The sequence below is a fragment of the Copadichromis virginalis genome, linkage group LG7, assembly GCF_057382275.1.
Source record: "Copadichromis virginalis isolate Kocher_CV1m ecotype Utaka linkage group LG7, C_Virginalis_male_GT1.1, whole genome shotgun sequence".
NCBI classification, from domain to species: domain Eukaryota; kingdom Metazoa; phylum Chordata; class Actinopteri; order Cichliformes; family Cichlidae; genus Copadichromis; species Copadichromis virginalis.
Genome location: NC_140624.1, coordinates 5,560,668 through 5,704,846, shown reverse-complemented (window position 1 = coordinate 5,704,846; position 144,179 = coordinate 5,560,668). Strand labels below are relative to the sequence as shown.

Below are 144,179 nucleotides of genomic sequence, written 5' to 3'. Positions count from 1 at the left end.
GGCAGCAAGTAAAAATGAAATATAAAAATATAGTCCAAACAGGTGAGGTGTAATTGTATTATGAGCCACAGTGCTTGGTCTGTTTGTCCCATGTAAATCAATTGCAGTTAGAGGCTACATTAATTTTCTTTCTGTAAGCACTTATTGAAATTATCTGAGCACATACAAGTACATATTTGCGTACTCTGTATGCTCAAATGTGGCCTGTTATAGCCAACAGAAAAAAAGCGGAGGCCCGAAAAACAGGTGGGGGTCCTCCACCACCACCACTCACAGAGGCTGAGCAGTTGGCCCTCAGCCAAAACAGTGGGCGCCCTGTGGCCGAAGGCATCTCTGCGGGGACATCCTCTGAGTCAATAACCCCGCAAGACACAAGTGCCTACATAGGGGGTAAATCCAAAATAATACATGATGTGCATACATCCTTTCTTCACAGTCACCTTTGCAGTGCTGCTCATTCATTTGATAAACTCTTTACCATAATGGATTATTTTGTAGTGAAGTTATTTTCCTACTGATTTTGCCTTCCCTCAGTCTTGGTTGTCTTTGAGAGCATAATGACAATGAAGTGTAAGGTGATTGGTATGTTTGTTAATTGCCATTTGGTCCCTTGTAAGTTATAAGTGACCTGTATGAACCTCATATTCTATCAGTTGATGGTGGTGGTGTACTGCATCTGGTGCAGCCTCCTGTTGAGCCAGACCAACATGCAGTTGTGAGTAATACTCCACAGATTATATGAGTTTACAGTAGAACAGCAATGTTGTTTATTTCTTTACTACAGGAAAATAATGAAGAAACATTGACAGCTGTTACAGAGGAGGAAGCAACAGAGACACTTTATGAGGTTTACATCTTTTAATACTTTGTGTACAGGAAATACAGGCGACCAATAAAGCCAGTTGAACAAAAAATCTGTTTATTCTTCTTTCAACATGTTGAGGTGATGGGTCAAAAGAAATGATTGTGACATATGGTGTCTCTGACTGCGCTTCCATCTTGTATGTCCGTGGGAGGGTCAGGATGTTCATGGTTTGGATCACTGCTGATGTTTGGTTCAGAAGGACAGTGTTCTCCTCTAATTGTGGCAATGTTGTGTAGAATCACACATGCCACAATAATGTCACATGCCCTTTCTGGGGTGACCCTGAGTCTTTGCAGGCACTGGAACCGGGCCTTAAGCATTCCGATAGTCATTTCAATTCTGGCTCTTGTCCTGCAATTAGCCAGATTATATCGCTGCTGTGGGCCCGGTTCAGGGTCAGGGTAAGGGGTAAGCAAATAGGGTAAACATGGATACCCCCTATCACCAAGCAAGTAGCCAGTGAACTCTCCTAAGACAGAAGGATACACTTCAGTTCAAATGTCCCTGAAGCAATTGGTCTTTATATATTTTAAAGTATTCTCAACTCACCATGTCCAAATTTTGTGCTCAGTGTACATTCACGGAATATTTGTGAGTCATGGACAGAGCCTGGCCACTTGGCTTCCACATTTGTGATAATGTTGGCAGCATCACATATGATCTTCACAGTGCAGAGAACACAAATTAGCATCCATTACTATGATGAAATAATTTGTTAGTTTGAAATGCTACAGGGAACTATGTACCTGTACATTACTGCTGTGGAAAGACTTCCTGTTCACATAGTCTCCTTCATTTACTGAAGGAGCAATGATTGGAGTGTGAGTGCCATCTATACAGCCAATCACGCCTGGGAACCCTGAAAATAAATGTGAAATTTAAGTAGTAGTCCAAGTATCACCACATCATAAATTAAGTTTTGGTCATCCTGATACCTGCAATTTTGTGGCATCTCTCTTTGATAAATCTTGTGGGTCTATGACCGGGGAACACCACAAACGAGTACAGGAGACGTTTCAGTGCAACTGTAACATTCCTGACTGCCCGACAGACGGTAGCCTTGGAAACGTGCTCAGCATCACCAATATTATACAGAAAGCTCCCGTTTGCAAAAAACCGAAGTGCAATACAAATAATATGTAATGAACTGAGAGCATGTCCGCGATGTGTCACATGCGTAATATATGGCCTGAGGATGTTATCCAAATAACTTATAGATTGTGCTGAGAAACGGTGACGTTCGCACAGAAAATCATCAGGAAATGATAAAATGTCCAAACGCGCTCTAATCACTCTCTCCCGGCGGAGAGCTCTGCGGAGAATTTGGGCTTCACGATCTACTGGCTCTTCAAGGAAGAGGCACGCCATGTCCGACACTTCCTACAGTCAGGTTTCCGACAAAGAGGCGGGGACAGTCAGGGTTAGTTGTAGTAAACCTGCTAGGGGGCAGGTTAGCTTCACGGAGTGTGTCGTCATAGTGACTCACTGAGGCTTCATCTGAACTCTCTTTGTGAAACCGAAAACCCAGAGTTTTCGTTAACTCAGGGTATACTTACTCAGTTTTTCCACTAAACCGGCTTCCTGAAACAGGGCCCTGATGTGAGGAACATTGAGTTAGGGTTCCTATCAATCCGGTTTTCACTACAGTCTACTGATGGCACTGTCTGCACCTGTAAACTCCAGGACCAGAGATACATTTGGAAATATTTCTAAGCCTTTTCAGAGTCACTGTGCACAGGCTCCAACATGCTTCCACAAAAACGCCAACAAACACAAAAAGACTATGCTGCCTGTCCTTTGTGTTCTGGCCGGCCAATCTCTCCAGGAGAAATGACCACGGATGGTGTCTTATCAGTCCAAAGAGCATTACATGAAAGTCAGAAGGAAAAATCTGACCTACATTACAAAATTAAACAAATTGAAGAAGAGAAGCTTCAACTAGAGGAAAAGTGCAGACAACTGGAAGCACGAAATAAAGACCTGGAAGAAAAACAGCAACGCCAGCCTGATATAGAAATGATCAATGAGGGCTCGGGAGTGAAGTTTGATGAAGGACGAGAGAAGATCTTTTCTCGTTTTCTTTCATCAGGAACACAGAGTGCTGAATTAAAAGAAACATCTGCCCAGCTTCAACGAAAGAAAGCTAATATTGAGGAGATACAGTGGGATCTCCAAAACATTGAGAAACAGAATCAGGTGCTTCGAGGAAAGCTCAATGAAGCGGAGAAAACAATTGAAAAAATCCACCAACAGAAGACTGAACAGGAAATACAAATGCAGGACGAACTCAAAGCCATGCAGAACTTGTACAACGATCTGATAGTCAGGTTTGGTGTAACAAAGTGCAAAAATGAAGAGCTTCTTGAAGAAAAAAAGCAACAGGAAGAAGAAAAACGTATTATCCAGGACTTTGAGAGAAGGCATCTAGAATTGGAAGAATTTTATAATAAAGAATATGACGAAACACTTAAACTGCAAAGAGAAAAGGAAATACAAATGCAGGACAAACTCAAAGCCACACAGAAATTGTACAACGATCTGATAGTCAGGTTTGGTAAAACAAAGTGCAAAAAGAAAAAGCTTCTTGAAGAAAAAAAGCAACAGAACAAAGAAAAACGTATTCTCCGGGACCTTGAGAGAAGGAATCTAGAATTGCTAGAATTTTGTAATGAAACACCTGAACTGCAAAGAGAAAAGGAAATACTGGAAAAACGATGTTCAAAGATGCAGCGTAGGATTGATGGAATGAAGAGGAAACACTCAGCGGTCATTAAGGAGATGTTGTTGAAGTCCAATGACTTGAAGAGCCAAATAATTGAAATGCAGGCACAAAAGCAACAACAAGAGAAAATACATGAAGACCTGACAGAAAAGCTTAGAAAAAAACAAGAAACTTTAAAAGAAATGGAGCAAAGATGCCAGCAACTCGAGCAGCAGAATGCAGAAACAAATGATCAATTGAGAACCCTTATCCTGGAGAACGAGCTCATGGAAAAATACCTGAAAAAGAAGAAAAAAGGCTGGTTCTGCCGCTTATTCAGATGATTTAGCCTCGTCCTCCTCCACCTGTGATCCATCTTACTTTTCACCTCTCCTGTCCCCCCTAACACATATTCTCCACCTTCTTCATCTTTTTTCTTTTTTCACCCTCCCCCCCAACCAGTCCCAGCAGTTGACTGTCCCCTCCTGAGCCTGGTTCTGCTGGAGGTTTCCCTGCCTCGGAACCACCTCCTGATGTGGTCCCGACACAGGAGAATCTTGGTCTTCAACCTGAAGAGCTTGATTGTCCTGTCTCAGAACCGTCTCCTGACGTGGCTCCGACTAGTGGTTCATGGCGTCATGGTGCCAAACGCCTACTTAAAATAGGTTTAGGTGTTGCCGCAGTAGGCCTTATTATACCTGCAGCTTACTGGGGCTTTTCAATGCTTAACAGTGATTGCCTATTTAACTCTGTCTATGGCCTCCTTGAGCCATATTGCCACCTTGGTGATGGATTAGTTCCCTTTTAAAGACTAGTAATGATGGACTGCTTTTCATCCACAGTCCAGAAAACCATACGTTGTTCATGTTAGACAACGTGCGCAACATTTAGCTAACTTGTGCTCTCATTTTTCTTTTCTTTTGCCTCTCACCCCCCAACCAGTCGCGACAGATGGCTGCCCCTTCCTGAGCCTGGTTCTGTCAAAGGTTTCTTCCTGTTTAAAGGGAGTTTTTCCTTTCCACTGTGCCTAGTGCTTGCTCACAGGGGATCATTTGATTGTTGGGGTTTAATTTGTTAAAAAACACAACAAATTAGGTGAGGGGTTCACATAATAGAGAGCACGACAAAAACTACAAATTTTTAAAAAATTTGTTAGTTGCAAATCAAAATAAAGACAACAATTTCTGAAAAACATCTCTTACGGCTCTGTTTATTTGCTTAAATGAACACTTGTATTTTTTGTCATAGAAGAATATATACATTGTCTTAAATATCTAATAATTTTAAATTTAGCCCTGCACTCCATGAGATAAACTGAGATGAGATAAACTGTGGCACAGACGGCTGTCGGCCTGGCGAGGGAGAGTTCCTCTTCAACCTCCAGACGGAACCCAGTTTGTTACTCGCAGCATCGCAAAATTAGACACAGCAATTTCTTAGAGTCTGGTTTAAGTCCTGAAATGACATCTCCTTACCTGTCACGGTTCTGGGTCAGTTTGAGCCAGTATTTTGAGTTGTTATGTTTTGGTGTGTTTTTGCATTATGGATTGTTTTCTTATTCTCTTGTGGTGCTTTTGTTGGTTATGATGATGATGATGATTATTAATCTATGTTTTAGTTATTCTTGTTTAGGGATTAGTTCTTAGGTTTTGTGTTCTCATGTTTTTTGCTGGTTTAGTTCAGTGTCTAGTCTGTCTCTCTCTGTCCAGTCCGTGTCTTAGTTTAGTGTTAGTTTAGTGTGTATTGTTTTCCTGTTTCCTGTTTTCCATTCCCTGATTACTTCCCTGTGTATATTAGCCCTGTGTTTGCCCTTGCTCAGTGCCGCATCGTACCATCGGATGTGTGTTTTATACTGTGGTCAATATTTTCGTGTTCACTACCCTTGTTCAGTTCATGTTTTAATTTCTCCAGCAATAAAGCTGAGGTTTTGAGTTACAATTCTGTGTTTGAGTCCTGCATTTGGATCCTCATCTCTGCCTGCCCGCACACAGAGCCCTCTATTTAAAATCCAACTCTTACCTGAACTCTCCTGCCTTTCTGTCTCTCTTGCTGCCTTGTAACGCACCATCCCCCTTTTGACATTAGATAATGGTAAATCAAACCTGCACTGCAGAGAGGTTGGCATGACAGGAAGTCGAGATGATAACGATAGACCAGCCTTCAAACTAAGACGCGTGATGTATAAAAGTCTTTCTACTGAGTAAAGGACAGTTTGAGTGTCCTGCTGGCACCATGCACTGTCTTCACAAGTTTCTTCTTTGTTTTCTACCATGTCTACAAGGCATCAGTGTGAACATCAAATATACCTGATTTATCTTACGGCTGTAAACGGCACACTAACTTTATCATCTTCTTTTTTTTTTATTTACCAGAGTTTTCAACAGGAATTTTTCATGGAACAAAAGCTCTGGACAACTCGATACCCTACATGGGATCAGTTCAGAATAACAAGGGTCAACATGTCTGTGGAGAATTCCTCATCACTGAAGACTTTGTGCTCACTGCTGCACACTGTGACCGGTTGTGAGTTAGATTTCCTGTTCATGAAGTTCATCCAAAAACAAACTTTTTCAAACTTGTGTTTATTGATCAGATCACTCTAAGTTATTGATAAGGCAGATGTTATTTCGAGGGAAAATAAAACACAATTAAGTGCAATAGCATCAAATAAAAATGACCTTTGACTTCTGACAGCCGTTGGTTACAGCAATGCTGACATTAACCTGCTTGTGACGATTGCCTAATGAGAAATAAAGATATCAGTTTAAAATTGTTGACATTTTTAATTCCCTCTCAATGATTACTCACACAGTGACCGCACACACTGATCATCCCAAAGTAAAGATTGAGAGAAAATGAAATCCATGAAGGATACAAAAACACTGAACATGCTAATGACATCATTGAAAGCAGCATCAGTTTCATGTGATGTATTTGTAGAATAATTATATTTTTAAAAGAGTTTTTACATGAAAATGTGTTTCTATTTTTTACTTCATGTTGTGTCTCCAGTTGTGTGTGAACGTTCGATTAGTTCACAGAGTACAAACAATTCAGCCTCCACGTGCTGAAATAAACCTAAAAGAAAATCAAGTGTGTCAGGTGGCTGGATGGGGAAAAACTGAAACTGATGGCGAACCTGTTGATGAGCCGACGGTGGTGGACGTGTCTGCCATTGAACCAAAGGTCTGTAAGAAACACTGGCCTGGTCTTCCTGCCGGTGTTTCCTGTGCAGGTGGATATGGAACAACCAAAGGATTCTGTCAGGTATGTTTTCTGTGATTTCAGTGGAAACTTGTGTTCTGTTGACAAATGTATAAAAAAAAAAAAAAGAATATAATCTGACATATTAAAATCCTCACAGGGTGAGGTAATACCAGGATGCTCTGTAGAATCTTGACCACTTTGTCATGGGAATTGATCCGCTGCTGACCGCAAGGCACTGCAGTGGAGACGTTTGACTTCAGATGTTTGGTGTAAAACCAAAGCTCTCAGGAGAATTCTCGTATACTGTAACTCTACATGAGTACAGTAATGGAGTATTTTTACTTTGTCGCATCATTGATTAACATAATTCAACGTTTTAACATAATTTATTTTAAAAGAATTTTGTCTGTGTGCGTGATGCTGTGCGAAGCGTCCTGCATTAGAAACAATGGAAAACTATCCACGTCTCTCATTTTCAGCGTCTCGTTTGATTTTTGATGCAGTACGCTCATTTGGCCACACAGCGGCGCTGCTGACTTGTTAAATAGCTCAGCAGAAACATTTCAAATTTTATTCAGCATTCGTTTCGTGTCTTATTATGAAAACGCCTCATGCGTGACCTCATCAGAAGCTCAAATGCTATTACGGCAGCCATAAGTGACGCCCATATCAGGAGCGACCAGTTTCTGGTCAGGCTCTGGTGTGCTGGATTCAAAAGCCAGCCAGCCCTCATAGAACCCCATGTTAAAAAGTTCAGTTTCTCAGCATCAAGCTAAAGTAAGGGTTTTGTTCTGAATCAACATTAACGTTTAAGAGATGGATGGACTAAAAAATATGGACCATGGAAGAAAATTGAGAACAGTTAAAACATTTATTTTATCTTAAAATATCTGAATAACTGGAGCTGCTTTTATTTGCACTCATTTATCAAAAAAGAGGAAACACATTAGCAGAGGAAAAGTCATTTTCAAAGCATTTTAAACAATGAAAAGTCCTTGTGAAATCTGAGGTAACATACAACTAAACCATCGGAAAATTAAATTGATGACTGCTCACTATACGGCTGAATGTATGAAATGCTTCAATGATAAATAAAAAAAAAGACAGAATTTATGAACTCAAGGATAATCATACATATAACAATTACAGCTGTAACCATTAGTACACACAAGTTCAAATGATGTCCATTTCAAAGTAATTGCTGGAAAGGACATTGTCGAACCCGGTACAAAATTCAGGATAAGAACTGTAAGTAAATGGCACTTCAAGGGTAGCTCCACAGGTATGAGCAACAGGCCTTCTGTTGAGCCCAGTTTCAGCATTAAAGCACACACAAATTTTGTCAACACAGATCACAGAAGATCCTGTGCAGAAGTGCAGGATTTTTTCAGCTTTGGTTCATCAGTGTTTTTGACATAACGCTGAAGATGGTTAAAGGTTGTCTGTTCTCCCTGAGACAGTATCAATTTTGTTGTTTCAAATAGCTGCACTACTCTTTTGCCTGTGGCCTTCTTTGTCTCATACAGAGACAACACACTTTCCTTGTCTGACAGTTTCAGCTGCAGACGTGCCATGGGTGTGGAGAAGCAATCCATTATATACTTTGGCTCTTGGAGAATGGCCTTATGAGCCATTGTTTCAATGGCAGGATGCATGTTGTTCTTAGGTGATGGGAAGTGGGAACCCATCCTTGTAGAAAAGGTGAAGCAGGTCCTCTTCATCATTTTCATCCAATGTGCCTTTTAGAACTTTCTCAACAGCTGATCTCTCAACAGGAGGGAGATAGTTGAGAAACGATGTACGGTAATCAGAATGTCTACATCAACTGATGCCTTTTGACAGCCTCACAGGAAAGACACCATGATCTAGTAAGCCTTTTCACCCATATCTGCCCAACTGCTTGCCTTTTAGCCTCACAAAAGTCTGGCCTCAGCCTTGGAACTCGTTCAGTTTCACCTTCACACTGTTCCAAAAATTGCTCCCAAAATGCAGTGTAAACCTCCCTTGACACCCCAGCGTCATCAACAGCATTTTCATTTACAAAGTTCAACTTTAAAGTCACATTCATTATGCTACTGTCCATAAATACAGTCAAAAGATCATCAACAACCTTTATCCTGCCAATTGATACACGTAGGGGGCTCTGTGGATCTCCTGAATTTGATGGGGAAAGTTGGTTGCTTGAATCTAAAGGCAAACCTTGTGCGATGATATTCAGTCCATGGTCCTGGGTACAAGAAAAAACATGCACTTTCCATAAGAAATGTAAATGAATTATACAGATTCTAAAATATCAATGTTCTGAATATGTTTGAAATTTATTTGTGCAAGTACTGCAGTAATTGACAGCAGACACATTAACCCTTCAAGTTCATGAGACTCTTCTTCAATCTTTTACCTTAGCCTATTAAAAATCATGAATGTTCTTAAAAAGTCTACAAAATATGTCAATAGATTTTAAGACATTGAAAAAAGATACACCTCTTTATTTTCAGCCTACATGTCTCACTTACAAGAGTAAAAGGATGTATTACAGTGGCGTCCACGTTACCATGGTAACGGCACAGCCAGATAACTTTATGAAATTTCAAAACATATGTGCACTTAACCAGTTATGTTAATTAACCTGAACATATTTACAAGAGTTAACATTAAAGGCTTGCATATACAACAAGTGTTTTTCAACAAGTTACTCGCCTTCTCAACCCCGGTGTTTTATGCTGTCTTGTTCTTTGACTTACGGAATTTTATACGTACTTTGTCTTGATGCATGTGTATGATGTCCTCTTGTGGGACCTCTCTTGACCGCAGGAAATGTTCTAAATCCTCCTCCATTTCTGCTCCGTACCGTACCGCACCCTTCAACAGAACCGCCATCAAAAAGTAGCAGGATCTTTTGCGGACGCTCGCAAAACTTTTGCAAGATCCCGAGTAACTTTTGCGAGCGCTCGCAAAAGTTCTTCTCATTTTTTTCTCCCATGTCCCTTGCGGGGCTCCGTACTGTACCATACGAATAATATGACCGACCATACAGAAAACATTTGCTTGGCCTGCTAATGTGACGCCTCGACCAAAAATCCTGGCCACGCCCCCTGCTGTGACATCACGTTCCAAAGAATCAAAGGATCAAAGGCTCAAAGAGCGCTGACGTCAAATTCGCAGCCACGAAAGTCTATAAATACCCCCTCTTCACCGTTGCAAACACAGTTTTACTTGGAACATTTTCAGAAACAGCGAGTTGTGTTTAGCAAACCAGAAACCTTTCAGAAAGGGACTATTTTAAAGTTAAATAATTAAGCACACGTATTTTTCTTTCGACACGTTGCATTAAGCTTTTAAAGAAATGTCACGAGAAATAGTCAATAATTCACAGTCTGACAGAGCGATTCCAGCGGAATCAATCGAACTATGTGGGTTAGTGGAGAGAGAAATGTCGGAGCCTAGGGACCTTCAAATGAAAATACAAGAACTCCAGTTGGAGTTAAGCACCCTAAAGCGCGAAAAGAAATATTACAAAAAGAATTACTATCGCTTTAAAAATGAGCGTGAACAAATGAGTACAGATGTGCATGACAGGAATGTCCACTTTAGGGAAAGCATGGTTGAGCTTGAAGAAGTGACTCAACAGTCAGATAACATCCAAGCTCTAATTGTTGCAGAGAATAAAAATTTGCAAGCAGAGGTTAGAACCTTTCGGATGATGCTCCATGAATTTCAGGAAAAGGAAGCATCTCTGCTTGAGCAGAACAGCAACATTGTTGCTGAGTTGTCTCAGATTGAAAGGGAGAGAAATGAACAGAAGAAAGAGAACGCACATCTCAAGGAAGCGTTAGTGAGACTTGAGCACCAAGTGGGAGAAGCTCACCATAAAATATCAAAAAAAGAAGAGATAATAGAAAAACAGAATAGAGAAATAGATCACAAGACTGAACAGATAGTTGAGCTGAAAAAAGAAATCTGTACTCTTCAGCGTGGGGTGAGACAGGCTCTGGATGACAAACAGTCACAGGTGGAATCTCTGGAGGCTAAATTGCAGGAACAGGTTAAAGCCGTTCAAATGATGCACTGTGACTTTCAGGAAAAGGAAGAATATCTCCTTAAGGAGAACAGCAGCATTGCTGCTGAGATAAACAAATTAAAAACAGCGAACACAAATCTCAAGAAACGTTTACAAAATCTTGAGTATCAAGAAAAGACAACAGAAAGTCTGACACTGCAAATATTTTGGCTGAAAGAAAAAGTCAAAGAGCAAAATTTCAAGATTGTTCATAACGAAGATCTCATAGATGAACTTTATGAACATCTTAAAATGAAAAGAGAAATAATTAATAATCTTCAGGATGAGCTGAGAAGGGAGGAGGAAGAAGAAATATTAGCTGCTGTTCACAACATCACTGGTGAACCTCTGCAGCTGGAGAATCTTGCTCCTGAACCTGTGAGGCTAAAAAAGCAACAGAACAAAGAAAAACGTATTCTCCGGGACCTTGAGAGAAGGAATCTAGAATTGCTAGAATTTTGTAATGAAACACCTGAACTGCAAAGAGAAAAGGAAATACTGGAAAAACGATGTTCAAAGATGCAGCGTAGGATTGATGGAATGAAGAGGAAACACTCAGCGGTCATTAAGGAGATGTTGTTGAAGTCCAATGACTTGAAGAGCCAAATAATTGAAATGCAGGCACAAAAGCAACAACAACAAGAGAAAATACATGAAGACCTGACAGAAAAGCTTAGAAAAAAACAAGAAACTTTAAAAGAAATGGAGCAAAGATGCCAGCAACTCGAGCAGCAGAATGCAGAAACAAATGATCAATTGAGAACCCTTATCCTGGAGAACGAGCTCATGGAAAAATACCTGAAAAAGAAGAAAAAAGGCTGGTTCTGCCGCTTATTCAGATGATTTAGCCTCGTCCTCCTCCACCTGTGATCCATCTTACTTTTCACCTCTCCTGTCCCCCCTAACACATATTCTCCACCTTCTTCATCTTTTTTCTTTTTTCACCCTCCCCCCCCAACCAGTCCCAGCAGTTGACTGTCCCCTCCTGAGCCTGGTTCTGCTGGAGGTTTCCCTGCCTCGGAACCACCTCCTGATGTGGTCCCGACACAGGAGAATCTTGGTCTTCAACCTGAAGAGCTTGATTGTCCTGTCTCAGAACCATCTCCTGACGTGGCTCCGACTAGTGGTTCATGGCGTCATGGTGCCAAACGCCTACTTAAAATAGGTTTAGGTGTTGCCGCAGTAGGCCTTATTATACCTGCAGCTTACTGGGGCTTTTCAATGCTTAACAGTGATTGCCTGTTTAACTCTGTCTATGGCCTCCTTGAGCCATATTGCCACCTTGGTGATGGATTAGGTCCCTTTTAAAGACTAGTAATGATGGACTGCTTTTCATCCACAGTCCAGAAAACCATACGTTGTTCATGTTAGACAACGTGCGCAACATTTAGCTAACTTGTGCTCTCATTTTTCTTTTCTTTTGCCTCTCACCCCCCAACCAGTCGCGACAGATGGCTGCCCCTTCCTGAGCCTGGTTCTGTCAAAGGTTTCTTCCTGTTTAAAGGGAGTTTTTCCTTTCCACTGTGCCTAGTGCTTGCTCACAGGGGATCATTTGATTGTTGGGGTTTAATTTGTTAAAAAACACAACAAATTAGGTGAGGGGTTCACATAATAGAGAGCACGACAAAAACTACAAATTTTTAAAAAATTTGTTAGTTGCAAATCAAAATAAAGACAACAATTTCTGAAAAACATCTCTTACGGCTCTGTTTATTTGCTTAAATGAACACTTGTATTTTTTGTCATAGAAGAATATATACATTGTCTTAAATATCTAATAATTTTAAATTTAGCCCTGCACTCCATGAGATAAACTGAGATGAGATAAACTGAGATGAGATAAACTGTGGCACAGACGGCTGTCGGCCTGGCGAGGGAGAGTTCCTCTTCAACCTCCAGACGGAACCCAGTTTGTTACTCGCAGCATCGCAAAATTAGACACAGCAATTTCTTAGAGTCTGGTTTAAGTCCTGAAATGACATCTCCTTACCTGTCACGGTTCTGGGTCAGTTTGAGCCAGTATTTTGAGTTGTTATGTTTTGGTGTGTTTTTGCATTATGGATTGTTTTCTTATTCTCTTGTGGTGCTTTTGTTGGTCTCTCAATATTGCTCTCCCTGAGAACCCTGTGCAGCCCACAGCTAGGTTTAAGGTATTCCCAGGTATTAGAATACTACATATTTAAGTATAGTGACATAGGTAAGTTGATTAGGGTGACCAACCGTCCTCTTTTCCCCGGACATGTCCACTTTTCACGTTCCATCCGGAGCGTCTGGGGTGATTTTTGAGATTGATAAAAATGTCCGGGTTTTCCTATCCGGTCTTTAAGTCTGACGTCATTGCCCATGTCTGGGCCCAAACTCCGCTGCAAGTCCCTTAGTCAAATGATCACTGCAGCATTACTGAGAGTTAGAAACTGTCTAAATTCTCTCATCTGTAATAAAATGATCAGTGTGGCTGTTCTACCAGGTGTAACAATTAAGTTTAACATCCAGACATCCATGAAAACACAATTTATGATATTTAACGGAGTTAGAAGTTAGCAGGGAGTTAGCTCGCTAGCGGCCATCTAAATATAATATACCATGTTCTGACTGAGCAATTTATGAAACAAATTAAAACGTACAGCTCTGCTATCACTTCCAACATAAATGAAGACAGAAAACTAAACAGCAGCGACATTTGTAGGGCTACTGAGGTTGGGCTAGCTGGTATATAATGATGTGCTACGTTATCGCTAGCGCAACAAAGCTATATTAACATAACATAAACAGTAAAGCTGGAGGAGGAACGCTAACGAACGGAAACCTTTTTTCCCACTCGATAAAAGTTAATGTGAGGGTTCCCAATGATTAGGGGCAAATGCAATCCCATGGCAGGATGCTGTAAATGGACCAAACAGGAAAACCACTGAGATAATCCATCCACAATACGAGGTTAGTCATTAATATACTGCTGCATGGGCTGGGCTGTAGTTACATCTTAAGGGTTTAAAAACTGAGCTTTAAAATGATTAGTAGTAGCCTAATAAAAACTGAGAGAAGCCAACAGTGATCATTGACTGTTTTAGAGGCTTGTTGAGATTAAATAGAACAAGATAGAAAGCATTAAAACATGATAAAAACACATCAGCTTTATTAAATGCAGACCACTTTGGGCCCAGAAACTATGGAACGCCAGGACTGCCATAATGAATTAATTAAATACACCATTAAATAATTAATTAAATGTGGCAATAATTAATTAAAATTGGAATTAATTAATTAAATAAATAGTTATGATATATGTAATTAATTAATTATTGACACATTTAATTAATTATTTATGTATTTCACGTTTTAATTAATTATTGACACATTTAATTAATTAATTATTGACATATTTAATTAATTATTTATGTGTTTCACATTTTAATTAATTATTGACACATTTAATTAATTATTGACACATTTAATTAATTATTTAATGATATATTTATTTATTTCATTTTGGCAGTCCTGACGCCTGGCTCTCATCATGAAATAATTTTATCTGTCAGCCTCACCCATCAAACTCAGGGGGCGGGGTTAACGCTGATCGAGTCAAAACCATTGCTTTGGCCTGGTGGCCATTGTTTCTAGCACACAACAACCGGCATGTGGAAGCTAACAGAACTGAGCTTTGAAAAACCCTGTTTGTGTGTTACCAAATACCGTTTTAATATTTTTTTAGCCGAGAATGTAGTGGTTTAATCTTCATGTGTCTGGTCGGTTTGTCAAGATACAGCCTCTTTGCAAAAGTGTTTCGATGATTTCGGAGATGTCGTCCCAGTCTCACGGCAAAGCGTGGGATAGACCCGCTCGCCTCGCAAGCAATCCCACCGACAAAGCGCAGGCCCCGGTACACAGCTGTAGTAACCCCCGCTGACTTCTTTTACTGAGGTTATATTTATCGGTGTTTTATTTCCTGATGTTCTTATGTGTCCTACGTGTTTCAGTCGCCAATTCTGAATTATAACTAACATTAAAAACATGTTTAAGGAGGAGAGAGAGCAAATAAATCTGTTTAACATCTGATCTTTGGGTTTTTGTTCAGTAATCAGCGTGACCTGTGTATAAACGCATAAAAGAGATAACGTTGGTGTTTCCGTCATGTAGTAACTGCTGGCTTTAACTGTACAAAGGTTGTTCGACACTATGAAACACATACAGACTTCATGATGTTCGGCTAATATTTTTATTGTGAATATTAATCATGCTGACCTCGCTCTGTACACCACGCAGCGAGGTCAGCATATCCACGATATCCTCAGCTCCATGAGTTAACACAAAGTTTCCCAGCTGACTATCTAACTGCCAACTATTCCAGAGACGTGAAAATATACAGCATAAAGAAAAGTGTAAGAGACTCAGCAGCAGATTAGAATAACAGTTATACATTTAATAAATCACCAAATGAATCCAAGAAACGAGCAAACCTGTTCCGACAATTTGAATTTGTATTCCCTCAGCTGCAGACTCGCTGCTGTTTAAATGTTTGAAAAGGAAGATTAGATATAAAAAACGTCAAACATAGACTCAGTCTGCCTTCACATTTGATATGAGGCCAGCACGTATAGTGGCCTCAGCAGGCTATTACTGAAATACACGTGCTATATCATAAACTATGATATAAATAGGGAGGTCCTATTAACATTTTTAGTTTTAAAGGACACCTTCCTGCCTTTAGTCTCATTCATGAGCAGTATTCGTTTTCTTCTAACATCCAGAAGTCTGCACAATGTGTTTCATAGTTTGTAACAAGCCTTTGACAGGTAAACATAACATGACCGAAAAAGCAAAAAAAAAAAAAAAAAAAAAAAAAGAGAGAGAGAGAGAGAGAGAGTTGACATAAGAAGAGAAAATGCTCTCAATTATGGAGACAGGCAAATGGTTCATTTATGTTTGATGTGTGTTTATTCCTCCCTAAATATCGTCGGTGAAGTTCGCCATGCACGTCAGATTTTCCTGCGCATTTTTATACCTCTGCCAACAGAGAGAGAAAAAAATCACATTCTAACAGACAGCTGGTGCTTAGAATACAGTTGAATAACTATTAAAAAACAGATGATATTTAGATGATAGTTCAGTCTAACACATGTGCCAGTGAACCATTAAACGTCTGTGAAACTATGCAGTTTCGGGGAAAATACTATATTTACTTATCTTGTGCAGAAAAATGCGCTGACATTGCGTTATATCGAGCACCGGCTGCCCAGTTAAACGGTGACTATCACCAGGTAACTAGGCGTGTTTCTTGAATTAGCAGCAGGTGTTAAACAGCTGACAGATGAGGAGGAGGATGCATGCAGGTAAACTGAGGGTCTGCTGAGCTGATCGCTGGTTTCGTGAGAAAAATGTCAGCTCGTTCTTTATGTTACAGAAGCACAGAGACACAAGACCAGGCGGAAAGAGACGATCGTTCGGTGAAAATGAGAATCTGCGAATGCAACATGTGGAACACGGAGAGTGGAATATGTAAACAAACCGGTTAACGTACCCCCTCGGTGCACTCTGCATGCTAACTGTTAGCAGAGCTAGTGAAATCTCTGAAAACATCTGAGCACTTTTGCAAGCATGTTCTATGTTGACAACCTGACCAGACATACGGCGCGACATTCGCGGCTAAAACACTGTTAAAAGTGTAGCTGGTGACAGAAAAACGGGGTATTTTAAAACTACACCACCACCATTGCTGCCTGTGATTTGATCTGCATTCTGGGATAACTGGCTGCCCCAAGTCTACACAAGCAATCGATTATCTAGGATCGACCTGTTTTGACTTACTTTGCACGGCAACCAATCAAATGTTAGAGAAGCTGCATGGGCAGCGTTAACCCCGCCCCCTGAGTTTGATGGGTGAGGCTGACAGATAAAATTATTTCATGACGAGAGCCAGGCGTCAGGACTGCCAAAATGAAATAAATAAATATATCATTAAATAATTAATTAAATGTGTCAATAATTAATTAAATGTGTCAATAATTAATTAAAATGTGAAATACATAAATAATTAATTAAATGTGTCAATAATTAATTAATTAAATGTGTCAATAATTAATTAAAATGTGAAATACATAAATAATTAATTAAATGTGTCAATAATTAATTAATTACATGTGTCATAACTATTTATTTAATTAATTAATTCCAATTTTAATTAATTATTGACACATTTAATTAATTATTTAATGGTGTATTTAATTAATTCATTATGGCAGTCCTGGCGTTCCATAAGAAACAGGATTCATCACGTCATCACTCAAAGACTGGATAGTCCGACAGCATTTATCTGCATCCCCTCATTTCAGTACACAGAAAAGGCAACAGCCAATGTACTAGACCACCTTGTGGCCTTGGGAATGTTGATCAGTTGAGAGAAGAGCTTCTTACATCCAGCGTAGCAGGCCAAGTACAACCCTCCAAAGTCAAAGGTTGTAATTTGTCACTATATAAAAAAATGGAATTGAAAATTTCATCAAAGCAGTTCATTAAAGAAAACAGGAGAGCGATAGAGAGATAGAGTAAATATGAAGTTAGGTGAAATAAGATCTGGATTAGGCAGCTGGTTCAGAAATAACTCCAATAAGGAAGAAAGAAAACATTGTAAAGGTGTGCAGGCTGTTCGCTTACAGAGAGTTGCAGAGTGAAGGGGAACGTGCTGTCCCAGTTTGTCATTTCTGACATATTGTTTTTTCTAGTGTTCAATTTGGAGACCGTGCATAAACATGCACCCAGTGCAAATAGTTTTCCATGATTTATGAATAAAAACAAACTTGCTGTTTATTTGTTTGTTTTCCCTTTTTAACTGGAAAAATGGAAGTTGTTGCCCTCCTGAAGGTAACAGAACACACCAGCCCTTACACACTCTGATAAATTTTAATGCTTCTTGATTAAAATGTGTTTCAAGTATGGGAGAAACTAATGGGTATACAGTAACGGTGTGCTGAACTCACTGTCATGTTTAACCCTAGAACACTGTCACTATAAAGAGTAACACCATCACTAACATCAGAAATATATCAAATTATGACAAAAAATTAGAGTGGTCTTCTTTTGTTTTCAACTGTGGTATTTTCAACATGTCTAACAAAACAAATGTCATGGGGGGACCCTAAAGAAATGCTCCAAAGTTAATGAAAAATTAGGAATATGAGAATAAAAAATTCCTAAACAAAAAATAATGACACTGGAAAGTTGGGGTTTGACCTGCCCTTCCAGGGACATTTGAGACTTCCCTGGTGAAGGCACAGCTGTTCTACATGCGAACAGCTGCAGGAGAGAGAAACAAGAAATGGCATTTTTGAGTGGGTGAAAATGATCAATTGACTAAAATATTTTCTTCACCCTATGAATTCCCCTGGTAATCACCACTTTGTGATATTTATCCATAAGCACTGCCCTAAATAAGGATAACATGCAAATTCTAGGACCACTCTTACTTAGCCATTCCTTACATGCTGTCAGTACACGCAGGGTAATAATGGCATGGACACACTTCCTGTCCAAGCCTGCGGGGCAGTCAGCACACCTCACTAAGGGAATACTACTTTCTTCTACTGCTGGTCCTGCCTTACCTGCAAGAGTGACAAGGGTAGGGATGTCGAGGATGCTACAGATCAGGACTGTGAGTTGACGTGTCAGATTTGAAGAGGGAAGCCTCTGCCAATGGTTTGATAAGTGCCGGTGCCAAAGCCTGCATATAATGCCTCCTCTGCATTTGGTTGTCACCTCTCTTCACTGCATTCTTATTGTGAATGATCCACGAGTTCACACCAACAATGATCATGCCATAGAAGACGCAAAGGGGCCATTTCTTGTTTTTTCTTCCACAGCCATATGAGTGCACATCTGGTTAAAAGTATCAACACCACCTTTGCTTGGTTTTAAAATCCAATAATTTCAGGTTTTCAGTGGGTCCTATGCTTGGTTGTATGTGCATGGATGACAGGAGCAGGACAACCTTCTTTTTTGAAGCCTCATCAGGGAGGAAGGACACATGATTTTCTTTACTTTTCATCACTTGCGGGATCTCGCTTTTGTTCGCTTTTACTGTCCCCACAAGGGTCATGCCACAGTTCTATGTTCTATATATATTACATTGAATAAATGTAAATGCCTAGAAAGACTTGTTTTCTAAAAAAAAAAAAACCTGTGCAAAATAAAAATGTTGAACTCCAAAGTAACATTTTATTGAAAGCTACTGAGGTCACAGTGATCTTGAAATACATGTAAATGTCCTTTGCAGTACATTAGGCAGGTCAGTTCCTTATCAATGAGGCCACGTATTGCTGAACAAAGATTAGTTTTTATCAGAAGTGAATAAAATGATGGATCACATCAGTGCGCGTGCTGCCTGACATGTCTGCCGTTGCTGCTGAGCAGTTTGGGGTACGCCGTCCCGAGTGAGCGCCCGTGTCTGATCACCACCAGCTCCATCTGACACTGGTCAATGTTGACCACAACTGTGGTGCTTCTCTCCGTGTTCATGAGGAAGACGATGGTGAAGACGGCCATCTCAAACTCGGGGCTGGTGCCGATGAAGGCACTGCCAACGGGCTTCACCACACCGTGCCAGCTGAACTGGAGGTTGAGAACGTGGTCATCTTGATCAGGCTGTGACAAAAGCATGAACATTAATGGTTATGTTACCAGCGAAGGAAATGAATCTCTTCTGTCTGGTGAACTGTTATTCTTACCAAATCATGCTCCCTGGCTTTATATCCTTTGTAGTCCAAGTGTTGGTTTTTCTCTTGCAGGTAGAACTGGACCCAGTTGTGAAAACCAATGATTTCTGTTCCTGATTTTGTCTCGCCAACAAACACATGTTCAAATCCACTGGAGTCCAGGCTGGTGATGATCAATTTAAGAACAGAAACACACATACTTCTTACCAAAGAAATGCATATTAAATTATAGTGTTGCAGAATCTCATGGATGAATTTAACAACTGGACACAGTTAAAGCGGGATGGTTGGCAGGAGGAGATCTCACCCTGTGTTTCTCTGCCTGTGGTAGAGGTGGAACCAGATCAAGTTGAGCTGTTTCTTGAAAAGCCTCAAGTCAGAGCTGGATTGACCTTTTCTCACCAGGTATTGATGAGCCCGCTGTGGAGAAACATCATTGATGATATTTATGAATCCAAACTTGACTTGCCATAATAATAATAATATTATTGTGATAATAACATGAACAGATTATTTATGTCATTATTTTGAGCTTTTACACCTAAAATAATTATAAAAACGTAAAAGGTGTTAAAACCTCCTCTATTCACCCTGCTCACTCCCCCCCACCCCCAACAACAGCATCCAATACACACTCAACACAAGGCTCCAGCCTGTCTCTCTCAACCACCCAGGTTAGGAGGGAACTGAGGAGGATTAATGGCAAGAAGGCAGTGGGTCCAGATGGCATCAGCTCGAGGGTCGTCAGGTCCTGCGCGGACCAACTGTGTGGGGTGATGGAGCACCTCTTCAACCTGAGCCTGAGGTTGGGAAGAGTCCCACAGCTCTGGAAAACCTCCTGTGTTGTACCAGTGCCAAAGACTTCACGCCCCAAGGGCCTCAACAGCTACAGGCCAGTGGCTCTGACATCCCACCTGATGAAGACCCTGGAGCGGTTGGTCCTGGCTCAGCTTCGGCGCCTAATAAGCTCATCACTGGACCCACTTCAGTTTGCCTACCAGCCTGGCATTGGAGCGGATGATGCCGTCATTCACCTCCTACATCGTTCCCTCGCTCACCTGGAGACCGCTGGAAGCACTGTGAGAATCATGTTCTTTGATTTCTCCAGTGCCTTCAACACCATTCTTCCCTCGGTTCTAAAGGACAAGCTGGTGAACTCTGGAGTGGACCATCACCTCACTACCTGGATCCTGGACTACCTCACCGACCGACCACAGTATGTGAGGACTCAGGGCTGTGTGTCGGACAGGGTCGTCTGCAGTACGGGGGCCCCACAGGGAACGGTTCTGGCTCCGTTCCTCTTCACCATCTACATTGCAGACTTCTCCCACAATTCCACCCAGTGCTTCCTGCAGAAGTTCTCTGATGACTCTGCAATAGTCGGCCTCATCACTGATGGGGACGACAAGGAGTACAGAGGTCTGACCCAAGACTTTGTGGACTGGTGCCAGCTGAACTACCTCCAGATCAACGCCAGTAAAACCAAGGAGCTGGTGGTAGACTTCCGCAGGCACAAGCATTCTCCACTGCAACCACTGAACATCCAGGGTATGGACATTGAGGCTGTGGACAGCTACAGGTACCTTGGTGTTCATCTGAACAATAGACTGGACTGGACTCATAACTCAGACGCCCTCTACAGGAAAGGGCAGAGCAGGCTGTACCTGCTGCGGAGACTCAGGTCGTTTGGAGTGGAGGGCCCACTCCTGAAGACCTTCTATGACTCTGTGGTGGCTTCTGCTATCTTTTATGGCGTGGTCTGCTGGGGCGGCAGCATCTCTGCTGGGGACAGGAAGAGACTGAACAGGGTGATCCGAAGGGCCAGCTCTGTTCTAGGATGCCCTCTGGACCCAGTGGAGGTGGTGAGTGACAGGAGAACGGCGGCTAAGCTGTCATCCCTGTTGGACAACGTCTCCCACCCCATGCAGCAGACTGTGACAGCACTGAGCAGCTCCTTCAGTGGGAGACTGCGGCACCCACGGTGTGGGACGGAGAGATTTCGCAGGTCTTTCCTCCCCACTGCTGTCAGACTCCACAACAAAGACTTTAACTGAACAAACACACACATCCACACATGTGCAATAACACTAAGTGCAATAATCTTTTCTGGCATCGTTGTATTTTTACTCAGTTGTATATAGTATTTGTATTCTATTTTTATCTTATTGTATATTTATTTTATTTTATTCTACTGTATATAGTATTTTATTTTATTCTATTCTGTACAGTTGTGTACTGTATTTATTCTTATTGTATTCTAATTTTTGCCTCATAACTTTTGCACTGTCCACTTCCTGCTGTGACAAAACAAATTTCCCACGTGTGGGACTAATAAAGGTTATCTTATCTTATCTTAACCCTGATGCCATCTTGGAAATAAAGCACTTTTGTTCATGTAATTACAACATTTAACTCTTTAAAAAAACAAATCATACCTCTAGATGTTATGTCAACACTATATTTAATCTACTTTATAAGAGTGTCTTTTGGATGAATATGTCTTTAATTGTTAAATTAACTTATTAAATATTTAATTTAACTAAGCCCTAAAGATGGAGTCATGAGACTTTTTGTCCAAATGTTACCTGCAGTCATCTGGTTCATCCAGTGGTGCAAGTTTCATGTGTTTAAGAACAGGGTGCAGGGAGGGTGGAGTTGAGTGTCAGGGTGATTTGTGACAGCAGCAAGAGAGAAAGGGAAGGTTTACAAGATGGCAGCGAGACCTGCTGTGATGTATGATTTGGAGATGGTGGCACTGCCACCATGGATGGAGAAGATTACAAATGAGTACATCAGGGGGGACAACTCAGGTTGAGCAGGTTGAGATGATTTGGACATGTCCAGAGGAGGAATACTATAGGATAGGATATGTTGGAAAAACTGATGCTGAAGATTTAGAGAAGGCAGAAAAAGTTCACTGATGTAGTGAAGGAGGACATGCAGAGGGTTGGTGTGACAGAAGAAGATTTTAGAGATTGGGTGAGATGGAAGCGGCCCCTAAAGTGAGCAAGATTCGATTCAAATACATTTTTATAGCACTAAATCACAACACCAGTCACCTGAAGAGGTTGAATATTGTAAGGTAAAGACCCTGTCTTGGTTGACATGCCTCTACCATGTTGCGTGGAGGTCAGGGACAGTACCCCTGGATTGGCAGACCGGGGTAGTGGTTCCCATCTTTAAGAAATTGGCTACTCGCTGCTCAGAGTAGAGCCACTGCTCCTTCACATTGAAAGTAGCCAGTTTAGGTGGTTCGGGCATCTGACAAGGATGCCTGGGCGCCTCCTGGGTGAGGCGTTCCGGGCATGTCCCACTGGGAGGAGGCCCCATGGCAGACCCAGGACACGCTGGAGAGATTATATCTCTCAGCTGGCCTGGGAACACCTTGATGTTCCCCCGAACAAGCTGGAGGAGGTGGCTGGGAAGAGGGAGGTCTGCTTGGACTTGACTCTGCTTGGGCTGCTGCCCCCATGACCCGGCCCTGGATAAGCAAAAGAAGATGGAAGGCTGGAAAGACCCTACAGAACAATACCACTGTAAGCAATCACTTGGCTACAGGGAAAAAAGCCCTTTAAGTGGGAAGAAACCTCCCAAGGAACCAGGCTCTGGGCGGGGAAGCCACAACTGGCTGGGGATGATAATAAACTTTGTGCACCTCACCTATCTGTGTTCTGTTCTGTGAGGATTCTGTGAATCATATTGTCTTTAGCTGTGTTATTAAAGATTCTTTTTTTTTTGTTTTCTCATTTAAACTTTGTGAAAAGAAATCCTCTAATATCTGACATCCTCCTCCATTTTCTTTCTGGCTTCTTCATGGTTGCAAACCTGAGTGTGCCCAGAGTCAGAGGAGAGGAGGAGATGCTGTGCTATTTCTGAAGAGAAAAGCAGAGCATCTCCGCTGTTGGAGGGGTTATTGTGAGGAATTTGTCTCATGTGTCCCCGCTGAGATCACTGAAAAGCGTGGGGTTTCTTCCACCTACAAAAAGTACATCATGTCCACATTCCTGCAGTGATCCCCTTCTGGGAGACTGCTGAGGCCAGAGCGACATTCCACAGCTGCACACAGATGTTATTTTGCCTCTGTAATGTCTTGAAGTAATGTGTGCAGAGCAGCAGTGCAACAGGAAGAACATAAAACTCCCTCTAGAGTTCAGCTGCAGCCTCAAAACCATGAACTGTAGGAAACAATAGAAAGTTGTGCAATACCAAAAACAATTCTCTTGTTGCTGTGAGGAGACATTCAGACTGAAACTACCAGGTTTCTCCAACAGAATGGAGTAACTAAAGTGCTCAAATGTAAACTTTCTGCTCGACAGAGCTTGTTGTGACGCATACCTTCATGACTTTTGTCTCTAAGACGGCGTCCAAGAAGAGATCCATCTCTGTGAGCTCCTCTGTGGTGACTTGTTCCGTCACGCCAGTAGACCGCTCATAGTTGTCCAGCAGTGTCATAAAGCCTGCGAGCCCAGAAATCCCATTTATTACAGTGATGACTGCAAACACGATCTGAATGTTTAAGCTCAGAGTGCTCACAACTACACACTTACTAGAGAAAGTGGTTATATTTCTCAGTTTGCTCTCATTAACGTTGGAGAAGAGCGGCTGCGAGGCGTGATCCTGCACCGTGTGGCTGCCCTGACTTACAAAGCTTGCTCTACCCTAGGCAATTCAAACACAGAACACGTCTTTGTACAAACACAAGACATAGCAGGCGCTAAATAAACTAGAAAAGATTTCTCACCTGAACAGAGATCATGTAGTCTATCCCAGGTGTCATGCGATTCACATCCAAACTCCACAGCTCATTGAAAATAGTGGAGAGCTCCTGGTTTACAGCTGGTCTGTTATAGAAAGTGTCAGACAGGCTATGCAAACATCTGACGCATGCACACGCAAATAGAGGAAACATCAGCAGAGTTTGGTTTATACCACTGTACCTTGATCCATTCAGTCCACTGAGGAACACTGCAAGGAGCAGAAATCCACAGAACAACCTGCACATAACAGATGTGAAAACATTTTTTACAGATGGGAAAAGCAGCAAAGTTCTGACCTGTATTCAGCTGCCTGTGCAACAACGTAAACAAACTAATCTTCAGTCAGTAAATAAAAATACAAACCTCGCAGACATGACAAATGAAAGTGTCCACTGTTTCAGCCTGGACTGCAGCAGAGGACTCACACACAGCCTGTCTGTCTAAAGGTCCAGCCTCCACCCAGAATCTTGCAGGGGCCTTTCTGAGACTGAGACCCACTTTTAACCACCAGATGGCGCCTCGTTTCAGGGCACAGCCTCTCTCTATGGTTTTGCATGAACTTTTACTAAAGAAGTGATACAGCGATGCAGCTTCAGGTGGTTTTAATTTTTATTTTTTATACAACTTAGCTTATAAACCATCACACACATGATGCAATTTCACAAAAGTCCTATCCAGAGTCTCAGTGAAAGGTTTTTCATGTATTGTTTCAGTGTAAACGGGGATAAGAGAAGGGTAGACTCATTATTCAATGAGTAGGTAAAGTAGGCTGTGCAAATGTAAGGTGAAATGTAAATCTGGGGAAAGGCAGTGGTCTGTGACTTGAACACAAGGGGGGTGTACTGAGCTGTCAAACAGCAGAAAATGTTTTCTCAGAAACGAAAGCCTCTGTGCTTTAAAATTCACCAAGATGCTAACATTAAAAGTTAACGGCCTAGATTAAATCTAGCTTTATGGAAAAATATAGCTGCCCTGGTTTACCTCTGAGCAGGAGCACACATATGTGTTAACTATGTCAGCATGTCCTGTAGAGTGACCACATGTCAACAGCATTATTATAGTAGGTTACATTGTAGTGGTGTGATGTATATCACCAGTACAGAGGTGTCAGCAGGGGCCGATGGGTGCATCTCACCACTGAACACAGACTTTTGTGCAGAACTGTAGAAAGGCTTTACTGTGCATGTATGAACGTGTGGAGACATGACAAGAAGAAATGAGAGGAGAGCCAGACAGACTAGACAAAAGAAATAAATCTGAGAAAGACTGAAAAAAAGAAGCAGAAATAAAAGAGAGTTCGAGACTTCGAGCTCTCGATTACACACAGAAGACACATCTCATAAGTTTAGTGAGTGTTCTGTCATTTAGCGCCACAGCAGTTCACACATCTAAACTCAGCAGCATTCAGATTTTGTGCCACCTCACAGCGGTAAACAATTAATGTCAGGCCTGGATGCTGTAAAGGGTAAACTCCAGAACCGAGTGCTAAAGGGGAACAACCATTCTCCGTCTCTTTGTGACAATAAAATTGAGGCTCTATAAATAAAAGTCTTTGTGGAGGATTTAATTGTTGAACAAAACACAGAAATTCTGATTACAGAGCAGTTGTGTAGAGCAGATTTTGTCATCTCCAATTATCTGTCAACATTATCGACCAACATTAGAGAGTTCTTGCGTCCCCTTATTAATTCCATAAGTGTACAAAAAAGACATCTTTTCAGGGAAGGTGGAGAGCTGCAGAGGGCATTGTTAAGGGTTCAAATATTGAGGAGGAGAGTAAAAACAACCATGGTCCAGAAGAGCTTCGTCAAACAGTTGATTTTAATGAACACACGCGTGGGAAGATCACCACCGTACGCAGACAGCAATTGATCTTTGACTAATCAAAGCATAAGCAGATATTTTATACCATCAGGGTTTGAATTTAATGACGCCCCTTCAACGTCAAACAGATACATACATACATATGTATCTGGAACAACCCTGACATATTACAAAACAATATGATTAATTTTCCAGATTGGAGTTGTGAAGGAATTAAATACTTGAAACATATATGTAGAATGACCACTCGGTTGCTTTCTTGTGACGCTGCTTTATTGAACGTGCATCCAGCAGGGGTTATAACAGCTCAACAACGTGTGTGTCAGCTAAGACATAGAACAGGATATAGACAGCCCCCTGCCGCAGAGCAGGTCCTAGTGGCGTAAAGCCGTAAAGCCCAGTACATGACATCTCCCCCCTTTTCATGTTATGTCCAATAACAAACCCCAAATAGAACAGCAATGACACAATGATAACATGCGACACTATAATAGCCTCTGGGCGGTTCTCTTATGGTCGAGCACAAATGGCGTACTGTCAGCCTGAAGGGCAGTGTCCACAAAACAGGACCCATGAAACATGGCAAACTTTTAAGGTAATTAACTCAACCAGGTAACAGCAGTATTGGTTGCAGCTGAAAACATAAGTGCAAAACAGCAACAATACAACATTCCCACTCCCCAGTCCTTCCTTCTGTCCCATCACCCCAATGTCTATAGATCCAGCCTGCTGACTGGCTTACGTACCCGGCCGCACCTCGTGCGTAGCAGAGTCGGTACGTCAGCGTGAGTGGGTGCGAGCGTTGGGGCAAGACTAGGGGCCAAATGTGAGGTCTCTGGAGTGGACGCACCAGTGCACTGAGGTGGCGGCTCCTCAGCGTCCACAGTGGGTGTTGGAAGGGGTTGTGGCATAGCCCGTGGAGAAGGTTCGAGGCGGAGATGGCGGCGGTTCCGTCGCAGCATCGCACCTTGGGGTGTGGCAACGAGATAGGACCTCGGAGTGACGCTCTCCTTGGAGATGATGGCCGGTGTTGTCCAAGCCTTCTCCTGGTCCAGCTTAGTTAGGACAGCATCCCCTGGATGAAGTGGAGGTAGGGGCCTAGCACCATGGCGGCGGTCGAAGTAGAACGCCTGCTTGGCCTTCTGACCAGCATCCCTTCGTTTAACTTCTCTTTTGTTTGGCCATTTAGGTCGAAGATTCTTCTCCAAGGTAGGCAGGGTCGTCCTGATCCTCCTCCCCATAAGAAGTTCCGCTGGGCTGAAGCCTGTAGTGGCACAGGGAGTAGACCTAAAGCACATTAGCGCCATCAGTGGGTCGTCGTGCCGGAGGATTTTCTTTGCAGTCTGTACTGCCCTCTCCGCGTGACCATTTCCCTGTGGGTGGTGGGGACTAGACGTTATGTGGGCGAAATCCATCTCTCTCGCTAAGGCCTGGAACTCAGAGCTGGAGAACTGAGGGCCATTGTCACTCACCACCACGTCAGGGATCCCAAACCTAGCAAAGGTCGACTTCAGTTTCTGAACAACTTGGCCGCTGGTCGTGGATGGTAGGTGAAGTATTTCCAGAAAACGTGAGTAGTAGTCCGACACAACGAGGTAATTATTCCGGTTGTGTTCACAGAGATCCAGGGCTATCCTTTGCCATGGACGATCTGGCAAAGGTGTGGGGATGAGCGGCTCCTTTGTCTGTGTTGGCCTCTGGGCCAGACATGTGTGGCACTGCAGCACTACATTCTTTAACTCAGTGGAGAGCCCCGGCCACCACACAGATGAATTAGCCCTATCCCTGCACTTGGTGAGGCCTTGGTGCCCTTCATGTAGTTTGTGTAGAATGGCTGTTCTCTGCGACTTTGGAATGGCAATTCTGCAGCCTCGTATAACCAGGCCGTCAGCCTCTGATAGCTCGTTTTTCACTTTCATGTACGCTTTAATGTTCAATGGCACACTAGCTCCGTGTGCAGGCCAACCCCTGCGAATGTACGTAATGACGGTCTGTAGTTCAACGTCCGTTGCAGTGGCTGCTTTAATGCTTTCCATTCGGCTTGGGGACGCTGGAATGCCCTGTAACACGGTGGCTATGTAGCAGTCCACTTCACTGTGAGTGCTAGTGTCATCCTCAGCCCAAGTCTGTGGACTCCGTGACAGTGTGTCGGCGATGACAAGCGTTTTGCCAGGGACATAGACAGCCTCCGGCTTGTACCTCATGAGCCTCATCAGGAGGCGTTGACACCTCAATGGAACATTGTCAAGGTCCCGGCTATTGACCAGGGGTACCAAAGGTCTATGGTCGGTCTCAAGCCTGAAGCGATCTAAGCCACATAGATACTTATCAAACTTCTCGCAGGCCCAAACACTTGCCAAACACTCCTTTTCGATTTGTGCGTAGCGTGTTTCAGCCTCCGTGAGGCGTCTAGAGCAGTAGGCAACAGGTTTCCACTCTGCGCCATGAAGCTGAAGCAGCACAGCCCCAAGCCCGTAGCTACTGGCGTCGGCAGATACGGCTGTGAGTCTGTTGACATCATAGAAGGCGAGAACGGGTGCTGATGTAAGCGCTCTCTTTATGTTCTCGAAGGCTGCCTGCTGTGGGTGATCCCAGGTCCAACTGTTTTTGCTTTTAAGCAACTCGTACAGTGGCTGGCATATTGTGGCAAGAGCAGGAATATATCTGCCCAGGTAATTAACCATTCCTAGGATCCGTTTAAGCTCTTGCACATTTTCTGGTGATGGCAGCTGAAGAATGGCGCTCACTTTCTCAGGGTCTGGCCTGACCCCAGAATGGTCGATCAGGTGCCCTAGGAAGCGAAGCTGGCTCTGTCTGAAGGAGCACTTCTCTCGGTTGAGCTTCAATCCTGCTAGCTCAATGCGCTGCAGCACCTTCTCAAGTCGGGTGTCGTGTTGTTCCATGGTGGCCCCATAGACCAGGATGTCATCCATAAAGACCTCCACACCTTCGAGCCCCTCTAAGGTCTCCAACATCTTTCGCTGAAAGATCTCTGGTGCACTCGTTATCCCAAAGGGCAGCCTCTTAAAGCAATACCTGCCAAATGGCGTGATGAATGTCGTTAGTTTGCAACTCTCGTGATGCAATGGGATCTGCCAAAATCCACTGGCTGCATCCAGCGAGGAGAAGACCGTTGCCCCACTCAACCTGGACATCGTTTCCTCAGTGGTAGGCAAGATATAGCGCTCTCTTTTGACAGACTTATTCAGTTTTGTCAGATCAACGCAGATCCTGGCCTTTGCTGTGGTCTTCTTCAAGACAGGCACCATTGGGGCACACCATTCGGTAGGTTGGGTCACCCTCTCAATGACACCATGGTTCTCCATTCTTTGTAGTTCCTCCTTCACTTTCTGCAGCATGGGGAAAGGCACACGGCGTGCCGTACGCACCGCGTATGGCACAGCATCGTCCCTTAACTGAATTTTGACTGGCTCAGTTTTTAGTGTTCCGTGTTCACCGTAAAGTGGTTGGTTCCTGGTGGGTGTGATCGTTGCTTCATCAATTCTTCTCACCAGGTTCATCTGCACTGACAAGGAGCGGCTGAGAAGGTTGCTGACTCTGTGTCCATGAACCACATACACCTTGGACAGGTAGTCTTTGCCTTTATAACTTATTGTGGCCTTTAAGTAACCGAGACATAGCAGCTCTCCTCCTGGGCTATCTAGAGGGCGATCTGAAGGCTCTAGCGTTCTCTTATGAGCAAGAGTGTGCAACGTGTCCTCATTTATGATAGTGACATCTGCTCCTGTGTCAATCTTAAATTCTATTGGGGCAGAGTCTAGCAGTAGCTGCACAGTCCATGCTTCACTATTTCCGTTTGCATTACACACTGAGCCTAGAAAATATGAGGCCTGCTCTCTTTTCTCTGTCTCTGTAACCTCATTCACTGATCTGGTGTTACGACACACCCTGGCCCAGTGTCCAATTTTTTGGCATCCATGGCAAACAGATTTTGCTGCCGGGCACCTTTCATCCCTGGCATGCTGTGTCTTCCCACATTTACCGCATTTTTTGTCACGCCCCGCCCATTTTGTTTTCGCGGGTAGCCTACCTCGCTGTTGTTGTGATTTCCAGTCCTGGCTTTTCCGTTTATCCCGTACCTCCTGTACTGAGCCTCCTGCATCTCCCTGCAAGCTGACCTGCGCTGCGACCTCCTCTGACTGTCTGACGATCTGGGTCGTTTGTGCCAACGTGAGGTCCTTCATCAGCTGTAGCCTGCGGGAGAGGTCCTTGTCTCGTATCCCGACCACAATACGATCGCGGATATTTTCCTCTTTACATGCACCAAACTCACAGTGCTCTGAGAGGTCATACAGGGCTCGGATAAAACTCTCCGCCGTTTCGCCTGGCCGCTGGACTCGCTGGTGAAAACATGCTCTTTCATGTATCGTGTTCCGCTGCGGGAAAAAATACTCGTCGAACTTCCTCATTACGACGGCGAAGTCGTCACGACTTTCATCGGCGGAGAAGGTGAGTGACTTGTAAATGTTCTCTGCTTCATTTCCCATCGCATAGATTAGGCAGCTCACCTGTACCTGTCCTTCGTCTTTGTGGAGTTTCGTTGCGATCCGGTAGCGCTCGAAACGCTGTTTCCAGTCGGGCCATTCCGTCGGCTTATCGAAGGGGAAGCCCGTCGGGGGATTAAACTTAGCCATTCTGCTGTTTTCTCCCCTATGGCGTTATTCGGCGATGGTCCGGGCCACTTCTGACACCATGTAGAATGACCACTCGGTTGCTTTCTTGTGACGCTGCTTTATTGAACGTGCATCCAGCAGGGGTTATAACAGCTCAACAACGTGTGTGTCAGCTAAGACATAGAACAGGATATAGACAGCCCCCTGCCGCAGAGCAGGTCCTAGTGGCGTAAAGCCGTAAAGCCCAGTACATGACAATATATTAGAAGGAACAGACTTTATTCCGTTTAACAGACTAGTTATACAATATGGGATCAACAAGAAAAGATTTTTAGAATATCAACAAATTAAATCCATAATAAAAAACAAATTTAACCTCAGTCAAGTTGAATTAAATTATTGTCTAAAATATACAGAACACTTTCTAAAATAGATTAATCAATATCCCTTCCTATTGCAAAGTGGGAAGCAGATTTGTCAGTCAGCTTAGACCAAAACTTCTGGTCTCAGGTATGCTTAAAAATCTTTAAATTGATTAGAAATCCCAGTCTGCAATTAATACAATGCAAAATACTACATAGAGTGCACTATACAGGTCATCGGATGTTCCAGATGGGCTTCCAACAACTGCTCACACTGTCAAGGCAAAACACCAGACAATTACATTCACACTCTTTGGTTCTGTCCACCAGTTCAGAGGTTTTGGCACGAGATATGTGAAGACGTCAAAGTGTCTGAAATGTAAAATTCCAACCTTCCCTTTAGTGTGCTTGCTGGGCAAATTGGATGATGTCACTACAGAAACTAATACAGTCCACATGGTTTTTACTGCCCTACGCATTGCCAAGAAAACGGTCCTCTTGAACTGGAAAAATAAAAATAATCTTAATTCTAGCCAATATAGAAACCATCTAATAGATCACATTAGTCTCGATACAGCCTCTGCCACCACATTAGATCAATCCCTCTGGGCTCCTTTGATCGGCTCCATCACCTAGGTGAGGGGGTCGTGGTTTCGTCCCGCCTTCGCTATTGTTTTTGATGTGGAGGTTGGGACGGGCTTAGGGCATCTGGGAAAACCCTAGGGATGTTATCCCTGGAGGGCTTAACCTGGGGATTGTGGTCATAACCTGGTTAGTGGCCCTGATTGCTCTTAGAAGGTGTTTTCCTCATGGCCGCGTGAAGCAGGGCTGGGAGAGGGTCTGTGCTGGCGGACGTAGGTTACTGGCCTGGTAGCCTGGCTGAGTGGATCCGGGGCAGGTGCTTGGGGTTCGGGGGTGCGTCGCCTCCGTGCTAGGGCTCTGGCTGGGCCTTGGGGGCTTCGGTCCTCATTGGTGTGTCGCTGAGGTTGTGGGCGGGTGGGTGCACTGGTGCTCAGCCCTGGCGCAGGGGGCCTCTGGTGCAGTGGCCTAACTGGGGGGCTCTTTAACTGGCAGGGAGGTTGTTCCATCCTTGCAGGAGTCCACTCTGCAGATGGGGGACAGTCATAGCAGAGGTGGAGAATAAACTTAACCTGGGTGTCTATTGTCCTGTGTAGTCTGGGAGATTATTGAATGTTGGGGTGGGTACAGTTTCCTTTGCGGTGGGGTTGGGTGGGCTGCCCCGGGTCCTGTGGGGCTTGGCGGTGCTGCTGCCATAGACCCCGGTCTGGATGGGCCTGGGCCCCCTTCCCTTGGTGGGTGCCGGAGGACGGGGGTGCTTACTGGGGTCAGTGGGGGAGCTGGCCCCAGGGAGGGGCTTGTTGCCCCTCAATTCTTTTCCTCCCCATCCCCAACTGCCTCCCTCTTCCCGCTCCACCACACCCACCCACACAAGTAGGGCCCTGGGATGCAGGTGTGTCACCAGGGTGCAGGGGAGGCATCCCCCCCCCCCCCCCCCCGCTTCCTCTGTCCCCTTCTGGCCACCTGTGCCTCAATTTTATTCCACAACTTAGACATCCATGGCTCCCTACACCCTCTAGCAGACCGCTACATGGGGAAACCTTTTGAATACAAGCACGCTGATCCACACAGGTGTGCACATGGGTGTTCACTGTTCATAGACATAAACTACACCTTTCTTAGCTGCTACCTCAAAACACATTGTGCGCTGTCGGTCCTGTGTGCTGCACAACAACATTCAATATTTAGTATTTAATGCGTGGTGCTGTGTTTATTATGTTGCTTGTTTCCTTTTCTTTTTCTCTCAACAGGTGATCGAGGAGATTTTTTTTCTTTCTCTTTTTAAGTGCCCTTTCTCACGGTCCCTCTTCCCCACTGTTTTTCTTTTCCTTCATCTTCCTTTCTCCCTTTCCTTTCCCCCAGTCATGTCTGTCCCGTCTGTAACAACTGAAAATAAAATAAAATAAAATGAATAATAACAAGTTCAATCAAATGCACCAATACCGCAAGGCCGTGATGATCCACTTGGTAAAGTAAATCCATTGGGTATCCTTGTTGGCCTTCAGACAACAATTCTGACGGCTAAAGAACCAAATGGGACAGGCAAAGAAAAAAAGTACAGGTTGCCGGCAGGATGGGGCCAGGATGTGCCTTGTCATCAGCAGCGGAGAACTAACGGGAGAGGTCGTCAGGCTTGACGTTCTGGGAACCGGGTCTGATTGAGAAGTGAAAGCGAGTGAAAAATAGAGCCCACCTGGCTTGTCGAGCATTGAGACGTTTCGCTGATTGGAGGTAGGCCAAGTTTTTGTGATCTGTCCAGACAACGAAGGGTTGAGTGGTGCCCTCCAGCCAATGCCGCCACTCTTCTAAGATGAGCTTGATCGCCAACAGCTCTCGGCCAACATCGTAGTTATGTTCTGCAGGGGTGAGACGACGGGAGAAAAAGGCATGGGGTGCAGCTTACCTTCCTTCTGTTGGGAGACGACGGCCCCCACCCCCGAATCAGATGCGTCGACCTCTACCACAAACCGAAGAGTAGTGTCAGGCTGGAACAGGATGGGTGCTGAGGCAAACCATTTCTTGCACTCCTGAAAGGCTGATTGGGCGGCGTCATTCCACTGGAAAACAATCTTGGGAGAGGATAACTGGGTTAATGGTAAGGCAATTCTGCTGAAGTCCCGTATAAACCTCCTGTAGAAGTTGGCGAAGCCTAGGAAGCGTTGCAACTAGAGATGGACCGATCCGATATTACGTATCGGTATCGGTCCGATACTGACCTAAATTACTGGAACGGATATCGGAGAAAAATAAAAAATGTAATCCGATCCATTAAATATCACGAAAGCACCTCACAAAACTTGCAACACACCGTAACTCACCTCAGAACGTTAGCACTTGGAGCAGTATGCATCACGTGATAGAGCGGCTGTGGCATGCGGGACCTGTCGGTGGTCTGGATAGCATGTAGAGCTTCGCTAGCAACCCGGCATTTCATCTCCGACAAAGTTATCCCGAGAGAAGTAAAGCAAGCGTGTAAGTCCATCTCTGAATGTTTGTAAAGCATTCCTGCGTTAAGCTTAACAAGCGACTGCCTCTTCTCGCTGCTACTTCAATCATGAAAATGCTTAATGATCAGCTGATCGGCTTTTCTGTCGGGACTCCGTCTCTCTTCTTTGTTTTTGGCCCACTTTGCACCAGAAAGAGGAAACCAGCGGCTGAACAACAGCAGCACGTTTAAGCTTGATCAGCTGTTGTTAGAATGTATTTAATATTACTTTCTACTCCAGGATCTTTTTCTACGTAGCTGACGGCTGGTAACTGTGCAGGGGCGGATCTAGCAAAGTTTAGCCAGGGGGGCCGATAGGGCATGAACAGGGAAAAGGGGGCACAAAGACATACTTTTCTTTCTTATTCTCATTTAAAATGTCTAGCTTTTAATAAATAATTATCTGACACCCAAAGTTTTAATTTGATGTAAAATGAATAGAAGTCAATTACTGTACATAGTGACTATTAAGTCTAATATATATACCCTAGTAAGCTATAGTACTTTTTCCTTTGGGAAGGTACCATCTGTGCAGTCTGCAATTTTGTTGAAGAAAGATGTTGAATCTATTTAATATTTCTTGAAAAATAATTGATTTCTGTGCATTTTTTTTTTCACACTGCATCAAATTAAGGTTGATTACATCGATTAAGCATCATGAGGTGGAGCGTGAGGGGTGGTTCCCTATTTTTTATTTATTTATTTTTGTTGTTGCTGGGAGTTGGAACCCTATTAGTTAGGTTGCTTAATATTTACGCTAAGTACTCTTTAAAATACCAGAATAGGGAGGATGGTGTAGGTTTAAGTTTATTAGATTGATCAGTATTGCTGAACTATGAAATTTTTTTTTTTTTTTTTGCATACAGGTATAACAGAATAGCTTTAGTGTAGTTGTTGTTTTAAACTTGAGTATGAACTTATACAAAATGCAGCAAGATATTTAAAAAACAGTTTTGTTGATTAAAAAACACTATATCGGATTCATATCGGTATCGGCAGATATCCAAATTTATGATATCGGTATCGGACATAAAAAAGTGGTATCGTGCCATCTCTAGTTGCAACTGGCGACGGTTGTTTGGCTCCGGCCAGTCCACTACAGCTTTTACCTTCACAGGATTGGGTCGGAGATTTCCTTGTTCTATGATGTACCCTAAGAAGGAGACAGTGGATACATGGAACTCACATTTCTCGCCTTTGACAAACAGCCGGTTCTCGAGAAGGCGTTGCAGCACCAGCCGGACCTGGGCCTCGTGTTCAGTTTGGGAAGAGGAGAAGATCAGAATGTCGTCTAGGTAGACAAACACAAATCGGTTAATAAAGTCTCTTAGTACATCATTGACCAGAGCCTGGAAGACTACAGGTGCATTGGTGAGGCCAAAAGGCATACCAAGGTACTCGAAATGTCCGAGGTGGGTATTGAATTCTGTCTTCCATTCTTAAGTCCAGTTTACTGAATACAGTTGCTCCCTGGATAAGTTCAAAAGCGGATGTGAGCAGAGGCAGTGGATATTTATTTTTGACCGTGATGTTATTGAGGCCCCGATAATCAATACAGGGTCGAAGGGTCTTATCCTTCTTTTCTACACGATGGGTGATGAAGAGGCCCGGATTATGCCGGCAGCGAGGGATTCAGTTATGTATTTCTCCATAGCTTCCCGTTTCGGCAGCAAGAGGCTATAGAGGCGACTGGTGGGTAAAGGAGCTCCTGGTAGCAGGTCTATGGCAGAGTCGTAGGGCCGATGGGGTGGCAAAGACTGGGCCCGGTCCTTCTGAAAAACCTCTGCGAGATCGTGGTAAACAGGTACATTAGTTAAATTGGAAGACTGTGGTGGCTCTGGACCAGAGACTGTTGTGCTAGGAGGTGAGGCAGCCTTAAGGCATGGTAAATGGCTGTATTTATATAGCGCTTTACTAGTCCCTAAGGACCCCAAAGCGCTTTACATATCCAGTCATCCACCCATTCACACACTGGCGATGGCAAGCTACATTGTAGCCACAGCCACCCTGGGGCGCACTGACAGAGGCGAGGCTGCCGGACACTGGCGCCACCGGGCCCTCTGACCACCACCAGTAGGCAACGGGTGAAGTGTCTTGCCCAAGGACACAACGACCGAGACTGTCCAAGCCGGGGCTCGAACCGGCAACCTTCCGATTACAAGGCGAACTCCCAACTCTTGAGCCACGATCGCCCATCAGGGCATATGACACTCTTCCCCCCAGCCAGTGATGCACCCTTTCTGCCAATTAATAAGGGAGTTGTGTTGCTGGAGCCAGGGATGCCCGAGAACTAGCGGTGTGTGGGTGGCGTGAAAAACAAATCTCCTCAGAATGATAGCCAGACAGGGTGAGGGTGAGCGGTTCAGTAACATGCGTGATGTCGGGGAGGCGCTGTTCAGATAAGACCGTGACGCGTAAGGCAATGGTTCCACGGCAATACAGTTGTTTTACTAACTCAGAGTCAATAATGACTTACTGTCTGGAGATATGGGGTAATGCATATAAAACAAACACTCTTCCTATTTTCAAGTTACAAAAAAGAGCTATAAGAATTATAAACCAATCAAACTATATAGAACCAACTAACGTTTTGTTTATTAATCTGAATACCCTGAAATTTTATGATTTAGTTGAATATAAAAGGGCACAGATAATGTATAAAGCACAAAATAACTTGCTTTGCCCCAGTACTCAGAAGCTGTTCAAAGTCAGAGAGAGTCAATATGACTTAAGGGGAACAGATTTCTTTAAAAAAAACAAGATAAGGACAAATATAAAGCAGAGGTGTGTTTCTGTTAGAGGAGTTAACCTGTGAAATAGTTATGACAGTGATTTAAAAAGGTGTAGTTCATTTTCCTTGTTTAAAAACATGTTTAAAAATAGAGTATTAGAAAAATATATAAATCAAGAATGAAAAGAGCAAAAAAAAAACAACTCTTGATTCTTTTGCTTTGATGTAGTTACTTATCTAAGGTGGAAAGTTTTTTTTTCTTGTTTGTTTGTTTGTTTTGTTTTTGCTTTGTTTTATTATTTGCTTCAAGCCCTGTGTACAGGAGCTGCATGCAAAAAGATCTTTTGTTAAAAGGGTTGGCGTAATAAGCAAATGCTTCAGCCAATACCTTTTGATTAGCCTTGTCTCATGCTTTCTTGCTTTGTGGTAGATCTTTGTTCTGTCTTCACTGAGATATTTGAATGCTAATCAATAAAATAAAATAAAATAAAGTGCTATTCTGTTCCAGAATCAATGAGTGCTGATAGTGAATGACACTTGATGTGGACTGGAAGTTTAGCCGTTAGTGCTTCCCCGCTGTTTTTCTTTCCCTCCCTCTCTTTCTTTCTCCCTTTCCATTCCCTCAGTCATGTCTGTCCTGTTTGTAACAACTGAAAATAAAATAAAATAAACAATAAAAACAAAGGTCAATCAAATGGACCAATACGGCAAGGCCGGGATGGTCCATTTGTTAAAGTAAATCCGTTGGGCATCTTTCTTGGCCTCTAGACAATAATTCTGATGGCAAAAGATCAAAACGGGACAGGCTAATATGATTGCCACTGATTTCCCGCCTTTTTCCATTGTGGAGGACAAAGGTTTCAAAAGTTTTCTCAAAGCCTTAAATCCCACGTACACTCTATCTAGTAGAAAAACTCCTGTACAATGATCCCGAAACTATATGACACAGAACGTGCATAATGGGAAGTGTCATGAAATTAATATCCTTAGTATCCTTATTTTCTTATTATATTGTTTTATGTACTTTAATAATGAAGGCTTGTAGAGCAAGGCCACTTTTGACTCACAAACTAAGTGCTCAGCCAGACTGAAAAACAGGAAGTGTTAGTGCACAGGCATATTAATAGATGTAGGTCCCCGAGCTTGAGCTGGTCGCGCTCCTCTTTTTCCCCGAAGTCGTGCGTCCTTCACCTCCACAGCTTGTACTGCAGCAGTCTGGACCGTGGGCGCAGCAGACAGGAGTGTAGCATTCTTGACCGCAGCCTCCACCTGACACGCAATTGACTATGTGCACGTTAGCATATGCTACTTCCGGTGCGGAAACTCCTATGGGGAGCTTTGTTTCCGGTGTCCTATTCACGCCCTGTTTACGGTCCAAAAAAAGTTAAGCAAATGAATGAATGAAGCGGCGATTGACATTTCTATAGATGTCTTGGGCATTTACCCAATATATTTGTAAATGATGTTCATCGACTTGTCGATATTTTTTCCCCGCGCCTCAGAGCAAAAGCGAAAAGGGATTCAAATGTTATATTTCTCAGCTGTCCCTCGTTTATCGTGGGTCTTATGTTCTAAAAAATAACCAGCGATAGGTGAAATCAAGTAGCCAATTTTATTTTTTGACGGTGCAAAATGTTTGGTGGACATCGTGGACATACAGTACTGCACTTCAGAGTCACACTGCTAGCGATCGATGCAGCGATTCTGTACTATACAGGAGAGACGTCACGGAGGGAAAATAAGCATGCAAACTTGCACTAAAAAATCTGCGAAACAGCGAGGTGAAATGTGAACCGTGTTATAGTGAGGGACCGCTGTAATTTTGAAGGTAAGTCACAACATACCCTTCATAAATACTAATGTATAGAAACCCTTACCAGCAATCATTAATTTTTTTGTGTGGCTTTTTTCATGGTTTGTTAACATGCTGTGTAGGTGTGTACTTGACTAGCTGATATCAACATAACGGGGGAAACATCTGGTTTGACTATAGTTCACCTGTAGTTTGAATGCTGAACATTTGCCTGTTTAAATCATAAGACCAGTCACTATACAGAGATGTGCTTCTGAATGTCTTCTGCATGCAGTAATGCAGTTCTGCTTGTGTTGAGTGATGTAAACAACTGATTGATCTAAACTCTTTAAACGTCAAAATTGATCATTAGATTTTTTATGACACAACAGTGGTGAGTGTTCCCACCTTCTGTTCTTTGTAACTTAACGCGATCTTTCCGTTTTCAAGTTTTGGACATGATTTTGAAGTATATCTTCGCAGTAGCGATTGACCGCAAAGTAAAGCTACCGGAAATGTACCACCCCACATCCGGTCTCAAACCAGGAAGTTAGCATTTTCTCGTGCACAGGGTCAATAGTAACTGCCTTGTCCAATGTAAGGTCCTCCTCCAGCAGCAATTTATCTTTAACAACACTGAGATTAGCATTAGCAACAAGTTGATCCCGAATCATTTCACCCTCCATTATTCCAAAACCACATGGCACAGCTAATGCTCTGAGGGCGGCAACATACTGGGTCACAGTTTCATCAGTTTGTAATCAGGCAGCGGAGGCGACGTCTGGGTTCAACACTTTATTTCAGGCTTTACAGTGGCACTCCATCTTTTTTACCTCTCTCTACAGGGTGGGCCATTTATATGGATACACTGTAATAAAATGGGAATGGTTGGTGATATTAAAGTCCTGTTTGTGGCACATTAGTATATGTGAGGGGGCAAACTCCTCAAGATGGGTGGTGACCATGGTGGTCATTTAGAAGTCGGCCATCTTGGATACAACTTTTGTTTTTTCAATAGGAAGAGGGCCATGTGACACATCGAACTTATCGGTAATGTCACAAGAAAAACAATGGTGTGCTTGGTTTCAACGTAACTTTATTCTATCATGAGTTATTTACAAGTTTCTGACCACTTATAAAATGTGTTCAATGTGCTGCCCATTGTGTTGGATTGTCAATGCAACCCTCTTCTCCCACTCTTCACACACTGATAGCAACACCGCAGGAGAAATGCCAGCACAGGCATCCAGTATCCGTAGTTTCAGGTGCTACACATCTCGCATCTTCACACCATAGACAACTGCCTTCAGATGACCCCAAAGATAAAAGTCTAAGGGGGTCAGATCGGGAGACCTTGGGGGCCATTCAACTGGCCCACGACAACCAATCATCTAGGAATGCTCGGACCTGGCACCCATAATGTGGTGGTGCACCAACTTGCTGGAAAAACTCAGGGAACGTGCCAGCTTCAGTGCATAAAGAGGAAACACATCATCATGTAGCAATTTCAAATATCCAGTGGCCTTGAGGTTTCCATCGATAAAGGATGGACCCACTATCTTTGTACCCCATATACCACACCAAACCATCACTTTTGTTGTTCCAACAGTCTTGGAGGGATCCATCCAATGCGGGTTAGTGTCAGACCAACAGCGGTGGTTTTGTTTGTTAACTTCACCATTCACATAAAAGTTTGCCTCATCACTGAACGAAATCTTCTGCGTGAACTGAGGGTCCTGTTCCAATTTTTGTTTTGCCCATTCTGCAAATTCTGTGCGCCGATCTGGGTCATTCTCGTTGAGATGCTGCAGTAGCTGGAGTTTGTAAGGGTGCCATTTGTGAGTAGCTAATATCCACCGAAGGGATGTTCGACTAATGCCACTCTCCAGTGACATGCGGCGAGTGCTACGCTGTGGGCTCTTGCTGAATGAAGCTAGGACAGCCACTGATGTTTCTTCATTAGTGACAGTTTTCTTGCATCCACATTTTGGCAAATCCAACACTGAACCAGTTTCACGAAACTTAGCAAGCAGTTTGCTGACTGTATCATGGGAGATGGGTGGTCTCGTAGGGTGTCTTGCATCGAAATCTGCTGCAATCACCCGGTTACTGCGTTCACCAGATATCAACACAATTTCGATCCGCTCCTCACGTGTTAACCTCTTCGACATGTCAATGGCTGTGAACAAAGAAAAACTTGTAAATAACTCATGATAGAATAAAGTTACGTTGAAACCAAGCACACCATTGTTTTTCTTGTGACATTACCAATAAGTTTGATGTGTCACATGACCCTCTTCCTATTGAAAAAACAAAAGTTGTATCCAAGATGGCCGACTTCTAAATGACCACCATGGTCACCGCCCATCTTGAGGAGTTTGCCCCCTCACATATACTAATGTGCCACAAACAGGACTTTAATATCACCAACCATTCCCATTTTATTACAGTGTATCCATATAAATGGCCCACCCTGTACTTTCTTCTTCTCCCCTCTCTCTTGCCCAGCCTCATTAGCGGCACCCCTGGTCTGACAGGGTAACAGCATGTACTAATTTGCTTCCTTTATTATAGAACCTTGTAAACACAACAGGCGCTTCATAGATACAGAGAAAAACCCAACAATCATATGACCCCCTGTGAGCAAGCACTTTGGCGACATTGGGAAGGAAAAACTCCCTTTTAACAGGAAGAAGCCTCCAGCAGAACCAGTAGTGTCCTGTCTCTTATCTGTTGAGTTGACACTTAGCAAACAACTAGATTGCATCTCCGCACTCACCCAAAGCACAATATAATACATAATATTAGACAAAAACACAAGCAAGACACTTTCAGTCCCTCCATTTCTTTATCACAGTTTAAACAAAATTATTAAATTTTTTAACAAAACAAAATCCCAGAGAAATCTGGGATTCACAGTCTGGTGCCTGGGTCTTAGTCCATGAGGCCCGGCCGGGCACAGCTTGAAAAAGGGACATGGGCCCATCTTCCTGCAGGTTCACCACCCGGAGTTGGGTGTAGCCAGGCGGTGGGCAGTACTGATTCCCGGTTACCAAGACTGGCAATTGGGACATGAAATGTCACCGCTCTGGTGGGGAAGGAGCCTGAGTTAGTGCGTGAGGTTGAGAGGTATCGGCTAGATATAGTTGGGCTCACCTCAACATTAGGCTTAGGCTCTGGAACCAGTCCCCTGGAGAGGGGCTGGACTCTGCCTCACTCTGGAGTTGACCCTAGTGAGAGGCGGCAGGCTGGGGTGGGTGTCTTGGTATCCTCTCGGCTTGCTGCTTGTATGTTTGTGTTTCTCCCGGTGGATGAGAGGGCAGAGGAGGACACCGGAAAGACCTGGCATGCCAAAACTAATAGTGAGGGTGTGCTGGGAATGCTTAGCAGAGGCCCCCTGGTCTGCGAAATCTTGGCTTCATCAGATGATGGCCTCCAGCTCACTTTGGCATGGTTCACAGAGAGTTGGAAGCAGCGGAAATGAGAATCAGCACCTCCGAATCTGAGGCCATGGTCTCTTGGCTGGGCTGGGAACGCCTTGATGTTCCCGTGGACAAGCTGGAGGAGGTGGCTGGGGAGAGGGAGGTGTGGGGCTTCTCTGCTTGGGCTGCTGCCCCTGCAACCCAGCCCCGGATAAGCGGAAGAAGACGGATGGATGGACAATTCACAAAAGCCACTTTTTGTTCCAGACTACAGACCTTACTATTTTCTTTTTTTTTAAATTATTATATCAAAAACAAACAGCAACCACAACAATTTGAAGACCATGTATTAGCAAGCACTACAGGCTACAGTGGGAAAGTAAAACTCCCTTTTAACAGGAAGAAACCTCTGGCAGAGCCAGGCTTAGGGAGGGGCACCCAGAGGTTAGTAATTACTATTGGTAAAACATCCTGAGACTAATTATATAGATATATCTATATCTATATCAAGGTATAGATTTAGATAGATATGTCTCACCAAATAAGTGTCCACTAAGGTTTAAACAATACACCGATTCCCCAAAAGCTCCATGTATGTGTAAAAAAAAAAAAAGCAAATAATCTACAATGAAAAATGAATTACCAGCACAGATTCAAAGTTTGAAATTCATTAGGACACTATTTTTTTATTTTTTTTTTTATTTTTTTTAAATTGTACTATATGGAATATAATTGCTATAACAGTACAATTAGATGTAGGCTTATCAAACAAGGGGATTTTTAAATGGATATAATTATTATTATTGACAAAAAGTTTATTTCACATTGAGGCACACCAAATTGTTTTGTCCAGCAACTGAGACTTGTTTTTAAATTGGCATTATGTGCAGTGAATTCGAACGGAAGAAATCAAACTAATTTCTGAGCAGTAACCACAACAGCAGTATTAGTATTTTCATACTATTTTAACAAACGTAGTTTCCTTTAAGTAAGTAATTCCGATATTTGTTTGTTTTTAAAAAAAATTACATTGATTTTATGTTAGTAGTGCTTAATAGTCCTGCCTCTTGAACCCCAAACAATTCAGGTACCCTCACTGGAGAGGGTAACTGACTTCACTGTGGCAGAGATATAAATCCACGTGGTTTCTAGCTAAAGACTTCTACTTCGTCAAGTTGTACTCTCAGGCCTGAACATAGTTACTATCACAGATGCGACCCAAAGTTTTTGGTACCCCTCCCAAACACAATGAAGCAAAGAAATCTCTTAAAGATGAAACTGAGACCTTGGTTTTGATTTGTGGTGAGATGCATCATTTTAAATATGCTTTACAGTAACAAATTAAAGGAGCTGCGCTCACAATGTGCGTCACAATTTGCCTTTTCCTGACCGAATAAAAGGCTTTATATATTTGAAGGACCCCACTCCACCGTCATTTAAAAGATTTATCAGGCTGACAGCTCAGCCTAGTTACATAAAAGGGAGTTGCTTTGCAAATGTGATACAGTCCCAGTTGAAATTTATTTACCTACATCAACATCGCCCTCTAGTGGGAGAATTGCAAAGAAAACTATTTTGCAACACTGTGAATATCACTGGATATGATTTTAAATATTAACGAGAGGTAGAAGCAGAGGCAGGGTTAAAACATTTTACTGTAGTGCTACAGTAGTCAATAGATATGAATGAAAACAGGCAATCATCATGTTTTCATCACATTGTTCCATATGACAAAAAAAATCTGGCATGTAGAATCCCACAACATGGCAGCAGTGTAGAAAAGAGGATAGTAATGAAAAGAAAAACAAATTAAGCATTCAAAGAGTCGACTTCCTTCTTCTGCTTGTCCGTCATCTCCTGCTGTGCCGATTGGTACTGGTGATGAGGCTCAAATTCAAGGACTAATATACCAGTAAAAAATCAACATCAGACATGGCTTGGTTTAGCGTGGCCATACAGGCGTCCTCGCTCTTGTGTGCTCCATCACACGGACACACACACATACATGCACTCACACAAATACATATACAAAATGACAAACCTACACAAGCCCCGGGAGATCGATTGTCACCCCTGGTCTCTGTCGTCCAAGCTGATTTAGATTAGGAAAATCAAAGTTAATCACACAATAAATACATTCTGAAATCTCTTTTTGAAATAGACGGCCTGACAAATATATACAAACTGATTAAAAGATTAAAAAAAAGAACAACTCATTACTAAGTGTTTACATCTAAAACAGTCACTTGAACATGTTGAAGTCCGAGATGCACACACAAACCCCTTCTATTAGGCCAAAGTATTAGTTATGTTTTCCTCTCTCTCTGTATTTACTCCCTCTGTTTCATCCTCTCCATGCTTCTTCATGTAACTGATTGTACAAACTAGTGTCATGGTCTAGACCAATAGGTGTTGTCCTATCATCCCTTCAGTTACTTCACTACAGGCACACAAATATAAAGACACTCAGTTTGGCTCTCGGCCCTGCCTCGTTCCAATTCTCCTTCCTACAAACAGAAGCAGTGCTGCCTGTAAACAAGTACTCTTTGTCCTTTCGGATTATAAATACTGTTTTGGTAAATGCATGATCAATAGCAGACAAGACGGAGTGCATTTTAGTGTACACCGATACAAAACACACAATTGCACTGTGAGAAGAGTTTCCTTCTTCATTTGCATTTCTTCTGGTTGGTTTTTTTTGTTTTGTTTTGTTTTTTGTTTTTTTCTTATTTTGGCTTCAGCATTAAGGCCCAAAAATCTGGAGTGTTAGGGAAGAAGAAGTCCAAGTGGTGATCTGCCTGTGCCCAAAGGGCCTATTGTAGGTACAGACAACACGTGTACAGGCACACTCACAGATAAACAGTATTGCAGGGGAATATAAAAGACACTAAGGAATGGTGAAACATCCTCTCTGTCATTTGTTCTTACTAAATCATTCTCAGACTATTCTCAGTCATACATTTCTTCCTTTATTTGAAATCTTCTGAACCGTGCTCGTCCTTCAGTCCTCCTCTCCTGTCCAAAGTGCTTGGGTGCCGGTGCTCTTTCAGTCTGGCTACACTAGGGGGTGCCGTTTCTCTCTGCTGATGACTGACAGGCGGTGGCTGTGTTTATTGCTGTAAGGTCCAGGCTCCTTGAAGTGAAAAGAAAGGGACAAAGTTGCCCTCCCAGCACTGATCTGAGGTCCCTGCCCTCCTCTGTTAATTAGAGTTTGTGCTTTTTAGAGGACTCCGATGCCAGATCAGTGCCAGTGGGGAAACTCCTTCCTCGAGGAGCTGGCTCAGGTGAAGACGTAGTTGAGCAGGAGCTGGGAGAGGAGCAGAACGCAGAGGATGAGACACTGACGGCCTGTCAGCGACACGCTGTCGTCTGTTGTCCTCTGACGAGCCATCTGACGACTCAGAGCCACCAGGTTCCTGCAGGAAGAGAAGGATCAGGATCAACAACTGTTTGAACGAATTTCAACAGGAATTCATAAAAACAACATGAATCCCAGCCTACATTTCTCAAGATGTCCCAGGGTGACTGAAGTCGGAAATAATACATATTCATTTAATGATTTTTTTTCTTAAACATTTGCTTAACTGTGTTTAGTTTCTGAATACTTTAGGAACACCCAAGTCGCTCTAGTCACATCCTGCATATGTTTTAAGGGTCACAAGCCAAAAACTAAATATGATAACAATGAATGAAAATGCAAACACCTACTAAAAACAAGCATAAATGCACTTTTCCAGCATTTAATTCCAATTAAACTATATCACAGACAACTATGCTTACAGCTATTTGTTGTGCCTGAATCATCACTACATCTGTCAGTACATAAACATCTACACGAGTGCTCCAGAGAGGTGTATCACGAAACAAAACTAATGGTTAGCAAGCATAAAATCTCAGTTTCTGTGCCATAAAAGTGGCTCTCTTTTCCTGGCTAAATCACCATGGTAATTTGCATGTACTCATTTAGTGATGGAGAACATGTGGAACTGTTCTTAATACCCGGTTCTAATATGCTGCAGTCTCTTTTATACTGCAGGAATTGCAACTACTAGAGGAAGTTTAGTAAGTTAAAATTAATTTCACTTAAGCTGTAATGTTTAAAGTCGTCGTCGCATTAGAAATAAACACCACCAGTAAAACATAACTCCTACCACTGTGTTCTTTCTTATTTTAAGAATTTCTTGTGTATGTTTGGATTTTACTGTAAAAATCAATATAAAAAAACAGAAAACATAATATTATCATCATAAGCTGATAATGTTTGATTGGAGTAGGTGGAACACATCAGTTCTGTACGTGGGATTCATTAGATAACACTAAGAAGTGAAACTTAAGAATAGTTTATTAAAGCAAATATTAGACTCCATTAACACAAATAGTTACACAGCTGGACTGGGACTAGACTGTTGCCAAGCAACACATTAATGTTTTCCAGAACAGCAGCTTGCTCCCCACACATCACTGCCAGTCAGCTGCGTTGTATCGTGTGCATTTACGTGAACCTTTCAATTAACTGTGCAAACAGTTCTGCAGCGGCTTCGGATGCACGTGTGCTTCTGATGAGTTACAGCTTCATCCGAACATAAATTGTTTCATCACTTCCTGAGCTCCTTGGATGGTCTCCTGTAGCATTCAGCGGTTTTTGTTAACATTTTTTTTTATCTTATACATCGCTTTTGTGTTTATTTAAGGCAGCTCACCGATTCTTAATCACTGCTATGAGCTCTGTTGCCTTAAGTCTTGCATCACATTGTTTCAGAGAGAACTGGCTCTCAGGCTGTAGTTGATATGAGACATGTGTGTCCGGGTCTCTTTCCCATTCTTTGTAACATGTGTTGTAGCTGGTTTACTCTCGGGAGGATTGGTGGTGGATCGCAGCTGTTGGCCTCCTGGGCTTTTTGACCAGGTGGAATTTTGCTCACATATTTTTTTGAGATGATACCAGGTAGAGGGTGATTTACTTGATTCACAAACATAGTGCTCCCTCTCATTTCCTCTCTTTTTCCCGTGGATGTGTATATGTTGGTTGCTACAGTTTAAACCTGTTACTATCTGAGACAGTCTAATGACATGTTGTGACTAAGCTGTGTTACGTGTAAAGGCAAAGTCAATTACACTGTGCTGTACATTTACTACTCATTTACTACTATGGGGCGACTGTGGCTCATGGGGCGACTGTGGCTCAGGGGGTTGGGAAGCACATCTGTAACCAGAAGGTCGCTGGTTCAATCCCTGGGCTCTCTGTCCTGGTCGTTGTGTCCTTGGGCAAGACACTTTACCCTACCGCCTACTGGTGTTGGCCAGAGGGGCCCGATGGCGCGAAATGGCAGCCTCGCTTCTGTCAGTCTGCCCCAGGGCAGCTGTAGTTACAACTGTAGCTTGCCTCCACCAGTGTGTGAATGTGAGAGTGAATGAATAGTGGCATTGTAAAGCGCTTTGGGTGCCTTGAAAAGCGCTATATAAATCCAATCCATTATTATTATCAAATGACTTCAAAACCAATCTGCTTACATCTTTTTACAGGGCTGTTTTCTCTTAATTATACAACCTCGCAGATGGGGACCAGATATAATTAACATGGGCTTGGCATATGGTGTCCCTTATGCAAAGAGGCTAATGCAGGGGCCCAGGTTCCAGTCTATCCCAGGCTCTTTGCTTTATGTCACTGCCCTGCTCTCTCCCCATTGTCCTATATGCCAGTGGTCCCCAACCTCCAGGCCACGGGATTTGAGGCTCTCTCTGTGAAATTTATGGTTTGTTTCCCTGGGTCTTTTCCCGTGTGTTATGAATAAATCTTCTTTTTTTTGGTACCGGTTTTATTTTGTTATATTTATCTGCGACAACTTAACCTCCTAGGACCTGGAGTCCACATATGTGGACATCACAATTTGGGTTGTTTAGACCAAAATACAAAATTTTGCTCTACAAGGGCCTGATATCCACTTACGAGGACATTATACTGCCACTGTTCTATCAAAATTTTAAATGAATGTCCTCATATGTGGATCTCATTTCTCTCAGAAAGAAAAATCAGTAAAAAAAAAAATAAAATCTGGTCATTCTTTGTTTTTACATTCATCAGGTCCCAATCAGTCCAAATAGTAGTTGGTTTACTCTCACCTCTGGATATCCTGCTGTGTCTTCTTTATAGATGTGATGGAAGCTTCTAACATGGCAATGTCCTTTATCTCTTTACTGCACCGGGCACACTGATTAGAATAGCCTAGGTACATAACAGACAAGAGACCAATGATAAGACACCAGAAGGTTAGATTTATTTAGCTATTTTATTTTGGGGAGGGGGTCACATACACCTCACCTTCATTGTCCGAGGACTCATGTGTGGGTTCCGGCGTAGTGCTGCTGCTCTCAGTGTTCTGGCTGCAGCTAGACGGCTGACTGCTCGCCTTCCTATGCTTCCCGTTAACCTCAGCCTGAGAGGAGAAGTGCAACAAACTTCAATTCGGAAAATTCCCAGCATACTGCACGCTGACACAACACTGGCTATCTGGATAAACTGCAATGAATATCAAGTGGCTAAAAATAAGGGGCTTATCACGCTTGTCAGTGACATTGCAGCAACAAAGTATGAGTATGAAGAAAGAAGCTCAGAGATCATTCTGATGAAATGTCAGTGAAAGGCTCATCAGTAAATATTTCAGTTTAACCTTCTGTTGACTGGCCCAGCTGTGACTGTAGGAGAGTCCGTTGTGTTGTCTCTGGCTTTTCTCCTGCGTCTGAATCACGCCATCCTTCTCAAACTGAACAAAACAGCGCTCAGGTTCCCACGGTCGCGTGCTGCAAAAATAAACCAGTGGAATTTAAACTTCCTCACATCCTTGTTTGCTTGTCCCCACTTGCTGATACCACAGTGCTTGTAGGTCTTCCTGCAGCCCCCAACCATCGTATTCATTACAAAAGGAGATATGCATGAGCGTGCATGAAAGCATTTGTGAAACAACAACCAAAGGACTATAAATACTATAAATAAACCATAAACTGCAGTACTGCGTCATGTCTGAGATATGGTGAGCTAGATCACAGTGACTCATTTGATTTTTTTCCTGTTGTAAAGTTTATTACAGTAATTAGCAACAACCTGTGACTGACCAATAACCCCTGTACCAGTTTCAGTACTGGTGTCCTGTATTATATACCTCATAATACTCTTACTCTCATTATATATAATATAAATGTTTGTTATCAGCTTTCAGCACCTGACTATTTCAAGTGACATGTATTGTGGCATATCAGTATTTATTCTCACACCATTTCTGACCCCTTCCTTCACAGGTCACCTTTTACTACACTTATAAGCTGAATAAAAAAGGCCCTAGTGTGTGTGTGTGTGTGTGTGTGTGAGAGAGAGAGAGAGAGAGAGAGTGTGAGAGTGTGCTCATACTCCATGTGCTTGTAGGTCCACTCAGAGGTGACAGAGTGCGGATGGAAAAGCTGTGGAAGCCAGGGTTTGTCTCCTCTCTCTCTGGTGTCTCTCCGCTGAGCTTCCTCCAATACAAACTTCTCCTGGGTGGCACGCACTTGGTCCCTATCCATGATAGCACTGGTCACATGCCGCCACAGTCTGCCAAGAGCATATTACAATCAGATGCAAATGGGGAAAACACACTGGCCAATGAATTGTCACTAAAAAGTCAAAAGCAATTGTGTATAATGAGATATAATGACATCCCAGCCACAACCTCGTCTGGATATCTAATAACGTCTGCAGTTAAAGGTTCTGAGCATTGGGTCACTGACACATGTTAAATGGAAGCCACTATTACAGTTATCAGCTATCATGCTAGCACAAATGTTTTGCATTTGTTGACTCAATAACACTCAAATTAACAATTAACACAGATGATCTTTGTGCTTTACCTTTCGGACTCAAATTCTCCCTGCTGGTCTAACTGGACCACTTGTCTCTTGAGGCGACCGCTGCGAATTTCTGGACTTGGGTTCCACAAAATCTCCTGCTGGCCTGAGCGCTTCTCGTGAATAAATACCTCGTTGTCCTGAACAAAAGTTTAGCCCTTTTAACGTTTTTTTTAAAGTTAATTGACCACAACCATCCATAAGACTCTACATAAAAAGACATTGCCCTTATTTTCAATCCAACCTGGAAACTACTGGAAACTATTCCCAAAAGATCCCAAAAAGTCATCTAGAAAACAAAATAACAATACTGAATTTCTTTACTTTTGCTTTTTGATGCTCAAAGCCACTGTGAGAGCAATACAGAGGAGATCCTTTACTTTATGCACCTTCCAGCTGCTCCTAAACCTATGATTATCTATTTTGTACTACAGAGTATTACTAATTACTAATTGCTAAAGAGTGGTGTGTGTGGTAGCAAATGATGCTGAAAGATGTATTCAAGCTCCTTAGACTTCATACGAGATCAAGAGGATTAAGGTTCTTACCCAGTGTCCATCAACAGTGGCCAGTACTTCCTCTCCGACAAAGATCTTTCCATTGATCTGATTTACAGAACCAGAACCTCCAAGAAAAGGCTGAAGTGAACAGAATGAAAATGCAATACCTTTACTAAAACAGCTGACTAGATAAAACAACCAGTTAAACAAATGTTTCATTTCTTTTTTCTGAAAATATACCTTCAGTTTAAACTCCAGCTCTGCTACGCATTTGGTTTTCTCACACTCAATGGTAACTTTCCCTCCCAGCTCTAGTGTCATAGTGCCGTACAGAATCCCTACGAGAGAGAGACAATATTGCAGCATCAGATCAACAAGTTCAGCAGAAGGAAATTCATAAATTATTGGTAGAATTTATCATGTAGGCAACTGCAGTGAGTGCATTCCTGAGAGACAAGATGAAGGAAAGAATTTTAAAAATCCTGAAGCAGACCCAAAATAAAAAACTTAAACCTGCCTTGATTTATATATCTCACCCATCATCCATCTCGAACTCTGACTGTCTGCCATATTAGAGTTCGTGCTCACAGCGAAGCAGAGCTTCATTTGATTTCCAGTACATCAGACATATTGGCCAGAACAGATGGCTGTAATATTTACAGCCCACACAGATTGTGTCAGTTTGGTCAGATTTCATTGTAAACACGGTAGATGAGCTTGTGTTCTAGCCTCCTGTCATGTGTGTGCTGTTGCAATGATTGGTAAATTATATTGTGAGAATGAGGAGCTCGAACAGAATTGGCTACAATCAGCGTGGTACAGCAGAACAAAAATCAGAAGCAACAAAAGGTATTATTTTCAGACAATACAGGTCATTTGTTTGTGAATTCCACTTCTGAAACCCAACTTATTAGATGCCATGCACATTACAGATCCACTAATATCCTCCAGTGCTCACTCATTCTGTCGAATTTCCCAGAGGAACCCACCCGAGGAATTAATAAAGTTCTATCTTATCTTATCTTATCTTACTATCCCAACTGATCTGTAGACAAAGTTGAGCCTTGAAAAACTGGAGATGATCCCGTATCTGTGCTTACTGCAAAACTATAAATTACTTAACATCTCATATCTTCTTTGATTTAACTGCTTATAATTATAATTTCATCTCCGAGGAAGTGATCCCAGAGAGAAGTAAAGCAAGTGTGTAAGTTTATCTCTGAATGTTTGTAAAGCATTCCCACGTTAAGCTTAACAACCAATATATGGAGCGACTGCCTCTCTCTCCCTCTCCTGTTATTACTTTAATCATGAAACCGATTAATGATCAGCTGATCGGCTTTTCTATCGCGAGTCCGTCTCTCTTCTTTGTTTTTGGCCCACTTTGCACCAGAAAGAGGAAACCAGCGGATAAACAACAGCAGCACGTTTAAGCTTGAAAAGCTGTTGTTAGAATTTATTTAATATTACTTTCTACTCGAGGATCTTTTTCTACGTAGCTGACGGCTGGTAACTGTGCAGGGGCGGATCTAGCAAAGTTTAGCCAGGGGGGCCGATAGGGCATGAACAGGGGAAAGGGGACACAAAGACATACTTTTCTTTCTTATTCTCATTTAAAATGTCTATCTTTTATTAAATAATTATCTGAATCTTACACCCAAAGATTTAATCTTATGTAAAATATATAGAAGTCCATTACTGTATATAGTAACTATTAAGTCTAATATACCCTAGTAAGCTATAGTACTTTTTCCTTTGGGAAGGTACCATCTGTGCAGTCTGCAATTCTGTTGAAGAAAGATGTTGAATATATTTAATTATTCTTGAAAAATAATTTATTTCTGTGCATTTTTTTTCACACTGCGTCAAATTAAAGTTGATTATGTCGATTAAGCATCATGAGGCAGAGGGTGGTTCCCTATTTTTTTGCTGGGAGTTTGCAGCCCTATTAGTTAGGTTGCTGAATATTTCTCCTAAGTACTCTTTAAAATACCAGAATAGAAAGTATCAGTATCGAGACACTTACAAATGTGGATTGCACAACACTGGACATTATATTTCTTCATTTCCATTTAATACTTGTACAGCTGCTGTTATTGTATATATATATATTTATATTTCTTCATACATTCTTATATATTTCTATACTGTGTATTTTGTTGTACGGTTATTTTATTTTCAACTTTAATTTATATATTTTATCTTATTCTTTCCCAGTTAAATTTACCCTTCATTCTAATTGGTTGTTGTACAGTTATTTCATTTTTAACTTTAATTTTTATATTTTATTTTATTCCTTTCTAGTTAAATTTACCCTTTTTAATTTTCATATGTATTTCCTATCTCATTCATAGCCTTTTTTTTCTTTAGGTCACGAGCAGTTGTGTAAGCATTTCACTGCATATCGTACTGTGTATGACTGTGTATGTGACAAATAAAATTTGAATTTGAATTTATTGCTGAACTATGAAATATTTTGGGTGCAGTGGAATTTTTATATACAGGTATAACAGAAAAGCTTTAGTGTTGTTGTTTATTTAAACTTGAGTATGAACTTATACAAAATGCAGCAAGGTATTAAAAAAAACAGTTTTATTGATTAAAAACACTATATCGGATTCATATCGGTATCGGCAGATATCCAAATTTATGATATCGGTATCGGACATAAAAAAGTGGTATCGTGCCATCTCTACCCTTTACCACCGCATAGAATTTTTGGCACTGAAAACATATTACTTATTTCCAAAGAGATGTTGCAGTATTAAGAAGATTATGGAAAGATACTGCTAATACTAACATAGCAACAAGGACATGGAACGATTAGTGGAGTAGAAAGTAATGCATATTTATTACCTTTGCAGTGAGCATAGGGCATGGTGATGACATACTCCTCATCCCTGCTCAAGAATAGCAGCCGGGCTTTGCCATCTAGAATAGCTGAAAGAGAGTTACCTACAAAAGCAGGAAAACAGAGAAATATGTGGTTAACAATGCTTCTCATAGACTGGGCCAGATCGTGACGGTGTCCTTGCATGCCTTTTTATAACCGTACACATGTACTGAATCCGTACCGATCATCTGGCTGAGACAAATGAATTAGATCGTGAAATATTGACTGTACCATAGAATTTGGACTTGGCCAGGATGCTTCCACTAATAGAAAATCCATCCTTCCTATTGCAGACATAAAAGGCAGAGATGGGTGGATGGTGCGACACCTGGCAGAGGACAGAGAGAGAAAACGAAATCTGAGCAGCAGAGCGAGGCAAAAACTGTCAGATACTCTCTGGCCAATGTTCCCTCTAAGCTGCGTGTGCGCGCAATTGCGCACTGCTGGCACGGTCTCTGCACACAGAAAATCTGCGTTGCGCACAAAAAAAAAAAATCTAACCTGAATTGAAATTAAAACTTTAACAATTCTGTTTTGCAGTGTTAGTCAGTAAGTGACAGTTGTTAGTTGTTTAGGAAAGGGGAAGTTTTAGGAGTGTTTTGAGATGTGAGAGATTTGCGTCATTTAGCGCAAATCTTGTGTAGTTAGTGTGTAGTGTAGTCAATAGTTTTGTTGTGTGTGTCAGAACAATGAGGCGACTGCTGAATGTTACAGGTGTTACACATCTCCTGTTGTCAGGCCTGCAGGTATCAGACTGTTGTTCTTCTTTATCTCATAGTGACAGAAATTATTTTTGGAGTGGCACAAATAATTTGTGAGGCATCAAATTTGATGCAGAACACCTGATTGTTCTGTAAATAGTTTGAAATGTTTGTTTAAAAAACACCTTGGCTGCATTTTTAGGTAAACAGCTGCAAAAAACTTTGTTGTTTGCATAACTCAGTTACTTTTTTGAAGAAGTAACTATATAATTAATTGCCCAACATTGGTCATTATATACTGTATTTTGCAGACAGAGTTACAGGACTCTCTCCCAGACCTCAGACTCATAATACAAGTCAGAGCTTTATTTAAAAAAAAAGAAAAAAGAAAGTTGTGTTTTCAAAATTGGAGTTCAAGTTATTTTTACTTCCAATAGTGTTAACATACTACACAGGTCATGAATAAGATTTTTTTTAAATTTTCATTGCAAGTGGGCTAAAGCAGTTAATTAAAAGTAGCCTAACATAAATGTAAATGCTGTAATGTGATTATTTTAATAAACCATGTAACTTGGATGGATTCGATGCTGGCGTAACCACAGTGCACACGTCTGCTGTCGCTCACAGTGGTCCAAGGGATCGCTCAGACACATGAAAAATTAGAGGGAACATTGCCTCTGGCACTTATTAATTTTACACTTGCTGCATAGGTGTTTGCTCAGTGTGTTTGTCGAAACAGTGTGTTTGTGCAAGATATTTCACACGAGACAAGAGTCATGTCCAGTTCTGGTTCGCCACTTATCTACGAGTCTGATTTAACCTGTTCAGCTATGTAGAAAGTGCAGCTGTTGGTCTCTGGATGGAGCCAGCAGCAGCGAAATGTCTCGCCCAGGATTGGATTGTAAGGTTTTTTCAGACCCTGTAAATGCAGATACACAGAGAAATGTTAGTGTCACTTTAAGCATCATCCAAAACAAAGAAGATTTATTTCCCAGATTAAACATCAAGCTACTTTAATTTTTTGTTATGCTACTGTTGAGCACAATTCTTAAGTAATAACTTGATTCTGTCCTGTTTCACGTAATAAGCAATATTATGGAGTGCAGCACCACTTATCCAGAGAGCTACAACAGACAGTTCTATAGATGTTATGCAATTACTCCAGCAGCAGAGCAAAGTTTTTGTTTGGTAGCCTTATGATGAGAGCTTCTCAAGAATTTATCAGTCTACAGTTTCACAAAAGTAGTCAGCTGAAAATGTGCTGAGCAATGCCAGATTAATCGACACACATTATCTGCTGGCTCAGATTCCCAGAAGCTCTGCTGCCACAGAGGAAATAAATTTCTAACCAGTGGGAAGTGCGTCCTGACATTTTTACAGCACAAATGGACCCTGAACAGAGACATTTGTCAAGCAGCCAAGAAATAAAGCGTTACTGAATGTCATGTTAGATGATGGTGCGCCCACAAAACTAAAAACTGCTAACACTTAGAAAATCTTCCAGTGGTACTGGTAAAGCCACATGATAGAGGTTGATGGGTTGTGCAAATCTATAACTGACTGATGAGTGTCCATTCAGACTTTAAAAATTTAGGAAACACTAAATAGTTGAAGCTTTAAGTTTTTAGTGATTCTGCTCTGATTCATGGTGAAATGTTATTTAAAAGATCACCGGCTTGTAGTATACAACATACTGCATTTTATTTAATAGTAGTGATGCACTGAAAAGCTTTCACATTACTTCTAAAAACAGATGTCACTGTAGTCTCTAACAGGCACTGAATGGATGTGCATCTTGTAATTAGGTTTGTCATACAGTACAGCTAATGTGATAACAGAACTATATAAGCTTGACTGGAGTGAACGTAGCTTACCTTGGGCTTCTTGTAAAAACCTGATAAGTACCACCTCAGCACCTGCTTGATCCGACCATATGCACTCTCTTCCAGTGAGGCTCTGTAGTGAAGAAACAAAAATAAAAAAAATAAAAAAGACATGCATACAATCTATAAATGCGGAAAAAAGAATCACCTGATTTCAAAAGACTATATTTTTTGTAAGTAATGGAAACAGAAGAGTGCAGTAAATTTTAAAATACATGGCTAAATATAAAGCAAACACACCACTTTGCATTATGTGTACAATGGATATTATAATAAAGCACCACAAAACTTGGTGTTCAATGTGTCTTCCTCTAGATTCAAGGCACGTGTCTGTACTATAGTCAAACTCAGCCCATATTTTGCAAGCATGTCTGGAATGACTGCAGCCACTGCGGCTGTTATGCTACCTACCTGCATGAAACTCATGCTTGTTCTAACAGTATGTGTTTTGATCATTATAGTTGAACAGCTGCAGTATTAAAGCACTTTGAAATCAGGTGATTCTTTGTTATACACCCTGTATGTTCTTAAGTGAAATCACTAAGATTTACTGACTGTGAGAGCAGATCTGCATGATAGTAGTAGTCAGACAGCTTGTCCAGGAAGGAGCGCGGCTCCAGGATAAAGGTTGGAAGCACCACCTTAGACAGGTCCATGCCTGGCCGCAGCTGCTTCAGCAAGCTCCAGATCAGGCCCTTGTTCTCCTCTGATACAGTCTCCACCTGGGATGCCTCGCCAGCCTAAAGGAACATGCACAGAGGGCAGGTAGTTGTGCGTAAGTAAGATTAGAAAAGTAATCAGGATGGCGAACAGAACTGCAAGGCAAACATAACAATCAGCCTCACCTCAGCCATCTCCTCTGTGCTCTGCTCTACATAGGCTGTGGCCTGTGGCCCGGGGGACAGCTCATCTGATTGGTCCACATCGCTCTCCTCCGTCAGTCTTCCACCGTTCTCATTGGCTGCAGCGTCCCAGTCGTCATGAGCTTCGCGCTCCGATTTATCTGAAAAGCCGTCATGCTCCATGTGGTGATTTCCCAGCAGCACTGTGTCATTCAACCTAGTGAACAGATAAGCAAACAGGTTACAACTACATTAATAATAATGATAAGCAGCCATTTTATCGCTGCTGTATGCCGGCTCTTGAATAGCCCTTGCAGAGGAGAAATCTGATAGCTTCTCACTGGCTTGATCTTTCAACTTGTGCATTATGATGCATAAGATCAAGTGACTTTTCAAAAGTCACTTGAGCCAAAGTTTTGATGACTGCCTTGCTAGTGGAGAAGTCTCTAAAGAACAAGAAATTACCTACCAAGAACATTACAGCTCTAAATGGCTTTTAACTGATGTCCTCTTGTATCCTCCTCACAGTTATGATGAGTATGTCTGCTACTTTAGAGACTATGGATGTTAATAACTTTGTTGACCTCAAGGGTTGACAGGACATCCAGATTACAAATCCTCACGTCCACATATCCCACCCCTTAAACATTAGGTTTGAATTTACGTGGCTACAATAAAGATGCACAAACAAGTTAATATATAAACATGCAAGTATTGTATATACAGACAATACTCAACTACCTGTAGGCTCTGTGCTTCAGCACATTCATTTTAAAACAACAATGGATATTACAGTAAAGCACCACTGCAAATGAAACACGTGCATTTTAACAGCGTGCACAAATTTTAAGGGCCCAAAAGTAATTGGACAATCGCCTACTAAGTATTTGTCAGCACACAATGTAAAACGATGAGTTTTTAGACTCACTGGGGTTTTGCCAACAAGATCATTTACAAACATGTAAATCAGCAGCACTCAGTCCTATGGCACACCTGCGCTGACTTTTTTATTGCCGTCAGCAGCAACAGCATGAGGAATTAGGTATACAGCAGATTTGTGTGTGCTCGGATTCACATGGAAAAACAGAAAAACAAACAAACAAAAAAATCCACATTATACAGCATTTTATTATCCACGTGATGATGCATAATATCTGCCTCACTCTCAATTAACTGCTCCATTTCACTAACTGAGAACCAGATACAAGCAAAAATCCCACATCAAGAAAGACAGATTCTGCTGGTGACTAAGACTGAAGATTTCACACCATTACCGACTACATAATTCCCCCCAAGATAACTAATTTGAGTGGTTTTTAAGGGTTAAGGATTACATTTTCCCAACAGTTAAATTCAGTCACAGAACTTGTACATGTACAGAACAAAAACAACATACAACTATCCAAACACATATGGTCTGTGCAGCAAATGCTTACACTAACCCAAAAATTAACTCGAGAAAATAATCATCTTAAACTTCATGCTGTGCCGAGTTAGTGTTTTCAAGCTGTGTGATTTTGCAATCGGCAATAAAAAGGCCCAGACCTCAGACCTGCTATCACTTAATCAGAAAAAAGGGAACAAAACATGGAAAACGAAAAAGAAGAAAGTCATACATCAGCTTGTGAACTGTCAAAGAAGGAACGAGGAAGAAGTGAGAGTGAGGGGCGGGAGGGAGAGATTTATGAGGTTGGTAGCTAAAAAGGAACAGCCTACAGCCATTTTACAATTCAGACAGTGGAAGTCTGTGGAGTGAGACTGCAGAGTCCTACATCATGCAAAATCAATGCCAGCAATTTCCAAAGCTTTGTTTCCTAACAAACATGAGCAACCGTTGGGACAGTGGAAAATAACTGCATTGTGCTGCAAGCTTCCACAAGAACATACAGTATTAGGATTGTGGTCACAGCATACAGGGAAATAGCCTGTCCAACAACAAAGATAGTTACAGGTTCAAAATGCCCCAGGGTTTGCCAAACCTGAACAGTCACATTCCAGCTAACGTTAATGTTACTTATTAATCCAAACACACCCAAAGGTAAATAAGCTTTCCTTACCTCAAAGTCTTAAAACATACAGACAAACTCTTCCTCAAGGATCAAAACACCACCAGTAAATCCAATCACAGATGCAGCCTGTCCTTGTCTCTTCTCCTGTGTGCGTGTGTGAATGTTTTCACTCTACTCCCTAAAAGAAAAAAAGGTGACGCTCTGTTTCTTCGACTCTGGCAAACCTGCTTCCTGAATGCGTGTGCATACGTGTGTCTGTGTGCATGCCTGCAATGGCTGTGCTGCTACCGTCTCTGTCTGGGTGGTGTATGGCTCATATTGTGCTCCATCTTCCTGCTCCTCTGTCAGTCATGTGACTGGTTGGGCTTTTGTGATTGGATGGGAGAGGAATTGGAGAGGAGGTAATGCTGGGATGGATGTCCGGAGGGAGGAGGTAAGAGAAAGGGGAGGTGTGAGGGGGAGTGAGGCTTCTAATGTTGGATGTAAACCATACACAAAAAGATCAGAATGAGGGCTACATAACCAATTAAACACACTTGGACCACATAGTTATACTGCAAATAGGATTTCAGCGGCAAACAGGGCACCTTATGATTTCAGCTATTGATTAACTTCATACAAAAGCCCCAACTCTGCTTTGTTTCACAGCAAATACTCAAAGTTTTATACTGATTACGCTCTATTGTGTGTAAGCTGTGAAATTAAGCCTATCAAGTCCAATGACTGTTTTTCATAGACATTGATCAAGTCTCAGAATGCCTAATAATCATAGTTACTCTGACAACATAAATGGGAAATGGAAGGCATTTCCCACAATCCTCATTGTGGGAAATTGTGGGGGCGATCGTGGCTCAAGAGTTAGCAGTTCGTCTTGTAATCAAATCAAATCAAATCACTTTTATTGTCACATCACATGTGCAGGTACACTGGTACAGTACATGTGAGTGAAATTCTTGTGTGCGAGCTTCACAAGCAACAGAGTTGTGCAAAAATACAATAACGTAAAACAAGCAAAATATAAGATTGGCTAAATCTGAGACTAATAAATATATGTACAATATATAATAGTATATGCATTACTGGATGTGTATACTAAATATGTTTTTCTGCGTGTGTGTGTGTGTGTGTGTGTGTGTGTGTGTGTGTGTGTGTGTGTGTGTGTGTGTGTGTGTGTGTGTGTGTGTGTGTACGTATTTTACAAATTAAATAGAGTAAACAATAAAATAAAATATATAAAAAATATACAGAGTTGGTTGAGACATGTGCAAAAGAGTGGCATTAATTGGAAGGTTACCGGTTCGAGCCCCGACTCAGACAGTCTCGGTCGTTGTGTCCTTGGGCAAGATACTTCACCCGCTGCCTACTGGTGGTGGTCAGAGGGACTAAGTAAAGCGCTATACAAATACAGGTCATTTACCATTTGTATCCTTCCCTTTTCCCCATTATATCCAGATCTCATCAAAATGCATTTTTTTAGCCACTTTCACAAGGTCAGACTGTATCCACTCACTCGAGCAAAATGCCAAAACTTTGCAGAATCCAATTTTCCAGCTTTATAAAGGCTGATAACACGTGAGTCACAAAGAAGGGCACAATCAGGACATGCTCAACAGACTCTGACATGTCACAACAGAAAACGCAAGGGTGGACTAACGATGGCTGCATGCCATCATATCCTGCTATTGTGCATGCTGGTAATGAGCCAGAATTATCGTTATTAGTTGTGCCCACACTTTTCCTATAGCACAATGCACTGCTTACTAAGAAAAATCTACATTAAATGCAGAGACTGCCACCAACAAAAATACATTTTTATTTTTTAAAATATAGTTTACACAACAGTTGAAGTCTATTTAATTTTTTCATTTTTTGGTTCTGGAAACTGCTTGGTTATGATTCAATGATGATTTAAAAATAAACTGTCCCAAACATTGTGAAGTTATCCAACGTTGGATTCAGCAATAATGTCTCCAGAGAATCCATGTTTCTTCATCCACTGTTCTGAGCTGACCACCAGAAAGCACAGAGGCTGTATGTGACACAGCATGGAAAAAGCCAGCCAAAGAGAGTAATGGTAAACGGCCTGTATTTGTATAGCGCTTTTACTAGTCCTCCCTAGGAACCCCAAAGCGCTTTACACACCCAGTCATCCACCCATTCACACACTGGTGGAGGCAAGCTACAGTTGTAGCCACAGCTGCCCTGGGGCAGACTGACAGAAGCGAGGCTGCCATATCGCGCCATCGGCCCTTCTGGCCAACACCAGTAGGCGGTAGGTGAAGTGTCTTGCCCAAGGACACAACGACCGAGACTGTCCGAGCCGAGGCTCGAACCGGCAACCTTCCGATTACAAGGCGAACTCCCAACTCTTGAGCCACGATCGCCCCTTGGGAGACCACAAATCCCAGTTGTGGTCAAAAACAGCCAAGCAATGACACATCAACCAGCATTTTATCATCCATGTGATGATGCATAATATCTGCCTCACTCTGCCTCAGTCCAATATTTCCAGTCTCTTCACTGCCTGCAAGTAGCTCTGAAAACCATGTCTGAAAAATGCAGCTCATTAAACAGTTTGATTCAAAAACTAAACACTAAACTAAACAGAGCACTATTTTGCCCCAGGTCCTAGTCCAGCAAAACTCTTATCTGTAAGGTGAGATCCTGCCCTCAGTTCAGCCAAGCATACCTAGGGGTATTTGTTATAATGTTGTGTGAATCGTGATGAATCTATGGTTTCTTATAAGCCTAGCAGAGTTTTTAAATAAGGTTGATTACATACAAGTGCACTAAAAGTGACTTTTTTCCCTAGTTGCATTACAAAACTACGATAATTTAAAGAACAGACAGTTTGAAATCTCCTAGTTAAAAATGTATAGAGAATAAATAAAATAAATAAATAAAATCTGGATTTGACGTTCTTGGCCTTTAGCTGTTTTATCACATAAGTGAGAGTACCATGGGAATTTCTGACAGTGATATGAAAAACAAAATGGGGCAAATGGTCAACAATCAGAATCAGGATCAGAATACTTTATTAATGCCTAAGGAAATTATGCAAAGCGTGAATACAGGAATCATCGGTGATCCAATAACAACAAATTATAAAAGAAAGACTGAAATCAGTCATATGTCCGTGGATCTAGCTGTGTGAGTTTATGACTTACTGCAGCAGCTCTGTATCAGTGAGTGCCGTGGACTGCAGCAGGTTCAGTATATGGGAGGACTCTGAAGTCGTGCTGATATCTCCTTCTTTCCCAGCTTTGGCCGTCAGCTTGTAGAGGCTGGAGCAGCTCAGAGCCAGCTCCAGGGCATCCATCCAACACCGACCTGGAGAGCAGATTTTTTTTTTTTTTTAAGGGGAAGAAGGGTTGATCAGTTTGGTTGCATATATATAGTTTCATCAAACATGCAAGAAGCTGCACCTTCAGATGCCTCACCATCAGACTCAGATGCAGCTCTGAAGATCAGGTAGTTACTGGGTAGAGGCTGCGTGATGGAGCCAACGTTCTCTCCTTTGGGACCCTGAGGATATGGATCAAATACTGACTCATGCTTCATGTTGTGTATTCATGTTGCACCAATTGAAACAAATGGCTCTCCCAAGGGCCATGAGAATTATGCAGCACTAAACGAGATAATTATCATTTAGAAATAACATTTACGGTGAGGAAAATAGAAGACAGCCAGTTTCTTTTTAATACAACCACTAGGTGTCACCCAAGACAGATTTTTTTCCCCACACAAAGTAAAATCAAATAAAATTATTACTACACAAACAAAAATAAAATCAGATTTAACTGTCTAAATACACAAAATATTAAATTGTCCTAATGCTGAGTGAACTTGTCAATTAAAATCTAACTGTTTTTGATTACATAATTTTAATTGGACAGAATAAACCTACAAATATGTCTGACCTTGACAGCCCAGATTGATTTATCCAGTGGGTGGTACAGCTTGAAGCAAAAGCCGTCCTTCTTGGAGGGTCTCTCGATCAGCTTGCATGCACTGAGCAGGATGGTACCCACCCAGTGATCTGTTTTGGGGGTCTTATAGATCAGAAGAACCCCAGGCTTCAAGGCACACCACAATCTGGTCCAACTTTTTAAAGAGCCACGGATCTAAAGAAGCATAAGGGATGAGAGTGGAAGCAATTTAGAGTACAACTAAATAAAGTAAAGAAAATGAAATATGTTAATTCACAACTGCAGCATATTAAATATTAAGAGCATTGAAAAGTAAGAGGGAAACTGGGAAGTCAATATGTAATGACATCAGTTTAACATCAAGGTTATTATTATCCTGGCTGTTACTGCAATAGTGTCACACCTTTAACCAGTTGGACATGATGATGACGCTGGGGTCCTTAAGTGCAGTGGACAGTTCTTTAGCTGCTCGCTTCTTCTCTTGCCTATAATTCTGCTTTTGGACCTTTAGAACATTATAAAAACAAAAGCAAACAATAATGAAAGATCAGAACTGAACAAAGGACTGATATCAAAGTTTTAACACTAGGTGGAAGCAGAGTCAAACTAACTCTAGCATTCAACATTCAAAGACTTAACATCAAAGGTAAACATTTAAATATTTGAATACTGCAATGTTTAAGATGAGCATGCACATGAGTCAACACAGCTGCTGACCATCTCAAGCAAGGATGTGACCTCTACCTTGAGCGACTCCTTCCGGGCCAGCTTCTCGGTGGGGGAGGGGCAGTCCTTCTCAACACCATTAAACATCCTGGACTCAGACTGGAGGCGGGAGTTAAGACAGAAAGGAAAGACAGAGTTAAATGATGGACAAATAATCCTGTTGGGAGGGATTTTAGTTTAAATAAATCTGTGGTTAATAAAAGTTTAAATAACCTTATTTGTTTTAGTTGGGAACGGCCCAATATTTTACTGTTTTCAAAGGTTTGTAAAGAGGGGTGGGTGGCCCTTTCAGTCAGCAAGGAAACTTGGCAGGCAGTCATTTGTGGCGCTTTGACCACACACCCACTAACTTCCTTGGTTAAACAACAAGGGGTGAACTGAAGTAAACAGACATTAGAATCACAGTGGTAAGTAATTTGCAATTTCACTGTGATGTGCAGTTACTTAACCACTTGTTCTATATGCACTAACCCAATATTATCATCGAGCCCACACAGGCATTCTGTAACATCCAAAGAGAAAGCCATTTTTCAAATGTGGTACACGACGACAATCCAGGGTAAATGACAACATGCGAGGGGAAGGCTATTCTCAGTATTTTGGGGTGACTTCAGGTTGGGAGACGCAGCTGTGCATGTGAATTATTGCACATATAAATAGGCAATCTTGCAAGACGAGGCAAAGCGACATGAGGAGAGGAGACAAGACAGGACTATTACCCACTGCCACTGGAAATGTTTATTTACCACTCCTAATTCATATTTATAAGGGCGGAGACAGATAGGATAGTTAGCACTAATACAACATAAACAGCACCGGGGCAAAATAGGTCTGGGAGTCAAATACATGGCTTGTGGTCCTAAGGACACAGTTCCCACCACTGGCCTGAGATTTCAAATCCCACAGTTTTATATTTATTCTTGTTGTGTTGGTGCTGTTTAAACACAATGTAAAATTTTCCCTTCCTTCTATATTTTTTAGTGACCCATTTGTTAACCACCCCCTGAAAATAAGCCTAAACAGCTGCTGGATTTCCCTATGATAAAATTCTCACAGATGTCTCATTCTGCTACCACTATGAGCAATCAGAGAGAACTAGTCATCACAAAAGGCAACAGTGTGCTCTCACCCAATGAGACATTAATAGTCAACTGTTGAGGACCTGCCCAATCAGGAACTGAGTTCTTACCTTGCTGCCTGGTGATAAGACAGGACTAAGTTCATTACTCAGCATGGAGAGACCGTTCCTGTCTGTCTCACTGCCTGGTGGGAACCCACAACACACAGTCACATATAAATGAAAAAAACTTGCTGACAAACAATTAAAGCATGGCAGTGCACAAAGCAGTTAAGAAAGAGCAGCTGAGGTTTGCTGATTAATATGGCATAAGTATGTTTCACCACAGTGCGCCATACTTTCCCAGACACTGGAATCCACTATTTCACAAAATATCACGTTTTGTCACTTGTGACATCTTGACCTTGTACCTGGGCTGAGGTTGTAGAAGTCGTTGTCTCCTCCATAAGAGAGGTTCCTGGTGAGGGTGCGGGGATCAATTTTGGGCGGGGAGGTAGCACTGGGGCACAGCGAATACCTCCGATGAAACAAATTCTCCTCCTTCATCCTGGCGGCCTGCTTCTCCTCTGCAGGGGAGAGACGCATAAAAGAAAAAATGGAGACAAGGTAGATGTAAAAAGGATGGAAGAAAAAGATAAAGAAAGAAATCTGTAGCTAGAACAAAAGGGAACTTTCAAGTTCTGAGCCTGCATGCATTAGTTCAACCAATATTTTCATTTACCAATAGTGAAATATCCTGTCTTTACAGATCCCTCTCTTTTGAATCTGATCTTCAACCCGTTTCACTGACTCTCAAACTCCATATTTATTCACTTCTTCTCTCCGTCTATGTCAATCCATAAGAGCCCCCACCCTTTCACTTGTCTCCTACACTAACAAAGACCTACTGTACGAGGACATGTAAGCCTGTTCACATAATGGCACTGTGCATGGCAGTGACAAGCAGTTCACACTGTGTATTGTCAGAGTAAATGACAGATGGAAGCCTCAAGAAAGTTCAGTTAGTCTGACCACAGACATCTACTGTGTCCAGCCACACAAACGCTATTCTTATTTTCCCCATTTCAAAAACACAGCTTCATCAGTCCTTCCCTAGATATCCACAAAGAATTATCTTCTAAACAGTTGCACATTTCCACCCACAAAAAGGGACAAATGCAGCAACTGCACATGTGTACAGGATCAAGCTTTAGCTCTGTAGCTTCAAGTCGTTGTTGTGCTGTTGTTAATTTATAGCAGTGGATGAGTCATACTTACAGACCACCAAGCCCACATAAAGAAAAGAAAAAAAAAAAAGCACACACACACACACACACACACACACACACACACACACACACACACACACACACACACACACACACACACACACACACACACACACGAATCTATACGGGTGTACACATGCTGTATGCATGCCCTGTTTTCGCCACCACTGAGCTCAGAAACGATTGACAAGTTGCAAACTATTCTTAGCACGTTATTAACGGCTGCTGAGGGTCACAGCAGTTTCCAGAAAGATCGTTTTACTCAACCAAATAGATGTCGAGCTGATCGTAGCAAATCAGAGCGGACTGTAAAACAGGCAGAGCGGAACCACCTGGGTCTGTCTGAGCAGCTACACTCTGTCCCACTCAGATCAATATAATCCCATTCATTTTCTCTCAGTATGCAAACACATACAGTAGACTCCCCACCTACATAGCGGTCTCGCCTACAAGCCTCCAATTACAACACTGAAGAACAACAGATTATATAAAATTCATTCAAAGAATGTTTTCACAGACTGATTCATCTTTAACTCTCCCACGTTATTCCACTGTGATTAGACACATGCAGGTGCAGCAGGAGAAAATGTACATATAGGTATTACAGACTCCACCGATTCACCTGAATCTATAGAAATGAGTAAAACTGGAAATTAGATTAAGTGCTGGAGAACTACTTGAGGACCTCCCGCTACAAGTGCATTCTCGCACATATTAAAAATACAAAAGCATTCACATCCGCGTGCTCGTCAAACCACTCCCTACTTCCCTCTATTGCCTATTCTGCACCACTGACTCATTCCTTCAACCTCTTGACTCCCTGCTGCTTTCTAATCATTCAATCTCTTCTACTCACTTTTTCCCCCACCTTTACATCATCGCTCTTTCAAAAAAAGCAGGTATGAATGAGCAAGACATGACACAGAAGAAGATCAATTCAACAAGAAGCTTTTTTTGTCCTTGTGGGTCAGAGCTATAAATAGCTAATGTTTTGCTGCAGTGCATGCGTGCATATGTAGTACACCGCTGAACCCTGAGTGGGGTGCAGACTGCATGGAAAAGAGCTTGAAGCTTGAGCATTACACAACAGCAAAACACAATGGCCTGCCATGCTGCATGGTGATGGACACACACACAGTATTAATACCACTTACAGTACATCCCCCGAGTCAGACTAAGATGTAGGCAGACATGAATACTGACAGGACAAACCAATCGCAGCTAGCTCTCACTGTTGCAGGGAAGGATTAGTTAGGAAAAAGACTTGAGTATGAGGACAGTGGCAGAGCAGACGGAGCATGGGTGTGGCATCCTTGCATGTTTAATGTGTTTGTTCATGTCACCCTGTCAGTGAGGCATATATGAAACAGTAGTGCTAATGTGTGTTTCTTCAATGAAGCAAGTTAAAAAAAAAGGAGAGAGAGAGAGAGAGAGAGGCTACGCATACGTGACTGCATGCGCGCCTGCCTTGCTGCTGCAAACTGAAGGGAGGATTACATCTGCACATGATGTAGTGCCAAAGGAGAGATAAAAGGCTCCTCTCCAACAAGCAACTCCAGCACTAGCGCTGAGGCACTGTGATTTTACACAAAACACCCAAATAAGTTAGGAAAAGCATTCTTTTCATTCACTTGTATAAAAAGACACAAAAGTATCAAACCAAAACACTGACCGTATTTATTCTTTAGAAGGTTCCAGTAAGGGCCAGCATATGACCTCTCAGACCCCTTTAAGACACTCTATCTGAACACAGCAGGAATCAAAGCGTTTATAGTTGTTCTGAGAAGCAGTTGGAACGAGGCTAGTGAGGTTGGAGTATTCTTCAAAGGGAATTTATACAATAATCACTGATATGCACTGGGGTTCTCAAGTTACTTCTGGCACGATGACAAAAGTTTACAGAACACATATCAAAACTTCTTTCAATAACAATTTTAAAAACATTGAAGGGAATTATTACTAAATTCCCTATAAAAAATAACAACAAACAAACAAGTGCATTGGGTAGATCTGCCCACTGCCTTCTCAGTGGAAAGAGAGAATGCAAGGGGTTTTTTTTTGTTTTTCTTTTGGGGTTTTTTTTGTGCGTACACATAGACACACGCACGCATTTGCCATTTACACCGAATGCTCGTTTTATTTTACAGTAAGCTTACCCACTGCTGGTGCACTTCCCTAGTCCACTTCTCTATTCTCATTTCACTTTTTTCTTCCTCTTTAGTCAATAGGTTGGTATACTTACAAAAAAATACAAGTACAAAACACAAAGACCAAATAAACACCCTCCCAAATGTAACTGAAAAAAATGAAAGGAAGAAAAAAATCCATTAGTCTGGTTGATGTGCACTTGCTGCATTTCAGCACAAAATGCTAAGCTCTGATTGACATGCAGGCCAGCTTCCCCTTGCCCTTCAGAAGTACTAATGCCACAAATCAGTGGCATTAGTACTGTATCAGTGTGAGCAACACACACTGATACAGTATTTCAGAGACAACAGACAAAATGTCACAGGATCAGAACCCATGAGAATACAAAGGCAAAGGGTTTTCTTCACGCTTAGCCAGTTCTAACCCTTGACTGACCTTCATTATACTTGAACACAGCACGCAACTCACCTCTTAACACTCACCGCACACAACGCAAAGTTTGCCAGGCAAGGCTAACATGAGGTTCAGTTATCACAAATGCTACACAGGTGCTAGACTAATATTTACACACTAATATCAACATCTTGTGGAAAAGATAAGAGTAAGGTAACAGCACCAGGCCAGTCATTGACACATATTCCAGTGTCGTACATTAACCTTAAACTAAGAGAAGGACAGATTAAAAGAAAACAACAACAACAGAAGAGTCTGACCCACAGTTACCTTGTTGAGATGAAAGCACATGAGGCCTGTTTGTTTTTAGTAATCACGCCTGGGAAGGCAGGGGAGTGGAAGACGTATACATGTTCTAACCTGTATGTTATTCATTTGCTCGACTGATATAACAACCATGAATCGCACATAGAAGTCTCAATGTGCTCACACAATGCATTTTCAGAAATTATCTGCTCGGTTTTCCAGTAGCCACACGCTTTGTTTTTTAAGTGACAAGAGATCCTGTAACTTACTTGCAGTTTGAGAGAAATTGTAAAGTTTAACTTCTTTTACTATGAACACGTTATTCTTCAATTAAGGAAGCTACTCAGTTGTCATTCTTAGAAAGAAAACCAGAACTGGCAAAAAACCTGTATTGGTAGGTCACACTTTGGAAAAAACTGGAACTCAGATTTAGCCAAGAAAATTGCAACTGGTCCAAGCTCTAGTTTACGGCATGTTAAAAAAAAGAGTAAACATTCCCTGACATAGACTGGTGACGTGTGCAGGATGTAACATACCTTTTGAATATGACAACTGGGATAGGCTCCAGTGTCCTGTGACTCAGAACAAACAGAAGTTAATGCAAATACTTCTTGGATAGATTCAGCTTATGCCAGCTACACTGAGAACTGCATGTCACCAGACACAGAGATACACCTTAAATTTCACAACTTAAGAGTGGCCAGTCAACAACACTAGCAGCTACATTATTAGAGAAGGAAAAATGTTTCTGGAATTAATAAAATGAAATAGCCAAAATTCAACACAGACACATACAACAGTGGTTCGACCCACTGATGAAGGACACTGTGGAATGGTGTTCTTTTAGCTGTGTTCAGATTAAAAACAAAGCTTCTATTTTGGTCCATATAACTTCCAGTAATCTTAAATTGTATTCCAACACCTCAACACACATTGGCCCTGCTATGTGCCAGAGCCTCAAAATGCAGAAAGCCAGCATCAAACCAGCTGTTCTTAATACGATGACACAGATTAAGTCCATACACTCCCCCATCTTTCCATTGCTCTATCCATCCTCCCTTCACTGCCCCCAGCCATGTTAACCGTCATTTTCCTGTAACAACTGGATGACCACATGACCTAGATGTATGAGCCGAACATAACATGCATTGACCTTTTTTTCTTTTACTCCTGCTTAGGGACTGCTCAAAAAGTTTATATTCCTATTATTTGAAAAGAACATGTATAATTTCTCATCCTCAGCCACATCACATGAAAAAAAAAAACACTGCTTAAAAACTGTCATGAAAGATGGTGAGGTATAAGGTCACATTTTGTCCAAATTCATTCTGCATATTCAACAAAAGTGAGAAGAAAAAGTTATTAAAGAAAACAAAAAACTCCTTAAATGTTGCAAAGCTTAGATTTAAAAGCGCTCTGTAATTTCCATCCTCAACTACAAGCTGACCCGGATATTTCAGCATCAATCAAGCATGTTTAAAATATATATATATATAGTCAATGGTCAAAAGCTTCACGAACATTTAGAACTTCTTCCTGAATACAAAACACAAGGGTGCCTTAGAAACTGCTGATAACTACACACTGACTCTTTAAACAAACAATTTTAGCTATTGTGTTTAACAGCACATGAGAAAGGTAGAACTACTGCAGGTCTTCTGTCACTGTAGGAAACAAACAGAGACAGTCTAATTTTGTAACTGTGGGAGGATGTGTGGTTTAGTGTTCTATTCTGAGTGTTGTGGGGGTGCTGGCATATTTTAAGGAACTGAAATGGAGAAAATGCCTCCCAACCAGATTTCCCATCTGATCTTACCTTAAATGGGAAAGTCCACTTCGGTCTATAAAAGACTGGGGTGGTCCCTACCCTATTTTAAGCAGCAAGGTGAACAGTTGCACCCTATGGTAGTATTTTATGTGCTTATATTATTCTTCCCGATCACTTCAGTTTATGTTAAGGTCGGGAAAGCTATCAAACATTATAAGTTATTTCCCTGGCCTGCTAAGAAGGGCTTAGGATTTGCCAGTTAGTCAAAGCGTTTCAAATGTTCCCAGTGCTTCAGGTTAGACTAGCAGAACATCAAACCATGATAAACACAATTTAGAACAGAGGCTTCTGTCTTGAAGGAGTAAAGAAGACCAGGAGTCCCTACAAAGGGGATGGCTGCAAACTTTAGAGACTTAAGAAAGATTAACCCAATAGATTTATCTGTAAATTGAAATTGAACCACTTTTTTGGTTTTATCAAAACAACTACAGATCCAAAACATATTCAGTGTGAAAAGTCAGACTCAGGCCAACAATCGCTTTCCACATTTCCACTCTTTTCACAGACGTATTATTCTATAGAAAAACGTAACCTCTACCGACCTCTACCTTTCAAAACAACAAGTAAATTAACCCTGTCTTCTTGTTGCTTAGTGTGGATGTGTGTGCATGCACGTGTTTTTAACATGACTGATTAAAAAAATAAATACATTTAAAAAATAATCATCACAATAATTCAAAGAAACGAGGTGTCTAGAGAACACTAACTAGCAGTTATTTCTTTTCAGAAACTCCAGACTGACATTATACAAAAACAATTGCAGTTTTTGTTTTTGCTTTCACAGAATAAGTCTGACTAAGAAAGCAGGTCCTAAGACACACACTGGAGCCATATTTGACCTGGCAGACAGATCAAGCCAGCTGGCTCCATATATGCTGGATCCAGGCCAGGGGATGCAGTGTGTGAGAAGTAGCCTTGGGCCAGCCTTGATGGAGAGAAAAAAAAAATGTGGACATCAACAATCATGCAAACGTATATGGACATGTGCATGTAAACAGAGGGCCTAGCTTACTATTTCAACTGTCAGACGACCTCAATAATTGACTGTGACATGCTGCAGTCTTGACTTTGACTTGTTCTGACACGCTCTCCCTTGCTTTCTTTTTTCTGATGTTCCTCCTCTTGAAGCTCATGTACAATGCTGCTTTAGCATGATTAAGGATGTTGCTGGTGACGGTGAGACTAACCTGACATATTAATGGATCTAAAAAAGTATGTGAAAATTAACATCTGCAGATTGACACCTCAATAAGGTACGTGCCCCAGCACATACAACACAAACACACTAACAAAATAACTCAAACATGATTAAAGCCGACTAGGAGAGAAGCCACGTGCAAAGATAATGAAGATTTATTTTAAAGAACAAAAACAATCATAGCATTTTAGAGACGCTAAAAAGGTTCACTTCAAGCCCTCTTTAAGTAGCGTTCAAGTTTTACCGCCTTATGTACAAATCCTTCTGTTCAATCTTGTGCCATTTAGTTTCTGCTGTTTGTAAACACCGAACTTTCACTCATCATAACTAGCACATGTATTTTAAGATATCTGTGTGTGACCTATTAAAAAAAAAAAAAAATACAAATAACTTAAGTGAGAACTACGCCCAACAAGCTGTGTTGGGAAGGTTACTTTTAAAATGTATTCCACTACAGATTACAGAATACATGCCCCAAAATGTATTTTGTAACATAATCTAGGGCTGCTCGATTATGGCAAAAATGATAATCACGATTATTTTCACTGAAATTGAGATCTTGATTATTTGACGATATTTATTTAACCCTTTAAGACCTACTATAGAACCAAGTCCGCCAGAGCTTATATAATTTTTTTACATGTTGTAGTGCCATTTGTGGGAGCATTTCAAGTTGCTATACAACTGTTATAGCCCATATTTTAATAATATGTATGCATTAAGTCCATAGTAACTACATTAATTGCAAAAAAGTGCAATAAACTACAAAAAAATTGAAAATCGTTTTTGTTTTTTTACATATATATTTCTACTTGGAGAAATTTAAGAGGCTTATCCCTCAAAACTTTAAATACAAAAAAGTTGCAAAAAATAGTTTACAACAACAGGAAATTTATTTTGAGTGTCTTCATAGTTTTATTTTGGCGATGCAGCAATTTTTATATACTGCAGGAAAAACAAAAAACAATCCTATGATGCAAATTTGCAAAGAAAACAGCAGGTGCATCAAAATAAACTATTTCCAGCAGTGCAATTCGAGTTCTAAGCATCACAGAAACTATTCAGAAAAGTCAAACATGACCAGTATAGGCTTTTAAGGCCTACAAGTAAAAAACTACATTTTCCACGAAAATGACATCACTTCCGGTTTCGGGCAGGAAATGGCGGACATGCGATAGTTTGCGTTTCTGTCGTTTTCATTGTGGGAAGTGTTAGGAACAGCTGATCGGATCAGCAAAGCGTGTTTCTGGAATATTATGTTTTTGTTCCTGCAAACGCTTTTTATGCAATTTTTGCAAAGCTTTATGTGGAAGGAAACTGTGACCGAGGACAAGCTGATGGCATAAGTTGTAAGTACAACTCCTCCGGTTTCATATGCAAAACTAATTATTGCGCTAGCTTACACGGTTCCGGTTCTACAGGGATTTAAAAATAGTTACACAAAACGGAGCGTGCTGCTCTGACCGGCTAAAGGGTTAACAATAACAATGTATTGAATAATGACTTTAAAAAAATAATATAAAATAGTGTGCAACACCACTGAAGTTTTTTTTTACCTCTCTTTTCAACCAACGGCAGTCACTCTCCTCTCCAAATAACTTCTGCTTAGCTTTCCGAGCTTCCCTCGGGTCCTCTTAATCAGCGGTCTCCAACCTTTTTTGCGCCATGGACCGGTTTATGCCCGACAATATTTTCACAGACCGGCCTTTAAGGTGTCGCGGATAAATGAGGGAGGGGCTAATAATCGGCTCAGTCATTTTTAATGATCATTGAAAGCCCAGATCGTAATCGTGATTAAAATTCGATTAATTGAGCAGCCCTAACGTAATCCATTACGTTACTCAATGAGAGTAATGTATTCTGAATACTTTGGATTACTTAATATATTATCATGCTTTTTACAACTACATGAATGTACTATTGCTGTGTGAATTATTACTTTTACTGAAGGTTACTCGCCATACCAATAGCAACTAGATTTTTAAATCTTAATATAAAATGAGTGACAGTAGGTGGACATTAGGTAAGGCTGCACTTTTTGCAGCGATCTCGTATAGAAAACTATCCGTATATAAAACAGGTCCGCGGCTCCAAACCGTAGTAAAGGGATCTCTGGCTAATACGTCGGGTTCATGTCGGGCTCGTAGCTGAAAACTAGCTTTACTTTGTTGTCTGGGTCAACTTGTGTTGAAAGGCTGCTCCAAAGGAACTTATTGTTTCGGAGAAAAACACGAAAAAAGTGTACAATCGAGTCTTAAGCTTACTTACAACTTGCCTAATCAGGCACAGTCTTTTTGGCTGCAGTGGTTATTATTATATTTACATGCTTCCATCTCCCGCTTCTGGTCGGTGACAACTTGTACTTTTCCACTCTCCTTTTTCGCCCTCCCTCGCGCTCACAAACACATAACAGGTATGGCAGTGCAGTCTCCCTGCAGCACGGACTACACTGCCCATGAAGCTACATTCTTTAGGGCAATGTAACACTCTGCCTATTGCCTTCATATTAAATTATTTTTGTGAATAACTTTTAAAAATATTTCTTCACGTCATTATGCAAGCCGCAAGTAGTGGTGACATGGGCCACGAGATTGAGACACAGGCATTAGAGCGTCTTAATGCGTGTTTTGTTTGGGGCGTGGAAACCAAAAATAGAGAGGGCACAGCCGAACATATGAAACAGGAAAATACCGCCGTGTAAGCTCTTTATATCAACAAAGTAACTGTATTCTGAATACCACCTTTTTAAATGGTAACTGTAACGGAATACAGTTACTCATATTTTGTATTTTAAATACATAACGGCGGTACATGTATTCCGTTACTCCCCAACACTGCCAACATGAGATTGCATTGGTAATCCACAGATGCTATGTGTATTACCTGTGCCTACGTGTTATAGCTGTGTGTGTTGTCACCATATGGCAGTGTGCATATGGAGCTGGTAATATGTGCTACTTTTGTTGTCTGTGCTGGTGTTGCTACGTTAGCTTGGCCCGTGCTACAGAGAACATCTTTTTAAGTCATAATAGACAAAGAATCTTTCATCGAGTTAACACTCAACTTCCCAAAACCCCTCTCAGAATAGCCATCAAAGTTCAACAATGAATCCTGCATATCTAGCATAGTTGGGCTGCTAACATAAAACCTGGTGGGTGATGTTTTCAGTCACTGGGAAGATTTGCTTGGGGGAGATACTGTACTGTACTTTACCAGCCTTTGCTAGCAAGAGCCATTTCAGGTTGATACAATGCCAGACTATGTCTGGGAAGAAGATGGGTCAACAGCATTTTACTTTGAAACTACAGGACCAACCCCAGTTTTAACTGTCCTAATGTCTTAAGATGGAATGCAAAGGCCAAATGCTTTGTTTTTTCTCCCTTCCTAATAAAGCAGGGTGAAATGAGTGAAGTGAAACAATGCTGAATGTTCTTTACCTTGTTGCTAAAGGAGGGATGTCAAACTCATTTTACATCTTTGATCTTAAGTGGTCCAGATCAGTGAAATTCTCCTTTCTGTCAATATCAGTAAATAAGCTTAATCCCTGAGATATGTTTTGTATAAGAAAAATATGTGCAATTTTAACCTTATATCTCAGTTTTCAACCTAATATAGAAACTGTTGTATTTAAAAAAAAGAAAGAAAAAAAAAGAAATATGTCAGCACAACTCTTTGGGCTTAAATGTTGACTGTAATATAATTATAAAGCATGAAGGTTTTGTTAATTCGCAGAAAATAGGTTTTTTAAAAAGTTTTGACCCATTGTAATAAAGATACATTTTTATAATTGATTATTTTTTCCTGTCATTTAATCTATTACTAAATTCCTTTTATGTAGTTTGAACAATCATGGGGAGAGAATTTAATTGTAGAGACTGAGCAAGGAAAATTTCACCCCCTGGACCTTATGTTTGACACCCATGGTCTAAAAGCTACAAAAACACTTGAGTGTAGTTAAGTTTAGTGTGCTGTGTGGTAGTAAGTATGATAAAACAAGTAAAAAAAGCAATGGGTGCATAATTATTGATAATAAACGGGATAAGAAGTACAGACAAAAAAAAAAAGACCCCACATATTAACACATATGTATTCTATATTTAATCTAAACTCTGGCTATGGGAAGCCAAGCCTCCACCACTGCAATCTTATAACCTAGGTCCTTCTTCACATTGTTAAATGAAAACTAAAATAAAAAAAACTAAAAAAAACAAAGTCAAAATATGCAGTTCAAATGAGAATGAATTTATTGTCAGTGGCATTCTAATCATATCTGTCCTTGCCTTCTGTTCAGTTCCAAGTCTCTGCATTTCTATTCCAAAAAAAGAACTAAAGCCATGAAAAAGCAGTCAGTGTGAGCCAATTTTCTTATCCCTTTGCATCTTGAATTAAATATTACTGCACCACAAATTAGATACAGTCTTTTGCTCTACTTCAACTTGCTGTGGTGAATTAAATGCCCTGCAGCTTTAGAACAGCATTTTTATAGCACCAAACCCTTTTCTGTACGAAAAGGTAACGATAAGCTGTAAGAAACCTCAAAAATTAAATGAAGAAAAAGATAAGCCAGCCTCAGTCGCTAATTTGTGCAAAACAGTGTTCTTATCTTGCACCCAAAAAATGTGCACACTAACTTTTTTTTGGATTCATTTAATGTGTGCATTGGCTAAAGTTGCTCTTATCACTGCATGTAATCAATCAGAATCATGCCAACACATATTTATATATAGGAATCTATTTAGCTCAAGCTGTAACATAGAGAAAGTGGTTAATTTTAGTAGTATCGGATTTTTGTTTCCTTTAATTTATTTCTTTATATGTTATTTATAACAACGGCAGAGTTTGTTTTTGAGCCTAAATGAACCTGTGTGATAAATCAGCACAGGTTATGAGCTTGGCTAAGTGTGGACCTCAGGGGACACTGTCTCTCTCTGCTGGAGAGACAGGAGGTGTGAGGGACTGGAACAAAGATGCCTGCCAGCAGAGAGAGGGAGGCTGCGTGGCTTAAGATGTCAAGAGATAACGGATGACAAGGTGTCAGATAGATAACGGTAATGCAAAAAACAACCCAGAGAGCAGATGAGGGCAGAAGCTGATTGCAGATTCCCTGTATTATAATATTCCAAACACCAAATTATGTCTCATACTTTCTGCAATAAATAATCCATTTTCACTGGAATGTCTGTTTTCAACCTGATAAAACTCTCCTACTTCTGCTGATTTCTTACCAGCTTGGTATGTCATGGCCAAAAGATGAACCGACTGATAGTCAGTACAATAACTGAAAGAAGTGTTAGAGCTACGTGACTTCATCAATGAACAAACAGGAGAAAATGCAAATGCTCCAGGGAAAATAAGCAGTAAGGTTAGAGTTCCATGCAAGTTTTGAGCCTGCGCTGTTACACACTGTTCACTTTAAAAACACTTATGCCTGATCAATGTTGCTGGCTAGATATCTACATGGTCAGTGCATTCTGGTTTACAGGAAATCTAGACAGCAAAAAACACAAGCAAATTAAAGCACAGCTACTGCAAAGCTATATGTACTGCTGTGCAAAAGTCTCAAGCCAAAGGGAAAAAGATGTAGCAATTTATTGAAATGTGCAAACATAAATGGAAATAGTGTGCATAAGGTAAAAACAGAGTTTGTGCAACTCTAACAGACTTGAAAGTCAATATTTGACACCTTTATTCTTCAAGCTTTACTGTCATTTCTTTTAAGTTGTCTTCAGGAAAGGTTCTCCAGACTTCTTGAAGGATATTCCAAAGCTTTTCTTTGGATAGCAGCTTCCTTTTGCTCCATTTTCTGTCAAAATGATCCCGTGCTGGTTCATTAATGTTAAGTTCAGGCTCTTAGATGGCTGATTTATTACTAATAGAAAAAGACACAGTGGAACACTTTCCAAGTATGCTTTTAGTGCATTGGCAGCATGTTTCCATGGCTCCTTCAAAGGTAAATATAAAGAAATGAAGGGTGGCTTCAGACTTTTGCACAGTAGTGGACACATGAAATAAGAGATTTTGTTTACATCTATGAGCCAACTTTCAGGTATTGCATAATTCCTTTAGCTTCAGGCAAAGCAGTTTTTATGTACTTCCCTGTCCTCTACGATAAAACTAAGAAGCAAACTTGCAACCAAAAAAAACAAACAATTTTTCTTAAACCTCCAACAGTACAAATGCTGAATGAGAGCACTGTTTAAATTAATCAACACTGAATTTGTTGGAATCATCTTCACAAAACTGAGTTACAAAGTCCCTGACCTGCTACCCTCCTCATATCAGCATGGAGCTCCTTTAATTCTTCGTTCCAGCAGTGAGGAACAGTAAAAGAGAACAACAAGCAGAGTTCAAAACAACTTTTACAAGCTGCAAAACTCGTTTTCTGGGACAAAAAAAAATGCTGCTTGCAGTTCACTCTGTACTGGACCCCTGGGTGATCTCATATGCATACTGAATGGACAGTGCCACAGCTTGTGGTTTGTAAAGCATTTAATGAGAAGTAATTGGGTCAACCTGCTACAAGTTCCTCCTTTTGTCCAAACAGTCACTTGATAGTCCCGTCACATGAGGAATTAAATTAACATAGTGTAATGAGGGCAGACTACACTTCTGTTCATCCTGCCCAGTATTTAATTGAATTATACTGAGAGACCAAAAAAAGGAAGAAGAAGAAGAAGAAAAAAAAATAGTGTTGTACAGCCATAAATAAAAATGCAATTTACTGTACGAGACCTCATTTAACCAGTTTGTCACGGATATAAATCCCACATATGACACAAAGGACAGTAAAAAGCAAGGCTATGCACATAACTGGAGAAGAACTGCATCATGTTATAGTCAGGAGGTTTGTCCTTTGAAACACTTCAGGGGAAATCAACAGATGAACACTTCTCACAGATCGTCCATCCACTTTGTTTTCTCGTCTCTCGTCTGTCACCTGCCCTCTTTCTGTCTTCCCATCAATCCCACAATAACGAACACTTACGATGCTGGCAGGAGCTCTCAGCTATTCACTGACACAAACAGCCGGAGTACTAATCATATCCTCAAGTCTTTGCTAATGTTTTATAGTAATACTTCAAACTCTTTACTTCGATAGTTTTACACATGCCTTAATTATGTTTAGCCTTGTAAACAGTTTCTGTTTTATTTGCCAATGTGCAAGAACCTCAGCCACTTAGATTTATAATGGCACTGTAACTGAACTGCGTGCACATAGTGGTGCATCATTTCTGCTCATATTATGCTGTTTCATACCGAGTAGGCAGTTCTTATAGGGCTCCACGCGTCACCAATACTCTGGCCTCTCTTCAAATCACGAGAAGCACAATAAATATACATCACATTTACTGAGTATTGTTCTCATTAACTTAGGTCTTATTTTGTTTATTAAACAAGACTGTCGGGTGCTATTTTCTCTGAATGGTGTTCTACAGTAGTCAATGCAGATGCCATTATCAGCTCTCCTTAAATTTATTCTATCTGACAACCAATTTGGATTTTATTTGTTCTTTAATTACTGCAAGGTCAGCTCCTGATTGTATAACTATTCTTTGATGAAATGACTCCAGGCAAACATTGTGTAACACCGAAGCCTACTCTAAGTTAAATTAAGTTTTATTGATCCCTGCAGAGAAATTCATTTGATGCATTTAACCCGTCCTAATAACTAGGATGAGTTTGGCACCAGGGGACCAACTCTACTTCTCTAGCAAGGTTTTGTTGAAGAGCACTTTGAAAAAATTAATTTCGCTGATAAAAGGAAAGTCACGCAGGAGACAGAAAAAACAAAACAAACAAGAAAAAAACCCACATGCAAACTATATATAGAAAGGATCGGCAATGGATGGTGATCAATCTCAGGACCTTCATGTTTTGAAAGGTCAGTTCTAACCACTAAGCCTGTGAACACTAATGTAGAACATTAAATCAACCATGTTATGCTACATCCAGTAATTTGTCGCTCAAAGCAGCTTGTTTTTAAGCATTAAGAAAGCCTAAATATTGATTTCATCCCACTGTTAACAATTTCCATATTTTTAAAAAAAGAAAAACATTAATTGTTATGGTCTTTTGTTATTTGGCTGGAAATTTAGACGATTAGATTTTTGTGTGAAAAATCTAACAGGTTAAATGTGCAGCATTTGGCATTTCAGGACTTTCCTACAACACATCTTCATCATTCAAGCATACTTAACTTTAGATTTGAACTGACAGAGATATTGGATACAGAATATTACAACAGTCTGCCTTCTCCCCACTTGAGTAAACAAAAATGTGATCACCGCCCTGCGTGTGTGGAATGACTGAGACAAACAAAGCTGAGGTGGCAGAGTGGAAATGTTGAGAAAATTGCATTCATGTTCCACTTCTATGCCATAAAAAGCTCTTGTGTTTCTCTCCTTGTACACTTTACATCTTTACCCAGTGTGTATTGTGATGCAATCTGGTGTTAAAATGATAATCATATAGTTTTTGGATAATTTACTATCCACAAAAATAGTTGTCAGAAGTAGGAAATATTAATTCTACTAAATTATGGTGTAAAAGTGGCTGCATGTGAGTTAATCAGGAACAGTTAATAGATTTCAAATCCAAATTGCAACTGGACTCAATACATGCAATTAAACTGTAAAAGAGCCAAGTAAGTATTTATTTTTTTTAGTTTAATTAAGTAACTTGGCCCAATCACATCTAATAATTTCATGTTTGATTACTCTGTATTCTATGCAAGTCACAAAGACAAAAATAGTTGGTACAATTCTAACCAGTCAGTATTTGGTATGATTATCTTTATTCGTCAACACAGTCTGAACTCTTTTAGGCAAACTTCCTTGCAGTTTCATGAAGGATAAGAAGAAGAATCGCTGCTTTTTGTTCCATTCTCTTAAGAAGTCAACACCACACTGTAGGGCTCTGGTATATCATAATGTCTGTGATAACATGGATACATTTTTACATGATAGCCCCATTTCACAATATCCATGATATAGCAACACAATTTGATTATTTCCCTAGCATGCCCCACAACACAAACAACACATAAATCCAGGTGTTGCCTAGTTTTTGGCTAATAGCTCTTTGGCAATCACCTCACTGTTGCAAAACACTCTTTTGTGCTTGTCAAATTGTGCCATCTTTGGCATTTTTTCACTGAATCAGCTAAAGAAATGGGAACAAATGGGACCACTTTAAAAATTAGAAGAAAGTCTGGCTCCTTGAAAGCAAAATATAAAGATTGGCTCACATATTATTGTATTACAATGAATACTGAACTAAAGCGTGACTTGAAAAATGCATATATTTCGCAAGTCAAATCATAATTGTGTTATCTGTGAGAGAAATAGTTAAATATTTTCCCGCTGACTGTTCAGCCATGGAGTAAGCTGCTAGGTACCGGATTTGTCTGGTTAATGTGTAATTTGCTGTTAAAGCACATGCTCCAAGCACATGCCAACGTAAACAACTTTAGCATGGCTGAATCTCTGAGCTTTTCCGTACTGAACCGAGTTGGCCTCTTTTTATAACTACCACCCTAGGGCTACACAGACACACAAAGCAGTACCTCTAACCTACATAATGACAACACAATTTCAGCACACTAAAAGTAAAGTAAGATTACTGTGTTATTATTATTATTATTATTCCCACAACATCAAAGTGACATTTTTCACAGTAACAAGGCTACATTTGTTAAGTAAATAAAAATCCACGGTCACCCTTTCTAGACAGATGTGCAAAAGAGCTAAGTGAAATCTGTCATTTGTACAGCAAACGTGTACAAAGATATTTTTATCCTTCCAGGAGAGACAAAAATACACAGTGTAATACAGAAGACTGAAAAAAGCCAGTAACTAGTAATTACGTCCTGCCTCTGTATAAGAGACCACCATGTTCCCCAGGCAAACTGCCTGTTTTAGGGCTTTGCCCATCTCTCAGAAGTATCCATCTGAGGCCAGCTGTCCTTGTGAAACCTCACTTATTCCCCTCTGAACCAAGTGAATCAGACACACCCTGTAACCTGCTGATCTCACTTCTAACGGTTTCTCTTCTTCTAAAGTCACATGGTGTACAAACTCTAGCGCACACAAACATAGAACAAACACAGACTTTACTGCTCTAGCCAACACTTTGATCAAATAGCTGTAGACAGGGAATATTCTACTTAAATGTAATAAAAACTGGCTGAAACAGAGAGTCTGCTTCACACCTTAAGAGATGTGCCCTACTTCTGCTCAGAAAGTGAGTTATCCCTCCTGGCAACGCTGGGTAAAAATGTGCTCGCATTGGTGTCAGATATTGAAAGCAGGGTGATGGACTGAGAAAATCAGTTCACAAATTTAAGTACATTTAAGTACAATTAAAGTACTCAAGCACATGCAAGCTTGGACGGTAACATGCTAACAGCACACACAAACCATTTGACTAACTGAAGCTAAAACAGATGGCTATCCAATTTAGCTAAGTGTATTCATTACTAAGAAATTAAAGAGTGGGCCAGCAGCTGAAAGCTCAACTTACCTTTCACCTGAGCCCCAGGAGACACTGCATCCAGAAGCTTTTGTTGAATCAGCCTGTCTCACCTGCAGAGATGCAAAAGTTAGAATAAGGTTTCACTTTAACTCACACAGTACAAACGCTCAAACCTGCCTCACCCCCAACGTCTCTCCCGCTAATGCTCCTCCTGGTCACACCACTGTGTTAGAGCCCCACCCCACTCTTTCCCAGTCCTTATTTCAATAAGTCAGAACAAGCCTGCACCTTTAGCTAAAGTTGACTTGTAATACAATTATGGATCAAATTTCCCCCTCAAAAAAGATCAATGAAAAGAAAAGATTCAATGCTGATACTGTCAATCCCATTTTGTTGGAAAGGAGATTGTGTTTACCAAAACATAAGGAACACAGTCACACTATCATATTTATGGAGAACTACTTCTGTTACACTAGATAAACACACACCCCAGTACGATGTGAATCCAGGAAGACGTGAGGCAAGATAGCAGGAATATGGCTGCAGACAGTTCAATGTCCACATAAGTGAACTTAATTTGATGTTACACATTTACATTCACTCTCATTATTTACAGCTAAAAATTGTGTTTTCAACTCCCATTCTTACATTTGTTTTCCCTTGAAATCCCTTTGAATCACTTTTCTTGAAAAACCTGTCTATTCACACACAACTGGGACATGTGATAAGTCACAAATCTACAAACGAAAACACACACAAGCATCAGTTTGCAAAGCAGCACTGCACTACATATACCCCTAATACATGCAATAAAAAACTGAGAAAATGCATGTATCTGTGCAGATTACACCAATGTTAATAGACGTAATGGTAGTGCAACAAGTGAAAAAACAGGGTGGTCAGGAGTGGTGGAATCTGCGCCTTTAAAATCCTGCTGCTTAGCAAACGAGGAAGCCATAACACTTGAGTACATCTAACCTAAATAAGAAGTGAACTGAAAGAGAATCGCTGAGCTAACAGCACTTGAGGGACAAAGACAAAGAGGGGGGCGAGATCAGGTCAAACACGCACAGCCAATACAAAAAAAGCTGAAAGAAAAATACACAAGGAATGAGTAATTTAGCTTGCCCCCTTTTTTTTTGCTTTAAAGACAAGAATCATGAAATGCACAACATGTACAAACAATGCAAACCACAAGTGAAGTAAGACACCGTGGCCCAGAATGTGTCATGGTTTCAATGGAAGAGTATTTGTTCTCGGGACCAATTCACAGTGCATAACACATAAAAACTACACTATTACAACTTGGGATTGCACTTAACTCATGACCAAAGGCCAAGAGAAAAGTGTAAAGAACGGACAGTTTATATGCAACACTCTTACTAAAGAGACTCACAGTGTACGATGTACTTCTTTGTTTGGCGCATATCACATTCATACATAGTGGGCCAAATATAAGTCAGAAAGAGAGCAATCACTATCCCTACAATTACAAACAAACAGTGCTGAATAGAATCTAACCAGCAAATTGTATGCTAGTCTTCACAGAAGCAGCTAATTAACATTTATTTTAAGGCATTGTGGGTATGCCAGCATTCATAGCAGAAAGTCAGGCTGGGCTTGTAAGCAATGATAGGAAGGTAACATGTGTAAGAAAGAGATTACAGATGAAAAAATGCAATTAGTGATGGATTTGAACTAAATCAAATGATTGCTGTCTTGCTTTAAACATTTGAAACTAAATATTTGAAACTACATTAAAACACCACAGCAACATTCATGCATTTGTCTATGATGGTCCTCAGTCATCCAGGTCATTGTAATCGAAGGAGCTTGGAAAAGACCTTGACTTGACATTAGAACTGAAAAAGCTTCTCAGATAAGAGGTGAAACGTCTTCAAGCAACTTAAAGAAGTCCAGACGCTTTTCTTTCCAAGCTCCTTAGATTCATGCATTTGGTTTTTACAGCACTTCCTTCAGGAAACAACTTTTACACAGTACAGTGATATTAAGCCTCTGTTGTGATTTTAGAAGGAAATATTTTAAATTTCCCTACTGAAAACTGAAAAGATTTCCAATGACATAGCTCTCTGCTTTGGCAGCTATGCCAAAGTGCCAAACTCAAGTTGCTTAGCAACTTGAATTGAGTTGATTGGTTGATGAGGGGCAAAGATCACTGCAGTGCAAAAAGATGCAAAGCAACAAAATTATTCTGATTCTAGATCCTTTACATTGCACATTAAAAATGTTTGATTCATTGCATCTTGTAATTTCATAGCATAATTCTGTTGCATGTAACCAGTTCTCCAGATCAGCCAGACTTGCTTCAAATCAATATAAAAATAGGAACAGTGTGAATAATAACTAGACTAGAAATAGGTTTTCCAACTTGATATAGTACTGGCTGTAACATTATAGCCAACCCATGAAACATTAACAATGTCTGCCATTCCAACTGAAAATATTTTATTCATCTTTGCCCAATAAACCAAAGTTCTGGACTTACTGTAACAGCTGTGCTTTAAAACCCTTCACTTCCTCTAGGAGTCTAAAAATCCACCTTTTTATCCTGTCAAATTGAACTGTCTATCCTGTAACAATCTTGAACAGTTCTGCTGACTTGAGGTCATCATTTTCCTAAAGATTAAATGGATACAAATAGTCCTCACTTGTACTTGTGTTGGTACTTTTATCACGTCAGACAGCCTTCGTAAGGAAGGCCTCTTATCAGCAGCCTCCTTCAACAACCCTCATCTCTGACCATGCAAACCCACTTAGGTAAACATAAGGCCACAAAGGATTTTGCTGTGACCATAGCTAGACATCAACAGTCAGATATAAAGTTAGCTTCTGTCTTTTAAGTGAAATGTCAATTTGACAAAGACTTTCACTTAACGTTGAATTTGAGACTATGATCCATATGAGCATTGGGTAATAGAGGCAGGTATTTAAAAATGTTCTTTGGTATACGGGAACTGTCTGTCCAGTGAAGACAGATAGCACAGATAAACAGAACATAACCTTCTATCAACACATAAAAATCAGTCTGCTGAGACACAGAGACACAAAGTGAGGACTCACTGTCTGTTATGGTCACAATTTAAACTCAATGCAAAATTTGGCTCTGGGTCTAAGGCCACTTAACATTAAGTGTATTCATGTCGCTTAAAGACCAATGTACTAATCGCATGCCATCCTACTTTGGGGTCTATTGTTTGAGCAGTCTGGTATAAATCAGGGGCATCACAAACTGGAAAAATCACAGTTCAATCCAGCAAAATGGGACCAGCTCAGCGTCGTGCACCTGAAGTCGAGTGTTTTGACAGATGCATGAAACTATACATGTTTAGACATAAGTTGAAACTGCCGTAATTTTCTTTGAGAGTATTTATTACATAGCGTGCTGCAGGGAAAAGCCTGTTTTAAGGTTTAGGTTTTTTAGCTTCTTTTTTTGTTTTTTAGAGTTAGATGGGAGCATTTATCAATTTAATCTCTGTGCCTTCAACAAAAAGATGAGAGCAAGATTTGTTTACATAAGGACAGAAAAGCGGAAGCAGAGAGGAATGCTAGAAGCAGACTCACATAAACACTGCAGGGCGTAAGGCAGCACAGATAAAAGCTGCAGCAGTGATTCAACAACCTTCTATGAACAGCATAGATTTTTTTTCCCTGCGTGACACTCAATCACTGTTGGAAACCACTGTAATGGCATAAATCATACTATTCATGATCAATAGCTTTTAAAGCAATCTCTCCTAAAAGTGTAGTGTAGTGTCACTTTAAGACTGAAGTCAGATGATGGTCCCGTGTCATGGAAATCACCCATCGTCTCGGACCCAATGTTACTTTGAAAGGTGAAGGCAATGCTTGTTTTGTTGGAGTGACTTGGCATGTTTATCTACAGATGGATGTCACAAGTTTCCATTTAGTGTAACAGAGCCACTTTCCCCCTGTTAACTACTTCATTAGGAAAACAGACGACATAGTAACAGACAGAACGCTAACACTACTGATCCCTAAGGCAAAGCTGTAGAATTACATTAACAGCTATTAATGGATTTGTCTGGCACCAATAAAACGCATGTCATAAAAACATCAGGCAAAAATTCAACACCAATATCATCCTGCCAGCACAGAGGATTGTGATAACCCTATAAAGTGGAATTTGACAAACTGATGACGTAACCAAGCCTCTCAGCAACACCTCATTTGTAAACAGAAAAAAAAATGCTGTGTTAAAAGTATGTCCGAAATCTACAACGGCCCTGCAGTAAACTCAACACAGATGCTTCAGCTTATCCCAGAAAACTACAGATTATCAGCGTCTGACATGGGCAGCGCACAGTGCCAATCATTTTCAATGACGGAACAAAATCTCCTTACGAGCCCTGCCACTCAGAAACAGCCGTAAAACAAATGGAGACTTTTAAAAGGATATTGCATCATAGTTAATGTAGCTCATTCACAAAATCAAACAAAAACATTATGAGCGGAAAGTCTGAATAGCAGTAGCTTAATCCATATGGCTGCTTATTATTTAATAACAAAACAGTGAATGTATTCCATGTCAACAAAACACAACAGCATCTATAATGGACACTTATTTTAAATAAATCAAGTTTTACACCCACAATATCCACACAGCACACTGGGCCCTAACCAAAGCTGTCAGCATTTACACAACCACCAACTCCATGTAGTAACCTATAGAGAGGTGGATATTGATTGCAGAGGCACTAGCTACTGCGAGAATACTCGTTGGCAGTCTGTAGAAAGCTGAGTGGTGGATGTATGGTGTCAAACCTGCTCTAAATACAGACACCTGCTGGTCAGTTTCCTTGGAACAAAGTAAGAAGTCACTTTCTAAGGGTCAGGAGGTCAGTCTCAAATGCGTTATTTCTTTGTGTGTGTGTGTGTGTGTGTGTGTGTGTGTGTGTGTGTGTTGGATAAATCAAGCAGGAGACACGGAGAGAGCCCAGAGTTTTAAAATCCTGGCTGTCGGTTGTTAAATCATATAGCAAAATAATTGGAATGCACTGTTTGATACACAATTCATCAAAAAAAGAGAGAATCTAGTTTTCAGTTCCACATTTAAACGTCATGATCGTGGTTTCACAAGCCTTTGCCTCACTCTGCAGGGTTGATTTCAGATCAACGCAAAATGCCATTGTTTCCAGACCTGTAGGGTGTTTTACTCAGTGTTAATATTAGAGGAAATAAAACCATAACTGCAGACATTTACAAATTACAAATTTATAACAGAAGTCCCACTGACTTTTACATAATAATATCTGAGCAAACAATGTGTGCATCTGGATAAAAGCGTTACCCATGAGGGAATAAGAAGACATTAAACATTTTTGTGTTTTTCTGTGCTCACATAAATACTTTTTCTTCTTGGAAAAAGTGACATTCTGTGACAAAAATGGCCTGTTTTAAAACATAAATGTCAGCTAGCATCTGTAAAGTAACTTGTGATGAAAAATTCTGCCGGGGAAGAGAATCTTGGAACAATATGGGCTACTAAAAGTGCGTTCGCTCTCTAGGGGCAGAGAGGAAAATTCAGTATGGAGCAGTATTAGCCTAGATTCCCCCAGTAGATGTCGGGGAAAGCATTTAAATCTCAGAGGAACTGGAAACAGCACTGAGCCACTTATCAGCCCTGGAATAGGACAATTCCACTTTGAAGACCAGCCAGATTCAAAGTAGCATTTTAAAGGGAAGAGTGTGTTTTGGAAAATTGCCATTTAGATACACAGAGACAATCAGGATCAGAGAAAATATCTGATTTCCAAATAAAAACAAATAAAGCAGCGATTAGCATTTAGACTGGAAGACGGAGAGGACCTAGCACCCGTCATCAACGCCTAGCTGGCTTCTCCTGTGGAGACTGATCTACAGGATGCAGTGAGATGTGGTATTTTCTGCATATCCTTCACAGTACAGCATGGAAGTTGGGACATCTGTTGCTGTGTCTTCCTGCTAGAAAAAGCACTGATAAAAAGCAGGACTATCCACCCACAGAAAATGACTCAAACGGCTCTTTACTCTTTCCTTCTTTCACTGCCACTCTCTCCCCCATTTGTGTTTCACAACAGAGCAAAGCCACAGTTCTAGTTGATAGGCTTAGGGCCCAACACCATTAAATATCACCACCTGATTAGAGGAAGGTAGACTGTCACATGACGTGTCAAGGCTTTGGGTGTCAACAGATCAGCGCAGAAAAGCAAATGTGATTTTTGTTTTTCTAAAGTGGAAAAAATTGTATTAAGCGTCAATCTGATGAGCGGTGTTAGACTCTATTTAAATCAGATATGCAACAAGACGTGGTCTCTGTTAGTAATGATTTCATGACCTAATTCCACTGCCCACGTAATACTAATGACCTTCTCATGCTTGCCATGGTCCTATCTCAGCTATTTCCACCATTCATAGTAGGACATTCTGCAGTAATTCAATATCAGATCAATTTTTTATCTGATGGTGAATGACGACAGTGCACGTTAGACGTTTATCATTCTATATAACCCTCTTTAAAAGACTGAGTCCAGTGAATGTGCAGACCCAGAAAGGCTGAAGCAACAAAGCAAATAAAGAAGTAGAGAGTGTGAACAAGTGACACACTTTAAAACTGCCTCTTCGTCAAGCTCTGCAGCAGTTGGCGGCCGCTTATCGGGGCCTGGAGCCTGGGGCTCGCTCGGGCCACTTCGGAGGTGGGGTGCCCCCGGCCTCTCGGCCTGGGGCTCGGTCACTCAGGCGCAGCTGGCTGCCGGCGGAGCTCACGGGCGCGTCACTGCAACTCCCCCTGGCTTCTGCTCCGCGGCTGCTGAGTGAGCCCTCATCTGGGACTCTCCTCAGCTCTTTCCGGGACAGTGGCGCGGCTGCCCCTCTGTTGGTCTTCCTTGGTCTCTTGTGTTCTGGGGGCCTCTGGATGTCTGGAGTTTTGATCTCCTCCACACCTGCTTCACGCCCTGGAGGACGGGGCTGTGGCCCCCCCACACCCTCTAGCAGATTATTACATGAAGGAACCTTTTAAAAAAACAAAAAACAAACGCGTCCATGCTCACAGGTGTACACACGGGTGATCACACCCACAAACTACACCCTTTTTGGCTCCTACCTCAAAGCACACTGTGTTCTGTTGATCTTATGTGCTGCACAATAATGTTTAATATTTAGTATTTACTGTCATATTCCCATATATCATTGTGATGTTGTTTATTCTATTACTCTTGTTCTCTTCTGCTTGCTTTCTTTTTTCTTTCTCAGCAGGTGATTGATATATGCATTTTTTTTTCTCTGCCCGTTCTGTTGGTTTTTGTCTTTTGCCCTTCTCCCCCGTCCCTCTTCTCAGCTGTTTCTCTTTCCCTCTTTCTTTCTCCCCTTCTTTCCCCCAGTCAAGTCTGTCCCGTATTCAGTAAGTGAAAATAAAATAAACAATAAAAGGTGAATCAAATGGACCATTACGGCAAGGCTGGGATGGTCAGTTTGGTAAAGTAAATCCGTTGGGCATCTTTCTTTGCCTTTAGACAACAATTCTGATGGCAAAAGAGCCAAACGGGACAGGCCAAAAAAAAAAAAAAAAAAAAAAAAAAAAGCTCTGCAGCAGTTTCCCACATATTATCTATTTTCACTTCAACCAAGGGTGAAACATTCCACTAAACCCTTTAACTATTAACTAAAGTGCACTCCAGCACTCCAGTGTTATTCTCATCACAAGCAAAGCCAGACTCGACATAATACCACACAATTAAAGATGGATGAGACAAAGTGGCAGTGAAAAGCCTCCACAGTTAGTCATCATCTCATCCAGATCAAATGCCACGAGTATCGTTTGACCCGCACTTATTTTTTTAAAAAGCTTGAAGAAACTCATGATCTTCTGTTTCTTAAGCTGCACTTTTTTCACAAACCCCTAACATGTGCACAAATGCCAATGTGGATCTTTTTAATTACTTTTTATTGATATTGCTGTGGGAGGAACTCCTTTCAGAAACTTCAGACAATTTAATGAGAACTACATGACGGAGCTGGCAACGTTCTCAGCGTGGTCTTGTAAACAAACAAGCTATGTAATGAAGTCTGTGTTTCTGAGTGACCCCAAAAAACACTCTGTTTTGGCATTTCTGCGCTGCAGCATCTGACTTGTCAATGAATGTAGACTGGCACCAATGAAGGAAGCGCTCATGCATATACTGATAATCACCTGTTTATAGATTTCTGAAAACAAGAAGGCATTTTCTAATGTAAGTGGCCAGTATTTATATGTTGCTTTTTATCAGCTTTGCTTGGGATTACTTTTTAAACTTGCAGAAAGTAGGGCACCTAAACATCTGTTATTATGAACCCCAAATTTGGCAATCACAGCATTTAATTTCTTGTCAAATTAATATGGAGGAGGCGTGTGTCGTTAGATTAAAAAAATATTTAAGGTGAGTTTCAAAGCGTTCTTTGCAGAAAACCCTACCTGGCTTTTACAATGTGTTCCTGGTGAACCCATGAAAAAGGTTACACGTTTGGTATCACACTTGCAACAGTGCAGCCGGCCAACGCTGGCGAGGTCTTGGACTGTCCTGCACATATTTGACATTTAAATGTCTGCCAGCCTCGTCGCTCTGCTTTGAATTATCTGCACTCTGCAGTAAAGTCAAAGCAAAACGTCGCATCCCACGTGGGACATAGATGATACAGAGACGTTACAGACTGCTTGATTAATGACTACAGTTAATACTCCTATGATCCTCCGCCACATGTGCTTAACAGCACAATAACACGCATTTTTCATTTATTTACAGTTTGTAACAAAAGCAAGTGAACGCAACACTGTAACTGATTTAACATAAAAGCAGCACATACAGGTACGTGCACTCGCTTGTTGCAGCCATCCTGGGCATCGGCGGGGATCGTGGTTGCTATGCAAACGAGTGACAGCAAAGCTGCAGCCGCATGGGGCACGGGCTGCTCCGCTAACGTGGCGATGAGGGGTTTACTTGAGGCAACAAGCTAGTAAGGTTAGCTGCTACCCAACGAGACGGCAAACCAAACACTCAGAATGACGTTACTATAACCACTGAACGAATTCCTTCATATGCTGCGACGATGAGAAGACTAAAATTACAGCGTGGATGCCACGAAACGCGCAATTTTTTCCCTCATTTTGTTATTCAGCGCTGTCAGAGCTAACTAGCAGTTAGCTCATAAAACATGGGTTAGTTGTATAGATACAAGTAACGTTGACTAAAAATAGCAAGTTGTGCTTAGCGGTGTGCTGTAGTAACAGAAACTCACTCTTTGTCGATCAGGGAAACGATCATGCACTTGCTCCTAAGCTTCTTTTCCAGTCCAGCGTCATAGCACGGTGCTGTATCGAGACAGCTAGGTGGTTTAGGGGGTCAGTAGGTGGGCTGTGACGGACGGTTGGAGAACAAGTTGCTCGGTTCCTCTCAACATGGAGAGTGCGGAGTGGACTGGATCATCTGCTGCCCGTCACACACAGGGAGCTATGGCGCCACCTGTGGCCGTAGCAGCGTACAACACCAGCTGCATGTGACCTACAAGATAAACACCGGCACACATTTCCGCTTCAGATTCAGTTTCACGTCTGCTTACATTTACTATTGTGGAAAACGCTTGTACACAAACTGGGACCAGTCAAAACGGACAAACAAAACTTCATAAGTGAGAATTTCCTACTGACATATACATTATGTTTTTAATGAAGTGTATTACATAATGTAAACATACTCCATGTAGAAAATAAAAATATACAATCATAAAATAAGTTTACATGCAATATCAGATACTCTTTAGGCAGCACACTGTTCCCTGCCAGTGTATGTCATTTTGTTGTAGTAAAATGACAGATGAAGACTTTTACTTTTGCGGGGTTGATGTGTAGCTAATTTCATGTCCCAGAGGTGGGCATTTGAAGTTCATCCAGATCACATATTGGGCATATTTTTTATAAATAAAAATCTAAATGAAATTAGAAAAAATAAAGTATAAGATCTATACATGCTAATCTGGTTCGATCTCAAATCTAGAGTCTCAGTTCATCAAGATGTTGCAGAGAATTTTAGCATTAAATATTCATATTAGATAAATGTAGATAGTAAAGATAAAGACTCTCAGACTCAGTGAAGTGTTCATATAGCTTGGCAGAAAAATTATAAGAGCAAACATTTTCACACAATTTTTTTATTATAAATGTATAATTCATATTTGCACATACAGTTAGGTCCATATATATTTGGACAGATTTCCCAGAATGAAATTCAAATGAAAAAACTCAAATGCACCTTAAGTGTAGCCTTTCAACTTTAATTTTTTAGGTAGAATAAAAACATTGCATAAAAGTGTGAGGAATTTTTTTAACGCAATCCCTTAGTTTTAGGGTTTCAAAAGTAAATCGAGAAATTAAAAGACTAAGAATAAAAATTTCATTTCTAATACTCGAAAGCCCTTTGCTGGTATTGAAGCCTGAAGTCTTGAACTCATGGAAATCACCAGATGCTGGGTTTCCTCCTTTTTAATGCTCTGCCAGGCCTTTACTGCTGCAGCTTTCAGCTGGTTTTTGTTTGTGGGCCTTTCTGTCTGACGTTTAGTCTTCAACAAGTGAAATGCATGCTCAATTGGGTTAAGATCAGATGACTGACTTGGCCATTCATGAATATTCCACTTCTTTGCTTTAGCAAACTCCTGGGTTGCTGTATGTTTTGGGTCATTGTCCATCTGCATTATGAAACACCACCGAATCAATCTGATTGCATTTAACTGGATTTGAACAGACAGCATGTCTCTGAACACCTCAGAATTCATTCAGCTGCTTCTGTCCTGTGTCACATCATCAATGAACACTAGCGTCCCAGTGCCACTGGCAGCCGTGCACACCCAAGCCCTTGCACTGCCTCTGCAAATCTAGCCTAGTCCAACCTAGCCTTTCTATTCTTGAGACTTATGTGTGGCTTGCAGTTGCAGTGGAACTCTGGATTTACTTTCTTGCAGTCTTCTCTTTATGTTAGACTTGGATATTGATTGGCCACTTGGTTGTGAAGGGATTTCTCTTGACCAAGGAAATGATTTTGCCATCATCCACCATAGATGATGGTGGATGATAGACATAGACATCCAGATCTTTTCGTGTTGCTTGGTTCACCAGTGCTTCCTTTCTTTCTCAGAATGTACCAAACTCTACATTTTTCCACTCATAATATTTCTTGGATGTTTTTTTCTTTTCTTTTCTTGCATTTTAAGGATGGCTTGTTTCACCTGCACGGAGAGCTCCTTTAACTGCATGTTGTCTGTTCACAGCAAAATCTTCCAAAATGCAAGCACCACACCTCAAATTAACTCCTAAACCCTTCATCCAATATCAATGTGGATACCCTCAAATGAAAGCTGGGAGTCTGCACATTATGTCCATGTCCATTAACTATATTCGGAAAATGTCTTAGTAAACAGGCAAAAAGCAGAACTTATGTCCAAATATATATATGGACCTAACTCTAATCCCTGGTCTTTACATAGAAATGGCCATATTTAAACTGTAGTGAAAAAGAGTGGTCTAGTACCTTTGCCTAGATCAGATGACAAATATTTCATTTTCTCTTTACTGTTGTTTTATATTCAATTTCAGAGACGGTTAGAAAAAACATCCTAGTGTAATCCATTATGGTGGATTTGTGGCATATAAGCATTTGAGGTCTTTTATTATTAAATTTGGATCACCCAGTTATCTTTTGTTCTATTTTAATTTTCCAATTGCAGGTCAGGATTTATGTTCAAAATGGGGCATTCAAATGCCAGATCTACTTTTTAAACATCGAACTTATGGACCTGAGAGGCATGAGACAGAAATTATGTCGGGAAGTGGGGGAGAAAAAAGTAGAAGCCTGAGAAACTGCAGGCCTATTTAAGCTGACATGCTGAAAAAATCTTACATTTGTAGAAAAACAATGCTGTGTACAAAAAGTGGTCTTTTAAACCACCTCAATACTGTACAAAGTCTTGCAACAGAAGGCCTGATGTGCTGAGCTGTAAAACTGTCAAAGTCTCCTTGTGAAAAGCTTTTTCCTTACAAAGTAAGAAACAGACATGGTATTATTTATTCATCCGTTGAGGGTGCACTTATCTACCTGCAACCTCAAATTGAATAATTCAAAGGTGTAACACTTCAATCCTGCTCTGTAGCATGCAGTCATGTATTGTGTTGGTCCTTTTGATCCTTCCATTTGACTCAAACAATTTGGAAACTATATACATAATGAGTTTATCAGACATGCTGCAGTAGCTGTGACACAGTGTGCAGTTTGTTTATTTTCTGAGTGATGAGCTTTGTAAATAGATCCAAACTCACAATTGTCCAGAGGTAACATTAAAGCAAGCATATGAATCTTTAATCATATTGAAGCTGAGGGATTTAAACAATAAGAGGAGAATTACGCCCCTATTTTCCAGAATTTATAATATATATAATCCCATTTCATATGACAGGTTAAAATGTATACAAAATTTGAATCCTTGCCTTTTTCTATATATATTTTCACATTGTACCATCAAGCATCATATAAAATATCCTAAAACCTTAGTAATTATTATACATATTTTTCATTTAAAACCCAAATGCTTAAAATAGCTTTAAATACACTATGATAAAATAAAAATACGTTTTAAAAAATATCTACAGGCGTACTCTTTTACTAAATTATCTTTAAAAAAGTAAAGTATCTGCCTCATGGAAAATCCTGTCCTTTAAGCCTGCACTTCTCTGGCCATTTTAACATCACAGTATTTCCATACAAGGATCGGTTATGTAGCAGGAAGTGACATAACATTACAGTTTCTGTGAGGAATGCACAACGTAGAAAATAAGGAAAAAAATGGACTAAGTTCGTCAAAGTACAAACACCATAGATGCTAGGAACATGTTTAGTTTAATTGAGTTCCTGAGCTTTTTATTGAGGCAAGTAAAATTGCAAAAATAAAATTGTAATAAAAGTATTGTATGTATAAAGAAATAATCCGAACAGTCTACAAAGCACTGGCCAAAATATTAATGCTACTGAAAAAAACATCTCCATAGTAGACAGTGTAGAAGACAAATGCATCCAGTGCATTATTCACAATACAGTGCATACATGTGCAAAAGGCTCCTTCATTTAAACACATTGCAGAGTTCATGTTGGCTTAAAATATGCACAAACAGACAGCTGAATTTCAGATGTCTGTCTTTTCCATTTGAAGACATAAGAGTGCCACCTATTGGTGAACTGGTGGAAAAAACTCTTTAAAAGGCACACTGTCTTCATAACAGCATTTGTTTTATACAAGGCAAAGGTTATTATAAGTTTTTCCTGATCAAAAATACCTGTACAGCATCCATCACACTACCTGAGCAAAAAGATCTAATTATCAGTGAGTCATATACAGTATTAAGAAGCATTTATAAAACATCTGAGCAATACAAAAATATACAATTATAGCAAAGTGTCCAAGACACATAATCCATTATTGCAGCTCTACGTACAGTTTCGTCCACTGTCAACATTCATAAATCGTAACAAATAAATATCAAATAATCTGAGTTTGAATCCAGGAAGCTAGATGACTGTTATCAAAAGCCTAAAAGGTATAAAAATAAATCCAGGAAAATGTGCTCACAGCCTCTCCTTCACAGATATTTGCTCAGTTTCTTTCTAAAAGTGAAGAGAGATGGAAGAACTGATGGACTTCTGGGCCTATGAGTTGTGGTATCCGTTTTTGGGAGCCCCCTTTTTTGGGCCTATATTTTCATAGATTGCCGCGGTGTTTTGGTAGATTAGATCCACATTGGTCCCCGTTCTCGACCGGATGATGTCCAAAGCACACTGGTTTAAGAACACATACTGGTCCTGCACATATGTCAAATGCAAAAGTTCATTGAGATATGGCATATTACTCATCACGTCAAACAACACACTACAGTGAATGTGAACATTCCTACCTCTGTCTGCACCATAAGCGGTCGGTGCATGCGCAGATCATGAACAATGCCGAACACATCCACTGTATTTTCTCTTTCAATCTGGAAAATCAGTCTGTCTATGGCTATAAAGGTACCTGTGCGCCCCACACCAGCACTAATCATAAAGAACATAGAAACACAGATATATAAATATATATATATATTTTTTTGAAAACAGGTCACACTGGATAAATACAAAGTTGTGAGTGTATTTGCATGTGTGCTCTGTCAAACCTGCAGTGGACCACTGTGGGCGAGTGTTTTGAGTACTGGTTCATGTGCTCTCTGACTAAATGTCTGAAGCTGATGAGGAGCTCTGTGGTTTCTGGTACCCCGTGATCTGGCCATGCTGTGAAGTGGAAGTGACGAACTGTTCGGGTTTCTGCTGTTTTCACCTGAAGGACAAAACAGCGAAGCACCTCAAAACAGCTGAAGATCCTCAAGACACAATAACACATACTAGTGATGAGAATTCCAGCTCTTTTTAGAGAACTGGCTCTTTCAGCTCGGCCCACTATAAACAGCTGGCTCTTTCGGCTCCCAAGCGGCTCTTTAGGTTGTTTTGTTGCTTTAATTAATTTATTGTCAATAACAATATAAAGTTATGCACAAAATGAATTACTAATGTAAAAAATAGCGGGTTTTTTTAATTTATACATGTTTATTATATAAATATGCTTTTATTTATTCACTTCACATAAAATGTAAAAAATAAATTTTAAAACATATAAACATATTACAAAAAACAACTATTTACAATTCAACTTTTAACTATTTAAATGTTCAGCTTTTTCTGTTTCAACAAATTTAAAGTGAAAAAACACAAAACACTTCAAACCACAACACAATAAAATATAGAAGATGCCGCAATTGCTGGAAACTGGAATTGGCTGGGCCGCGCTATGAATTATGGGATAGGCCGGGCCAATTCCAGTTTCCAACTATGGCGATAGCTACTTAGTTTTAATATTACTTTCTGGCTCACAAAATAAACTTAAGATAAGGCAAGAACGTAGCTGTGTAAACTTCAAATATCTGCTCGGTTTATCAAGACATCACATATTGACAAAAGTGCTCCGACGTTTTCGGACACGTTCTTGCACCAGTTTGAAGTTTTGCGAGTTCATCTTAATTTTTTTTCTCCCATGTCCCTCGCAGGGCTCGGTAAGAGAGAGGGAGGGTAAGAGAAAGGAAAAAAATGAATAAATAAATAACACGGCTCGCGATAAGGAGCCGGCTCCCATCGTTCACTTCAAAGAGCCGGCTCTAAGACCCGATTCATACTCGACTGATACATCACTACCACATACCTCAAACGGTAACTGGACAACATGACAAAAATGTGTTGCAAGGATTTATGTTTTAAAGCAAAAGCAAAAGTGCCTTTTTACAACAATCAAAGATACAAAGTATTAGTTATATAGATGTAAACAGAGAGAACTTCAGTCAACACTGACCTTGTTATTACCATAGATTTGTTAAGACATTGGAAAGTTTAATAGGTAGTCTATTTTGGTTGCAGGACGCCTACTGTAAACCATGTTAAATATTCAGGGACCATAGGGTTTTCCAATCTAAAGGTTTCTCCCTTTCCTAAAAATACTTCTGAAAAATGATAAATATTTATTACAAAAATAATTTACAAATATGGATATATGCTGTATGAAGTATGCTTCCTTCCCATTGTTACCAAATGCTTGGTGATAGGGGGTCGTGTAATTGTTGGGCTTTCTTCTATTATTGTAGTATATTTATCTTTAGCACTGACACTATATAGACAAAACAATATTGAAACCAATGTGAAAACCACTCACATTTTTAATGTCAAAGTCCCTGAGGGTCCAGTCCTCAAGTGTTATTTCAGAGGTTGCTTTTACAATGATGTTGTCACACCGCTTGGTACCAGAACTCCAATACTGCTCACATTTTACCTGGAAAGGAAATGTTTTAGCTTTAAAAAAAACCTGCAAACATTGTAAAAATAACATTTACATTAAAAAAAACACTGTAAAAACATCTATCGTTTCATTTTACGCTATCATTTATTTCGTGGTGTCGCAAAATAAAAAGTTTAAGGCAATATTTTTTCAACGTTTTGTGTCACTGCAGTGGCTATATTAATTTCTTAAAGTTCTCTCTTTCTCTTATATTTAATGTAACCACACTACAGACGGAAAAGAGCATGTTTTTACGCGTTGTCGTAGCAACAACGACGGTAAAACCATCGCGTGTCAGCTTGTTTATTTCCCATACAAACCTTTCACAAGAAAGCTCAAGATCCTGTTGAGACTTTTCAAAATAAACTGAATCACATGAAATAGTTTGCAGAGTGTTTACGGATGAGAAGCTAAAAAGAGCTGTCAGAAGCTCAAAAATAAACCTTAAAACAGGCTTTTCACCACAGCACGCCGTGTAATAAATACTCACAAAGAAAACGGCAGCCATTACAACTTATGACTAAAAATGTGTCGTTTATGCATCTGTTAAAACACTCGACTCCAGGTACACGACGTCCAGCTGTAAACACTTCACGCAAGTCGCCCGAGATTCACAGAATTTACAGAAAATGTTAAAATTTTGTGATTTATATCGTAGTCGGGACGATAGATGTATTATATCGGGATATGAGATTTTGGTCATATCGCACAGCCCTACTAGAGCTACAGGGGAACATCACATGACTGTATAGAGCGTTATTAAATTTATTGCCAATGCAATCATATGGCACATTGACTTCTGAGGACATTTTAGACGGCACTCATCATCAAAAAGGTTGCCGACCCCTGGTATAGATGGAAACATATGAATAGATCACAGGGATTCTAACTTTTTCCTCAGCTGTATTGTTTCATTCTTGGCCTCTATTAGACTCATTCTGAATGATCAAAATAACCCTCGTTTATCTGACACCTGGTGTTGATACTACCCATGTCTTAAACGGTGTCCCTTCGTGGTCACGTTCCCTTTATGACAACTTTCTTCTGATTAGCTGTCCATTGCAAACAAAAAGTTTGGGCAGCAAGTGGGTGGGATTACTGTGGTCACACTGATATCATACAGGTGTATAGAGTGGGGTTATGCAATCCTGCCATTAAATTACAGCTTACATCCACCAAGATCAGATGATTGAAGTAGCAGCAGGAGAGGAAGGGGGAGAAAGAGGCAGTCGCTCCATATATGTATATCGGTTGATAAGCTTAACATGGGAATGCTTTAACATTTACTAACATTCAGAGATGAACTTAAACACTTGCTCTACTTCTCTCTGGGATAACTTCCACGGAGATGAAATGCCGGGTTCCATGCGAGGCTCCAAATGCTCAACCAGATCACCAACAGGTCTCGCACGCCACAGCCGCTCTATCACGTGCTCCAACGTGCTACGGTTATGAGCTGAGTTATGCCACGTCGCAAGTTTTGTGAGATTTAAGGGATCGGATTACATTTTTTATTTCTCTCCAATATTCGATACAGTAATTTAGGTCAGTATTGGACCGATTCAGACACGTAATATCAGATCAGTCTATCCCTACTGTAAACATGCTTGTCCTGCTAGTTGTGGTGTTTTTGTTAATACTCACTCGTCCCTGTTCATTACAGCGTGTCAGCATGACCAGAGTCTGCACATTCTTCTCCCAGATCATCCTCCAGAAATCGTTGACCGTGGTGGGTAAAGGACCTTGAGCTGCAATAAACTCCTTCCTCGAGTTGTAACCCTGCCAAATAAAATGTGAGCTCAACCACATGAAACAGCAAGTTGGATTTTTCTGAGACGTTTTTCAAAGCAGAGTTTACATGAAGGCAGAAACGTTTAACAAATGGCAATGTCAAGAAGCAAAGTTATATTGCTCAGTAGGATGCTTGCTGATGCTGCAATGACTGTGGCAGAGAGCTGCCTCAAAAAGTGTCAGTACGCACCGGCATGTAGTTAGCATTGATGTAATCATCAGACGGACTTCCATGGAGAATGGAAAGTTTCACCCTAGAAGAGTCATCTAGGAGGTGAACAAGAGGGTAAATGAAATGTAAGAGATGAAATTAAAGGGAAATGTAATGAGCATGAAAGGAATTAAAAATTATTATTGTTAAAAAAAAAAAGTATTAGAAATTATTTTCCTACACTGTTATGCATTAATAGATGCATGCTATTGTTTGGTTCAAGGCACAAACTAAAATGGTAGCAGATGCTGTAAGGCAGGCAATGATATTGTTTAAAGAGTGAGGGTGTTATGGTCAAAGCAGCAGAGATGGATTTGTTAAAGTGACTCACATGGAAGCACATTGTTGTAGCGATTCTTAGGCTTGTTCTCCACATTCAGTGCATGTAACTTTGACTGAGCTGTGCCAACAACCTTCAGGTCCTTTAAAATACAGAGAAAAAAAGTTGGTGGCTACATGTGGAGTACCAGAGAAGCAAATGAAACTTTTTCCGGGTAGTTTTTCTTTTTTTTGCCCTTTGCATTACATTTCAGTATTATTTTGGCTCATTCTGGTAACAGTAATTACATTTGATTTTGTTTCAGTTGCACCTCTCCAAGATGAATCTTTTCAGGCAGCAAAAAGCTTTTGGAGCACTGTAAGTAATACTGTAAAGCTGTACCAGGAATGATTTATTGCTGTTATACTGACATTGACACTGGTGAGTGTGTCTAGAACACAAATTGTTAAAATAAGAAATAAAAATAAAATTGTTCTACTATGAATAAGTATATTTACAAATCAAGAGTCAGTTAATATATTCAGTTTTGGGGATTTACCTCAAATTCTTCTGCAAAGCCACAGTTGGAGTCTGCTCTCTGCTTCTTGTAATAAGCCTCAAAGTCCTCCACACTCACGGCCACACTTCTGCTCAAACCAAAGTTTAGGCAAGAGTGATAAGGTGCTTTCAGGAAAGAATTAATATTTGGAAGATATGCTGAAGCTTTGAGAGTTAAAAAATGTTGTACTTACACTTTGGCTCTATAAAAAATGCAAAAAAGAAGAATAAGTAGCAATTAGAGGAACAATTGTTGTCTAAGTATATCATACATACAGTACAACAAAATGATAAAAATACAAATTTTACCTTAAAGATTCAATCTGGATGTCTGGTGATTCTTTTTTGGCTAGCCTATAGGAGCAGATAAAGTATATAAACTGTAAATATAGAATTTATTCATATACACGGATATTTAATGAACATGTTTTTATCACTGGTGATAGTGGCAAACCTTTTCCAGTAGATAATAAAGGCGATGAGGACACTGAAGAGAATGAGAAAAACTGCTACTGATACAGCAACAGCAATAGTAGTGATAGCTACAATGTTTGGAAAAAATGTAACAGAGAAATGAAGAAAGATTTCATTAGGCAGTCGTAAAATTAGAGTCGTTAAACATCCTTGGATCAATCTGTAGTATGAAACTATTGTGTGTGACACCATTCGATTGCACCTAGCTAGCAGAATTTACTGGCATGGGCAGCTCTTTGATAAAAAAAATAAATAAAAGTGTACTATCAACTACAGCTCAACCAATAAAAGCAGTCACAGACAAATGAATGCATAGATGTTTTTGAGCACCATTAAGGAAAAAGGATTTTATTAGGAACTGGTATTTTCTATAAAAGGCTTCTCTATGTATCTCAAACTCTAGTTTTTAAGTACATTAGAACACTAATATTATTACACAAAGCCTTACCTATGCCTGTTGAGCACTCGCGATACACAGGAATGCTGGGATTTCCATGGCTTAGAGTTATCACAGTCACATTATATATAGTATTGTGGTTAAGGCCAGAAATGGTATAATTGCAAGATGCAGTTGCACTGATGTTGTTTCCATTTACAATCATCTGGAAGCCAGTGTGTTGGCCATGGGGTGTGGTACATGACAAGATGATTTGTGCAGTATTGTCGTTTGGACCTTGACAGCCTAAGATTGTCACTGGGCTTGCATCTGTAGCATGAAACAGAAATAAGGAAAAAACAGAACACCTCTAATGAACAAATCTGTCAGTTCTATTAAAGTATAATATTTCTATCAAATATCTAAAGAAAATACAAAATCTGTTTTTGACAAAATTTTATTTGTCAAAAACAGATTGTTCAGTTATCTTGCACTGATATTGGTGATAGTGGAATCATCAAAATTACATTTTTCACATGTAAAAGATAGGTGACAAAATTTTGCAGAATTATTACTTAGTGTCCGTACTTGTGCATTTGGTGATCATTACTGGTGCACCCCGTGTTTCATCAGAGGTCTCTGTGGTGACATAAATACTGTAGCACTGACCAGGTTCCAGGTTAATGATAGTATAATTAGTTTGTGTAACTATGAGGTTCTGCATTTGGGAATTAGTTTGATTCCAGGACAAAACGTATTTATAGCTGTTCTTGTAGTCAGGTGGATTGGTCCAGTTGACTGTGATGTATGTCTCTCCTGGAGTGGCCGTGAGCTCCTGCACTGCCTGTGGTCCTGTCAGACATTAGATATTAAAGTTAATTCATACAGTAATAATGAAAGAGGAGACTGCCCAAACTTCTCCAATACTTCTTTACAGAAATGAAAGCCTTACTTGTTGTGACCATGTAGACATAAACTGTCTCACTCTGAAATCCCAGTTCCCCCACAGTTTTCACAGAAATGTTGTAGGAAGTCCCAGAAGACAGGGAAGAGATGTTCATTCTGGTGTTTGTGGTATTTGTATTGTTGGATTGCTGGGATGACGTGTAAGTCAGCAGGTAGTAGAAATTAGCACCGGTCATCAGAGGCGCCTCTATCCATCGAGTTTCAATGGAGCTCGTTGTTTTATTCAGGATCTCAATCGTCCCAGGAGGGTTAGGGACTGGAGGAAGGGGGATGCAACATGTTACCTTATGTAAGTGCTCACTGTTTTAATTAATTTTGTTTTACAGTTGTTTAGTGTAGTGTCAAATTAAACTTTATCAGTAACAGCTCAATTCTCAAAACCTGCTGAAGTAAATAAAAACATACATACATATTAACATAAATGTGACTACACTCAAAATTGAAGACATTTATTCTACTCACGAGTGGCGTTAGTAACAAGTTCAGATGACGCATTGAAGGGTCCACTTATTGTGGTTAACATGACGCTGTACGCTCGTCCAGCTGACAGGTTTTCAAACTGATAGGATGTATTCAAAGAGTTCAGGGATTGAATAGTTGTATTACGTATTAGCTGCAAACTGTAATGCTCCACATTTCCTTTAGGTTTCGTCCATGTCACTGTGATGGAACTATTCGAATGACCTGAGATAGTGGGCTGTACTGTCTCGGGCTCTGTTGATGTGATGAGAGAACAAAGGATTAAAACATGTCAACAATGATAGTCTGACAAAGAAAACTAGAAAGGGCAGCTGAGTCGTACTCGTGTACTGAGAAGTGCAGACTGTTTGTCCTTCAATGCCATTTGCTGCCATGACAGAAACACAGAAGGTACAGTTGGTCCCAGGGTCGAGGCCTGAGATCTGTATGGTTTCTTGTCCCAGGGTGTTGTTTTTGTAGGCACAGCCTGATGTAGCAACTCGATATTTATAGTCAGCCCTGTACTCAGCTGGCTTCGTCCAGTTCAGATTTATAGCAGTTGTGTTTATGGTTTCAGCCTCCAACTCAGTAATACCGTATGGCCCTACAAACACAGGAGGAATTATTATTATTATAATAACAACAGCAGTATTATAGGGACATGAACAGCACTTTTCTTATAACAGCTCTCTTTCACTGGAATAATGATAAACTACCCAAGCTCAGCTTTTGATGGTTGCTGACTTTGGTTGTTTTTGCTGATTTAGTTTGAGTTTAGTATCGTGGATTTCCAGGAGAAGCAGAAATTCTGACAACATATACTGTACATACGTGTGAAGTAAGACACTGTCACAGGATCTGCCTGAGTGCCATCTGCTGTCAGTGTAGTGACAGTGAAGTTGAAGTTGCTCCCAGAACGAAGATTTCTGATTGTTGCATTTGTTATGTTCACATTTAATTTGTTTACAATAACATTGGACTCGTTGGTGACCTGCACCCAGTAAGAGTAGCTTAATTTGCTCTCCTGCTGTGCCCACACCAAGGTCACTGCATTTGTAGTTATTTCTGTCTGAGTCAGATTGGATACAGGAAATGGTCCTGAGAAAATGAGACAGATGAAAAACCTGTGATTGCTGCTACATGTTCCTCACACTCAGAGGAAAAAGCAATACGATAAATAGTATTAACAATATTACTATTTTAGAAAAAGGACGCCTGCATTACATCTATGCATGTCGTACACAGACAATTGATTCCAAACATTTTAAAATCTGTCTGAATGACATTTTGTTGTCACTACATCCCAAAAAAGTAAACAAAACAAATAAAAACAAACAAACAAAAACAAATACAAAGTGTACCAGTCAAAATAAACTCTATCCTTTTTCTTTCACTCTGACAAACTCAATAAAAATAAAATAATTAAAAAAACCAGGAAAATCCACCATAACAATCACAATCTCATCAGCTGTATGTCTACTCACTGGTATAGTTTACTGTTGTCACTGATGTACTTTTATATCCCATCACACCCACAGTAACAACAGAGATATTGAAGGGGCTTCCAGATGTGAGGTTTCCCAGCAGGAACCAGTTGTCTTTTGTCACAAAGGTGTTGTTAGTGGTGGTGACACTAAAGTTGTATTGATTGTGGTTCATGTTCTGTGGAAGGGCCCAGGTGAAGTTGATGGAATTAACAGTCTGAGATTGCACTGTGATGGAGCCAGGAGGGTTGGGAACTGAAGAAGGAGAAGGATTTGATTATTTGATTGATTAATTCAATTAATTCAAACAATACATGCATTTTTAAAATAGGTGTTGATAAAAAATGCTGAATATACAATTTGAGGTAGAAGTCAGATTGTCAATGAAACTCACAAGTTGCGCTGCAGACAGGTGAACTGTTACTCTGAAAAGGTCCACTTTTGGTGATCAACTGGACACAGTAGATTACTCCTGGTGTCAAGTCCACAAAGACTATGTTTGTAGTTTGATTGTTTACATCCGTGCTGTTCACTAACTGTCCAGCACTATTTAGCACAACACTGTAACTGGAGACCTTCCCTGTCACCAGTGTCCAGCTCACTGAAAGGCTAGTTGTGGTTCCTACGGCTGTAATGTTTGAGACTGCTTCAGGCACTGGAAAAAAAAGAACATTCAAATTAAATGAACATTAATATTGGACTAATAGGGGCTGAGTAGTAACACAAAGAAAATGTCGACCAAATTACTTGTTTTCTGACCAAAAACATGTTTAAAGATTTACTTTTAGAAGTTTATATACCATCACTAAAACCCTGATGATGTTATATTTTGGCTCGGGGTTGAGACCTTTCACAGAAAGGATAGAAACTAAAGAGCAAAGGTATCGAGCTAACAGCTACTGATTGTCAAACAGGGAGGAAAATTTTTTATGAAAATTGTAGGCTTCAGCTTTACTGAAGCTTCTATATCTGCCTGCGGTGCCTGGAACTCTTTTCTCTTATCAGTTCCCCTTTAAGAAAAAAAAATGCTATCCATATAAATAATACAATATCACATATAACCAAGCTCTGACAGTCTGTTGGGGATCACTATAAATTGCAAGATGGATTAGGAAGACTTGACTTTGAAGCACATTTCAGAGATTTTTAAGACATACTTGTGTAACTCTGTGTATTTTCCTCTGTGGATTTGACCCCTGCTATAACTGTGAACACAGAAAATGTGTACAGCTCTCCAGAGGTCAGATTATAGAAGGTGTACGTCTCATTCTTTGTCAAATCATTCTTTATCTCGCTGCCACTCTTTTTTGCTATGACCAGGTAGGAGTAGGAAGGCTTGTAATCATTTTGTCTGGACCACGTTAGCTTGATGGAGGTCGTGGTCACACTCTCTACTGTGATGTTGGTCACAGGTTTGGGCACTGTAGAAATTTTCCGTTTGAAGTATTCAAGTGACAAAACACAGACCAAACAGCACTGATACTTCAACAGTTTGACTGAGTTTATATCTTAGTTCTTACTTGTGTAACTGAATCCCTTCTCCACCGTAGATTCACTTCCTTCTGCAGCTTTTGTTCTGACTGTGACACTGTAGTTAGTTCCTGGGTTTAGATTCGGTACAGAAATGCTGTTATTGGTGATGTTTGTTGAGTAAATAAGTCCTCCTGTGTCATTGTAAGTGTCAACTAAGTATATGTAATACGATTTGACCCCCAGTGGATTTGACCAGTTCACATTTAGTGAAGTAGTAGATTCAAGGCTGACTATTAGATTCCTCACTGGGTTTGGCACTAAAAAAAGATGACAAATTGGAAAACGATGTTAAACAACCAAAGTTAAATGATTTGCACTTATTACATCAAAGATCCATATTACATGTCATACCAAACTCTTCACACCATATTTCCTCTCTATATCTAAACAATAAACTGTCCAACACTAACACTCATATTATATGTTGATTAATATGAATTGTTCTTAGGTGCTAGCCAGTAAAACCATGCATTAAAAACAGACAGTCTGATGGCTTTGGGGTTTGTTTGTTTTTTTTGTTGTACTTACAGGTAAAAGAAGAATTCTGAACAACTGTGCTGCTTAAATTTCCAGGTCCAGTAGTTTTTACTGTTACAGTGTAATTGGTTCCAGAGTCAAGGAGTGAAAGCAAAGTGTTATTTTGAGTGGAAGTTGTGTTTTGACTGAGACCACCCACAGCCTGATAGGTGATACTGTATATGATGCCTGGAGCTCCAATCATCTCATCAGGTGTTGCCCACTGCAGCTGGAGTGAGGAGTTGCTCCGGCTACTAAAGATGATGGACCCAGGAGGTTTGGGAACTAAAGGGTACAAATAACACCAAGTTGACATCTTAAGTCATTTTGCTCATTTAAAGAAGTACAAAACAGTTTAGTCCACTAAAAATGTAATAAATGAAGTATACTCCTATAGGGTGCCAACCTTTATCTACAGACACAGTTACAAAAGGGATCAAATAATTTCAATGTGATGGTTTTTTGTAGTTGTTGTTTTTAACTGTTTAGGTGTTTCTGCATAACGCATTTGAAAAATAGCAAATTATGTTAGAAGCATTCTAATGGTATCCACAGTTGTTCTCAGGGTCTTAAAAAACATGGTGATGAAGAAAAGATATTAGGTTGTTGGGCTTACCAGTGGCAAATGACACCTGGTCAGATGTATTCCAGAAGTTTCCAGCAAAAGCAGTCACTGTGATATTATAGAGTCTCCCGGGTTTTAAATAGGTAAAACTGGTTGTTGTGGCCATTGTTTGACTGGAATTTGTAAACACTAAGTTTTCATTGGATATATTGACCTGATAATAACTAATGTTTCCTCGAGGCAAAATCCAGCTGATGCTTAAGGTGTTGGTTCCTTCTGTAACACTAATGTTCCCAGGCTTTTCAGGCCCTGTAGAATAAAGATGTACATGGCATTTTAATAACACAACAAATATCCAAACGTTTGGACAGCTATACTGTAAATATATTTCAATTTCCTTCACTACTCGAAATTATGGATAAGGCATAAAGTGTGGAGCTTTAATTTGAGTAGGTTTATATTAACATTTAAAGAAGAAGTTGATTGATTTTAGTTGTTTCATTGTTTAGGGGAGTTTAAAAGTAACGACACAAGCGGCTACTTGACTTTGCAGTTTAAGCTTCACCTTCATTTAAGTAATAAAAATTAGGTAAAGACAATCTGACTAAAGATCAGCACTTGTACAATCTCATCCTCTGTATTATTCAGTCTTTTTTATTTTTTTCTAGCCTATATTGCAAAAAATGTCAATACAGAAGTTTTAAAATATCACCCTATTAAAGATAAAACTATAACGAGTATTGGAGCTGTTACTCAAACACAGAGTGAGCACAACTACAGCTGTTATATGAGGACACATCGGTGAGAGATCCAACCTTCTCACTTCAAAGGGCTTCTTCTTCTACATCTGGATTTCTTCTTCTACTTTCCTTTCAATTGAACTAATCTTATGACGATAGGAGACTCCTTATTTTACCAGATATCCTCAGCAGACAGTCACTAATTCACAGTATGAAAACATTTAAATTCTCGCTTACTTGTGTAGATGGTGACAGTAGCACTCTGTCCTTTAGTAGAACCATCACCAGCCACTGCAGTGACAGTTATTTCATACTGGACACCAGCAGTCAGGTTAGTAATGCTCTTAAACGTGTCACTGACAGTTACAGAGGCACTTGTTCCTCCACCTGTCCACTGTACTATATAGAAGGAGCTGTTTCCCACTGGTTTAGTCCAGCTCACAAAAATTGACGATGTTGTGACGTTGACAGCAGAGAGACTCGTGACTACTTCAGGCTCTGAGTGGAGAGTACATGAGGAGGAACAAGAAAACAAAACAACAGTTAGAACAAGAGCAATAAGCAGTGACTGCAACAGGTAAGAACCAAGAGGACTGAATTAAGAAAGACCTGAGAGGATATGTGAATAAATCAAAAACTTAATTTGGTAAAAAACAAACAAACTTGTCACTCATGGATAAAAAGTGTTTTTAGATTTGAAGTCTTCCTGTAAAAAGGATTTCATTAATTTTTGAAGTAACTGCTTCACTAGAAAAAAAAACTATCCTAAAAAGCTGACAAATAATAAACTACAAGATAAAAAATGAAACAGTGACACAGTACAGAGCACGAGACCCCAGATCAGAAATGGTCATACACTTCATCTTACTTGTGTATTGAGAACGTGTTGCTACGTCACTTTGTGTATTGTTATCTCCAGCCACTGCTATGACAGTGAAAGTGTAGTTCACTCCAGGAGTCAGCTCAGTGACATTTACTTTAGTTTCAGTCACAGTCTTATTCATGTTTATTGTTCCATCTGTCCACTCTACTCTATAGAAAGACCTTTGACCCTGTGGCTCAGTCCAGTTCAGAAATATAGAGGATGTCCTGATGTCACTGACAGTAAGATCATTCACTTTTTCAGGTTCTGTGAGTTACAGAGAGGTAGATGCAAAAATAACAACACTAAGATTACTATAATTTCAACTTTAGAAAATTACACCATCAAATATGCTGCAAATTTAGTAAAGAACACCTAAGGGACAGCGTTTGGAAAACATTGATTACAAATTCATTCAGATGTTGAATTCCTGCACATCCTGTTTGTATACAGTGAAATTAACTCTGCAGCTCCCGTAGTTTGCTCATCACCAGCCACTGCAGAAACTCTAAATCTGTACTGCATACAGGCAGTTAGTGCACTGATGGTTATTTATGTGTTATTCACACTGTGATTCTCATTTAAATGTCTATCTGTCCACTCTACAAGATAGAAGCAGCTGTTTCCCTCTGCTTCAGTCCACTTCAGTGATACAGAGGATGTTGTGAAAGCAGTAACACTGAGTAATCTGACTACTTCAGGCTCTGTAAGGGAGAAGTCACTACATGGGTAAGAATTTAAAAATCGGCTCAAGTCTTCTCTGTCTCAAAGTTACAGTAAAAACACACGAGCAGCAACATGCTGACCCTGTAACATTTCATGCAGCTGGAAGTTCAGAGGAAGATCTAAACTAGACGTACAAAAGAAATGTAAACCATTATTGGAGCTGTTACTCAAACACAGAGTGAGCACAACTACAGCTGTTATATGAGGACACATCGGTGAGAGAGCCAACCTTCTCACTTCAAAGGGCTTCTTCTTCTACATCTGGATTTCTTCTTCTACTTTCCTTTCAATTTAACTTATCTTATGATGATAGAAGACTCCTTATTTTACCAGATATCCTCAGCAGACAGTCACTAATTCACAGTATGAAAACATTTAAATGCTCGCTTACTTGTGTAGATGGTGACAGTAGCACTCTGTCCTTTAGTAGAACCATCACCAGCCACTGCAGTGACAGTTATTTCATACTGGACACCAGCAGTCAGGTTAGTAATGCTCTTAAACGTGTCACTGACAGTTACAGAGGCACTTGTTCCTCCACCTGTCCACTGTACTTTATAGAAGGAGCTGCTTCCCACTGGTTTAGTCCAGCTCACAAAAACAGACGATGTTGTGACGTTGACAGCAGAGAGACTCGTGACTACTTCAGGCTCTATGAGTGGAGAGTACATGAGGAGGAACAAGAAAACAAAAGAACTGTTAGAACAAGAACAATAAGCAGTGACTGCAACAGGTAAGAACCAAGAGGACTGAATTAAGGAGGACCTGAGAGGATATGTGAATAAATCAAAAACTTAATTTGGGAAAAAACAAACAAACTTGTCACTCATGGATAAAAAGTGTTTTTAGATTTGAAGTCTTCCTGTAAAAAGGATTTCATTAATTTTTGAAGTAACTGCTTCACTAGAAAAAAAAACTATCCTAAAAAGTTGACAAATAATAAACTACAAGATAAAAAATGAAACAGTGACACAGTACAGAGCACGAGACCCCAGATCAGAAATGGTCATACTCTTCATCTTACTTGTGTATTGAGAACGTGTTGCTACGTCACTTTGTGTATTGTTATCTCCAGCCACTGCTATGACAGTGAAAGTGTAGTTCACTCCAGGAGTCAGCTCAGTGACATTTACTTTAGTTTCAGTCACAGTCTTATTCATGTTTATTGTTCCATCTGTCCACTCTACTCTATAGAAAGACCTTTGACCCTGTGGCTCAGTCCAGTTCAGAAATATAGAGGATGTCCTGATGTCACTGACAGTAAGATCATTCACTTTTTCAGGTTCTGTGTGTTACAGAGAGGTAGATGCAAAAATAACAACACTAAGATTACTATAATTTCAACTTTAGAAAAATACACCATCAAATATGCTGCAAATTTAGTAAAGAACACCTAAGGGACAGCGTTTGGAAAACATTGATTACAAATTCATTCAGATGTTGAATTCCTGCATATCTTATGTGTATACAGTGAAATTAACTCTGAAGCTCCCGTAGTTTGCTCATCACCAGCCACTGCAGAAACTCTAAATCTGTACTGCATACAGGCAGTTAGTGCACTGATGGTTATTTATGTGTTATTCACACTGTGATTCTCATTTAAATGTCTATCTGTCCACTCTACAAGATAGAAGCAGCTGTTTCCCTCTGGTTCAGTCCACTTCAGTGATACAGAGGACGTTGTGAAAGCAGTAACACTGAGTAATCTGACTACTTCAGGCTCTGTAAGGGAGAAGTCACTACATGGGTACGAATTTAAAAATCGGCTCAAGTCTTCTCTGTCTCAAAGTTACAGTAAAAACACACGAGCAGCAACATGCTGACCCTGTAACATTTCATGCAGCTGGAAGTTCAGAGGAAGATCTAAACTAGACGTACAAAAGAAATGTAAACCATTATTGGAGCTGTTACTCAAACACAGAGTGAGCACAACTACAGCTGTTATATGAGGACACATCGGTGAGAGAGCCAACCTTCTCACTTCAAAGGGCTTCTTCTTCTACATCTGGATTTCTTCTTCTACTTTCCTTTCAATTTAACTTATCTTATGATGATAGAAGACTCCTTATTTTACCAGATATCCTCAGCAGACAGTCACTAATTCACAGTATGAAAACATGTAAATGCTCACTTACTTGTGTAGTTGGTGACAGTAGCACTCTGTCCTTTAGTAGAACCATCACCAGCCACTGCAGTGACAGTTATTTCATACTGGACACCAGCAGTCAGGTTAGTAATGCTCTTAAACGTGTCACTGACAGTTACAGAGGCACTTGTTCCTCCACCTGTCCACTGTACTTTATAGAAGGAGCTGCTTCCCACTGGTTTAGTCCAGCTCACAAAAACAGACGATGTTGTGACGTTGACAGCAGAGAGACTCGTGACTACTTCAGGCTCTATGAGTGGAGAGTACATGAGGAGGAACAAGAAAACAAAAGAACTGCTGAGCCAAGAACAATAAGCAGTGACTGCAACAGGTAAGAACCAAGAGGACTGAATTAAGAAAGACCTGAGAGGATATGTGAATAAATCAAAAACTTAATTTGGTAAAAAACAAACAAACTTGTCACTCATGGATAAAAAGTGTTTTTAGATTTGAAGTCTTCCTGTAAAAAGGATTTCATTAATTTTTGAAGTAACTGCTTCACTAGAAAAAAAAACTATCCTAAAAAGTTGACAAATAATAAACTACAAGATAAAAAATGAAACAGTGACACAGTACAGAGCACGAGACCCCAGATCAGAAATGGTCATACACTTCATCTTACTTGTGTATTGAGAACGTGTTGCTACGTCACTTTGTGTATTGTTATCTCCAGCCACTGCTATGACAGTGAAAGTGTAGTTCACTCCAGGAGTCAGCTCAGTGACATTTACTTTAGTTTCAGTCACAGTCTTATTCATGTTTATTGTTCCATCTGTCCACTCTACTCTATAGAAAGACCTTTGACCCTGTGGCTCAGTCCAGTTCAGAAATATAGAGGATGTCCTGATGTCACTGACAGTAAGATCATTCACTTTTTCAGGTTCTGTGTGTTACAGAGAGGTAGATGCAAAAAAACAAAAACTGACATAAATATATTTTAAACTTAGAAAATTACACCATCAAATATGCTGCAAATTTAGTAAAGAACACCTAAGGGACAGCATTTGGAAAACATTGATTACAAATTCATTCAGATGTTGAATTCCTGCACATCCTGTTTGTATACAGTGAAATTAACTCTGCAGCTCCCGTAGTTTGCTCATCACCAGCCACTGCAGAAACTCTAAATCTGTACTGCATACAGGCAGTTAGTGCACTGATGGTTATTTATGTGTTATTCACACTGTGATTCTCATTTAAATGTCTATCTGTCCACTCTACAAGATAGAAGCAGCTGTTTCCCTCTGCTTCAGTCCACTTCAGTGATACAGAGGACGTTGTGAAGGCAGTAACACTGAGTAATCTGACTACTTCAGGCTCTGTAAGGGAGAAGTCACTACATGGGTAAGAATTTAAAACTCGGCTCAAGTCTTCTCTGTCTCAAAGTTACAGTAAAAACACACGAGCAGCAACATGCTGACCCTGTAACATTTCATGCAGCTGGAAGTTCAGAGGAAGCTCTAAACTAGACGTACAAAAGAAATGTAAACCATTATTGGAGCTGTTACTCAAACACAGAGTGAGCACAACTACAGCTGTTATATGAGGACACATCGGTGAGAGATCCAACCTTCTCACTTCAAAGGGCTTCTTCTTCTACATCTGGATTTCTTCTTCTACTTTCCTTTCAATTGAACTTATCTTATGATGATAGAAGACTCCTTATTTTACCAGATATCCTCAGCAGACAGTCACTAATTCACAGTATGAAAACATTTAAATGCTCGCTTACTTGTGTAGTTGGTGACAGTAGCACTCTGTCCTTCAGTAGAACCATCACCAGCCACTGCAGTGACAGTTATTTCATACTGGACACCAGCAGTCAGGTTAGTAATGCTCTTAAACGTGTCACTGACAGTTACAGAGGCACTTGTTCCTCCACCTGTCCACTGTACTTTATAGAAGGAGCTGCTTCCCACTGGTTTAGTCCAGCTCACAAAAACAGACGATGTTGTGACGTTGACAGCAGAGAGACTCGTGACTACTTCAGGCTCTATGAGTGGAGAGTACATGAGGAGGAACAAGAAAACAAAAGAACTGCTGAGCCAAGAACAATAAGCAGTGACTGCAACAGGTAAGAACCAAGAGGACTGAATTAAGAAAGACCTGAGAGGATATGTGAATAAATCAAAAACTTAATTTGGTAAAAAACAAACAAACTTGTCACTCATGGATAAAAAGTGTTTTTAGATTTGAAGTCTTCCTGTAAAAAGGATTTCATTAATTTTTGAAGTAACTGCTTCACTAGAAAAAAAAACTATCCTAAAAAGTTGACAAATAATAAACTACAAGATAAAAAATGAAACAGTGACACAGTACAGAGCACGAGACCCCAGATCAGAAATGGTCATACTCTTCATCTTACTTGTGTATTGAGAAAGTGTTGCTACGTCACTTTGTGTATTGTTATCTCCAGCCACTGCTATGACAGTGAAAGTGTAGTTCACTCCAGGAGTCAGCTCAGTGACATTTACTTTAGTTTCAGTCACAGTCTTATTCATGTTTATTGTTCCATCTGTCCACTCTACTCTATAGAAAGACCTTTGACCCTGTGGCTCAGTCCAGTTCAGAAATATAGAGGATGTCCTGATGTCACTGACAGTAAGATCATTCACTTTTTCAGGTTCTGTGTGTTACAGAGAGGTAGATGCAAAAATAACAACACTAAGATTACTATAATTTCAACTTTAGAAAATTACGCCATCAAATATGCTGCAAATTTAGTAAAGAACACCTAAGGGACAGCATTTGGAAAACATTGATTACAAATTCATTCAGATGTTGAATTCCTGCACATCCTGTTTGTATACAGTGAAATTAACTCTGAAGCTCCCGTAGTTTGCTCATCACCAGCCACTGCAGAAACTCTAAATCTGTACTGCATACAGGCAGTTAGTGCACTGATGGTTATTTATGTGTTATTCACACTGTGATTCTCATTTAAATGTCTATCTGTCCACTCTACAAGATAGAAGCAGCTGTTTCCCTCTGCTTCAGTCCACTTCAGTGATACAGAGGACGTTGTGAAAGCAGTAACACTGAGTAATCTGACTACTTCAGGCTCTGTAAGGGAGAAGTCACTACATGGGTAAGAATTTAAAAATCAGCTCAAGTCTTCTCTGTCTCAAAGTTACAGTAAAAACACACGAGCAGCAACATGCTGACCCTGTAACATTTCATGCAGCTGGAAGTTCAGAGGAAGCTCTAAACTAGACGTACAAAAGAAATGCAAACCATTATTGGAGCTGTTACTCAAACACAGAGTGAGCACAACTACAGCTGTTATATGAGGACACATCGGTGAGAGAGCCAACCTTCTCACTTCAAAGGGCTTCTTCTTCTACATCTGGATTTCTTCTTCTACTTTCCTTTCAATTTAACTTATCTTATGATGATAGAAGACTCCTTATTTTACCAGATATCCTCAGCAGACAGTCACTAATTCACAGTATGAAAACATGTAAATTCTCGCTTACTTGTGTAGTTGGTGACAGTAGCACTCTGTCCTTTAGTAGAACCATCACCAGCCACTGCAGTGACAGTTATTTCATACTGGACACCAGCAGTCAGGTTAGTAATGCTCTTAAACGTGTCACTGACAGTTACAGAGGCACTTGTTCCTCCAACTGTCCACTGTACTTTATAGAAGGAGCTGTTTCCCACTGGTTTAGTCCAGCTCACAAAAACAGACGATGTTGTGACGTTGACAGCAGAGAGACTCGTGACTACTTCAGGCTCTATGAGTGGAGAGTACATGAGGAGGAACAAGAAAACAAAAGAACTGCTGAGCCAAGAACAATAAGCAGTGACTGCAACAGGTAAGAACCAAGAGGACTGAATTAAGAAAGACCTGAGAGGATATGTGAATAAATCAAAAACTTAATTTGGTAAAAAACAAACAAACTTGTCACTCATGGATAAAAAGTGTTTTTAGATTTGAAGTCTTCCTGTAAAAAGGATTTCATTAATTTTTGAAGTAACTGCTTCACTAGAAAAAAAAACTATCCTAAAAAGTTGACAAATAATAAACTACAAGATAAAAAATGAAACAGTGACACAGTACAGAGCACGAGACCCCAGATCAGAAATGGTCATACACTTCATCTTACTTGTGTATTGAGAACGTGTTGCTACGTCACTTTGTGTATTGTTATCTCCAGCCACTGCTATGACAGTGAAAGTGTAGTTCACTCCAGGAGTCAGCTCAGTGACATTTACTTTAGTTTCAGTCACAGTCTTATTCATGTTTATTGTTCCATCTGTCCACTCTACTCTATAGAAAGACCTTTGACCCTGTGGCTCAGTCCAGTTCAGAAATATAGAGGATGTCCTGATGTCACTGACAGTAAGATCATTCACTTTTTCAGGTTCTGTGTGTTACAGAGAGGTAGATGCAAAAATAACAACACTAAGATTACTATAATTTCAACTTTAGAAAATTACGCCATCAAATATGCTGCAAATTTAGTAAAGAACACCTAAGGGACAGCGTTTGGAAAACATTGATTACAAATTCATTCAGATGTTGAATTCCTGCACATCCTGTTTGTATACAGTGAAATTAACTCTGAAGCTCCCGTAGTTTGCTCATCACCAGCCACTGCAGAAACTCTAAATCTGTACTGCATACAGGCAGTTAGTGCACTGATGGTTATTTATGTGTTATTCACACTGTGATTCTCATTTAAATGTCTATCTGTCCACTCTACAAGATAGAAGCAGCTGTTTCCCTCTGCTTCAGTCCACTTCAGTGATACAGAGGACGTTGTGAAAGCAGTAACACTGAGTAATCTGACTACTTCAGGCTCTGTAAGGGAGAAGTCACTACATGGGTAAGAATTTAAAAATCGGCTCAAGTCTTCTCTGTCTCAAAGTTACAGTAAAAACACACGAGCAGCAACATGCTGACCCTGTAACATTTCATGCAGCTGGAAGTTCAGAGGAAGATCTAAACTAGACGTACAAAAGAAATGTAAACCATTATTGGAGCTGTTACTCAAACACAGAGTGAGCACAACTACAGCTGTTATATGAGGACACATCGGTGAGAGAGCCAACCTTCTCACTTCAAAGGGCTTCTTCTTCTACATCTGGATTTCTTCTTCTACTTTCCTTTCAATTTAACTTATCTTATGATGATAGAAGACTCCTTATTTTACCAGATATCCTCAGCAGACAGTCACTAATTCACAGTATGAAAACATGTAAATTCTCGCTTACTTGTGTAGTTGGTGACAGTAGCACTCTGTCCTTTAGTAGAACCATCACCAGCCACTGCAGTGACAGTTATTTCATACTGGACACCAGCAGTCAGGTTAGTAATGCTCTTAAACGTGTCACTGACAGTTACAGAGGCACTTGTTCCTCCACCTGTCCACTGTACTTTATAGAAGGAGCTGCTTCCCACTGGTTTAGTCCAGCTCACAAACATAGAAGATGTTGTGACGTTGACAGCAGAGAGACTCGTGACTACTTCAGGCTCTATGAGTGGAGAGTACATGAGGAGGAACAAGAAAACAAAAGAACTGCTGAGCCAAGAACAATAAGCAGTGACTGCAACAGGTAAGAACCAAGAGGACTGAATTAAGAAAGACCTGAGAGGATATGTGAATAAATCAAAAACTTAATTTGGTAAAAAACAAACAAACTTGTCACTCATGGATAAAAAGTGTTTTTAGATTTGAAGTCTTCCTGTAAAAAGGATTTCATTAATTTTTGAAGTAACTGCTTCACTAGAAAAAAAAACTATCCTAAAAAGTTGACAAATAATAAACTACAAGATAAAAAATGAAACAGTGACACAGTACAGAGCACGAGACCCCAGATCAGAAATGGTCATACTCTTCATCTTACTTGTGTATTGAGAAAGTGTTGCTACGTCACTTTGTGTATTGTTATCTCCAGCCACTGCTGTGACAGTGAAAGTGTAGTTCACTCCAGGAGTCAGCTCAGTGACATTTACTTTAGTTTCAGTCACAGTCTTATTCATGTTTATTGTTCCATCTGTCCACTCTACTCTATAGAAAGACCTTTGACCCTGTGGCTCAGTCCAGTTCAGAAATATAGAGGATGTCCTGATGTCACTGACAGTAAGATCATTCACTTTTTCAGGTTCTGTGTGTTACAGAGAGGTAGATGCAAAAAAACAAAAACTGACATAAATGTATTTTAAACTTAGAAAATTACGCCATGATATATGCTGCAAATTTAGTAAAGAACACGTAAGGGACAGCATTTGAAAAACACTGATTACAAATTCATTCAGAAGTTGAATTCCTGCATATCTTATGTGTATACAGTGAAATTAACTCTGCAGCTCCCGTAGTTTGCTCATCACCAGCCACTGCAGAAACTCTAAATCTGTACTGCATACAGGCAGTTAGTGCACTGATGGTTATTTATGTGTTATTCACACTGTGATTCTCATTTAAATGTCTATCTGTCCACTCTACAAGATAGAAGCAGCTGTTTCCCTCTGCTTCAGTCCACTTCAGTGATACAGAGGATGTTGTGAAAGCAGTAACACTGAGTAATCTGACTACTTCAGGCTCTGTAAGGGAGAAGTCACTACATGGGTAAGAATTTAAAAATCGGCTCAAGTCTTCTCTGTCTCAAAGTTACAGTAAAAACACACGAGCAGCAACATGCTGACCCTGTAACATTTCATGCAGCTGGAAGTTCAGAGGAAGATCTAAACTAGACGTACAAAAGAAATGCAAACCATTATTGGAGCCGTTACTCAAACACAGAGTGAGCACAACTACAGCTGTTATATGAGGACACATCGGTGAGAGAGCCAACCTTCTCACTTCAAAGGGCTTCTTCTTCTACATCTGGATTTCTTCTTCTACTTTCCTTTCAATTTAACTTATCTTATGATGATAGAAGACTCCTTATTTTACCAGATATCCTCAGCAGACAGTCACTAATTCACAGTATGAAAACATTTAAATGCTCACTTACTTGTGTAGTTGGTGACAGTAGCACTCTGTCCTTTAGTAGAACCATCACCAGCCACTGCAGTGACATTTATTTCATACTGGACACCAGCAGTCAGGTTAGTAATAGTATAACTTGTCACACTGACATTTACAGAGAAGTTCGTTCCTCCACCTGTCCACTGTACTTTATAGAAGGAGCTGCTTCCCACTGGTTTAGTCCAGCTCACAAAAATTGACGATGTTGTGACGTTAACAGCAGAGAGCCTCATGACTACTTCAGACTCTATGAGTGGAGAGTACATGAGGAGGAACAAGAAAACAAAAGAACTGCTGAGCCAAGAACAATAAGCAGTGACTGCAACAGGTAAGAACCAAGAGGACTGAATTAAGGAGGACCTGAGAGGATATGTGAATAAATCATAAAAAGCTTTTTAACAAAAAACCCATGTCACACATGAATAAAAAGTGTTTTTAGATTTGAAGTCTTCAAGTCACAATAATTTCTATAATTTTTGAAGTAACTGCTTCACTAGAAAAAAAAACTATCCTAAAAAGTTGACAAATAATAAACTACAAGATAAAAAATGAAACAGTGACACAGTACAGAGCACGAGACCCCAGATCAGAAATGGTCATACTCTTCATCTTACTTGTGTATTGAGAAAGTGTTGCTACGTCACTTTGTGTATTGTTATCTCCAGCCACTGCTATGACAGTGAAAGTGTAGTTCACTCCAGGAGTCAGCTCAGTGACATTTACTTTAGTTTCAGTCACAGTCTTATTCATGTTTATTGTTCCATCTGTCCACTCTACTCTATAGAAAGACCTTTGACCCTGTGGCTCAGTCCAGTTCAGAAATATAGAGGATGTCCTGATTTCACTGACAGTAAGATCATTCACTTTCTCGGGTTCTGTGAGTTACAGAGAGGTAGATGCAAAAAAACAAAAACTGACATAAATATATTTTAAAATTAGAAAATTATACCATCAAATATGAAGCAAATTTAGTAAAGAACACGTAAGGGACAGCATTTGAAAAACATTGATATCAAATTCATTCAGATGTTGAATTCCTGCATATCTTATGTGTATACAGTAAAATTAACTCTGCAGCTCTCATAGTTTTTCATTTCAGTGACAATGAGATCCCTGACTAATTTAGGCTCTGTGAGTAGAGGGTAATTGCATGAGAAGTCAATTCTATTCAATTTTATCTTCTTTAAATAGAGCCAAATTAGTTAGCTCAAAGCACTTTAGTAAAAACCCTACACTAAAAGAGAGAAAACAGCAACAATCAAACAGCCTCCTTTGTGCACTTGGTGACTGTAGGGAGGTAAAACTCCCTTTTAACAGGAAGAAACCTCCAGCAGAAACAGGCTCAGGTAGTGGCAACCATCTGCCACCTTAAAGGCCTGTGTTACATACAACACTAATAGAGACAGATTGATCATTTTTTAGACTGAATCATTAATTCACTGTAGAATTTGTTAGAGCAGAAAATGCATGGGATCTAAAAAGACACATTAATGCTTTGGAAGAAGTGATTCATGGAGTTCACTCAGAAGGATCAGTCGGACAGCAAGCATCTAAATAAATATCAGAAGCGTTGGAAGTAGCTGTACATAATGATACATCAGTCAGACGGTCATGAGTCATTTTTACTCTAAACGTTACAGTTTTCTTTGTGGAAAAAATACATGCAATCACCACTAGTTAAGGTTAAAGAAAAACTCGCTTCAACAGAGCACTCATATGTTACCAGCCCAGCCACAGTAAAGAAGAGAAACATGGGGCTGTTTGTATTTTTCATCAAATGAGTAGCTAAAGATCTGACACACTGAGGAGGAAGCTGCAGGAGAGACAGCTGAAGATGTCAGGGTGATAGCGACTCGGCTACCAGCTACGCTAAACTAGCAAATACCTACAGTCAAAATGAACAAATACAATTAGTTGGTGTTTTGGTAGAGGGCATCCTTTGGAAAAGGTGTGTCAAGAATCTGTAATGAAATAAGTCTTTACCTAAATCTCTTTGATTAAATAGGCCACTGAGATAAGTTACACAAAACATCACTGTGTGTTACAGCAGGAATAGGAAGTGATTCTATATCCCAGAAAGAGCTAACACCAAGTGTGAACACCAAAAATATGACCAGTGGCTGTGGCGAATAAGCAACACGAGGACTGAATGAAGTGGGACACGTTAAAAATCAGTTAAAGGTAAATTGTTCAGCCTGTTGATTAAAAATCACATCACTGGGATATAAGAATTAAAAAAAAAAAGTTTTGTGTTGAAGACTTTAAAAAACGTTCCACTATTAGATTTTAAGAAACTGTTTTACCCACTACAAGAGGAGAAATTGAAGAAAAGTGCAGTATGAAAATATAAAGACTTCAATGAAGAAACCTAAAGTAAAAATGGTTCCATGATCATTTGGAAGAGACAAAACTCACAATCTTGATCTTACTTGTGTATTGAGAAAGTGTTGCTACGTCACTTTGTGTATTGTTATCTCCAGCCACTGCTATGACAGTGAAAGTGTAGTTCACTCCAGGAGTCAGCTCAGCGACATTTACTTTAGTTTCAGTCACAGTCTTATTCATGTTTATTGTTCCATCTGTCCACTCTACTCTATAGAAAGACCTTTGACCCTGTGGCTCAGTCCAGTTCAGAAATATAGAGGATGTCCTGATTTCACTGACATTAAGATCATTCACTTTCTCGGGTTCTGTGAGTTACAGAGAGGTAGATGCAAAAATAACAAGATTGAGAGAAAAACACTAACTGACAGCATTTGGAAAACATTGATTAGAAATTGATTCAGAAGTTGAATTCCTGCACATCCTGTTTGTATACAGTGAAATTAACTCTGAAGCTCCCGTAGTTTGCTCATCACCAGCCACTGCAGAAACTCTAAATCTGTACTGCATACAGGCAGTTAGTGCACTGATGGTTATTTATGTGTTATTCACACTGTGATTCTCATTTAAATGTCTATCTGTCCACTCTACAAGATAGAAGCAGCTGTTTCCCTCTGCTTCAGTCCACTTCAGTGATACAGAGGATGTTGTGAAAGCAGTAACACTGAGTAATCTGACTACTTCAGGCTCTGTAAGGGAGAAGTCACTACATGGGTAAGAATTTAAAAATCGGCTAAAGTCTTCTCTGTCTCAAAGTTACAGTAAAAACACACGAGCAGCAACATGCTGACCCTGTAACATTTCATGCAGCTGGAAGTTCAGAGGAAGCTCTAAACTAGACGTACAAAAGAAATGCAAACCATTATTGGAGCTGTTACTCAAACACAGAGTGAGCACAACTACAGCTGTTATATGAGGACACATCGGTGAGAGATCCAACCTTCTCACTTCAAAGGGCTTCTTCTTCTACATCTGGATTTCTTCTTCTACTTTCCTTTCAATTTAACTTATCTTATGATGATAGAAGACTCCTTATTTTACCAGATATCCTCAGCAGACAGTCACTAATTCACAGTATGAAAACATTTAAATGCTCACTTACTTGTGTAGATGGTGACCGTAGCATTCTGTCCTTCAGTATAATTATCATCTGCCACTGCAGTGACAGTTATTTCATACTGGACACCAGCAGTCAGGTTAGTAATAGTATAACTTGTCACACTGACATTTACAGAGAAGTTCGTTCCTCCACCTGTCCACTGTACTTTATAGAAGGAGCTGTTTCCCACTGGTTTAGTCCAGCTCACAAAAATTGACGATGTTGTGACGTTGACAGCAGAGAGCCTCATGACTACTTCAGACTCTATGAGTGGAGAGTACATGAGGAGGAACAAGAAAACAAAAGAACTGCTGAGCCAAGAACAATAAGCAGTGACTGCAACAGGTAAGAACCAAGAGGACTGAATTAAGAAAGACCTGAGAGGATATGTGAATAAATCATAAAAAGCTTTTTAACAAAAAACCCATGTCACACATGAATAAAAAGTGTTTTTAGATTTGAAGTCTTCAAGTCACAATAATTTCTATAATTTTTGAAGTAACTGCTTCACTAGAAAAAAAAACTATCCTAAAAAGTTGACAAATAATAAACTACAAGATAAAAAATGAAACAGTGACACAGTACAGAGCACGAGACCCCAGATCAGAAATGGTCATACTCTTCATCTTACTTGTGTATTGAGAAAGTGTTGCTACGTCACTTTGTGTATTGTTATCTCCAGCCACTGCTGTGACAGTGAAAGTGTAGTTCACTCCAGGAGTCAGCTCAGTGACATTTACTTTAGTTTCAGTCACAGTCTTATTCATGTTTATTGTTCCATCTGTCCACTCTACTCTATAGAAAGACCTTTGACCCTGTGGCTCAGTCCAGTTCAGAAATATAGAGGATGTCCTGATTTCACTGACAGTAAGATCATTTACTTTCTCGGGTTCTGTGAGTTACAGAGAGGTAGATGCAAAAAAACAAAAACTGACATAAATATATTTTAAAATTAGAAAATTACGCCATGATATATGCTGCAAATTTAGTAAAGAACACGTAAGGGACAGCATTTGAAAAACATTGATATCAAATTCATTCAGATGTTGAATTCCTGCATATCTTATGTGTATACAGTAAAATTAACTCTGCAGCTCTCATAGTTTTTCATTTCAGTGACAATGAGATCCCTGACTAATTTAGGCTCTGTGAGTAGAGGGTAATTGCATGAGAAGTCAATTCTATTCAATTTTATTTTCTTTAAATAGAGCCAAATTAGTTAGCTCAAAGCACTTTAGTAAAAACCCTACACTAAAAGAGAGAAAACGGCAACAATCAAACAGCCTCCTTTGTGCACTTGGTGACTGTAGGGAGGTAAAACTCCCTTTTAACAGGAAGAAACCTCCAGCAGAAACAGGCTCAGGTAGTGGCAACCATCTGCCACCTTAAAGGCCTGTGTTACATACAACACTAATAGAGACAGATTGATCATTTTTTAGACTGAATCATTAATTCACTGTAGAATTTGTTAGAGCAGAAAATGCATGGGATCTAAAAAGACACATTAATGCTTTGGAAGAAGTGATTCATGGAGTTCACTCAGAAGGATCAGTCGGACAGCAAGCATCTAAATAAATATCAGAAGCGTTGGAAGTAGCTGTACATAATGATACATCAGTCAGACGGTCATGAGTCATTTTTACTCTAAACGTTACAGTTTTCTTTGTGGAAAAAATACATGCAATCACCACTAGTTAAGGTTAAAGAAAAACTCGCTTCAACAGAGCACTCATATGTTACCAGCCCAGCCACAGTAAAGAAGAGAAACATGGGGCTGTTTGTATTTTTCATCAAATGAGTAGCTAAAGATCTGACACACTGAGGAGGAAGCTGCAGGAGAGACAGCTGAAGATGTCAGGGTGATAGCGACTCGGCTACCAGCTACGCTAAACTAGCAAATACCTACAGTCAAAATGAACAAATACAATTAGTTGGTGTTTTGGTAGAGGGCATCCTTTGGAAAAGGTGTGTCAAGAATCTGTAATGAAATAAGTCTTTACCTAAATCTCTTTGATTAAATAGGCCACTGAGATAAGTTACACAAAACATCACTGTGTGTTACAGCAGGAATAGGAAGTGATTCTATATCCCAGAAAGAGCTAACACCAAGTGTGAACACCAAAAATATGACCAGTGGCTGTGGCGAATAAGCAACACGAGGACTGAATGAAGTGGGACACGTTAAAAATCAGTTAAAGGTAAATTGTTCAGCCTGTTGATTAAAAATCACATCACTGGGATATAAGAATTAAAAAAAAAAAGTTTTGTGTTGAAGACTTTAAAAAACGTTCCACTATTAGATTTTAAGAAACTGTTTTACCCACTACAAGAGGAGAAATTGAAGAAAAGTGCAGTATGAAAATATAAAGACTTCAATGAAGAAACCTAAAGTAAAAATGGTTCCATGATCATTTGGAAGAGACAAAACTCACAATCTCGATCTTACTTGTGTATTGAGAAAGTGTTGCTACGTCACTTTGTGTATTGTTATCTCCAGCCACTGCTATGACAGTGAAAGTGTAGTTCACTCCAGGAGTCAGCTCAGCGACATTTACTTTAGTTTCAGTCACAGTCTTATTCATGTTTATTGTTCCATCTGTCCACTCTACTCTATAGAAAGACCTTTGACCCTGTGGCTCAGTCCAGTTCAGAAATATAGAGGATGTCCTGATTTCACTGACATTAAGATCATTCACTTTCTCGGGTTCTGTGAGTTACAGAGAGGTAGATGCAAAAATAACAAGATTGAGAGAAAAACACTAACTGACAGCATTTGGAAAACATTGATTAGAAATTGATTCAGAAGTTGAATTCCTGCACATCCTGTTTGTATACAGTGAAATTAACTCTGCAGCTCCGATAGTTTGCTCATCACCAGCCACTGCAGAAACTCTAAATCTGTACTGCATACAGGCAGTTAGTGCACTGATGGTTATTTATGTGTTATTCACACTGTGATTCTCATTTAAATGTCTATCTGTCCACTCTACAAGATAGAAGCAGCTGTTTCCCTCTGCTTCAGTCCACTTCAGTGATACAGAGGATGTTGTGAAAGCAGTAACACTGAGTAATCTGACTACTTCAGGCTCTGTAAGGGAGAAGTCACTACATGGGTAAGAATTTAAAAATCGGCTAAAGTCTTCTCTGTCTCAAAGTTACAGTAAAAACACACGAGCAGCAACATGCTGACCCTGTAACATTTCATGCAGCTGGAAGTTCAGAGGAAGCTCTAAACTAGACGTACAAAAGAAATGCAAACCATTATTGGAGCTGTTACTCAAACACAGAGTGAGCACAACTACAGCTGTTATATGAGGACACATCGGTGAGAGATCCAACCTTCTCACTTCAAAGGGCTTCTTCTTCTACATCTGGATTTCTTCTTCTACTTTCCTTTCAATTTAACTTATCTTATGATGATAGAAGACTCCTTATTTTACCAGATATCCTCAGCAGACAGTCACTAATTCACAGTATGAAAACATTTAAATGCTCACTTACTTGTGTAGATGGTGACCGTAGCATTCTGTCCTTCAGTATAATTATCATCTGCCACTGCAGTGACAGTTATTTCATACTGGACACCAGCAGTCAGGTTAGTAATAGTATAACTTGTCACACTGACATTTACAGAGAAGTTCGTTCCTCCACCTGTCCACTGTACTTTATAGAAGGAGCTGCTTCCCACTGGTTTAGTCCAGCTCACAAAAATTGACGATGTTGTGACGTTGACAGCAGAGAGCCTCATGACTACTTCAGACTCTATGAGTGGAGAGTACATGAGGAGGAACAAGAAAACAAAAGAACTGCTGAGCCAAGAACAATAAGCAGTGACTGCAACAGGTAAGAACCAAGAGGACTGAATTAAGAAAGACCTGAGAGGATATGTGAATAAATCATAAAAAGCTTTTTAACAAAAAACCCATGTCACACATGAATAAAAAGTGTTTTTAGATTTGAAGTCTTCAAGTCACAATAATTTCTATAATTTTTGAAGTAACTGCTTCACTAGAAAAAAAAACTATCCTAAAAAGTTGACAAATAATAAACTACAAGATAAAAAATGAAACAGTGACACAGTACAGAGCACGAGACCCCAGATCAGAAATGGTCATACTCTTCATCTTACTTGTGTATTGAGAAAGTGTTGCTACGTCACTTTGTGTATTGTTATCTCCAGCCACTGCTATGACAGTGAAAGTGTAGTTCACTCCAGGAGTCAGCTCAGTGACATTTACTTTAGTTTCAGTCACAGTCTTATTCATGTTTATTGTTCCATCTGTCCACTCTACTCTATAGAAAGACCTTTGACCCTGTGGCTCAGTCCAGTTCAGAAATATAGAGGATGTCCTGATTTCACTGACAGTAAGATCATTTACTTTCTCGGGTTCTGTGAGTTACAGAGAGGTAGATGCAAAAAAACAAAAACTGACATAAATATATTTTAAAATTAGAAAATTACGCCATGATATATGCTGCAAATTTAGTAAAGAACACGTAAGGGACAGCATTTGAAAAACATTGATATCAAATTCATTCAGATGTTGAATTCCTGCATATCTTATGTGTATACAGTAAAATTAACTCTGCAGCTCTCATAGTTTTTCATTTCAGTGACAATGAGATCCCTGACTAATTTAGGCTCTGTGAGTAGAGGGTAATTGCATGAGAAGTCAATTCTATTCAATTTTATTTTCTTTAAATAGAGCCAAATTAGTTAGCTCAAAGCACTTTAGTAAAAACCCTACACTAAAAGAGAGAAAACGGCAACAATCAAACAGCCTCCTTTGTGCACTTGGTGACTGTAGGGAGGTAAAACTCCCTTTTAACAGGAAGAAACCTCCAGCAGAAACAGGCTCAGGTAGTGGCAACCATCTGCCACCTTAAAGGCCTGTGTTACATACAACACTAATAGAGACAGATTGATCATTTTTTAGACTGAATCATTAATTCACTGTAGAATTTGTTAGAGCAGAAAATGCATGGGATCTAAAAAGACACATTAATGCTTTGGAAGAAGTGATTCATGGAGTTCACTCAGAAGGATCAGTCGGACAGCAAGCATCTAAATAAATATCAGAAGCGTTGGAAGTAGCTGTACATAATGATACATCAGTCAGACGGTCATGAGTCATTTTTACTCTAAACGTTACAGTTTTCTTTGTGGAAAAAATACATGCAATCACCACTAGTTAAGGTTAAAGAAAAACTCGCTTCAACAGAGCACTCATATGTTACCAGCCCAGCCACAGTAAAGAAGAGAAACATGGGGCTGTTTGTATTTTTCATCAAATGAGTAGCTAAAGATCTGACACACTGAGGAGGAAGCTGCAGGAGAGACAGCTGAAGATGTCAGGGTGATAGCGACTCGGCTACCAGCTACGCTAAACTAGCAAATACCTACAGTCAAAATGAACAAATACAATTAGTTGGTGTTTTGGTAGAGGGCATCCTTTGGAAAAGGTGTGTCAAGAATCTGTAATGAAATAAGTCTTTACCTAAATCTCTTTGATTAAATAGGCCACTGACATAAGTTACACAAAACATCACTGTGTGTTACAGCAGGAATAGGAAGTGATTCTATATCCCAGAAAGAGCTAACACCAAGTGTGAACACCAAAAATATGACCAGTGGCTGTGGCGAATAAGCAACACGAGGACTGAATGAAGTGGGACACGTTAAAAATCAGTTAAAGGTAAATTGTTCAGCCTGTTGATTAAAAATCACATCACTGGGATATAAGATTTTAAAAAAAAAGTTTTGTGTTGAAGACTTTAAAAAACGTTCCACTATTAGATTTTAAGAAACTGTTTTACCCACTACAAGAGAAGAAATTGAAGAAAAGTGCAGTATGAAAATATAAAGACTTCAATGAAGAAACCTAAAGTAAAAATGGTTCCATGATCATTTGGAAGAGACAAAACTCACAATCTTGATCTTACTTGTGTATTGAGAAAGTGTTGCTACGTCACTTTGTGTATTGTTATCTCCAGCCACTGCTATGACAGTGAAAGTGTAGTTCACTCCAGGAGTCAGCTCAGCGACATTTACTTTAGTTTCAGTCACAGTCTTATTCATGTTTATTGTTCCATCTGTCCACTCTACTCTATAGAAAGACCTTTGACCCTGTGGCTCAGTCCAGTTCAGAAATATAGAAGATGTCCTGATTTCACTGACAGTAAGATCATTCACTTTCTCGGGTTCTGTGAGTTACAGAGAGGTAGATGCAAAAAAACAAAAACTGACATAAATATATTTTAAAATTAGAAAATTATACCATCAAATATGAAGCAAATTTAGTAAAGAACACGTAAGGGACAGCATTTGAAAAACATTGATATCAAATTCATTCAGATGTTGAATTCCTGCATATCTTATGTGTATACAGTAAAATTAACTCTGCAGCTCTCATAGTTTTTCATTTCAGTGACAATGAGATCCCTGACTAATTTAGGCTCTGTGAGTAGAGGGTAATTGCATGAGAAGTCAATTCTATTCAATTTTATTTTCTTTAAATAGAGCCAAATTAGTTAGCTCAAAGCACTTTAGTAAAAACCCTACACTAAAAGAGAGAAAACGGCAACAATCAAACAGCCTCCTTTGTGCACTTGGTGACTGTAGGGAGGTAAAACTCCCTTTTAACAGGAAGAAACCTCCAGCAGAAACAGGCTCAGGTAGTGGCAACCATCTGCCACCTTAAAGGCCTGTGTTACATACAACACTAATAGAGACAGATTGATCATTTTTTAGACTGAATCATTAATTCATTGTAGAATTTATTTGAGCAAAAAATGCATGGGAATTCCTGCACATCCTGTTTGTATACAGTGAAATTAACTCTGCAGCTCCCGTAGTTTGCTCATCACCAGCCACTGCAGAAACTCTAAATCTGTACTGCATACAGGCAGTTAGTGCACTGATGGTTATTTATGTGTTATTCACACTGTGATTCTCATTTAAATGTCTATCTGTCCACTCTACAAGATAGAAGCAGCTGTTTCCCTCTGCTTCAGTCCACTTCAATGATACAGAGGACGTTGTGAAAGCAGTAACACTGAGTAATCTGACTACTTCAGGCTCTGTAAGGGAGAAGTCACTACATGGGTAAGAATTTAAAAATCAGCTCAAGTCTTCTCTGTCTCAAAGTTACAGTAAAAACACACGAGCAGCAACATGCTGACCCTGTAACATTTCATGCAGCTGGAAGTTCAGAGGAAGATCTAAACTAGACGTACAAAAGAAATGCAAACCATTATTGGAGCTGTTACTCAAACACAGAGTGAGCACAACTACAGCTGTTATATGAGGACACATCGGTGAGAGATCCAACCTTCTCACTTCAAAGGGCTTCTTCTTCTACATCTGGATTTCTTCTTCTACTTTCCTTTCAATTGAACTTATCTTATGATGATAGAAGACTCCTTATTTTACCAGATATCCTCAGCAGACAGTCACTAATTCACAGTATGAAAACATGTAAATGCTCACTTACTTGTGTACTTGGTGACAGTAGCACTCTGTCCTTCAGTATGATTATCATCTGCCACTGCAGTGACATTTATTTCATACTGGACACCAGCAGTCAGGTTAGTAATGCTCTTAAACCTGTCACTGACAGTTACAGAGGCACTTGTTCCTCCATCTGTCCACTGTACTTTATAGAAGGAGCTGTTTCCCACTGGTTTAGTCCAGCTCACAAACATAGAGGATGTTGTGATATCAGTGACTGTTAAACTGACCGTTTCTGGCTCTGTGAATTAGAGATACGTCAACAGGAAACAAATCAGTTCATCATATTCTCATTATTGGTTATAAACTAATATTAACATCACTGTCATCCAACTCACAGAATCATTAGTTTATATATTTAAGAAAAATACAATGACTTACTTGTTGCGATGTTTGACACATTGCAGGAGCCTGAACAGTTTAAGACAATGTGATAGACAGCTCCAGGAGTCAGACCAGTTATTAAACCTTTTTCAGACATATTACCGCCAACTGTTAAGCTGCAGTTTGAGTCAAGTTGAAATTTGACATCTGCTGTTGTTGTGGTGGTTGTTATATTTAAGGTTCCTGTTGCACAATTTGCTAAAAAGAAGAACAAGAAAACCAAGACATTCAAGACAACAGTGAGAAATTCACAAAACTTCAGTTTTGAGCTATAAAAAGTCAAAATATTAAACAGAGAGCACATGAATAAATGAGGAACCAGTACTTACAGATATTTTGTGCTTGGGAGCTCTGCAGAGATTAACACAGAAAAAAACAAGGTAAATCATTTTTACACCAGCAGAGGTCAGCATTTAGTTTTGAACAGATTCAAAGCATCAAAACCAACCAGCTGTTCGATGTCACAGGTCACTGCTGAAATTCAAAGCTGGATGTGTATGCAGGATTTTTTTGTTCCTTCTGCGTGAAAGGAGAGTGAACCTGCTATCAGGTCAAACCAGCCAAAACATGATTTGACCTGATGGCAGCGTCAAGCTGTTTCTCGACCAGAATTCCTTGCAAATCACACTCATGTGGGGAATTATTTCATCTGTACATTTTCCTACACATATTGTGTAAGTGTTCAGGAACCAGAAATTAAATTAGAAACCTCAAAATGTTTACACACAGATCTGTTTAGGTATCACATTTTCTATTTTGATGGTTAAAAAAAAACACACAAAAGCTCAGTAGCGTGTGATAAAGTTTCACTGTAACAGCTGAAAAGAACACGATTTTGTGCTAGTTAGTACAAACAAGGAAGTAGACTCCGCTAATAACTAACCATCTCTAATCCTTCAACAGCCTTGAAGGTACGAAGAAATGTGGGGAACTGCTGTTCTGAATATTGTTCTTCCCCCTCCTTGGATTTCATGATGATATCTGATTCCTCGGGGATAAAGTAAAGCTGCTCACAGCATATATAAATACAACATGCACGTCAGCTTTGTATTTCATCTGTATCCTGGTATCGAGCCAAATACCAAGCTTTGATTCCACATTACTTATTAGCCAAAATTTAAATAGCTCACAGTTACTTGCTGATATGTTACCTTTCAAACTGTTTCCCACTCAGCTAAATATTAAACTCATGGCATCATAGCTCAAACCTGCATCATTGTCTCCCTCACAAGGCTCACAGATATGGCCAATTATTAACTTCTAATAATGGCGGAACAGACCTTAAAGCACAATGTTTTAGTGTTCAGTTTAGCAAGTTTTTCAGTCAACTAGTGACAATTTTGGAAGCCATAATGCAATGAAATGATATTGTTCTAACCTAGTTATGAACTACACTAGTAAACTTACTAATTTAAACATTCAGATGCTGAAAGCAGAGGAAATATGTTTTTTTTTTCAGTTAAAGAGGCTTTAGATTTGTTTTTTGTTTGACGTCTGTTTATATGGTTTGATTTGTGAATATATTGTTCTTGACTGCACAATGAACCTATTTGCTTTTAGGTTTTTCTTCACTATGTGAATATTTACCCTGCAAAAAAATCATAACAGTTTCTTTCTGTTTTCACCGATCGTGACCCTTTTTTACATTCAGTCCAATAATGAGCACAGCTGTCTCATGATCTTTGGTTCTTGGTCACTTGAACAACTTAAAATGCTGACTGACTCCAAACTTGATTATTTGAGAATGAAGTGGCCTGATAAAACACACAGGAGAAAATTGAAACTACTCATTTCCAAGTTCCAGATACTCAGTAAAATGCTGGCAAAATGCTACATGTTTTACAGAACAATTTAAAACCAGACAGACTTAACCAGAGAGACTTTATTAATCCCAGAGGGAATCTTCACAAAGATAAACACGTTCTAAAGACATATAACCTGATCACAGGTCTTTCTTTAAACTACAAGCTTTGTTCAGCCGATCATACACACATTTATACAAGCACTTTTCTAAACCATTCACGCACAAACTCACACCCCGATAGATGCATTAGAGGCAACTCAGGCTCAGAATAAGGTTCTTTCATAATTGTAAACGACAGTCATGGTCGCTGCAAATCATTTCAGCAAGTATTTTATTGCATCTGCCACAGAATTATGAGGTGAATCTTTGTGGTTTTATGCTATGATAGTAAAGGTTTGTTGAAATATTTACTAACTGTAGCCACAAGTCACATGTAAAAGTACATTTATAGTAGCAAAGTGGGTAACTAAAAAAATGATTAGATCACAAACAAAGTGAGAGGCAAATGACAGTTTAGCGTTTGACTGTCTGTCTCTTCAACATACAACGATATTTCTTTACTACCTATCATCTAAATTAGAAATGCATCTGTGTGAGTATTTCCTTATTTATTCAAAAAAGCAGTTGTGCCATAAAACTGATAAACATCCTTGTAAATGTTTATCATATAACACAAGATAAATATTTAGGTTTTATTTTAGAAAAGACATCACATTAAAAAGATGGGTTAACGTACACAAATTCAGTGACTGTTACAACATTAAAACCAATCAAATCCCTTTATTTTTAAAATTCCAAATCCCTTTGTGATACCATGACATTTTCATCCTTGTGGTATTCTTGGTAAATAAAATATTTTAAGTTTGGAGAACTCACTTCTCTAATATTGTACAGTGGGTTGCAAAACTATTTGCCCCCCTTGAACTTTTCCACATTTTGTCACATTACAGCCACAAACATGAATCAATTTTATTGGAATTCCACGTGAAAGACCAACACAAAGTGGTGCACACGTGAGAAGTGGAACAAAAATCATACATGATTCCAAACATTTTTTTTTACAAATAAATAACTGCAAAGTGGGGTGTGCGTAATTATTCAGCCCCCTTTGGTCTGAGTGCAGTCAGTTGCACATAGACATTGCCTGATGAGTGCTAATGACTAAATAGAGTGCACCTGTGTGTAATCTAATGTCAGTACAAATACAGCTGCTCTGTGACGGCCTCGGAGGTTGTCTAAGAGAATATTGGGAGCAACAACAACATGAAGTCCAAAGAACACACCACACAGGTCAGGGATAAAGTTACTGAGAAATTTAAAGCAGGCTTAGGCCTCAAAAAGATTTCCCAAGCCTTGAACATCCCACGGAGCACTGTTCAAGCGATCATTCAGAAATGGAAGGAGTATGGCACAACTGTAAACCTACCAAGACAAGGCCGTCCTCCTAAAGTCACAGGCCGAACAAGGAGAGCGCTGATCAGAAATGCAGCCAAGAGGCCCATGGTGACTCTGGACGAGCTGCAGAGATCTACAGCTCAGGTGGGGGAATCTGTCCATAGGACAACTATTAGTCGTGCACTGCACAACGTTGGTCTTTATGGAAGAGTGGCAAGACGAAAGCCATTGTTAACAGAAAACCATATGAAGTCCCGTTTGCAGTTTGCCACAAGCCATGTGGGGGACACAGCAAACATGTGAAGAAGGTGCTCTGGTCAGATGAGACCAAAATGGAACTTTTTAGCCAAAATACAAAACGTTATGTGTGGCCGCTGTTTTGCAAAGAAGAAAGGGCAAGGATTTCAGTCTGTAGATGTGCAAAGCTGGTAGAGACAGACCCTAAAAGACTGGCAGCTGGAATTGCAGCAAAAGGTGGTTCTACAAAGTATTGACTCAGGGGGCTGAATAATTACACACACCCCACTTTGCAGTGAATTATTTATAAAAAGTTTTTGGAATCATGTATGATTTTCGTTCCACTTCTCACGTGTGCACCACTTTGTGTTGGTCTTTCACGTGGAATTCCAATAAAATTGATTCATGTTTGTGGCTGTAATGTGACAAAATATGGAAAAGTTCAGGGGGGCCGAATACTTTTGCAAGCCACTGTAAACAATGTGTTAGTTGCAAATTTTTCTGAATATTGCACCTTCTGAAAAACTTTATTCAGCTTTGGTGACAACAAACCACCAGATCTGTTGAGACTAATTTGCAGCGTTTGCAAAATTATTAATATTTTAAACATTTTCTGTCTTGACTATGTCCATCAGACTCAGTCAGTCCTTAGTGTCAAAAGTTGTATTTTACATTCTCATAAATTGCTAGTTAAGTGCACATTTTTATTTTATTAGCCACGACTTAATATATATATATATACTTCTCTCTTTCTTAAATTTGTAAATATTGAATCATAGTATGCTAATAATGGGTCTAACAATTGAAAATCATCAGACTAGGAATCTTAAAAAAATCCATCCCAGTTTTCAAAGTCGCCCCATTCACCTGCCGATACACATGAGCAACCCACCCATTACTGTTTCCTTTTCTATTCACAGTGACCCTGCCCTTTTTCAGTCCTCTTTGCTAGTGTTCTTGTTTCTGAAGAACAAAGGTTTCGCACACTGACGTCAAAGTTAAAGGTTTCAAAAGCCTCACGATCAGATGGAGGGTGTTAACGTATTATTAAAGCTACTTTTGGCTGCTCCCTTATTCACAAAGGGTCGCCACATGTGGATGTTTGATTTTTACGCCAGATGGCCTTCTGGCGCACCCTAAAAAGGATTTGTCTCCCCCCCCAGGATCTAATATATAAACATTCAGTAAAGCCTGACTTGTCTGATGTTCTTTTATTTAGTTTTTTTTTTTTTTTTACAATGCTCAGTAAACAATATTTTAAAGCTGCAACTATTTTCTTTTTGACCTAAACCCAAAGACTAACTACCCAACCAACCACTACACTAGGTCATGTAGTGTGAAATGAAAACTCAAGTAAGCTGGGTGGATTTTGCACTTTAACAGGAAGAACAGAGTGTATGAGGAAGTATATATATGTGCATGACTACACTTCTGCTGTTTCTGCCTAACAGGACAAACACTCTGAGAGAGTGTTAATGTTTTAAGCATCTCTAATTTAGTGACATTTTTCCACCACAGGTAGTTTGTTAGTAATAGAAAAGCATTCCACACCATGCTAATGTTGGGGTTGGGTTTGGACAACCTGTTTAGATAAACTCTTTAGATAAACAGTGATCTTGTGCCAACACTGAGAGTCTTTTAACTTTGTATCTTTCTGTACAATTGCCATGACTTTAAGTTTATACTGAAATGTTTCTTTTTCAGCCATACTACATGTTAGGACGCCATGAAGAATCTCTAAAGTCTGCATTCTCTGGATGTACTTCATAATGCCACTGGGGGTCACCAAAGTTACACATTAACAGATCACCTTAAAATGATCTTAGAACAAATTTGAGTTTAAATGGCTTTATGAATTAGATTTAGATAAGATTATTTGAATTTGGCATGTTACCATGGTGCTGTTGAGGGGTGGGGATTACTGACTAAATGTCCCACTTGGAGCTCATGTTAAAAACCAAGTTTTTAATGTTAGTAACCCAAAAAAGTTCACTTTTAAAAAAAGACATGGAAGAGAAGGAAGAGGCCCTTAAGAAAATGGAACACGTAGAGTTTTATAATAGTGGGTGAAAGCCCTTCAGCTGTTTTAGATGGACACCAGAGATGCTACAAATAGGACTTTGTGGTAATACAAAAATTAAGAAGTACTTTTGAATAGGCGGTTTGTACTTTAAAATATGTTTTCAATGCCCTGGTACAGTAAGTAAATGTAGTAAACACATGTTAAACTGTGTTAAGTAAAACGAAAACGAAAAACTGAACTTCTTCCAGCATCAGAAGAATATGGTAAAGGTCACATACCATTGTGTAAGAGCTGCATCTTAATACTATGACAATCTCACGTTTTCATGCAAAGCTGACCTCGGGGGATGTGACTTTTCTAAGCTATGACTCCCTGGAGTTGTATTTCCCTTGGCCCTCTTCCTAAGAATCACTTATTTTCTCTTGAGTAAATAAACAAAGCATCATCTTAAGCAATTATGCCTTGACACTGACTCAGAGAGAAAAAATAACCAAAGCTCCAAGTCCCGTTTGGGAAATAGTGCCCAAGAAATGGTTCATTTTCCTTTTGAATCCACAGCGACTCCACCCATCTCAGGTTTGTTTTTCATTGTTGGTATTATTTGTGGCTCTTCTATGTGAAAAGTGTTAGAGAACTGTTGTGCAGAAACAGTAAATTTGCTGTTTAAGTCTTTTATCCTACTCATATTACATTTGATGGGCGTTTTTAAACAACTCCAGTGCGACGACAGACTGCTGTTTGAAACAATCTTCAGTTTCTTCTTGTAGTTCTCCATGTGGCAATGACCCTTTCACCATGTACACTATCTAGGCCCTTTGACTGGGCCGTTCTGCAGGAGGAGGAGGAAATGGCTGTACTGACCACTGTGTAAACATTACATCACCCCTAAACACGCCCTACCACGTTCTGATTCCTTATGATTCCTTGTACCTCCTGATAATGTCCGAGTTCCTTCCTGCATAATAAGAAATGACCTCTAAAGCTGTTTGTTCAAGAATCAGCCTTTAACACTATACGCTCATAATACTTCACTACTTTACATAATACTGCACAATACTTTGTTTCTACTTCTCAAATTACACAAACTATTAAAAATGGGTCTTGTGCCCTTGCTGACCTGCTGAGTGGAGAAAGTAGATTCCTCTCCAGCTGTAAATTCTGCAAAATCACGTTATCTGACTCTAACGATTATGTGTGCAGGTCTGTGTGTGTTGAAGATTAGTATTAGGTGTTTCGATTGACAAGGAACAAATTAAATATTGATAGTTTCCTCTGATTTTGCTCCTTCTCTGTTTGACCTTTTCCACTCTTGTGTTTTATCAGTTTTTTAGAAAGTGATCCTTCACTTTATTCTTTCTTTTAAAATTCTTTTTTCTTTATTTGATATCTCCTGTCCTTAACTGTATTATTATTTATCACAGGCAGGGGTACGCTAACTTCTTGGTACTTAACACGTGCTCTGATTATGTAGTCCTAACAGTATGTGTGAGTTAAGACTTACTATAGAGCAAGTAAGCCAAGCAATGCTTGCCCTATTATATTAAAAATTGGACACAAATTAAAACCTACCTTAAACTGATCTCTTTCTGAATTCTGTCCTATAAAAGACGTCCAATCGCATGATTACAGCCAGTCAATAAATTACTTTGACCTGTTGACCACAATTGGCAATAATAAATATATTGTGGTCATTTCATATAATTCTGTGAGATCAGATTTTTTCTTTATCCCAGAGTGTAAAATAATATGTGGGTAATACTTGAATCTTCTTCTTATGTGACTGAACTTGACCTGTAGCTCCCAATACCTTGGTTTGTTGTGTCTGGTAAGGTGAGACAAAGTTCATCCATTTACCATTGTTATTGATTAATAGGTTTGAGTGTGATCTGGTATTTCCTTTTATAGCACCTCTTAACCTGAACCTGAGTAGAGGTCTGATTATCCAGAGTAATTTAAAACCTCTGTGTGTATATAGTGTGTTAGTGGATTGTGATATTAGCAGTTTTTTTGTGATACAAACATTAAAGTACAGCATGACGTGGACAAGTTTTGTTCAAGCTGCTATTTTTCTCTAGCAATAAGTTGGCAGACTGTTCTCTATTTAAAAGGTCATTGCCTGCATATGAGTGACCTGCTCATTGTTTCTGTTCTAATGTAACTTCCTGAGCCCACCCAGAGATGCCTGATAAGACATTTAGACCATATTAAGGGAGGTCAGGCATTTGGCTTTACTTCATACCTACAGCCTGTTTAGTCATGCAAAGGTCTAGAGCCAATAAATCAAAACTTCACCGTGTCTACTTAAAGCGCTGCTGTTGCCAAAACATCACTTACTTGTGTCGACTAATAGCTTTGTCAAAAGTCAAAGTCAGCTTTATTGTCAGTGCCCATATGTACAGTCATACACAGGAATTTGACATTGCAATGCTGCCATGGCCCTCAGTGTACACTAAAACAATATAAAGATTAAAAAGTTAAAAAATTAAGTCATATATTAAACTTTTATTTTTTCATCCTTGGGATACATATTTTGCAATCACCATAAAAATAATTCAGATTATCACCATACATACGAGTGACTAATTTTGCCTGCTAACCCTGAACGTTTGCTGTTAATTCAGCAAAGCTGTAAGTTCACCAACATCCAAAGCACAACATACCTTTAGTGATCAACACTGCTCTTCTTTAAGACTGCGAGATACTTCATTTAACCCTATATAAAACCACAAGTTAAACGTTTATAATAAAGATCATGATCCATCAAATTTCGTTGATATAAATGACGAACAAATGTAACACTCTATAGCTCATGTCAGGGGAACTGATAACCACACTACTTGCCTAATAATATAAAGTGAGATATCATATCATGTGTGAACTGGGCCCACAACATAGCTCAACAAGTAACAACATCTGATGCGCTGCTTATTCTATTCTTTTCCTACATAACTATGATCCTTTCAGACAATATAGGACGATGAATCATAAAATAATGCTGAATGCTGCGTCTAAAATTAGCTGCTGTCTTTTGCTATCAGTGGTGTTTGTCTCCAGGTACCAGCCTCCCACACCGCTGTTTAGCAGCTCCTATCAGAAGCCACATCAGAATATACGGAAATGAGTTACGTAGCATTTACGGTCCCCAGCACTGTGCTGCCCTCTGCCAAGTGTGGAGCTGCCAGCTGCAGATACCCATCTGAGCACAATGCTCTTACCGTTAAGAGCTTCCTCGTAATGCAACAGTGCATGAATGCATACATACCCACACCCACAAAATGCTGGGCACAGAGGGCCAGTGCGTTACACTCATCACACCAGTGTGTGTGAGCAGTTTGATATTTGAAATGTGTGAAAGTGAAACATTGGGTGTAAAGCAACACTTTCTGCGGTTTATTTTATTAGCAAAAGTCTCCTTTTGTGGTCAGCAGTTATCACTTAACAAGCCTTTTTAACCTGTTTAATGGGCAATCCAGTCTATGCACGTTTTTATACCAATCTTACCAACAGTAGTTGAGTAACTGACTGACTTATTGAACTCTTTAGAGAATTGTTACCGAAATAGAATATTTAGTTATGTGAGATTATAAATGCTATACATTTTACCACCCATGATGCTGATGAACAGCCTTAACTGACTGACGTAGGCAGCTGTATAGTATTTTGATTTTAATCACTTTTCTGGAAAGACATTATGATGCAAAAATTAAACAACAGCAAAATAATCATATTTTTGTCCTCCGACAGCCTTGTTTAGTTATAACTTGCTCAAATGCCAATGATAAAAAGATAGTTATCTGCTGACAATAAGGCCTTTCAGGCTCGGAGAGGAGCCTGTGTCTCATTTACATGGACGGGGAACTGTGACTCTTTGTAATTCAAATTGTACAAGCTGCACTTCGACTCGCAGTGCTGGCTGAATGCAGAAGGTCTGGGGATGTCAATTTGAAACTGGACAGTCTTGATGCAGATGAAGGGGCCTGGGAGTGGGTGGAGGGTGCACCATTCTACAAAGGAGGGTTTGATTTGTGACTTTTGCACTTTAGACCAGTAATGGGACTCAAAACACTGGAAGGCTTTCTAATTTGTATAAAGCCAGCAGGATGCATCAGGAGAAAGAAACTTATCAGACGTCATTGAGATACCGCGCGTCATCAAACGTCACCCACATTTCAGGCATAAGGCTTGCAGCTTGCCGGAAAGACAGCGCTCCTCACGCAATGTCCACAACCACAGACGAGCCAGTTCTTTTAGAGTGTTAAAAAACATCACATTTCCTTGTTCCAAGACATTTCTAACTAATAGTAATGCCACAATTCTCTGGTAAGCAAGCCAAGAAAGAGAGTGAGAGACGCAGATGCAGGACATGGGGAGGACAAAGAAATGATGCACACAACCATATACACATGCAAAGTATTATACTTTTCCTGGTTCATTAATGGATGTGTGCCAGACTATGACCTCAGATGCAGTCTATATGGAGCACACCACCTAAACCTATTTTGAATCTCTTTTACTTCCATTATTTCTGTTATAGTTATAAATTAAATTAATAACAAATGATTGCATATTATATATTTTAAGCCCCTCCCCCCAAAAAATGTAGGCCCATACAATGACATTACAATAAAGTTTGTTAACAAACATACAGCCTGCTTTTACCGAGGCTACCCATAGATATTTCAGCATTAGTGGGTTCAGATACCTCATATGGTTCAATCAGTAGTTAAACCAAAACTGACACTAGACATAGCTACGGTGGACATATTAAGTTCCACTAATGGAAAATATCTGTATGCAAAAAAAGTTACAGGGAAGCACAATATTTCCCCTTTTCTACTTTGCCTTTCCATTCTCTCTTTAGAGGGATTATGTGTCTGAATTTACATTTTTTTACTGTGACTTTTTAAAATAAAATTTTTTTAAACTTTTTAAATTAATGTTTGTGTAATCTAAGTAACTAATATTAATTTTTGCCCAGCGCTGCCAGACATGGTCATAATTACCACACATTTAATGGAAATGTCATGTAGTTCATGTAACTGCTGATGGAGACGAGGATGGAGAGAGATGGAGTCTAATATTTGATTGTGTGGTTATAGTTGTCTAATGTATGTAAACATACTAGCCTCAGTTACATAATCTTAAGTGCCACTACTCAAGTATGTGCATACATACTTTACATTCCCGATACACGGTACAAATGTAAGTGATGAAAGCTTGTTTTCCCTTTTAACAATAAATAGATAATAATAAGGTTAGCAAATAATTAAAATAACTGTCAGCATGTGAGTGGGTGTTGCAATTGTGCAAACAGGTATGTCTGTAGGCTGTAAGCTTTTTGTATGTTTGTTTCTTTTATTGTTCATGTAATCACACCTTTTTAAAGGTGTCATACGCAGCATAGGGTTTGACCACACCTTGTGACTTTCAGACCTTTCTTTGCCCATAAACAAGGCCCAACAGTCATAGCTTAGAAAAGTCACATCCCCCGAGGCCTCTGACAGATGAAGGCCCACTTCATCTGTCAGAGGATTCTTAAAATGTTTGTGAACACGGCCCCAAGTTTATACCGCTGTTTCATCAAAAGACCAGGGGCTATATTTGCAATCCTCCAAGCAAAAAAGTTTCTATGAAAGTTAAAGTTAGGACTAAATGTTGGTACAGATAAAAGATATTATAAAAGCATTTATAAGAGTAGATCCTTAAATAGTAGATACTGTCAAAGTCATTTTATATCGAGGGCCTCATGCAGCTTACTTTGATGTCTAGCGCGCCGGACACGTGAAACTCCCCTTTCTATCTGATGGTTAATTACACATTAAATCCTTGAGATATCTTAGGATATTAAATACCTACAATTTCAAAATTTCATCTCATGTGTTATATTGCTGGGGTGAATGAAAGACATCTGTGTTTGGGTTTAAAATGTAAGAAATTAAAGAAAAAAATTTTGTTGTTAAAATACAGCTAAAAATCCACATTTTTAACCCTCCTTCACATTTTTCAAAGTCATCCACTGGGCCTGATTGGAGTCCTTGCTAGGCCGATTTTGTCCTCTGACCCTTATGCTTCATATGTTCCAGTCAAGTTTAAAAAAAAAAAAAAATACACAGAATGGTTTGGAATTCTTTGGAAAGAATTCCAAATTGAGGCGTAGTATTCACAAATATTAAGTTAAACAAGTTTCTGGCCTCAAGAAACTGACAACAAATTTCTAAACTGATGCCCATAGTTAAAGCCTTATGTAAAGTCTGCCGTTCTCTTTAGTCTACGGAAAACAACTGTACTCGTGTCAGGGTTTTATTTGCATGTGTAGCGTGCAGCCAGTGTTCATCGCTGCTCAACCTGCACAGAAGCTGACTTAGTTAACAGGTCTCTGTACCTTTACTTCCCCAATGGAAATAAGAGATATCATGTGATGTGCTAACAGAACATTTGTGTATTTCAACAGGACACTTCAACAAGCTGCATTTAATTATTAACAGGGGGAAATATTAAGCAGTGGTCATTTCTCATAACTGAATACAAAAACAGGATGATGATGAGGTTTTAATCAGAACATCTATGTTAAAGTTAAGCGATCGTGGCTCAAGAGTTGGCCGTTCGCCTTGTAATCAGAAGGTTGCCGGTTCGAGCTCCGGCTCGGACAGTCTCGGTCGTGGTGTCCTTGGGCAAGACACTTCACCTACCGCCTACTGCTGATGGGAAAAGTGAAAACAGTTGCTATCTCTGGTGTGAAACTCATAATCTATCCACCCATGCTTTTCTATCCACCTCCTCTTTCAGAAGCACAAAACCATCATGTCACTTCTGCTGATCTGTCCAGTAAATGAAAGGGTGTGTGTGTGTGTGTGTGTTATTTTATTTTCTATTACTTGCTTAGTTACTTACAGAATGGGCTTACAGCTCCACCCTTCAAAAAAAAAAAAAACAATGTGCAAAGGAACAATTTCCGCAGTTTATCAATCTAAATGTGCATCGGCAACAATGTCACAGATAAGCATTTAAAATCATCCTCCTTCTCAGTATAAAACTTTGCTCTGTTGTCGTTTGATCGGTGCTGACACAGCTCCACATTAATAATTGGTTCCATGTTACTTTACACTGAAGAACGGTGAGGATCACATACGGAAAGAAGCGAGCCGGGGTGGCAGAGGTATCAGATCAGGTCCTTTGAAGTGTATTAATAGAGTCAGCATCACGGCACCATGGAATAAATATTTGCATAAAGAACGTGCCTTTTCATCAAGCACTGATATTAAACTTGGAATATGCAGCACAGCTGTTCAATTGTCTTCTGATTCTAAACAAAAAAGTAGTTAAGCCACTTATCACTTATTAGAGATGAACAAGTAACTGGGCAAGTCCCTGGGTCTGTGAAGTGAAGGGGACACTGAGCTGCACCACATTCCTTTCCTGACCCCTTTGTGTTGGCCACACACATCCTCGCATGCCATTCTCAAACTCTCTCATCTTTTCTCCCCCTCTCTCTGGGCAGACTGATCAGTGGGACACAGGACAGGTGGATCTGTGGAAGCTGGATGCCACAGTCTATCCGTTAGTTGAGCCTCTTTTCAGAGGAATGTATTTCAGGGGATTTCAGACTACAGGTCAGGTCACTTGAACAAACAGTTTACCAACAAAGAGAGTGAGTCATTTAGTCTACTTTGGCAATGCATTTTAATATTGCTTCACTGTTAAAACTCTCTAGCTCAAGTCCGACATATTAATTACCCATCGTTATAATTTTTTATGCAGTTGAAACTTTCAAAGGACCAAGTTTTATTGTACTATTACATCTTTGTTGGTATCAGCACAAAATTAATGTGTTATAACAGCAGAAATGTTTTCCATAAACCTTCCCTTTAAGCGTGAGGTACACTCTACCGATTGCTGACTTAGGGGACGTACCTGCGCAACAGGTGCAGGAACCACGAACTCATGAAAACCGTGCGCATCACCGAAACAGAGCGCAGTGCAATAGTTGGAAAAGTGCAGTAGTGTCGTGTTTAATTTTGCTCATATTGTAAAAATTAAGTTTTTCTTACCTTGAGGAAGGCGCTGAAGACCAGAAGAGTCCACAGAGGGACGCTGAAGCGCATTGAGAGCTTCATGATGCCGCACACTGGGAGAACGGATTCTAGTGCTTTTTCTACCCGCTGCACACTTTCATGTCCAAACTTCCCTTTCGCTTGCAAAAAAACAACAGAAAACAAACAACGACTGGACTTTCTTCTAACACCTGAGTCAAACCGTTGCTACATCAGGAGAGTTTAAAGTGAGAGAATGAAACTTTTTCCTCTGAATTCACGGGGAGGAGCAGCGGCCAGAGGCGCGTCATTCAGAGTAGTCCGCCTCTCTTCAGTTTTTCCTCACTTCAGCTCGAACTACTTCCTCATCAACTAAAAGTCTGCCTTCCCTCTTTCCTCGAAGAAATCCAACATTCTTCCCATAACTTTGCCAAGCAGGTCGAAGGAATGCAGTGTCCCGTTTCTAACACGACGGAAATCCCATTTTCCAAAGCCAATGTTACTGGGAAACATCCCTAATATCACTGGCCTGGTTTCTCCTCTCTAAAGCAGTTCAGTCATTTCA

The 144,179-nt window shown here is 40.1% G+C and overlaps 4 protein-coding genes and 1 pseudogene across 7 annotated transcripts; 1 reads left to right on the top strand and 4 right to left on the bottom strand.

The window, feature by feature from the left end:
• Positions 1–7,630: 7,630 nt before the first annotated feature.
• LOC146704300 (uncharacterized) lies at positions 7,631–9,835 on the bottom strand (annotated as a pseudogene). Its single transcript, XR_014921159.1, has 2 exons — positions 9,531–9,835; positions 7,631–9,000 (listed from the first exon to the last, which is right to left on the bottom strand). The product of XR_014921159.1 is annotated as an uncharacterized LOC146704300 (transcript).
• A 93-nt stretch (positions 9,836–9,928) lies between these two features.
• On the top strand, positions 9,929–12,524 carry LOC146704299 (uncharacterized). Its single transcript, XM_085461355.1, has one exon. The coding sequence runs from the start codon at positions 10,117–10,119 to the stop codon at positions 11,671–11,673; it is 1,557 nt and encodes a 518-aa protein (XP_085317481.1). The 5' UTR covers positions 9,929–10,116; the 3' UTR covers positions 11,674–12,524.
• A 6,487-nt stretch (positions 12,525–19,011) lies between these two features.
• LOC146704298 (uridylate-specific endoribonuclease C-like) lies at positions 19,012–24,752 on the bottom strand. Its single transcript, XM_085461353.1, has 8 exons — positions 24,653–24,752; positions 24,470–24,526; positions 24,274–24,373; positions 24,080–24,191; positions 23,868–23,989; positions 19,840–19,952; positions 19,545–19,695; positions 19,012–19,461 (listed from the first exon to the last, which is right to left on the bottom strand). The coding sequence occupies exons 1-8, from the start codon at positions 24,661–24,663 to the stop codon at positions 19,186–19,188; spliced, it is 942 nt and encodes a 313-aa protein (XP_085317479.1). The 5' UTR covers positions 24,664–24,752; the 3' UTR covers positions 19,012–19,185.
• A 19,003-nt stretch (positions 24,753–43,755) lies between these two features.
• Positions 43,756–91,672, bottom strand: osbpl5 (oxysterol binding protein-like 5). 3 transcript variants are annotated; one of them, XM_085461351.1, is made up of 23 exons: positions 91,457–91,672; positions 82,217–82,278; positions 64,965–65,120; positions 64,666–64,739; positions 63,495–63,575; positions 63,154–63,255; positions 62,742–62,945; positions 62,262–62,346; positions 61,989–62,151; positions 56,816–57,029; positions 56,526–56,710; positions 55,962–56,043; positions 54,908–55,006; positions 53,618–53,714; positions 53,350–53,448; positions 50,734–50,831; positions 50,542–50,631; positions 49,997–50,133; positions 49,521–49,700; positions 48,787–48,916; positions 48,438–48,552; positions 48,239–48,341; positions 43,756–45,534 (listed from the first exon to the last, which is right to left on the bottom strand). In XM_085461351.1, exons 3-23 carry the CDS (start codon positions 65,098–65,100, stop codon positions 45,399–45,401), a joined length of 2,610 nt encoding a protein of 869 aa, XP_085317477.1. In that variant the 5' UTR covers positions 65,101–65,120; positions 82,217–82,278; positions 91,457–91,672; the 3' UTR covers positions 43,756–45,398. The 3 variants fall into 3 exon arrangements, with proteins under 3 accessions (XP_085317477.1, XP_085317476.1, XP_085317478.1); XM_085461350.1 differs by lacking the exons at positions 82,217–82,278; positions 91,457–91,672 and having other exon boundaries at positions 64,965–65,154; XM_085461352.1 differs by lacking the exons at positions 64,666–64,739; positions 82,217–82,278; positions 91,457–91,672 and having other exon boundaries at positions 64,965–65,068.
• A 2,793-nt stretch (positions 91,673–94,465) lies between these two features.
• On the bottom strand, positions 94,466–143,876 carry ptprjb.2 (protein tyrosine phosphatase receptor type Jb, tandem duplicate 2). The gene is made up of 48 exons (XM_085465127.1): positions 143,633–143,876; positions 130,455–130,476; positions 130,123–130,323; positions 129,725–129,982; positions 128,148–128,435; positions 128,049–128,051; positions 126,537–126,621; positions 125,733–125,908; positions 124,678–124,938; positions 122,863–123,123; positions 122,235–122,495; positions 121,180–121,440; positions 119,365–119,625; positions 118,737–118,997; positions 117,627–117,887; positions 116,994–117,254; positions 115,883–116,143; positions 115,250–115,510; positions 114,139–114,399; positions 113,506–113,766; positions 112,396–112,656; positions 111,763–112,023; positions 110,652–110,912; positions 108,908–109,168; positions 108,277–108,537; positions 107,351–107,608; positions 106,747–107,019; positions 106,206–106,475; positions 105,843–106,106; positions 105,080–105,340; positions 104,686–104,940; positions 104,033–104,299; positions 103,545–103,805; positions 103,205–103,456; positions 102,729–102,998; positions 102,365–102,628; positions 101,849–102,106; positions 101,381–101,468; positions 101,236–101,280; positions 101,121–101,129; positions 100,928–101,015; positions 100,441–100,531; positions 100,089–100,165; positions 99,752–99,886; positions 97,985–98,101; positions 96,405–96,565; positions 96,150–96,285; positions 94,466–96,057 (listed from the first exon to the last, which is right to left on the bottom strand). Exons 1-48 carry the CDS (start codon positions 143,696–143,698, stop codon positions 95,905–95,907), a joined length of 9,789 nt encoding a protein of 3,262 aa, XP_085321253.1. The 5' UTR covers positions 143,699–143,876; the 3' UTR covers positions 94,466–95,904.
• Between the last annotated feature and the right edge of the window lie 303 nt (positions 143,877–144,179).

What these genes read in the sequence shown, in the direction of transcription:
- osbpl5 (XM_085461350.1), bottom strand. Translation starts at nt 65,139, where the DNA reads ATGCGTCTCTCCCCTGCAGAGGAGAAGCAGGCCGCCAGGATGAAGGAG. An exon ending in GGCCAAGTCCAAATTCTATG is followed by an intron (nt 53,449 to 53,617) that starts GTACAGTCAATA and finishes CTGCTTTTGTAG; the next exon opens with GTAACTCTCTTTCAGCTATT. An exon ending in GGAGAATTTGAGTCCGAAAG is followed by an intron (nt 49,701 to 49,996) that starts GTAAAGCACAAA and finishes TGCTCTTGGCAG; the next exon opens with ACTGTGGCGGCATGTGACCA.
- ptprjb.2 (XM_085465127.1), bottom strand. Translation starts at nt 143,698, where the DNA reads ATGAAGCTCTCAATGCGCTTCAGCGTCCCTCTGTGGACTCTTCTGGTC. An exon ending in TCTTCAGCGCCTTCCTCAAG is followed by an intron (nt 130,477 to 143,632) that starts GTAAGAAAAACT and finishes TAATCTCTGCAG; the next exon opens with AGCTCCCAAGCACAAAATAT. An exon ending in CTGCACTTCTCAGTACACGA is followed by an intron (nt 103,457 to 103,544) that starts GTACGACTCAGC and finishes TCACATCAACAG; the next exon opens with AGCCCGAGACAGTACAGCCC.
- LOC146704299 (XM_085461355.1), top strand. Translation starts at nt 10,117, where the DNA reads ATGTCACGAGAAATAGTCAATAATTCACAGTCTGACAGAGCGATTCCA.
- LOC146704298 (XM_085461353.1), bottom strand. An exon ending in AAATATAACCACTTTCTCTA is followed by an intron (nt 23,990 to 24,079) that starts GTAAGTGTGTAG and finishes CTGGGCTCGCAG; the next exon opens with GCTTTATGACACTGCTGGAC. An exon ending in CACAGGCAGAGAAACACAGG is followed by an intron (nt 19,696 to 19,839) that starts GTGAGATCTCCT and finishes GATCATCACCAG; the next exon opens with CCTGGACTCCAGTGGATTTG.